The sequence below is a fragment of the Mobula birostris genome, chromosome 15, assembly GCF_030028105.1.
Source record: "Mobula birostris isolate sMobBir1 chromosome 15, sMobBir1.hap1, whole genome shotgun sequence".
In the NCBI taxonomy this organism is placed as follows: domain Eukaryota; kingdom Metazoa; phylum Chordata; class Chondrichthyes; order Myliobatiformes; family Myliobatidae; genus Mobula; species Mobula birostris.
Genome location: NC_092384.1, coordinates 68,646,691 through 68,790,869, shown reverse-complemented (window position 1 = coordinate 68,790,869; position 144,179 = coordinate 68,646,691). Strand labels below are relative to the sequence as shown.

General features: G+C 42.2%; 1 protein-coding gene across 3 annotated transcripts; it reads left to right on the top strand.

Moving 5' to 3' along the window:
* The first annotated feature begins 33,508 nt into the window (after positions 1 to 33,508).
* LOC140210724 (transcription factor Maf-like) lies at positions 33,509 to 129,674 on the top strand. Of its 3 annotated transcripts, none has more exons than XM_072279947.1 (2): positions 33,509 to 35,066; positions 44,776 to 45,169. In XM_072279947.1, the coding sequence occupies exons 1-2, from the start codon at positions 34,075 to 34,077 to the stop codon at positions 44,933 to 44,935; spliced, it is 1,152 nt and encodes a 383-aa protein (XP_072136048.1). In that variant the 5' UTR covers positions 33,509 to 34,074; the 3' UTR covers positions 44,936 to 45,169. The 3 variants fall into 3 exon arrangements, with proteins under 3 accessions (XP_072136048.1, XP_072136049.1, XP_072136051.1); XM_072279948.1 differs by lacking the exon at positions 44,776 to 45,169 and adding an exon at positions 38,944 to 38,980; XM_072279950.1 differs by lacking the exon at positions 44,776 to 45,169 and adding an exon at positions 129,650 to 129,674 and having other exon boundaries at positions 33,510 to 35,066.
* The last annotated feature ends 14,505 nt before the right edge of the window (positions 129,675 to 144,179 follow it).

The following is a 144,179-nucleotide window of genomic DNA, read 5'->3' as shown; positions in this document are numbered from 1 at the left end:
TGTTAGCCATTAGTTGCCTAGATTTTGTTTGTAATATGACTGTACTGCAGTGGTTTGAATTGATAATTAATGTAATTTTCTAAAAAAGTGTATTTCCATGTTGCTGGCATGAGATAGAGAGAGAGAGATGGGGAAAGGCTGCTCATCCAAGCCATTATAAACAAACTGTTCATGCACTACCTTGGCATCCACCTGTTTCTAAGGAAATTTTAGAGACATAGAAACATAGAAAATTTACAGCAGAATACAGGCTCTTCAGCCCACAAAGTTGTGCTGTACAAGTACTTACTTTAGAAATTACCTAGGGTTACCCATAGCCCTCTATTTTTCTGAACTCCATGTAGCTGTCCAGAAGTCTCTTAAAAGACCCTATCGTATCCACATCCACCTCTGTCGCCGGCAGCCCATTCCACGCACTCAGCACTCTCTGCATCAAAAACCTACCCCTGACATCTCCTCTGTACCTACTTCCAAGCACCTTAAAACTGTGTCCTCTCATGCTGGCCATTTCAGCCCTGGGAAAATGCCTCTGACTATCCACACGATCAATGCCTCTCATTATCTTATACACCTCTATCAGGTCACTTCTCATCCTCCGTTGCTTCAAGGAAAAAAGGCTGAGTTCACTCAACCCATTTCTCATAAGGCATGCTCCCCAATCCGGCAACATTCTTGTAAATCTCCTCTGTATCCTTTCTACGGTTTCCACATCCTTCCTATAGTGAGGTGACCAGAAATGAACACTACTCCAAGTGGGGTCTGACCAGGGTCCTATATAGCTGCAACATTACCTCTCAGCTCTTAAACTCAATCCCATGGTTGATGAAGGCCAATGCACCGTATGCTTTCTTAACCACAAAGTCAGCCTGCACAGCAGCTTTGAGTGTCCTATGGACTCAACCTTAAGATCCCTCTGATCCTCCTCACTGCCAAGAGTCTTAACATTAATACTATATTCTATCATCATATTTGACTTACCAAAATGAACCACCTCACAATTATCTGGGTTGAACTCCATCTGCCACTTCTCAGCACAGTTTTGCATCCTATTAATGTCCTGTTGTAACCTCTGACAGACCTCCACACTATCCACAGCACCCCCAACCTTTGTGTCATCAGCAAGTTTACTAACCCATCCCTCCACTTCTTCATCCAGGTCATTTATAAAAATCACGAAGAGTAGGGGTCCCAGAACAGATCACTGAGGCACACCACTGGTCACCGACTTCCATGCAGAACATGACCCGTCTACAACCACTCTTTGCCTTCTGTGAGCAAGCCAGTTCCGGATCCACAAAGCAATGTCCCCTTGGATCCCATACCTCCTTACTTTCTCAATAAGCCTTGCATGGGGTACCTTGTCAAATGCCTTTTTGAAATCCATATACACTACATTTACTGCTCTACCTTCATCAATGTGTTTAGTCACATCCTCAAAAAATTCAATCAGGATCGTAAGGCACAACCTGCCTTTCATAATGCCATGCTGACTATTCCTAATCACATTATGCCTCTCCAACTCTTCATAAATCCTGCCTCTCAGGATCTTCTCTATCAACTTACCACCACTGAAGTAAGACTCACTGGTCTATAATTCCCTGGGCTCCCTTTCTTGAATAGTGGAACAACATCCGCAACCCTCCAATCCTCTGGAACCTCTCCCATCCCCACTGAAGATGCAAAGATCATTGCCAGAGGCTTAACAATCTCCTCCCTCACTTCCCACAGCAGCCTGGGGTACATCCCATCCGGTCCCAATGACTTATCCAACTTGATGTTTTCCAAAAGCTCCAGCACGTCCTCTTTCTTAATGCCTATATGTTCGAACTTTTCAGTCCACTGCAAGATATCCCTACAATCGCCAAGATTCTTTTCCATAGTGAATACTGAAGCAAAGTACTCATTAAGTACATCTGCTATCTCCTCTGCTTCCCTACACACTTTTCCACAGTCACACTTGATTGGTCCTATTCTCTCACGTCTTATCCTCTTGCTCTTCACGTACTTGTAGAATGCGTTGGGGTTTTCCTTAATCCTGTCCGCCAAGGCCTTCTCATGGCTTCTTCTGGCTCTCCTAATTTCTTCCTTACTGCTAGCCTTATAATCTTCTAGATCTCCATCATTACCTAGTTTTGTGAACCTTTCGTAACCTCTTCTCTTCTTTTTGACCTTTGTACACCACAGTTCTTGTACCCTACCATCCTTCCCCTGTCTCATTGGAACGTACCTATGCAGAACTCTACGCAAACATCCCCTGAACTTACCACATTTCTTCTGTACATTTTCCTGAGAACACCTGTTTCCAATTTACACTTATATAAATTTTGTTTTATTCTCTTAGCTCCCCCATCCAGAGAATAGAATTCTTAGCATTGACCATAAAAACAAAAGAGTCGGAAGCAGAGAAAGATCACTCGTCTGCTCTGTTCATTATTATGGCTGGTCTTAGCTATTGCAACACCAGTGATCTGGGTTCAATTCCCACCACTGCCTGCAAAGAGTTTATATGTTCTCCCTGTGACCATGTAGGTTTGCTCTGGGTACTCTGATTTCCTCCCATATTCCTAAGGCATAGCGGTTAGGGTTACTAATTTGTGGGCATGTTATTCTGGCACCAGACATATGGCAGTACCTGTGGGCTGACCCCAGCACATCCTCAGATTGTGTTGGCCTTTGACATAAACGACGCATTACACTGTATGTTTCGATGTTTTGATGCACATCGATATACACTGAGTGCCCACTTTATTAGGTACATCTGTGCACCTGTTCATTAATGCAAATATCAGCCAATCGTGTGATTAAATCAATGCATAAAAGGATGCAGACATGGTCAAGAGGTTCAGTTGTTGTTCAGGCCAAACATCAGATTGGGGAAGGACGTGATTTAAGTGATTTTGATTGTGGAATGATTATTGGTGTCAAATGTGGTGAATTGAGCATCACAGGAGCTACCAATCTCCTGGGATTTTTATGCACAACATTTTCTAGAGTTAACAGAGAATGGTGCAATAAACAAAAAACACACAGTGAGTGGCAGTTCTGTGGGTGAAAATGGTTTGTTAATGAGAGAGGCCAGAGGAGAATGGCTAGATTAGTTCAAACTGACAGGAAGGTGACAGGATTGCAAATAACAAAGTATTTAGACAGTGGTGTGCAGAAGACCATCTCTGAATGTACAACACATTGAACCATGAATATCCCCTTCCCCTTCTTTCTTTTTTTCCATTTTCCATTCTGGCTTCCCTCTTACTTCATCACTTCTCTTCACCTGCCTATCTCCACCCTCAACTGCCTCCCTCCTTCCTTTTCTCCAATGGTCCACTCTCTTCTCTAATCAGATTGCATCTTCTTCAGCCCTTTACTTCTTCCACCTATCACCTACCAGTTTCTCTCTTCATCTCCTCCCCCCCATCTACCTACCATGCCCCTCACCTAGTTTCACCTCTGATCTGCCTGCTTGCACTCCTTCCTCCCTACCATGTCCACTTTCTTAGTCTGGCTTCTTCCCACTTCCTTTCCAGTCCTGATGAAGTGTCTCAGTTTAAAACGTTGACTATTCATTCCTCCTTTGCTGAGTTCCTCCAGCACTCTGTGTGTGTGTTACTCTGTATTTCCAGCATCTGCAGAATATCATGTATTTGTGACAATGAAAGCAAGGTCACAGGTCTTCCTACAAGTGGCAAAGGTAAAATTGAACATGCTCTTTGAGCTTCACCTCCCTGAATTCATTGACTCTCTCATGACAACTGTAAAGATTTTGCAGTTTTTCATCCTTGGTGTCACTTCACACTCCTAACTGCTCAACATGCTTCCCTAGGGATGCCAAGAACCTTCATATTAGTGATATCAAAGTTTTACTACAGAACCTGCCATGACTGGTTGAGTGAAGTCGGCCTTTTTGCCTTGGAGCAATGGACGATGAGAGGTGAGCTGAGAGAGGTGTATAAGACGATGAGAGGCATTAATCATGTGGATGGTCAGAGGCTTTTTCCCAGGGCTGAAATGGTTAGCATGAGAGGGCACAGTTTTAAGGTACTTGGAAGTAGGTACAAAGGAGATATCAGGGGTAAGTTTTTTCACACAGAGAGTGGTGAGTGTGTGGAATGGGCTGCTGGCGACAGTGGTGGAGGCAGATACCGTAGGGTCTTTTAGGAGACTCCTGGACAGATATATGGAGCTTAGAAAAATAGAGGGCTATGGGTAAGCCTAGGTAATTTCTAAGGTAAGGACATGTTTGGCACAGCTTTGTGGGCCGAAGTGCCTGTATTGTGCTGTAAGTTCTCTATGTCTCTATGTTTCTATGACTAGCAACATACAATTCATGTCCCTGCAGTCAATAATCTCAGGAAGTAAATTTAGTAGTTCTTAAATCCATCTGCATTCCAACACAATTTCAACCTAAGCAATCTTGATTTCTTAAGTAAGATTGGACAGCACAACAGTGGATATCTTGCATAACTTCTCATAGTTCCAGAACATGTGCTACACAATCAAGAAAGCTCATCACTGCCTCTACTTTCTGATGAAGCTGAAAAGAGCTGGACTGCACACATCAACGATCACGACCTTCTACGGATGTGTACCTTCCTAACATGCTGCATCGGTGCATGGAATGAAAACTGCACTGCAGCGCACAGTAGAGCTCTACAACAGCTAATCAAAACTGCCCAATGGATTACCAGCACCAGCCTATCCACCATCAAGGACATATATATGGAAAGGTGCTGGAAAAAAGCCAGCAGTATCATGGAGGATCACACACATCCAGCATGGACTGTTTGTCCCACTTCCATCAGGAACACCAGACTCAAAAACAATTATATTCACCAAGATGGTCAACACCTCCACCCACTAACCCATACCACTGCACCTCCCACCACCACTAGTTTATCATTTCCTGTCAGAGTCACCTTATTTCAGACACTTCTATGCATAGCATCATTTTATGGACATATAATCAAAGTTCAAAATAAATTTTATTATCGAAGTACATATATGTCACCATGTACAACCTCAGATTTATTTTCTGTGGGCATACTCAATAAATCTATAGAGTAATAACTACAACAGAATCAATGAAAGACCACCCAATTAGGGTATAATATGATTAGGAATAGTCAGCATGGTTTTGTCAAGGGCAGGTCGTGCCTTACGAGCCTGATTGAATTTTTTGAGGATGTGACTAAACACTGATGAAGGAAGAGCAGTAAATGTAGTGTATATGGATTTCAGCAAAGCATTTGATAAGGAACCCCATACAGGGCTTATTGAGAAAGTAAGGAGGCATGGGATCCGAGGGGACATTGCTTTGTGGATCCAGAACTGGCTTGCCCACAGAAGGCAAAGAGTGGTTGTAGACGGGTCATCTTCTGCATGGAGGGCGGTAACCAGTGGTGTGCCTCAGGGATCTATTCAGGGCCACGGACTGGTACCGGGCTGCAAAGTATGTGCTACCAGGCCGCGAGGAAACAATATGATTTGGTGATATGAAACGACATGAGTCAGCTGCACCTCTCCTCTTTCCCTGTCATGCACTGTTGAACTTAAACACCCCTGCCCCCTCCCCATCCCCCCACCTTGCCGGTCGGCCGGTCCGAAAGAATATTGTCAATATTAAACCAGTCCACAGTGCAAAAAAGGTTGGGGACCCCCTGGGTTAATTGGTCCCAAGGGTTTAATTGGGCAGCACAGGTTTGTGACCAGAAGGGCCTGTTACTGCGCTTTAAGAGACTACTAGACAGGTAGATGGAGGAATTTAAGATGGAGGGGGGTTATATGGAAGGCAGGGTTTAAGGGTCGGCACAACATTGTGGGCCAAAGCAGCTGTACTGTGCTGTACTATTCTAAGTTCTATGTTCTATCTCTGAATAAAATTCTCACAAAATTTACACCCAGCATTTTTTAAATGAGAATTGAAAGATTCGTCGAACAATGCAACACAACAACAAGCTCTTCAGCCCACAATGTTGTGCTAAATTACTTAAACTAGTCATTAAATACCTAATTAAACTAATTCCTCTGTCAACACACCGTCCCTAAAACTCCACTCTACTCTGCACAGTCAGAATCAGAATCAGGTTTAATATCACCAGCCTATGTCGTGAAACTTCTTATGTGGCAGCAGTACCTAATAATAATAAAAATTGTAAATTACAATAAATATATATGTGTGTGTGTGTGTATGTGTTAAATCAAATAAAGAGAGAAAAAAAGTAGTGTTCATGGCTTCAATATCCATTCAGAAACCTCCTGGCAGAAGGGAAAACTCTCTTCCTGAATCATTGTGTGTGTTTTCAGGCTCCTGTACCTCCTCCTCAATGGTAGCAATGAGAACAGGGCATTTCCTGGGTGATGTGGGTCTTGAATTAAATTGAATTGATTTTATTACTTACGTCCTTCATATACATGAGTAAAAATCTTTACGTTATGTCTCCGTCTAAATGTGCAATGTGCAATTTATAGTAATTTATAATAAATAGTAAGTACAACAGGATAGTCAATATAACAGAGAAATACTGTTGTACCAGCATAAATTAAGCCATCTAATGGCCTGGTGGAAGAAGCTGTCCTGGAGCCTGTTGATCCTGGCTTTTATGCTGTGGTACCATATCCCAGATGGTAGCAGCTGGAATAGTTTGTGTTTGGGGTGACTCGGATCCCCAAATATCCTTCAGGCCCTTTTTTTACACACCTGTCTTTGTAAATGTCCTCAGTAGTGGGAAGCTCACATCTACAAATGTACTGGGCTGTCCACACCACCCTCTGCTGTTATGTACCCCGTAACTGGGTTGCCAAACTAGCAGAAATGGACCACTTAGTTGGAGTCTGGATGACTGGAACTAAGAAAGTTTTATTAAAGAAATAAGCAACACAGTACTCTAATCAAAAGGATATAAATGCAACAGGTTAGCAATGATAAAACACACATGTACGCAGAACTAGGATAATAGGATCAATCAAGCTCTATCGCAGTCTAGGGGTAAATGATCAGTTTCAAGTGACGCAAAGTTCAGTTCAATTTAGTTCAGTTCAGTTCGCAGTTGTGCCGTTGGGGCGGGGAGAAGAGAGAGAACGAATGACTATGCAAATCGGATTCCAAACAGACCTTCGATATTCCTTGCAGTTAGCTTTCGGGCGAGCCCTTTGTAATGTCCTCTGAGGTCACCGACTGTGACCCCTCCGTTCCAGATACGATCGTTCTTCTGTGGTGAACTCGGCACCCAGGCAAGGGCGGACACACACACCAGGTTCCCACCGACCCGTACCTTTCTACCCTGTGCGTCTATGGCTGGTCCCGCGACCAGACCTCAAAAACTCCCACCAATGGGGGGGGCACACCGCTTTCAGGGTCTCGTTACCTCGTGGAGTCGTGTCTGTTGCCTTAGCAAACCTGTCCCTTTTTATCCCCCTGCTGGGGTATCGCCTGTCCATCAAACTTCAGACAGTTCAGGGTTCAAAGCCACCGGTCTCTGACAATACTCGGAACCGTGTCTCCTTTCAGTAATGTCTCTCGTCTCTCTCTTATTAGCACCTTGCATGTTCCCCCATTGTCCTCTTATCGGCATCAATCTTCTGATAACTGGTTCTTTTGTCACACTGCAGAGTCCTGTGATTGAGGGAAGTACAGTTCCCATACCAGGCAGTCTTTAATGATGGATGTCACCTTTTTGAGGCTTCACTCCTTGAAGATATCCTGGATGTTGGGGAGGCTAGTGCCCATGATGGAGCTGACTGAGTTCACAACTTTCTGCAGCTTATTTCAATTCTGTGCAGGGTCCCCCTCCCCATACCAGAAGGTAATGCTGCCAGTTAGAATGCTCTTCATGAATGCCTATCTAAGAGCCTGCTAAATGCATCTATTGTATCGCTTCCACTACCACCCCTGGCAATGCATTCCAGGCGCCCACCATTCTCTGTGTAAAAAAAACTTGCACACTACTTTTGAACTTGCTCCCTCTTACCTTCAGTGCATGTCCTCTAGTACAGAACATCTCGGTTCTGGGGAAAAGATGCCGGTTGTTTATTTCTGCCCCTCATAATTTTATAAACTTCTATCAGGTCTCCTCTTAGCCTCTGCCACTCCAGAGAAAACAACCCAAGTTTGTCCAACCTCGCATTATAGCACATGCCCACTAATCCAGGCAGTATCCTGGTAAACCATCCTGCATCCTTTCCAAAGCCTCAACATGATGGCAGCGACCAGCATTGAATGCAGTACTCCAGATATGGACTGACTGGAGTATTTTTAATGCAACATAATTTCCTGCTTCTTGAACTCAATGCCTAACCAGGAAGATTTCAACATTTACAAGTGCCACAGGAACAGCACAGGGTAACATTCATGGTTTGAATGTAACATTAAAAATATAGTACTTTTGAAGGCTCTGGGCTTGTACTCACTGTAGTTTAGAAGAATAAGAAGGGATCTCATTGAACCCTATTGAATATTGAAAGTACTAAAAAGTATGGAGGTGCAGAGGATGTTTCCAAGCATGCAGAGCCTAGGACCAGACGTCCCTCTAGAACAGAGATGAGGAAGAATATTCTTAGCCAGTGTGTGGTGAATCTTGAAATTGATTGCTAGGGACAACTGTGGAAGCCAAGTCATTGGGTATGCTTAAAACAAAGGCTAATTGGTTCTTGATAAGGAAGGATGTCAAAGGTTACAGGGAGAAGCCAGCAGAATGGAGTCAAGAGGGATAATAAGTCAACCATGATGGAACGGTGCAAAAGACTTTATGGGACGAATGGCCAAATTTTGCTCCTGTGTCTTATGGTCTACTTTATTGGCATTCTAGATTGATTCAGCCGCTAGTAACTTCTCAAAATGCCACTGAAAGGGTAAACAATGGGAAGCATAAACACAATGGCTCCACACCGTGTAGATCAACAGGCCCTGATACTTTCTGCTTACATGTACTGTACTCATACATTCCAAGAAATCTGAGGGCAAGCCTGGCCTTATCTATTTGATAAACTATTATCATTTCATTTTTAACTCTACAATGGAATCTAATAGATTCTGGCATGGATGCAATGCGCCAAATGGCCTACATCCTAAGATTCCTATATCATCATTATTCCAGCCAAGATGGCACTGAGTTGCAGTCTCCATTGAGGTTATGCCTTAGATTTAGTTTTTTTAGGACTGTAAAGGTGGTTTTGTGGACAAAAAGGGGCATTAGGGGCCAGGTGGGGGCTTGGGGACAGTTAGAGGTCAGGCAAGAGTCTAGGCCTCCATTTTATGCTCCACATTTTGCTTTTGAAGACCAGAAATATGGACTTGTAATGAAAGACATCCGTGTTTGGAGATCGGGCTAGCAGACCATTCAGGACAAAGGCTGGTGGCCCTCCAGGTCAATGAGTTGTCGGCGGGTTCCGGGATCAGAGTTCAATGCAGTCAGGATCGACAAGGGCCGGTAACCCCAAGTATGCAAGTCAGCAAGACCAGTGTTTGAGACCTAGTGTTCAGGATCATGATCATCAGCAAGTCCAGAGTTCGAGGCCTGGAGATTGGGGTCCTCATCCAGCTTCCTCATTCATTGCCATCGGCAAGTCCTAGGCCAATACCAGAGATTGAAGTCTGAAGGTCGATCAGAAGTCCAGAAGTTGTAGCCCAATGACGAATGCCTGGATCTGTAAGTCTGCGAGTCCTCTGGAGAAGTCAAAGGCCCGTTGTCTGTGATTGTGCAAGTCCACTGGAGGCTTAAGGCAAGAAATGTCCTGTACTGGGGCTGGGAAATTGTTATGCTGTTGTTATTTTGCTGCTATTGTTCCGTTATTGCTTATGTTGTTCTGTGAACATGGTGAGCATGCTATGCTGGCACTAGAATATGTGGTGAAACCTGAACTTCCTTAGGTTATGTTGGTTATTAGCACAAGCGATGCATTTCACTGTATATTTCAATGTACATGTGATAAATAAATGAATCTGAATCTGAATTTAAAATTTTGAACATTCCATGATTTTAACCCCAGTCTATACAATTAAATTCCTTCTGAAGCTTCCGTTGGTCAGGTTCGACCTTGGATGTTGCATCTTAACTCTCTAGATATGCAAGCCTGGGAAAGCAAGCTGTTGCCCATGCAGCCGGCTCCCCCTCTGCACACATCTGATGAAGGCAAAGGAACAGCAGAGACCAACACAATTTGGCACCAGCACTGTCGTAGGAGTTGCCTGTCAGCATTGAACTCAACATAGGACTGTCTTCGGGACCTGAGCTCCGGATTTTTCCCTCAAGGTTTACACCCTAAGCCTTCCTCATGAGTGGGTATAGATGCAAGGTATCACAGGTTTGAGATCAGGGTTTTCGTTCTCCTAGAGGAGCTTCCAGCCACAGCTGATGAGCCCCATTTGCCCAAAGTACCTGGTTTTAATGTGCCAGTAACCAGACTTTGCCCCTTCTCCTCTGCATTGAAATGGTCCTGCTGCCACACGTGAAGGCCAGGAGCTGGACATGGTTGTGAGAGGCTATTTGAGGCACACGCCAATTAAATTCCTTATGAACACATAAACATACCCATCAGCAGACCAAACAAACTGTTCCTATGATTTATTCACCATTCTCTGTTTAGGGAATTTCAGGAATGGCAATTTAATTTGGAAGTGGAATAAATTTCCCTCTTTTGGAATACAAAGACTAATAAAAAAAACTTTAAGAATCTTTAACAAACAAAAATCTTTATCAAAATGATCTTTCAGTAACAAAAATCTTTAACAAAATCTATGCAATTTGCCAAGGAAAGCTGAAGGCAGAATGTGAACTGCTTTCAGGAATTACATCAATTTAGCAAAATACCTTAAATATCCGATTACTTTGTGCAGCCTTTATAAAACTAAAGAGTCTTAGGATCAAGGAAAGATGCAATATGAAAAGAGGCCCTTTGGCCCACTGGAGTCATGCTGACTGCCAGACATCTCTTGTACTAGCCCTGTACAGGTTCTATTTCATTTTCTCAACATGTAAAACATCTTCCCCTGGACTTGACCTCTCACGTACTGTCACGTACCCCGTGACGGGTTAAAGAACCAGCAGAGATGGAAAACACTTTGGAGTCCAGTATTGCGATTAACTAATAATATTTATTAGTAACTACGCAATACAGTAATATAAATGCAGATAAATCAAACAGGTTAGCAATGATTATATATAAGTAAGTAAATCAGTAAGTGTGGAAATATATGTGGAAAACCAAGCTTCTTCAAGTCTAGGGGTAAAAAGATACAGTCTTACAATGATGAGTAAAGTTCAGTTCAGTTTGTGGTATTGAGTTGAGTAGTGAAGGAGAAAGAGAGGGAAAGGTTTGAATCTTCAGGTGAGCTGACGCCGTCGATCTTCCCATTGTCCTAAGAAATCCTTTAAAAGTCACCAACTGTGACCACAACAAAGGGGACCGGTTTTCCTGTGGTGGAGCTATCAACCCAGGCAAGGGTTGGACACATGGACTACTCCCCACGGGTCAATCCCTTTTCTCACTGCAAGAGCCACTGATCGATCTGCCTGATCAATCCTCCAAAAACCCACTTTTTCTGTGGGCACAACAAAGCTCATTCAGTATCCAAAAACATGTGCCTGAGGTCTATATCATCTGACCTCCTATTTATCTCACCGTACTGAGTACCAACTGTCATTCAAATAACTCCTCCTTCCTTTGACTGTGTAAGAAATGTACAAGCAGGCAAATGTCCTTGGAAGCATAAACACACTGCCGAAAAATCATAACATCGATAGTCCATCAAATAACGCCGCCCTCGGTCACCATAGTGACTTACAAGCTGTTCGGTGCCCTCTCTCTCTCCAACTCAGCAGAAATCCAAAAGTTCCTCATGCCTTAAAGTGACAGTCCAAAAGTTAGTCTTTGTCTCTCTCTCTTTCTTTCTCTCTCTCTTTTCAAAACAACATGTCGGTGTTAAATACCACTCTCTCTCTTTTCAAAAGCACAGTTCATAGGGGTAATTCAGGACCCCGTCACATACATCGCTGCCTGGAAGGAGTTTGTACGTTCTCCCTGTGACCGCATGGGCTTCCTCTGGGTGCTCCCACAGTCCAAAGACATACCAGTTGGCAGGTTAATTGGTCATTGTAAATTGTCCTGTGATTAGACTAGGTTTAAATCAGGCGTTGCTGAGCAGTGTGGCTCAAAGGGCTAGAGGGGCTTATTCAGCACTAAGAATTTACAACACGTACATCTTTGGGATGTGAGGGGAAAGTGGAGCACCAGGAGGAAACTGAAGTGGATCATGGAGGGGTGGAAGAGGGGAGAGCAAACTGCACACAGCCCATGGGGTCAGGATCGCACAAACGCAAGTCACTGGAGCGATGGTGTTACAATCTACCAGCTGCACTAGCATGCCACCTAAACTATTACCAACACTTGTCATTTCTAGTAAAATTACCAATTAGCAACAGCATTGTGCATTGATATCCTGCCTGCCCTGTAGTTGGAACATCCAAGGAACGTTATCAGGCGAGTTCTGACACAAAACAAGGTAAGGAAGTGGCCACTGGCTTTCTCAATGATGTAGCACTGAAGTAGTGATTCAGAGCATAAACTGCGGTCAGGAAGAATTGACTTCAATTGCCTATATTATTTTAGCCGAGGGACCCTAGCTGTTGAGATAGAATTGCTTTTCAACCTTCGGTCTAAATTTGATACATAAAGCCTCAAAGCTGAAAAGGTGACTGTACTTTAGCCAAGTCCATGACAGTGAGCGTGATTTAAAGTTAACTCTCGACCATTGTATTTGTAAACCAAGGCAGGTTCTATGTATTTTACTCATCTGTGATTCAGTGGAGACCTAGGGTTAGTGATAGATGGGTTCACTTTTGACTCATTTAATGTTCATTACTACCTCGCATTGAAGTTTCACACTTGGGTGTTCTGTACATGTGTAAATGCTTGACTTCAAACATTTAGAATTGACTCCTATTAGCAAACTCGGTTACTCTGACATTTAATGACAGCCATACGCAGCACAGTGCCTATTAATCTCCGTCTCGTAGAAATCACTGAGCTGGTGCTGGCAACCTACTACCTCATATGAATCTCAGGTAGATTTCACTGATTTCTCATCAATCTCAGGACATTTGTTCTACCAGTAAAGGAATTATGAACCAAGCTTTAATAATCCTGGACAGAATCGCAGTATTTTCAAGTAAAAAGAAAGACAATGAGTTGTAGAGGTTGTACCTTGCATTTGTACAAAGTGCTGATGTGGCCACATTTGGAATATTGTAAATTGGTAAATTGGTTTACTGTTATCACGTGTCCCCAATAGCAGAGTGTAAAAGTTTGTTTTGCGTGCCATCCGTACAAATGATTTGATCACATCAGCACATCGGGGTAATACAAGTGAAAAGAAATAGCAGATTGTATTGTGTTCCACTTTAGAACATAAAACACTATAGCACACCACAGGCCCTTCAGCCCACAATGTTGTGCCAACATTTTAATTTACTCTAAGATGGTTGGGTTTAGTTGCTCTCCAACCTTGGCAATTTTGCCAAGATCAGAGAACAACTTAACCCAACGATCAACCACCCAAGCTACATACCTTCTGAATTATTACTCTAAGATCAATCTACCCTTCCCTCCTTTGGAGTTCTCCATTTTTCTATCATCCATGTACCTATCTACGAGCTTCTCAAATGCTCTTAACGTATCTGCCTCTACCAGCACCCTGACAGGGCGTTTCATGCATTCATTAATTCCCTCCTATACTTTCCTCCAATCACCTTATGCCCTCTGGTATTTCCGCCCTGGGGTAAAATCTCTGGTTATGCACTCAATCTGTGGATTTTATCATTAGACCGTAGGATATAGGAGCAGAATTGGCCCTTTAAGTCTGCTCCACCATTTCATCACGGCTGATCCATTTTTCTTCTCAGTCCATATCATCTTGTTCACCTCTATCAAAACTCTTCTCATCCTACTTTGTTCCAAAGTGAAAAGCAGTAGCATGCTCAAACTATCCTTGTAAGACGTTGGCCATCCTGCTACAGGAGGGACGCCTTCAAACTGGAAAGTGGTCAGGGGATGTTTATGAAGATGTTTCTGAGAATCAAAGGACTGAGTTATGGAGAGAGGGTAAGCTGATTGGGATTTCACTCACTGAGTGCAGGAGAATGAGAAGAGATCTAATACAATCATGAGCAGCGTAAACAGAGTCAATGTGCACAAACATTTTCCTATGATGGGGGAATCAAAACTAAAGGTTATGGGTTTAAACTGAGAGATTTAATAGGAATCTGAGGGTCAACTTTTTACCCAAAGGGTGGTCAGAAGATAGAATGAGCTGCCAGAGGAAGTGTCTGAGGCAGGTTCCAGAGTTTTAAAAGGCAGTTGAATATATACATGAATAGGAAAGGTTAGAGCAGCAGTTCCCAATCTGGGATCCACAGACCATATAAAAAAAACATATTAAAAAAAATATGGTTATATATATATATAAAATCATTTTATATATATATATATATATATATAGTGCAGGGGTTCCCAATCTGGGATCCACAGACGCCTTGCTTAATGGCATTGGTCCATGGCATAAAATATTAGGAACCCCTGGTTTAGATATTGGTCAAACGTGGCCAAATGAGATTAGTTTAGATAGGATCTTGGTCAGTATGAATCAGTTGGGCTGAATGGCCTGTTTCTGTGCTGTATGACTCTGACTCTATATACGCCCATGGAGGTGTTGCCTTTTTAATCTGCAGAGAGGAAATCTCTCCATTTCATGAAGGGTCTCGACCTGAAATGTGGTCAGTTTATTCCCTTCCCTAGATGCTGCCTGAGCTGCTGAGTTCCTCCAGCATTTTGCCTGTGTTGCTCTTCTTACTAACGAAGTTTGGGTTAGCTAATACCAATCAATTTTGGAATACACAAAAATTCAGTTCACTGTGTTACTGTAGTGTAATTGATAACGGGCAGATCCTGCTTCATCAACATTGAATTAATGATGTGTAATCCATACTAAACCTATGCTATGGAATCATTCCAGAGCTGAAATTACTTCACTGACCGTTGCTATATAACCTGCAGTGAGCAGTGCTCGTTAATTAACACCGAGCTATTGTTGTGCAGTCTATATTTAGCCGTGGTGTGTAATCATCAGTGAACACATGCTGGGTCCTCTTCACTAACCCCTGCGACGTATTCTGCATTGAGCCACTCTTCACAAATCATTGCTGGACAATCCACCCGGACCCTTTGCTGGGTCTTGCACCCTGCCCTTTTGCTGTGTAATCCTCTCTGGGTCAGTAATAGATATTCCACGTAGCTCCACTGCTATCTAATCATTAATGAGTGATTCATGTTTAATCTACATTGTGACAATGAACACCAGAGCATGAGAACAAGGAGCAAGGGAAAGGGTATCTGCCCTTCACAGCTCCTCTGCCATCTATCATAACTGACCCGCCTCAGTGCATTTTACAGAACTGTCCCATATCTCCCAATCCTCTTAATATCCTAAGAAGGACCAAACTTTATTTTGAATGAACATAGAACATAGAGTAGTACAGCACTGTACCAGGCCCATTGGCCCACGATATTGTGCCAAACTCTTAACCTACTCCAGTATCAATCTAATGCTTCCCACCCACACAGCCCTCCATTTTTTTTTCCATCATTTGTCTTCTTAAGAGTCTCTTATATCTTAACAAAGTATTCATCTTACCACCATCACTGGCAGTGCATTCCACACACCAGCCACTCTCTGTGTAAAAATCGTACCTCTGACGTCCCGCTGGTACTTTCCTCCAAACACCTTAAAATTATGCCCTCTCATATTAGTCATTTCCACCCTGGGAAAAGGGTGCTGGGTGCCCTATCTATGTCTACCCACCTACCTACTTCCTTTTGTACTGCTGGCGTTTAGGGCAGCAATGAAGGTCTTCCATCTCTGGCGGCGTTTAGGGCTTCCTTCATTGTCTCAACAGCTTGGTTTTCACTACTGTGAGTCATGCAAGTCCCAGGTGGAGATTCAGGAATACTGTCACACTCAGATGTAGAAGGATTCTTCATTGCTGTTTACCATAATATTTTTGTTTTGCCAGCAGGGTTGTTAGGCCTGAGCTGAATGCTTGAACCTGGAGGACTTGGTGGATCACTCTTAGTCTGGCCTCTACCCTTTGACCTGTTTGGCATGGGTGACCCTACTAAGAGCCAAAGCTTAAAGCCTTGACTCCAGCCAGCATATCTCTCTGGGTCATTGAAGCATGAAGCCTCCAAACCATGGCAAAGTTGTAATCCACTTGGAGACCTATGTATGCCTCTTGTCAGCTCAGACACTTCTTTCAAGTCATCTCTCCTCTCCAAAGAGAAAAGCCCTAGCTTGCTAAACCTCTCCTGAGAAGATATGCTGTTTAATCCAGGCAGCATCCTGGTAGACTTCTACACCTTCTCTAAAGCTTCTACATCCTTCCTATTATGAGGTGACCAGAACTGAACACAATACTCCTGAGAGGCAGAGAATTTTTAAATATTCGCCAATCTCCTCATCTCAGTCCCAAGCGAGCTATCCTCATTCTGGATGTAGACGCTTCAGACAGAGGGAACATCCTCTCTGCATACAGCCCGCACAATGCTGTGTAATCTAAAACTGGACGGTCCTGCATAATCCTCATTGAGTCCACACGGTGCAGTCCACACCAAGTCCGCACAGTGAAGTCCACACTGAGTCTGTCCACTGCAATATGCTGATGCTGAGTAATATATAGAGTGCCAGTGTTATGTAACGTAGACTGAGCCAGTGCTATGTAATCAAAATCAATCAGACACTGTATAATCCACATTAAATCAGCACTGTGCTTCCAAGCTCTGTTAATCTGCATAATCCGTACCCTGGTCAGTAACATATCATCTACTTAGAGGAAGTATCATGTCACATTCACAATGAAGCAGCATAATCTAAACTATATTTGAAGGAGGTACAGGAGCCTTAGGTCCCGCATCACCAGGTTCAGGAACAGTTACTACAGTTCAACCATCTGTCATAAGGTGGGCGCTGGGAGTGGACCCAGGTGCAAGACACAGACACTGAAGTCCTAGGAACAGGACAGGACTAGAGACTAGAGTTAGGGACGTGACTGGATGCAGACTAGGAGCTGGGACAAGAACACACACTTGGGCATTAGCTAGGCAAGCAGGACCAGGAAAAGGAACTGGGAACTAGGAGCCTGGGCTTGGACTCCGAGCCAGAGACTAGACAAGGACCCAGAACCTGGGTCTTGACTCGGGCTCGGACTCCGGAGCTAGGCGAAAATGTGACGTGGTCTTGGGAGACAGGAATCTCGGAACACAAAGCTGGAAGTCTTGACTTGGTCGTGGGGAGGACAGGAACATAGAGCCTTGGTCTAGAGCATGGGAACTCAAAGCCTTGGACTTAAGAGATAGGAACATGTAAAACAGAGCCGGGACCTCTCCTTGGGAACAGGACGTTGGGCCGGGACTCATACACAGAATGCTGAACACGATGAGAAGGTTCCCAACACTAGGTAGCGGCAAACGGCCGGACCTACCTAGCGAAGGCGTGGACACAGAGACAGTTCCAAACAACGATAGACAATTCCTTATCTTGATACAGCAAGCTCCGGTCTCACTCCAGTGGTTGAACTTGACAAGGTTGCAGGGCAAGGCTCCAGACACAGGTTGCAAGGCTCTTGAACCAACATGGGTAACTTCACTTCCCTCAACACTGAATTAATTCCACAACTTATGGACTCACATCAAGAGAAGGTGGCAGTGCGACACAGTGCACAGCGGCCACTCCGGAACGAATATCTGTTATTTGTTAAGTAGGATGCCATGCACAATCCTGATTTGATGGAGACGGATGTGAGAAGCATGGAGGAACATCTGGTGAGACTTCTGAAATGCCTGTTTCGCTGCTGCTGCTACTGTGCAATCCAGAATCTACGGAGGGTAAGGCCCTGAATCCTCAGCTTTGTCTGTTGCTTGGCGGCCGGGGCCGGGGTCAAAGCGCTGGGCAGAGATAGTGCTTGGTGCTCAGTGTTGGAGGGCTGGTCGGAGGCTCGAAGTTTTCGGACAGATTCAGAGTCGGCTGTGGTCAGGTGCTTCCAGGGTGCTGCAGCGGTAAGCTTGCAGCGCTGGAGGTTCATGGCAGGGAGAGTTTTTCTTCCTTCTACCGTCTGCGTGAGATGATGGGGCTATCGGGACTTTGAGACTTTTTTTACTGTGCCCATGGTCTGCTGTTTATCAAATTACGGTACTGTTTTGCACTGTTGTAAGGATACGTTATAATTATGTGGTTTTTGTCAGTTTTAGAATTGGTCTGTCTTGTGTTTCTGTGATATCATACTGGAGGAACATTGTATCGTTTCTTAATGCATGCATTACTAAATGACAATAAACGAGGACTGAGTGTCCTCATAATCTAATCTAAGGACTCTACAATTCATGCTCTCAGTTCACTTACTTACTTACTTGGGCCCTTGGCTCCAAGTGGACCACAGGCCATGAATGTCCTCCCAACCCCATCATTCTCTGAAGATGCTGGTATGGTTGGAGTTCATCAAAGCTTCTGCAGTCCGTTGTATCCACCGAACAGGGGATTGGCCTATACAGCTTCACCAGTGCCCTGTTGGCCAACCTTATCTGTTTCCGCCTCTCAACACAGAAACATAGGGTTGGACTTTGAGAGGCATTTATTTACTTACTGTATTTATTATTATTAGTAGTAGTAGTAGCATTACTTTTTTTTTGTATTTGCACGGTTTGTCTCCTTTTAGCCTATTGATTGTTTGTCAGTTATTGTGTGTAGTCTTTCATCGATTCTACTGTATTTCTTTCTCCTACTGTGAATGCCTGATGCTGCCTTTTCGAGGTATCACACCTTGAGGATGTCCTGGGGATACTACGAAGGCAAGTGCCCATAATGGAGCTGACATTAATGCTGAAAAGTTTAGTAGACCCATCATACCAATCTCAATTTGAACTCAGTGGATGCTTTTTAATGCTGCTCAACTGGCAAATTTCGCGACATAAACCACTGATATTAAACCTGATTCTGAAATATAGAAAAAGAGGAACTGTTTCAAGATGTTGGCAGCTCATCGAAATTATTTCAATTGTTCAATTATTCAACAACTCTTTTCCCTCTCCAATTGACCTCACTCTTAAAAGACAGAAAACAAAACAGAATCCAAATCAGGTTTATTGTCAATGGTATATGTTGTGAAATTCGTTAACTTTGCAGCAGTACATGATAAGAGAGGGAAAAAGAAAACTGCGAATTACACTAAGTATATATTTAAATTAAGTTGGTATATAGTCAAATTAAATAGTGCAAAAAATAGGAACTAAAAAAATAGTGAGGTAATGTTCATGCGTTCAATGTCCATTCAAAAATCAGACAGCAGAGGGGAAGAAGGTGCTCCGGAATTGCTGAGCGTGTGCCTTCAGGCTTCTGTACCTCCGTCCTGATGGTAGCAATGGGAAGGGGGCCTGTCCTATGTGGTGGAGGTCGTTAATGATGGAGCCACCTTCCTGAGGCACTGCTCCTTGAAGAAGTCCTGAATACTGCAAAGGCTAGTATCCATGATGGAGCTAATTAATTTTACAACTCTCTGCAGCTTACTTCGATCCTGTGCAGACATTGATGCAGCCAGTTAGAATGCGCTCCACTGTACATCTGTAGAAATTTGTGAGTATTTTTGGTGACCTACCAAATCTCCTCAAACTCCTAATGAAATATAGTTGCTGTCGTGCTTCTTTACAGCTGCATTGATATGTTGGGTCCAGGGTATTGACACCTCTGAGGTGTTGACAACCGGGAACTTGAAATTGTTCTCAACCAATATTACTTATATTAAGTGGTAAATAATGAATGATTTGGAAGGTTGGCCCCAATGGTTGATCTCCAATACAATCTCTTAATGACCATTGCTGCTTTATTTTATTCATTTTAAGTTGTGAACATTACTGGCAAGGCCAGCATTCCTTGTTCATCTCTACTGTCCATTAGAAGATTGTGAAGAATTACCTTTATCTGCCACTGTAGACTATCTGCTGAAGGTGTTCCAATGGTGCTGTGAGGCAGTGACTTCGAGTTGATCATTGTAATATGATTTGTTGGTGTTAGAATGTGCGGTGACCACCAATGCCACACATCGCAGGATTCCCTCCATTAAAGACACCTTCATAAATCATGCTTGACTAATCTTCTGGAATTGTTTGAGAACGTAACTATGAAAATGGACATGGGAAAGCCAGTGGATGTAGTGTACCTGGACTTTCAGAAAGCCTTTGACAAGGTCCCACATAGGAGGTTAGTGTGCAAAATTAGAGCAAATGGTATTGGGGGTAGGGTACTGACATGGACAGAAAATTGGTTGGCAGACAGAAAACAAAGAGTAGGGATTAATGGGTCCTTTTCAGAATGGCAAGCAGTGACTAGTGGGGTACAGCAAGGCTCGGTGCTGGGACCGCAGCTATTTACAATATACATTAATGATTTAGATGAAGAGATTAACAGTAATATTAGCAAATTTGCAGATGACACAAAGCTGGGTGGCAGTATGAAATGTGAGGAGGATGATATGAGAATGCAGGGTAATTTGGACAGGTTGGGTGAGTGGGCAGATGCATGGCAGATGCAGTTTAACGTGGATAAATGTGAGGTTATCCACTTTGATGGCAAGAACAGGAAGGCAGATTACTATCTGAATGGTGTCAAGTTAGGAAAAGGGGAAGTACAATGAGACCTAGGTGTTCTTGTTCATCAGTCACTGAAAATAAACATGTAGGTACAGCAGGCAGTGAAGAAAGCTAATGACATGCTGGCCTTCACAACAAGGGGAATTGAGTATAGGAGCAAACATATAAGATTATTAAGGAATTGGACATGCTAGAGGTGGGAAACATGTTCCCGATGTTGGGGAGTCCAGAACCAGAGGCCACAGTTTAAGAATGAGTAAACAATTTAGACAGAGTTGAGGAAAAACTTTTTCACACAGAGGGTTGTGGTTCTGTGGAATGCTCTGCCTCAGAAGGCAGTGGAGGCCAATTCTCTGGATTCTTTCAAAAAAGAGATAGATAGAGCTCTTAAAGATAGTGGAGTGAAGGGATATGGGGAGAAGGCAGGAAAAGGGTACTGATTGTGGATGATCAGCCATGATCACAGTGAATGGTGTGCTGGCTCGAAGGGCTGAATGGCCTACTCCTGCACCTATTGTCTATTGAAGCCTCAAAAAGGCAGCATCCATCATTAAGGACCTCCACCTAGGACATGCCCTCTTCTCATTACTAACATCAGGAGGAGGTACAGGAGCCTGAAGACTCACACTCTTTTAGGAGCAGCTTCTTCCCCTCTGCCATCAGACTTCTGAACAGACAGCTAATCCGTGAACACTACCTCACTATTTTTGCTCTCTTACTGCATATTACATATACAGTGACTACTATGTACACCTGCTCATTAATGCAAATAATCTAATCAACCAATCATGTGACAGCAACTCAATGCATAAAATCATGCAGACTTAGTCAAGCGGTTTTGTTGTTGTTCAGACTAAACATCAAAATGGGGAAGAAATGTGATCTAAATGACTTTGACCATGGGATGATCGTTGATGTCAGACAGGGTGGTTTAAGTATCTCAGAAACTGCTGATCTCCTGGGATTTTCAGTACAATAAGAGAGGTCAGAGGAGAATGGCCAGACTGGTTCAAGCTGACAGGAAGGCAACAGAAACTCAAATAATTACGTGTTACAACAGTGGTATACTAAAGAGCATCTCTGAGCACACCACACATCGGACCTTGAGGTGGATGGGCTGCAGCAGCAGAAGACCACATTGCATTCTACCTGTGTACTGATTGTTACCTTTCACATTGCAAATTATAGGGTTTTTTCTGTATTGCACTGTACTGCTGCTACAAAACAACGAAGTTCACAACATTTGTCACTGATAATAGACCAAATTCTGTTTCTGATTCTGACTCTTGTGGGCTTCCTCGTGTGGGCACATGGTCAAGTGGTTAAGGCGTTCATCTAGTGATTTGAAGGTCGCTAATTCAAGCCTTGGCTGAGGCAGCGTGTGTATCCTTGACCAAGACACTTAACCACACATTGCCCTGTGAAGACACCAGTGCCAAGCTATATTGGCCCTAGTGCCCTTCCCTTGGACAACATTGGTGGCGTGGAGAGGTGAGACTTGCAGCATGGGCAACTGCCGGTCTTCCATACAACCTTGCCCAGGCCTGCGCCCTGGAAACTTTCCAAGGTGCAAATCCATGGTCTCATGAGACTAACAGATGCCTATTGATTGATTGATTGATTGATTGGGCTTCCTCCAGCACATCCTTTGGTATGTTAGTTGTTAGCACAAATGATGTATTTCACTGTCTGCTTCAATGTCCATTTGATAAATAATTCTGTATCTGAATCTGAATCACACTCTTGTACAGGTCAGAGTACAGGCACATGACAGAGAACGACCTCATCAAGCTGTCGTCATTCAACACCATGAGCCTCCAGAAGATCCTCAATATTTTCCATCCAAGAAAGATCTTCGACCACCTACGCCTTCAGTGTCACCAAGAGGACATGGCCACAATCATTATGAGGAAACTTTGGAGATAGATTAGGCATATGATGAGAAGAGAGGCCAACTCCATCAGCAAGACAACACTTCATTGGACCCCTGAAGGGCAGAGGAAACATGAGAGACCAAAGGCAACTTGGTACCATGGTCTGGTCCGTAAAGTCTGCATTCCGGTTTAAGGACCAGTCCATTGATCCTTATTCCAGGTTTTCTAGTTTTCCTTTGTTCTGTTGGGTGCTCTAATTAGGGCACATGATTCTCATCTGGGCAGATACATAAATACCTCTGGAGACCAGGAGTCCAAGCCACGTCCAAGAATCTTGTCCAGTCCAAGCCACATCCAAGAACCTCGTCCAGTCCGAGCCACGTCCAAGAACCTCATCCTGTCCAAGCATTCCATGTACTAGAACCTCATCCTGTCCAATGGTTCCACGTCTTGTTCTGTAGCCACATCCTGTCCTTGCCAAGATCCTAGTCATGAGTCCTAGCCTAGACCCGGGTTCCGGTTCCAAGTCCCAACCAAGTCCTAGGTTCTGGGTCCTTGTCCAGGCTCTGGTTCTGGAATTCTGTGTCACTAGTCCAGGTTCATTGTTCCTAGTTCCTAGTTCCACGTCCAAGTCCCATGTCTCTTGTCCAAGTCCTAGCCCAGGTCCTGAATCCTTGTCTTGTCTAGGCCCTGTGTCAATGTCCAGCATCATTTCTTCCCCTCTTCTCTTGCTTCCCTGTCACGCCTAGTCCTGTTCTGAGTACTTCAGTGTCTGTATCTTGCATTTGGGTCCACTCTGAGTGCACCCCCTTATGACACCTGGTGTTGTACCGTAGATGAAAAATAAGAACCCTGAACCACACCTGGGGCACAATAGAGAAGATGGGCAAGGACAGAAAGAGTTGGGGGGAATCTTCATTGCAGCCCTAAACACCAGCAGCATAACAGGCTGTTCATCAGCATCATGAATCCAAATAATTTGAAGAAAAGCAAGAAGTTTTGTAATCAGTTTTGAATAGTGAGATTCTATATTCTACTGTGTTAAAAACTTTACATGTGCAACCAGACTTGTTTAATAAAACTCTGGTATGGTAATTGCTAATATCTTAAGCAATTTAATTAAATTTGGTTTGTGTCATGTGGAGAAAAGAATGAGATTTTCCTTGCACTGGGATTCTGAGCAGTGCCAATGGTATTAAAACAGGGAAGATAGTCTTGCATTCAGTGTTGCCAGGAGTCCCCAGTAGCAGAAGGAATGTAATGATGTTTTATTCTTGTCAGTTTCTTGGATTAATTGACCAAATTGATTTTTGAACCATGGTCACAAGTCCTGTCAAGGGCTTTTGAACACTCTTACTGTCATCCGTGTTCTCTAGTCGAGCTGAGAGTTGTATTCACTTTAATAGGGCAAACTGTTTTGTCCTTGTACCTAATTCCTTATGAATCAATTTTCTCGAACATATTGATTGTATCAGGACTGCGCCGTAATAAACTTCTGCAACAGAGTGTCTTTTATTCCCATGAGTCAAAGAAGCTCTGCCAAATTATTACGGTGTTTTATTTTGTTTGTACCAGCCCCAAAGCTCAAGTGGTGAAGGGCGTGAGTACTTAACTGGGAGTGTTTCGTGAGATGTATACACACGAGAGCAGGATATTTCAATAGGACTAGTTCAACGTAGGATTTCATTAGTCCAAACACTGATGGCAAACTAAAGCGTCCTGCCGGCATGTACAGTTGCTGGAAATCGTTACAGGAGGACGCCGTTCCAGGCGGCCAGCTCCAAAGCAGGCTCAAGGGTTGCTGGCGGTGTGCCTCTGCGCTGCAAGAGCATGGAAATGTTTTCACAACAGTCATACCCTCATTCACTGTGTATTTGTCAAAGTAACTTCGAGTGGAACATTCTGAAATCGGGTGGCTATAACAAAAGGCATTAACGTCTCTAATTAACATCAATGAAACCCTTATTAACCGCACAGTTTAGGCAATTGAAGTAAGTCCAGCGACCGTTAGGATTCCATTCCATGTACTGAACTGAGCTGATTCCACCAAACGCGTCTCCCCCCCCCCCGCCCCCCGACACCACACACAGTCCTTGTGTACACTAGGAACAATCGTTGATTGATCGGCTGATCAATTAATCGATTCCGAATAAATGAAACTGATGTGAAATTGACGAGCAAATGCTTTCGATTAGAGGGCACGGCTAATGGACATCAGTGGTCGGTTTTATACCCGTGGTAGGGCTTTGGACAAATCAATTAGAAACGTATTTTAGTCGTCTGTGGCTAATTACTCCGGAGGACTGATTTATTTTTTAAAAATTGTGGCGGCGTGGATAAATTAGTGAAGTTTAAGTAAAGTGTGTAACTTGAGCAGGAAGAGGTCAGTGGATCTGTCAGCTCCTGTAAACAGGCCGAGGTGGGGATGGGGAGAGGGCGCGATTATACTTGAAAGGTTTGAAACAGCGTTGACAGACATCATTGTCTCGCCAACTCATCGCCACTCGGACGTTGCCGAATTGCCCGCTGTTCTGCGATGAGCCCGCTAGTTTGAAAATCAAATAGTACAACTGTCGATGCAGGAAATCTGAAATAAAACCGAAAATGCTGGAAGAACTTGACAGGTCAGGCAGCGTAAGCGGGAAAACGACAGGTCAGGTTGTCCTGGTTGGAAATCATGGTCCTTTCTACAATTGCTTATCTGGAGCTCTCTAAACAAAATCTTGTATAAACAAAGGCAAAGCCGAGTTTATTGCCATATGCACATGTACGCGTATGCACAGAAGCAATGAAAAACTTACTTACAGCAGCATCACGAGCACAGAGCATCAGATAAACGACATTCAGAAACAAAAACAAACATAAATTACACTTTTTAACAAAACACAACAAAAAAAGTTTATCTTAGTGCAAACTGGTCCAAGTGTCTGTAGGGTTTGCTAAAAGAAAACAGGACCTAAAACCTAAAACAAAGTTTGCTGATAAGAAAATTCGCCCATCTGCGTTAGTACAACTAGAAATTTTATTAACTTGAGTTGATAAGCCATTTTGACATTTCAAGCTTTTATCAGAAAGATCAGTTTCTTTTGAAATTGACACAATGATAGAAAACAAATAGCCTCCTCTCCAGTCTGTTGTGTTTCTTGTACTGATATAATTATTATTTTTGTGCCAATATTGTATCCCACCCTAAAGAGCATGAATCTCAGGCAGAAGGATTCAACTAAATCCATCTTCGTCTGTTTATAGCCTCAATTAAATTAAATGTTTATTGATGAAGTCTGAACGCCTACCGTTGAACAACGACTGCCGACGTGGGTCACTTTGCTAAACCTGGTCAAAGTGGTTGCGTAGCCTCAGTTGGAGAGGCTCAGACTTCACGTGTGACGCAGGGAGGGCGGGATTGAGACGCACTACCAAGCTGTTTATAAACCTTAGACCAGGCTGGGCAGTAACAGGACCCCTTGTTATTTTCTGTCTCCTTCACCCCCACCTGTGAGGAAATTTTCCGTTTGCTAAACGTCGAATTCCAAAACTGGCACAGAGGTGGGATTTTAAATCTCATGAAACAGTGTCGTCTGGTGTGATTTGGAAATTCAGCGCAGTGCTGAAGGGTATCAGTATTTCGGCTGTGATGTCAAACCGAGACTCCTTAGCTAGAAGTAAAACAAAATCTATGTACCTCTCTCAAAGTTTCCCCTAATGACAGGGTCCTCGTTTAACGTCTGAACAACAGAGCTAGATCAATAAATATATCGTTGTCATCTCATTACTGAACGTGGGAGCTTACTGTGTGCAATTTGGCTTCTGTGTTTTCTACGATATTGCAATGACTACACTTCAAAAAACAAAATCCACTAGTTGCAAATTTATTTCGGGGGCACTGAAAGGCTCTATAGGAATGTAAGTATTTTCATAAGGCAATAATGATGTGTCTTTCATTAGATTGTCACCGCCAATTCTTTATTGCCTTTTGGATTTGATTGTTGCTTTCGCTGTAAGCACGCGAAGTATACATTAGTTTTCAGCGTGCCTTCAGGGTTTGGCCGGGACAAGGGGTCGTCACTCTTCAAGCCAGAACCAACTTCAATTGCGCTGCACCTGCGCTGCTGTTTTGTATCAATCAGGAATGACAAGAGCAGGAAGGAGAAGTGCTCCCCTATGCCCTGGTGCGTGTCGAGTTACTGAACGTTGTTGCAAATTATTTCAGGCGGCAACTAATTTTCCTTGGAATTTACTTGGAGTGACCGAGATTAAGCTGCACGCATTTTGTGTGTGCTACAGCCTATTGCTGTTTCGAACCTCCATAATCTCATTTCAACTTCTTTTCGATAATCAGGTCTAGGGGATACACTGCAGCCTTTGAAACAAACAACAGACTATATTCAGTGGCTACTTTATGAGGAATGGAACACTATAGTCTTCTGCTCCGAAACGTCGACTGTACTCTTTTCCATAGATGCTGCCTAGTCTGCTGAGTTCCTCCAGCGTTCTGTGTGTGTTGCTTTTATTTGAATTATTATCGCCTTCCCGTCAGCTTCAACCAGTCTGGCCATTGTCCTCTGACCTCTCTTACTAACAAGGAGTTTCTCCCACAGAACCGCCGCTCGCTGGATACTTTCTTTGCTTGTTTTTCACACCATTCTCTGTAAACTCTAGAGACAGTTGTGTGTAAAGATCCCAGGAGATCAACGGTTTCTAAGGTACTCAAACAACCCCGTCTGGCACCAGTTATCGTTCTACAATCTAAGACAAAGTCACTTCAGTTATTTTTCTTCCCCTATTCAAATGTTTGAACTGAACCTCCAGGCCGTCTGCATGATTTTAGGTGTATTGAGTTGCTGCCACGTGGTTGGCTGATTAGATATTTGTATGAACGAGCAGGTGTACCTAATAAAGTGGCCGCTGAGTGTAGTCTCTGATGTGGGCGATGGTATCGCCGTTGACCCAACAATAAATAAAAGACTTGGGTTAAATGCAGATTGTAGCACCATTACAAAAGGAACCCATTAAGCCTGCTTTCCTACATTCAATTAGGTCAGTGCTAATCGGTAGTATATCAAACCCTTTTTTTTTTGGCATTGGTTCTATCGCATTCTCGGCTTCAAACCTTCAAATAGCCCAGCGGCCAGAGACTTCCAACCAGAGAAGTTCCCTCCTATTGGTTTGGCAAAATAAACGACTGTTTCCCTTTATCCCGAAAACTTGAGAAAATGTATATACTTCCTGGAATTCCTCTGTCGGCTTAAAAACTTTGGTAATATCTGGAAAAATTTATTCCTTTCAGTCGGAAACAAGCTCTGATTTAACAACTTGACGCGATTTAACCTTCTAAACTCTGCTGTCGTTCCAACGGATCTGTGCAATGTTGCGTAATGCACATAATAACGCTGGAGGTGAGGTAGCATCAATGGAGCGGACTGAACAGTCGACGTTTCGGGCCGGGGCCCTTCATTGGAACCGGAAAGGAAAGAGGGAAGATGCCAGAATAATAAGATGGGAGAGAGGCAGAGAAAGGAATACAAGATAGAATATGATCGGTGAAGCTAATGTTGCGTCTTTTCATGTCAAAGCAAGCAGGGAGCCGCTTCTGAAAGAGGATGCAGAATGAAGCAATGTCCAGGTTGGATGGTGTACAGGAGTCTCGCAGAGCTCATCCAGCAGAGGTTCTGAACTTCATTGAGATCTTTGTCCTGGTGCGTTGGTATCTGCAGCGTCACAATGGCGCTCACTCTACAACTTAAAGCACCCCATCTCTTTACATAGCACGTCAGTCAGACTGACAGCAGTCTGGGCCTTTAAGAACTGCAGGAGTTTGCTTATTTACATAAAAGGAGCGCGAAGTGGCAGGTACAAACACAAGCGATTCTGCAGATACTGGAAATGCAGAGTAAGGAACACGAAACGCTATAGGAACTCAGCAGGTCAGGCAGCATCTATGAAGGAGTCTTGATTAAGGGTCTCTGCCCGAAACGTCGCCTCTTTATTCCTCGCCATCGCTGCTGCCCGACCTGCTGAGATTCCCCCAAGATTGTGTATGTGTTAGGGAAAAAAATGACAGAATGAAAGACAGCGATCGACTCCTCTAACTCCCCATTCTCAGTCCTAAATATGTTTCTTTACGTCCCCCCCCCGTTTCAATTATAAATTTCTTATTGAGGTTTGGTATTGAAATTTTCTATTTGCCGAGATTATAACTCCCCCTGTTAAAAAGAAGAAATCTTCTCATCTTCCCTCCATTTCTTTTGCCAATTAGTTTCCCTGAAAATCTCATGTAAGTAATGAATATTTATTTAATTACAGAATCATAAAAGGGGCGATCAGATAAATGATTTACATTAAGTTGATATGGTCAATTACTCTAAATTTATCGTACTCTCTAACTCGCCAGTGACTTTATGGTTATGCTCTTCGAGTAAAATGTGGCACCCACAATAATTTGTCGACATAATGTTCAGGGGAAAAACGTATTAAGTGTTTATTGAAAGACCGTTAAAGTCTTTTCATACTCATACTTCTTAAGCGTTTAAATAACTCTGAGCTTTGGTTTTGGGTTTGCATAAGGTGTCAGTCGCATCTTCTCAATGGTATCAACTAATTTATGTAGCTCAATTCAAAGAACCAAGATTTCTTTCACACCGTCGATGGTATAATGATACCAGGTAATTAATAGTTTTAGATACTTCTTCAACTCAGTGTCGCCTACCAGCTTGGCTATTGTACTTGTTAGCAATATGTAGGTATAGAAAGATTGCTTTAGCACCCCCTTCATTACTGAAAATTATTATTCACGTTTTCCACAAGAAGGTGAAACCACTAGATTCGTTGAAGTTTCCTCCTGGCCTTTGCTCTGGTGTTTTATCGCTTTTCAGCAATGGAACAGGTATGCCTTGCTTAACCGCACAGAGTAATTTCATGCCCAGTTCAGATTGGATGATAGGCTTTCGCACGCAACAGCCCATCCGCAGATTAAGACCCTCGCCACTTCGCAGGAACAGCTTCAGAGCTCTCAGTCTCCCGACCCCTATACTCGCTGCCAGAACACACCCAGCAGAAGCTGCTTTTGCATTGCACCCGCCCAGCTTGTCGTCGATTTTTCCCTCGCCATTCTCTTTCGGAGTAACTTTCTCCCGATCTACCAACCAATTTCACTCTTTCATTGCAAAAGTGTCCTCAGTGTTACTTAGTCATTAATTAAAATATCGGCCTGAAACCAGAGAACATCCCTATGTTCTTCCCTCTTTTCCTTCTCGTCGTCAACGTTTAGATCTTTGTCTCCCTACAGATGCTGATCTGATCCACAGATAATTTCCGGTTATCAGGATCCCAGTGACATTATTATTTTGACCTTGCACCTAATTGGCTCTCTCGCTATCTGCAAACGATATATATCATAGATGTATACAAATAGTATAATCAACTGTTACTGAATTATGCATAGAGTGAAAACTATTAGCCAGGGAAGGATGCCCAAACACAGAGCTGAAACATGTTCATACACAGGAAGTGCGTACAATCCTTACAAAAGTACCATGTGAAATTTGACAAGCCTGTAATTGAATAATATAATTAGTCGGCAATGAATCCCTTCAGATAATTTATTGTAATTCAAGCATGGTCAGTCCTGGGATGCACGCAGACCGCCGTTCCCCCATGGAGGTGTTGAAATTGGGTTGCGGTAGTGTTTGGGGAAAGGGACTTGATCATGATGGCGTTTTAACATTGTGTCTGCCCATCGCTGGCACACAGTCTAACAGATGATAAATCTGGTTTGAAGTGCCTTTCAAAACTCCAGTTTAAACTTGAGGAGTTTAAAAGGATCACATTACCCGCGTGACCCTGCAATGTAAATGTATTTTGTCAGGTTCGAATCCCTTTTCAACACTTGAATGACAGTTCGCGGGTCGAGACAAGCCGAGTACAAGGGATTTCAATTCCTTCTTTTAGACAGGGTTTCCAGCGTAGAAAGAATTCAATACAGCGCCATGGACAACTGATCTGTGGTATCTTCACATTAAATCATTTGCAACATAACGTCCTGAATTCATTTACATTTGAATGTTAACGGTGTGAGAAACACGTTTTATTTGAGGTTTGTAAATAAAATATTCAGCTTAATGTATCTGTTTTTAAAGAAGATATTTGCAAATAAAAATGCAATTATTGATCAATATTGGCGGTTCCCACTTCAAATAAACAATAATATATTTCGTCTTTGCAATAATTCCGATTGCAGTTTGTATTTAATATAAAAAGTATTCGACAGGGAGAAGTGTGGCCACTGAGAAAATAGAGTTTTCAAACGGTAGAACGCTAGCGGTCCGAGGGAATGCGAAGAGCAGTCCTGCCGGTTTTAACTTGGGGCTGTCAGAGGCACAGTTCCTGGAGTCACGTGTCAGATAAACAAGTTGACTGACGGACCCTATACAGTCCTCGCCCCCGGGGCCAAGCAGTTTATCAATCAAAAAATAAATATAACTTTATAAAGCGATTGATCTGACCCTTTGCACGTTTTAAAACTCAGTGAAGAGCTTGCTGTTTGCATTCGGCTCCAATGTCGTGGCCCCTGGGTGTAATTGATATCCGTCACCCTCTCGCGCAGGCAGTGGACTGCTTGGACTTAGAATTGGCTTCAATATTACATCCAGATTTTTTTTAAAGTTATAATTGCAACATTGATATATATTTAGCACTGAAATTGACTTTTGAGCTGTTGTTGAAATAGTTATCGTGTAGAATATTTGGGCATGCACCTCTGCTATTGTGAAGCACCTGTTTCGCTTGCAAGTGCATGGCAGTCAATGAATTCTGCAGCCGTAGTACAGCAGAACAAACTCCCGGCTTCTGTTGGTTGAGGAGTAAATATTGCCCTTCTTTGAACTGCACCAGGATTTCTTCAAGCCTTTTATGTTGGGACCGGGCATGGGGTTTAAATGCTCATTCGACAGTATAGGACCCTCGCAGGATACAGCCTTGGAAGTGGGACCTGAATGCCGATTTGACTCAGGTGTGAGCAAAAGAACCGAGGCGTATAAAAGGATGCCGGTAATAATGTGATCCCGCGTTCCAGACCCACCGAAGGTAAACGCGAAGACGAACTGAGTTGAACCAGAATTCGTCTGGGCTCAATTGTATTTTAAAAAATAAAACTGAAGTAATTTTTTTTGTCTCTGCCAACGCTGGAGCTACCCGTGATCTAAAACCGCGAAAGCTTGCGTGTTTCACATTCATAATCGATCTTGTCCTCACCCTGACAACCCTGTCAATTAATTAGTTTCTGAAACCTCGCCTCATTGAAACCCAAGTGAAAAGTTTAATGCTGACACGCCCAAGCAGAAGTTGGAAATATGAAATATTTGCGCAGGGGCTTTTAAGGTGGTTTAAAAATATTTAAGTCTCTCAAATATGTGAAAAAACACACACACATTCGTGAACCCACCGACACCAAAATCGACCGAAGTCGAAGCTAGTCCACATTGCTTTGGTCCTGCCCCGTGAATGATATCGCTTCCTGTGGATTTAGCGCAGGGGAGCTAATCTGAAGCGGTTTCATTTGGGTTCACTCGGACTGAAATACATACGGCATTAAAACAATCATCCCTGTACAGTCGAGATTTTAAACCCATCAGAGATGCGTTTGTATTAATTAGCACGATTTCACCAATCATTTTTATTGTAATTTCCAGTTCCTGTCACCAATCTTTCATCTCATGAATTGGACTCATATGTAGAATGATTTTGTACACGTCAATGTACTCGTTTAAAATCGCGCTGATGTAAAGCGTTGTCCGAACTAATGAAGTGGTTATTGGAATAGTTTTCTGTTTTTTCCTGCAAAGTTATATTCTCTATAATCCACCTCGAACCGTACGACATTTAAAACTCCAAAAAGGCCACAATTACGGGCTTTCTCCGCTAGGGGTGGCTCTGTTGTTCTAAACCGCGAATAGAACTGGGACTATTTCCCTCGCTTTAACCATCAGAGGGAAACCTATTGTGAAATTATTTCACTTCTTTCGAGAGCTAGTCGCATGCAATTCAACACATACATCGATTTTCACTTAAGGCGGTTACTCATATATCCTCGCCTTGTCTTTTACATTTTTAACGCCACATGTATAAAAAAAAAGTACATGAATTCAGTAGCAATCTCACTGAAGCCTGTTACCGATTGGAAATTGAGCATTTTTGATCTTTTCATTTTATCGGACATTTTGCCGAATTCATGAAGACTATGTCGTTACTTCAGTGTCTCTGATTATTTACTGGTCAATCTCGGAACAGTAACTGTGCCCACGTAAATGCTGAATCCAGCTCCCTCCCCGTCACCCCTCCTTATAAAGTCCAAGAGTTGAATTGCCAGTCGAGAAGTCCTTCCACCCGGTTAAAGTTCAAAGGCCAGGAGAGAGCCTCTGCTGAACAAGATAACCAGCGACCACTCTGAAATTTATAAATGCGATTGCACCTGCAGGGGTTACAAGTTGTACATAAATGGCAGCAAATTTCTCAATATTGTAAACTGATTCATATCGAGGATTTCCCAAAGACAGTAATATGAAGATATTATACATCAGCCGTTGTAGCTTTGACGATGTCCCATATCCTATTAACACATGCACACATATACGAAGCTTTTTGCTGTGTTTTCTATTCCACGCTATTCTTAGTCTGGGTGAAACTGTGTAACCCGCCCCCCCCACCCCCATCACCGTTCTTACTGCTCTTTCCGACCCTTTCTCTCTCTCTCTCTCTCTCCCTCCCGCTCTCTCTCTCTCTTTCTGTTCCCCAGCTGACAGTCAGCTGATCTGAGCGTGTGATTGACAGTTTGAAAAGTTTGCCCTGTTCCACTCTTATGCTAAGTAGACAAGCTGACGCACCATCCCATTGGCTGCGAGTCTCAGTCAATTTCCCATTTGAAGCTGACGTCGGGTCCAATATAAAAGAAGCGAAGCTTTTAAACAGAGAGCTGACGGTTCTCGTCCTCCAGCTAAAATCTCAACTCGCGTTGGGTTTGGCTCTTTTCACCCAGAAAACTATTGCAATCGCTTATTATCTGCTTCCTCTCTCTCTCTCCGTGCACCTTTCATCCTTACATTTCAGTCTCTCGCTCCCCCCACCTTCTTTCTCTACCCAACCATTGCAAAGCAACAGCAGCCAAGATGAAGCAGTGAGTGAGAGAGGGAGAGAGAGAAAGAGAGAGAGAAAACCAACATTCAGACCCGCTGTCCAGATTCCATGAAGCAAAGACTTATGAAAGAGAGAGAAATCGTATTCTACCGATGCATCTGTACTATAACAGATCGGAGCCGGAACGAGCATAAAAATTATACTTAACAAAAAAAAGCTGGTGTGCAAGACTTCTAAATCCTAGTTTAAAAAAACAAGCAACCAAGAACAAAATAACAAAGAAATCAAGCTGGCTCTCTCTCCTTCAGCTCAGAGCAGTCTCATCGCGGCGATCGCAGGCGTTTGCCCCGGCGTTTGGAGGTCTGGTCGTACTAATACCATCTGCAGTAAAAGGATGGCATCCGAATTGGCAATCAACAGCGCCGACCTACCCAACAGTCCCCTTGCGATGGAATATGTTAATGACTTCGATCTGATGAAATTCGAAGTCAAAAAGGAGCCGCTGGAGTCCGAAGGCAACCCGGGCAGCCACTGCAACCGCATCGGGGGCTCGTTATCTTCCACTCCAATGAGTACCCCGTGCAGTTCGGTGCCCCCGTCTCCCAGCTTCAGCGCTCCAAGCCCCGGGGAGCAGAAGGCGGCGCACCTGGAAGACTTTTACTGGATGACTAACTACCAGCAGCTAAACCCGGACGCTCTGAGCTTCACGCCGGAGGATGCGGTGGAGGCCCTGATTAACAGCGCCCATCAGCAGATGCAAGGAGGCTTCGACGGCTACCGGGGCCAGCAGCAACAACAGCAGCAGCAACAGCAGTATGCAGCGGCGGGGGCCGGCGCCGGAGCTGGAACGGGCATGGCTGGCGAGCAGATGGGTCCGCCCGGAACCGTGGTGGCTCACCACCAGCACCAACACCACCACCATCACCACCACCAGGGGCACCAACACCCAGGGGGCGGAGTGGCCGCCGTTGGCACGGCCGGCACCGGGAGCACCGGCCCCGCCGCCGGCGGCATCCACCAGCACCCGCACCTGCGGAACAGCGAGCGCTTCTCCGACGACCAGTTGGTCACCATGTCGGTGAGGGAGCTGAACCGGCAACTCCGAGGTGTCAGCAAGGAGGAGGTTATCCGGCTGAAACAAAAACGCCGGACCTTGAAGAACCGGGGCTACGCGCAGTCGTGCCGCTTCAAGCGGGTGCAGCAGCGGCACATGTTGGAGAGCGAGAAAACTCAGCTGCAACAGCAGGTCGAACACTTAAAACAGGAGATAACCCGACTGGTGCGAGAGAGGGACGCCTACAAGGAGAAGTACGAAAAACTTGTGTCCAGCGGCTTCAGAGAAACGGGATCGTCTAGCGATAACCCTTCCTCCCCGGAATTCTTCATGTGAGTTTGTGGGTTTGCTCTGCCCTAATAACCCCCTCAAAAAAAAACTTAAAAAAAACTTTTTCAAAAAGTTTTTTTAAACACAAAAACCTGCCGTCTCTCTCCCTCACCCCATCATCTCATGCATTATATGCTTGCTATATTATTTTTTGTTTGTTTTTTTAATGAAAGGACCATATTAATTATAAGCCTGCATGCTGGACATGTATGGATTTAATTAGCTAGTTGAAAGCGGATTTTTTAAAAAAAATGAATTATGGCATGGCAAGAGATTATACCGGTGACTTTTTTTTTGCTCTTTTTTTGACATGGAAGCAAAAACGAAACAAAATTGCACCGTTGGTCGTCATCAACCCCCTCCTTCCATGAAAAAAGAACGTTTGAATCTGCAAGGGGGGAGTTGCGTTGACTTTAGTTCTGGGTCTTTGAAAACATCAGACTTTCTCATTATGTTTTATGCACTGAACTGTTTCTGCAAAAAAAACATTGACAAACTGGATCTCTGTATTACAAAGTCTGGGACTATTACTGAGGAAAAAAACAGTTATTGCCATAATGTTTGGGACATTAAATATATATATATATATAAATACATACATACATATATATAAAGTGGTGTGTTGATCCGGAGAACGGTATATAAGTTTATTAAACATGGGTTTAAACCCTTTCTCCGCGTTTTGGGTTAACTATGTAACTCGCTATGAAGTTGAATGCTTTGTGTGTGTGTGTGTGTGTGTGTGTGTGTGTGTGTGTGTGTGTGTGTGTGTGTGTGTGTGAGAGAGAGAGAGAGAGAGAGAGAGAGAGAGAGAGAGAGTTCGATAATATTTAATTTAATTACATTTGTATGTATCTGTTAAGAAAACGAGGATTGTGTATCCCCTATCAGCTGTTGACGCGAAATTAAGAAATGGTGTGCAGATTGTAGGTCTATGTAGTTGATGGGTGTTTCCCCTAAAAAAATGTGAAATTCATTGCACTAAGGTAAGGTGATTTTGTTTAAAAATAAACAGTTTAATTGTTTTGATGGACAGTGGAGGGGAAACATTTCGGGGCAAATTTACAGAATGCCATTTCCATGGCCTCTGGCCGCAAATAAATATATTTTTTAAACTTAAGTAAACTGAGCATTTTGTAGCATGCACTTTGCACGCCGGAAATCGGAAGGTGAACGTTGAATAGCCCTTCTTGTTTATCGAACAGATTGCATTTCAGACCAAAGTCTTGTTGAAGGGGAGGAGCTCGTCTCCGGTGTTTATATGAGGTGGTAGTGGGTGAAAGCTTCATGGCGCTGTGCATACTTTTATATGTGTATATTTACTTTTCCCCCCAAACGTGAAGTACTGAAACTCAGTTACACTTATATCTATATATAATAGCAAAGGAATAGGAAATACATTCAGGGTGGAGGGGTGGGAGGAGGGAGAGGGGAAAAATTGAGACATTGTTCATCCCAATAGATTATATATTTGCCATTCCTCTCGAAAATCTGCAAAATCATGAAAAGCTTCCCAGATTTATGCAATTGGATTAAAGAGAGTTTATGCAACCAACAAATACATAAAACGGTCTGTTTACATTTCAGCGAAGTCTGGGGACGTTATATAATAGTAAGGATTTTGCTTCTGGCTCTAAATATGCGTGGTTTTGCTAACTCAAAATTAAGCCAACACCGGTTACACTAAATTTTCAAATCTGGCAGACACTAAGTATATAACTTGTTAACTTTCATTTGGTAGACATCTGTCAAAAGTATGTTGAATTCTTGTTCCCTCACACGTGTGTTGCATTTCGTTTCTCCGTCTATTTTCTTTAGACTCCATAACTGCAATTGCCTAATGATTCTTAACATTTTATCTGCGAAGATTGGGACACTGTACGTATTTGGATCCATGCGCCTGATAAGTTTTCTAGATAGCATAGCCAGGAACTCAGGAAGCTTCTGGTCCTGTTATCACAGGAATATTGGAGTCTTTGGTCTTAAATGGTTGGTTTCATGCCCGTATCATTTTATAACCTTTTTTTTTCAAAATGAAAAGAATCAGAGCAAGAGTTCCCCTGTCTGTGACCAACGTGTTTATTTTCGTCCAAATACTAATTTCAATGTCATAATGCTACTTCTCAGAGATGAGCGCTTGGTCAAAACGTAAGATCCTGGAAATAAATTCGCACAATTCGATATTGCAGTCAGATGACTGAAGTACTTAGAAAACTTAAAATTCTTATTTTGACATGAAATGAACGCCTGCTATTTAAGAATATGGATCATTCGCGAAGATTTAGGTGGAAAACTTATACTTTAACTTGTATTAGTGAGAAACCATCAAGTATTCTGTATAAATCTGCCGTAAAGCGTGAGGCCGCTAAATTGACGGAGAAAGAATTCATTCTTCACTGCCAACATATCCGAATAGTAACTTTACAAAATTGTTATTATGTTTTATTCTAGAAAAGTCATAACAAGAATAATTTACCCTATTTGAACATACTGTTTAATGTGTATGGGTATAAAATTGCTCCTAGAAAATTAGAGTTAACACGTGTGTGCAGATGCTATGATTCTACGCATTTAAAATATAGTTTAGTGTAGTTCTCGCTTTTGCTGGATTCATTATACTTTTTAAAATGAGTACAAGTTTAAACAATAGATAAACAATAAATGTAATATATAGTGTACAATAGGAATCTGTCAAAATTAAACGTATACCGTGTATTGTGTCGTCAGCTTTTTGCTGCAGATCTTATAGGCCAATTTATGTCTGTCAAAAGGCCTCAGTTGTCTAATAACTATCTTAGGTACCAGGGATACCGAATATTACAACGTTAAGACGTAATTTTTTGAAATAAAATGGCTGTAGTGGTTGAAATTTCATCAAAAGTTGGGAACCAGGAAAATATTTAAAATAAAGCGGCCTTCAATCTGAAGTACATTTAAGAACAGGTGGATTGCACGCTTATACTGTCTCTGACATAACAGGCCGCTATCGATCGTTTCAAAGGTCAGAGATTACAAGCACAACAACTTCAGGTTAAAGTATGATAAAGGTGAATTGGTGAGGGTTTTCAGAAAAATATATCAGAGTCACTGGGGTTCTGTCAAAGAATTTAATGTCGGTGCTGGGCGGTGCGGAATGTTGTTTAAATGAGGAAGAGGTAACCCAGTGAATTCAGTGGTTTCTTGTTCGCTTTTGACTATCCCTTCGTGAATCATTGGAGTGGAGCGATAGCCACTGTCAAAACTGTATAGTCAGAACAAAACTAATTAGTCGAAGCTTTAACTGAGCTCCCTTTTATAACTCAAGCCTAGTCTAAGTGTCTTAATGCATGTTGGGCGTCCCTGAGGTGGAGACCCGTGCAAGTCACATTTTAAATCACGATCATATCAGCTGAGGGGTGAATGATGGGAAGCAAACGTAAATGTTATCAGATTTCCTGAGTGGTGTCTGTCGAACATCCACGAAAGGAAGAGATGTTTTAATGAGCGAGGGAAGACTTCAGCGCGTCCCACTCTGTGGGCCTGAAACAGTCAGCGGACAGGACAAGGTTTTTTTTTAGGTGGTATATGCATAAGAACCAGAGCTGAGAATGGCTCTACTTCTATAAATTTGGGATTAGGGTTTTTGCTAGGGTGATAGCTACCCGACATTCTAGGTCTATGTTTGTCGATATTTGAACACAGTTTTTGTGATTCGAACAACTCATGTTTTCCTTAATGCCCCCATCTGACCCGAAGCCTTTCTATTGCTGATCACAGAGGACTTGCAAAGATAGATTTCTCCAAAGTAACAAACAACAAACCATGGGCAGGAAATTCACGGTATTTTCTAGAGCAGATGCAAATGACATTTTTTTCTCTCTTCCCCTTTAAATCCTTCAGCTCCTGTACATTTCAAACCTGAAGAAAAAAAGTCGTGTACTAGAAACTGTAATCGCCGCTGCGTCTAGCCGAGATTAAGCAGCCTCACGTATGCGGGTTGGTGGTATTTGAGAGTGAAATGAAACGAGTTGAATTACGGGCATTGTTTCGGAGTTATTCGTTAGAGTTTTCCCACCGCAATCTGTTCTTTCACAAGAGGTCTGATTTCCATCGACGACACGGAGATAAGAGCAAGCAGAAGTCGGTGGAAAATAAACTGGCAGGGCTTTGGTGAAAAGGAACGGAGGCATTTTGTTTCTGAAATGTGAGAGCTTCCAGCTTTAGACTAAGTGTGGTGTGCAGTGAAACTACAGGGAGGGGGAATAGGTATCGGAAAAAGAATAGCAGTTCAGTCTCACTACTCAGTTTTTCACTCTTTCTCTTGCAAGCACGCTGAAGCTTTCATACTTTCGCTATTTAACACACACACACAGAGCCGTCCTTTCAATCTCTTTCGCCAATCTACTTCATCTGCCTAGTTTTGCCTCTCCTCGCCTACTCTTCTCCTGTTCTAGCTCAGTAGGTGCAGCTCTGCCTTCCTACACTCGCCTGGTGCACAGTCTGTTTAGCGCATCCCTCTCATATAGACATTTGCGTGTACGGTCCACGCAGATACATTTAGATTCGACAGCAAGACAGAAAGGCGGAAATAACTGGGTTCAGTGTATAGATAAATCCGGTGGCAGATGGAGGGAACGTAGCATGAAGGGTCTTCCGGATGGATTTTATTTTTCGCTGATGTCAGGCAGTTTAGTTCATTTATTCAGCACAGCACGGGGGAGGGGGTATTCGGCCCATCATGCCTCGACTTACCACGCACGGGCTGGTTCATTAAAAACATTTCCAGTAAGTTCCACGCCACTACCCTTACAAAAGAGAATAGCCATAAACTTTTGTCCCACCATTTTTCGCATAAAATCAACCCCCTTTCAGAAAATGCAGTAAAAATCTGCTTCCATCGCCCTTACAGCTAGGTGACAATCTACTGCAATAAAAAAAACGCCTCCTAAATGTTCCCTCCAATGATGATGAGAAACCATGGGATTTCCTGCTTTCCCAAGTTTGACTCCCTGTCTGTCTTGGCTGCTTGGATATTTTAAAACAGTGGATGCATATAATTTTCCCTTCACAAATCCACTTGCTAACGGCCGGCCGACTCGCACAGGGTTCTCGTCCTGGGCAGGTTCTCACGTAAGAAATCAAAACTAAGGGCTTCAATTTCTGAAGGACCTTAAGAAGTTGCTGCAAAAAATGGTGGATGGCACTAGCGGTGGTGGGGGGGGGGGGTAGTTAGGGTGAATGTAGAGTGGGCTGATATGGCAGGTGATTTTTTTTACTTAAACAGCTGGTTTAACACACTGTTAGGGTGGACCGCGTATCCGAAACGAAGTCTGTAACTGATAAATTGGACAGCTTGTGTAAGAAATAAGCTTAGGTCAGTAAGATGGAGAGAATGTGTGCTCATTTAAAGCTTAGCTACTCCGATTTATATAGAATCACTTCTGGAATTAATTACTTTTTAGAATTACAACATTATTTCTTAGCCTTTGTGTTACGTTTTTGTTTGTGTATCCCGCATTCTTAAGGAATGTGCGTGACAGTGACCTGGATGTAGGCGACACATTCCCGAAATAGTCAGAGTTTAGAAAATGACTTTATATTTAAAATATGACGTATCGCCAGGCAAGGAAGAGTTAAATTAGGGGAGGGGGTGGTAGACCTTGAGCTCGGCCTTCGCTTTTCAACGCGTTGCGGCCGCACAGAAATTGCTTAAGAGGCTGTGATGGACACATGTGACCGGTTTGCGAATAACTATATTGTTTGACACATTATTGCTAATGACATTATAGACAGTAATTATAACATTACAACCCAAGCAGCAGTTCGTTGACAACTATAGAGGCTGCAGCATTTTTATACCGTATAGACAAGTATAGCTGGAAAGTGGAAATCAAACGAAAATCACATTACAAGGCAAAACTATTCTGAAGTTACCACTGGCTGTAAAGCTTCTTCAGCTTCAGCAAGAGTTAACTAAACACCCTGTAAGGAGAAGTGCAGTCGAAGGACCCTCTTTTCCACTACCTCGCATTTGCTTGTCCACATTCGTACGTGCTCATATCCGTGCAGGTATTAAATATCTGGGTTGACGAGAAGATGCGGACAGTTAGGGATAACTGTCTCTCTGCGCACTCGCCTCGGGATCAGAGGATTCCAGGTTCGGCTCCCACTTCACAACAAATTCCTGCACTAACAACCCCAGAGCGGTATTGAGGGAGTGTTGCTTTGCCAAAGATGACATCTTTCAGATGAGGATTAAGGCAGGCGGACTTCAGATAAACTCAGGAACCATTTGAAAGACAGGAATTTAAGGTCAAAATAAAACTTAAAATAAAAATTAGTTTTTAATAGAGACTGCCACAAACTACTGGATGAGCATTCTCATCTGGTTCACTGTGACCTTCACAGATGGAAACTCAACTGTCCTTGTTCTAACTGGCCAGCATGTGACTTCACAACCACAGCCTGGCTGCTAAATGTCCTCCGGAGTCGTTTTGGAATCTAATGGCAATAAGATAAAAATTGGCCAAGGCGACCCCCAGACCCGGGGGCTGGGGGGTTGTGTGTAGAGAATAATTTAAAAAATCTCGAATGTCCTACCCAATTTCTATCACTCATTCGCCATTACTAGAAAGCAGACTTTTTTTTTAGGTGGGTGGCGAGTGGCGTGCTGTGGTGGGCTGAGGTGGTCATTAGTGCATTGCAGTGTGCAAAGTGCCTTTTATGTTTTCTGTAATAAAAGCGCTACACTGACGTGGTTCAGTGGGAGCAGGTAACATGAAAGAGGTCTCATCTTGATCGCAGGCGTAATTATTCTAACTTAAACAGGTCATGTAATAACACACCGGATACTCGGCAATATCCGTATTTTGAATTGCGTGAACTCCCACCCCACCACCACAACCCCCCCCCATCTAACTTGTCATTGTTTATTATACTTTGACTAAGAATCTTCAAAAGATAAAACTGTTTTTCAGCTAGTTTGCTTCGGTGACTTGTAGAGTTACAGTCCAAAGTTAAAGCGGGAAATTGTTGAATAACTCTCCAATGTGACCTCATATCCAAATCCAAACGGGAAACGGTTTGCTGAAACCGGATAGGGACTAGCAATTGGAATACCAGTGATCAGGAATGTTATTGCCAGGCGTGTTTCACTACAAGTACTCTTAAAGTATCAACTCTTAAAAGATAAGGCTTTCCGAACTATACGTACAAAATAAATCTTCGCCTTTGTCTATGGTGGGCTATTTTCGAGATTTTTCTGAAACAAAAAAAAATGCAGAACGTCATGGATATTTGTTACGTCTTGCAACCGGCGTACCTGCATGTGATTGGATCAAATGTAGACGCATTTTCCCCTGCTCCCCTCCCACCCCGCACTCTTCCGTCACTGAATCCAATGTGCATGGTTGAGCATCTGTGCGGAATGCTGATCAAATAATATACAACATAACCCCAACGACGAGAGTGACGTATTGCAAGAAGTGACTGAAATTAAAATTGTAAGATTATGCTGGCCGCTGGGACCCAATGAATTTATCTCTCAGGATTCGGTCACACAAAATTAAAAGTTACAGCAAAACTGTTAAATGCGTAGCAGATAAACTTGGATTTGGCAGTTAGCAACGTTTGGCGTCCTCGCTCCCTCTCATGTCCACAGCTAAGATCGACCATCATTTCATTTGCCCAGGGGTCACAAAGGGGTACTTTTGCCTTTTGCATTTCTACTTTTTTTAAATGTGCATTGCCTAATATCTACCAAACTTCCTGTCAGCGAGATGTGCATTTTTTCTCTCTCTCTGTTGGAACTCAATCTCCTAAATCTATTCCATAGCTAAAAGCAATGTCTGCTGCCAACTAGAAAACATTCATTGCATTATTCATCAAAAACGTGACACCCTTAATTGAACATTTTTTTTGGCGTAGGGAGTTGTTTAGACCACGCAGGCTCGGCACATAATGAATCTGGGGGCGACTCCTTCTCGCTGACTAGATCCTTTTCAAGGTTAATGTAGATAAACGAAACCCTGGCGAACATTACTCCGAGTGAAGCACACGATCATCAGTAATTACAGTTCTTATATTCATCATATGCGTTTCCTAATGTAATATAATATTCAGTCACATCTTGTAAACATCGCTTCGTCCAGAAGAAAAGATACCATCAAAAAGTTGTATTGAGTGAACTTCCCCCAACTGAGAAATTGTGAATGATATGAAAAATTATAAGATTTGAAATGCAATGACCCCTGTTTGCCTAGTGAATTTAGAATTATTAACTATATTTTTTTTCTTTTGCAATCCCCATTAAGAGTGCGATTGGCGCCGTGTATAACTGACTGAACAAAGGGTCTAGGGATGATGAGAGACGTTGTATCAAGAGAAGCCTGTTTTATTTTTGACTTTTTACATCATGTATATAACGCAAACCGAACTCACTGTGTACACCCAACGTAATTTTGGCTACTGCAGAGAAACGGGGCCGCGGGCCCAAAAACCTGAACATCAGAGTTAAATTTTAAAAGAAAAAGTTGAGCAAACCATTGTAAATATACTTCCTAATGTTAATACGCAGCAGATCACTTGTCATAAAATACAGCAATGACAATTCCGGTCTGCTTTTCCTGCAGACCTGGTGACCAGGTATCCAAAATTATATTGCTCTGTGGTGATTTTTCTGGAATTGGACTTCTTTTTGTCTTAAAAACTTACTTCACTGAAACTTAAATTCAAGCTAATGTTAAACACTGCAGATATATATTAATCACACTACAGCGAACTGAGGCAATACAACACGCAGCATCTCGGCAGTCCCAAGTAATTATTAAAAAATTAAATTATGACAATTGCAAGATACTTGACTCCATAATTTGAGCTGTGATGTATAGGCGTACGAAAGGTAGAGATGGGACCTGTTATTCAATTAAAACGTGACATTAGATAGATCTTGTTTTAATTCACCACCCACGAAATTCATATCCAGCAAATGATATCCCAGATGGAGTACAGTGGATCGTGAAGTGGTCGTGAAGTGAACGTTTCCTGTAGTGGGGGAATCTAGGACCAGAGGGCACAGCCTCAGCATAGAAGGACATCCCTTTAGAACAGAGATGAGGAAGAATTCCTTCAGCCAAAGGGTAGCGAATCTGTGGACTTCGTTGCCATAAATGTCTATAGAGGCGAAATTTTTGGATATACTTAAAGCGGAGACTGATAGCTTCTTAATTAGTAAGGGGTGTCAAAGGTTACGGGGAGAAGACCGGAGAATGGGGCTGAGAGGCATAATAAATCGGGCATAATGGAATGACGGAGCAAACTCGATGGGCCGAGAGGGCTGCTTCTGCTCCTATGTTCTATGGTCTTATTATCTGATAACTGAACAGTTAATTCCGTGCCTGGGGCTTGCCTGGAGTAGGTTTCTCTATAACCGTTACCCTGAAATGCCAACTGATTGCCCCTTCTCTGGTGTGCTTCCCTCCATTTGCTAAGAGCTCTCAAAGAGCAAAGGTCATTGTAGCGGGAGACAGGATTGACCTTGTAAGCAATTCGTGATACCGTTAGTAAGGTGAAGGTTCTTCAAATCGGCATAGTTTTCAAAACAGGAATGTCGAAATCAGGGAAGTAAAGCAGGACTATTTGGCAAAGAATGATGCACAATTTTAGAATGCCCAATTGAATCTGTGGTTCTTTATAACATTGCAAAATCTTATTGGGCTTTTTTCGGAGTTGCAGATATTACCAAGTTCATCCTTTCGAAGAAAACCCTCAGTATCCCTGGGCAAAAGTCCCCGCCTCGGACCACATCTCGTCAGGCTCCTGCTCTCGATCACCTCGCTTACACCTGGATTGTCGCCTCTCTCCAGACAAAAGAAACAATGGAGAATCTGAATAAATTCCTACATGTGCAATAAACCCAATTCACATGCATCTCAGTTACTTGTGCTTGATGTTTCCAAAAGAATGCAAGAACTAGCAATGCAGTCGAGCTCCGTAAGGCCGATAATGTTACCCCGTTGACCCAACAAGAAAAAATGTTTGCTGCCAATTTGTGTGGCAATATTGGCGTGGTATTCGTATGTCGGAAGCAGTTGGTGTGGTGGATTTTGGAATAAAATCAGGTTTATGAACAATAAAACTCTAAATTTCTCTTCTTTGTAATTTGATTGGTTTCCAATAAAAGACAGATGAAGTAGGCAAGCGGGATATCGACAAGAAAGTGGGACCAGAAAGTACAGCATGCCTGTTCAAAAAGAATGGTAACTGGCTAGTTGTACACAAGCCACAAGTAAATTGTTCAGAACAGAAAAACAAATAGATAGAATTAGTGGATAAATACACACAATTCAAAGCCAACGTAACTTCATTTCAACACATGAACCTCGTGCACATTCTTATTTCCTTTGTCTTCGTTCTGTACATTTTCCCCGTACCTGCCCATATTTTTCCTTCCTCCTTTCCCCTCTTCCCTCCTTATTCCTGTGCTGTTTTTCTGCCTCTTTCTCACCCTTCTTCCCTATTCCTTCTCTCGATCTCGATCTTTCTGTCTCTCTTTCTCAATCTCCCACGGAGGATTTTAGACAAGACAGAGAATCGGGTGCATAATATATCTGCAGTTCAAGCTGTCATAACTTATTATTTACAACGTTGAGATATTCAGATTTTAATGTACTGTTAATTTACGGCCGATTTTCGGAAATGTTAGATGTTGGTGCTTTTTTGCTCTCTCGGGGAGGCGGCTTCACAATACAAACCGCATGTTTAGCCTTGCTAATCTTTTTTTCCGCCCCAAAGTGTTAATTTACTGCAGCGAACGTGTCGGCTCCTCTTTTAGAACATTTTGACTGAAAAGCAAAAACACACACGTTAACCGCTCAAGGCATTCACTTAATAATAAACTAGCAACAATAACAACAGTCAAATGAACGAGAAAATAAAGCATCAGGGGTTTGTTCTTCAATGGGAAGAGAACATGAGTCGAAGCTGCATGCTTTCAAATGTCACTCCACCCACACCGGCGGCCGCAACTGGCGATTTGCAGCGTGGGTTTCACCATTGTTTGAGATCAGAAACTGGGAGAAGGAAGGGGCGCTGTGTCAATCAACAAATCCGAGAAGTGTAGCATCACCACGGTTTACCAGAACGAACGGAGGCGACAGGTGTTACAAGAGTGGAAACACTTGTCAACCATCACTGCCGCGCTAGTAATATTGAAACTGAGGATGAATCGGCGGGTCCTTGTATCCCGCGTGTTGCTATAACTTACGATATTTCCCATTTTGCCCGTATAGTAAAAACGTTAGCATTACCTGGGCCAGAAGCCTAGGTGACACTAAAATGCAATTATTTCCATTGGGGTTCTAAACATGAAGGGAATAAGGAACATGCATTTACAAAGTTTCTTCCCGGACCTTTCTCACCCCACGAAACAATCTGCACTCAATAAATTGCTCCTGAATTGATGTTTCTATTGGAATTTTAGCAGAAATTTGACTAAGGAAAATTATTATGAGGAGGAAGTTCGCCCAATCTTTTCCTGCATTTTAGCCACATGATCAATGTCACATCTCTTTTATCATTTATTCCGAAGTCACTGAACAGATTCCTTCCACATAGACCCTGGGACTGTTTGCCCGCACCGTATCAAAAGTTCAAAGTAAATTTATTATCGCAATACATGTATGTCACCAGATATTACACTGAGATTCCTTTTCTTGCGGGCATTCACAGTATGTCTCAAATTGTGATTTGTTAACATGATCAGATCATCCGGTCAGACTAGCACTGACTGGAGCGAGACACCGTAAGTTTCAGGCGCAATTTTCCCGTACCATGTGGAACAACACTGCGAGGCTGTGTTCATCTGGAATGCATTCACTGAAAGGAGAGTGCAACAGAGAAATTGTCGAAATCCTGCGACAATTCCTCCACCCCTACCGCCTCCCAACAGATGCTGCTCGATCCAGCAAAATTGCGTGTTGTTCCATATTCCAGCATTTGCAATCACCCCCTCCCCCCCCCGTGCCTCCCTGCAAGGCTGGACCGGACAGAATAACAAGTTGGTTCAAAAGCATTGTTTGCGGCGCTCTGGGGAAAAGAAAAGTAGCGGGATAGGAATATTCGCAGAGCTCCATTCAAGGACCTGGCAAAGACATGAACAGTATTCCATGCAGTGCAATTCGAAAATGTTTTATATAAGGGTTCCAGGAAAGCTGTGTCGTGTTAGTGCCCATCCGTCTCACATCTGCATCGGATGGGAGAGTCAGTTCATCAGCCATCGCCGCTTCAGAGCAAGGAGAACCCTCAAGCAAGTGGCAAATATCCCTTACTATGGGATCTAAGGAGCATATGATTCGTGGCATACATAACGCATGTCTGAAGTGACGGTGCAAGTGTGTGTGTGTGTGTGTGTGTGTGTGTGTGTGTGTGTGTGTGTGTGTGTGCGCGCGCGCACGCGCGCGCGTGTGTGTGTATGTGGGTGTGTGTGCGTGTGTGTGTGTGTGTGTGTGTGTGTGTGTGTGTGCGTGTGTGTGTGTGTGTGTGTGTGTGTCTGTGTGTGTGTGTGTGTGTGTTGATGTGTGCCCTAGGGAAGACTGGAGTAAAAAGAAGCCATCCGGTCAAGATCAGGCAACTTATGTTAAGAAATGAAGGTTCCATCTAGTTATTAAGTGACTTTTTTAAAAAAAAACGTCAACGTATTGACATGTTCGTTTAAATGTGAACCATACAATGCAAAGTACGCTGTTTGGAGAGATGGATTACCAACAGATAGGTCGCTAGCCAAAAACAAAAGACAATCACAGCTGAAGCCGGTAGTGCCGTGTGTGTAGGTCAAAGGGAGAAGAAAAAAATACCAACAGAAATAAACAAATTGCGTTCATGTTTTCTCTGCAGATGCATTGATAGTCGCAGAAATAGGAGATATATTTACATTGCAGTGTGAATAAATAGATTTGTAAACCTCGAAAACGGCCCTGCTTGGCATTCTGTGTCGTAATCCCAACCTTCTCGTAGGTCATGCTAACTCTTTGAATGTTAACACGATTAGGACACACTTCTTCATAAATCACCCGCGTGCCTCAGTAATTCCTATTCTGTACAGTTTTTAACAGAAAACTGCATTCTTGACACTTTTTTCTGAAAAGACACAGTAGAAAAAAATCAATTCCTTGTTGTTTAAAGAGGACTTGGTATGGATACCGGTTCTTTCAGTTAGAAAATATCTTACAGAACGTACAAGACTACTTTGGGAAATATGCGTAACTGTACGTGCGGAGTGCTAATGTGTGTCTAACTATTTGCGGGACCATGTGTTTCAGTGTACGTGCTGTTCTCAGGTGTGTGACTCAGTGTATGTGCCCCATGTATCTCTGTATCTGCGTTTGTCCGGCTGTATGGTGTGCTTACTTCTATGTGCATGCGTGTGTACGTACGTGTATGCCTTTATGTGTGCATGTATTGACGGAACGCTTGTTTCAAAGTACAGTATTCACAAAGGTTTTTTAAAAAACAGGCTTTCTCGAAGTTGCAACAGCTTTGAAATGTTCGGGGTTCTCGACCACGGGCGGTTCAGGCGATGTAGTAGGTTGGGGCCAAGTGTGAACAACACGAATAGTTATTAAAATGACAAACACCAGAAACAACATCTAACCCGAAACGCTGAAGAAAAAGCGAAAACCATCTGAGCCTGTTTCCGCTTATAGAACTGGAAATGGTTCTAAATGTTCTTTACTATAAGCTGTGTATGCTATATAATGTGCTGTACTATTCTGTGTTCTATTTAACTTCCTCCTCCCCTCGCCCCAGAAATTAGAGGCGCGCCGTGTACCATGTTTTGCCGACGGAAAATAGAGCTTCTTTATTGTAATATTTTTGCAAGAGTTCGTTGTGAGTTTGGGTGTAGCCGACAAAGAGTATAACACGGGCTTTGCCATTACTGCTCCGGGATACTGGTCACGGCGGAAAGTTCCGTTAGATGCGCAAAATCACCTCCTAGTGAAGTGCGCAAAGTTGGGATGTTCCTACCCTTCTCTCCATTGGGAATTCACAACCAAAATCTATTGTTTCCATTGTTCCATCACAAGCAGGGAAGGGAGGTGGGGACTGAGCGGACAATGGTGTCGAAACCAATTACTCAGAATAGTGGGAGATTGTGAAACCCATTTTTGATTTTCAGAAACGAAAATACGGTGCGGAGCGCTTCCAATATTCTAGTCCTCGAGTATACGTGGGAATGTGCTGCTTATCAAGCACTGAGCGATTTTTCATTCGTGTTAAGATCGAAATGAATAAACGCAGTCCCATTTGGTTTCTTTGATTCCCTCTCACTAACTTCCCCGGTGATATCGCCACAGAAATGTCAGAACATTTTGTAGCGTTTCGAACCACAGTAGAACCAACCATTCATTCATTTATTCACTTCAGCCTGTAACTTCACGCGCCCCACCCTCGGGACCCTGTGATGCCCCATTTTTACAGACTTTCTGTAAAATGCTGTAGCCAGTCTACGCACGGCAAGCTCTCACAGACAAATGATACGACCGCGCATCGTAAAGAAGGTGCTCCCACATGGTCTAGCTGAAGCACCCCAAGAATTTCCCGGAAGAAGGGCTTGAACGCATAATTATCAATTTGAGGATACGAATGTCATCAACCGTGGCAGGGTTGACACTTTAAGCAACGCCATTAGCGGGGGGCAAGTCATTGGGTATACTTAAAGCGAAGGTTGATAAGTTTTTGGCTAGTAAGGGTGCCAAAGGTTAGAGAGAATAGGATTACGAGGGATAATAAATCAGCTATGACGGGCCAAATGGCCTCATTCTGCTTCTACGTCTTATCGCCTAATGATTAACGTGCGGCAAGACTTTGGCTTAAAACATTAAGCCAAATAATTTTTGAAAGAGGGAGATGCAAGTAAATGTCTGAATGGACATTAGTTACTCTGCAGTGTCTGATGGACTGAGTCCGAGGAACAGTAACTCCTACCCCGTGGTCAGCTGTCACATATTCTGCCCCACTGGAGTAGCACTCCCACCTCTGAGTCGGTAAATTCCATATTCAATCTGGATTAATAGCGCACTGCAGGGCTGGGACGTGCTGCTTTGTCGCAAATGCCCTTTTTAGAGCGACACCCGGAATTTATTCCTTCAGTGAGACATCAAAGATTTCAAGATATTATCTCAAAATAATACTCCAATGGATTTACCCCTGATATGCTGGAAGCAATTACCCCTCAGTCGACTTTTCTACATACATTGATCGTTTCCATATTAATTTTGATGGACCTCAGTTTGAGCCCCGCTCTTTCTACTTTACAATAGCGAGTACACTTTGAATGTCGTATAGTCAATAGCTACGAACAACATTCACTGGTATTGAAAAACGCTATATAAATTCAAGTTTCCCGACTGGCACTTAAATGCAAAACGGGAACGGGACGCTCTTGTACTCGCTGCAAATTTCTGGCCGCTTTTTAGTAATAGTTGTTTAATAGTTTTAAAAAGTAGTAATAATAGGACAATTTCGTGTAAATATGTAAATGCAATAATTGATATCTCAATGTGAGATTATTTCGTGCATATATATAAATGCAATATTTGATATCTGAATTGTGATGCTATTGTTAAAAAAAACTTCTAATAGTAAAAACTTGTTGTGAGCAGCGGTAGTTCGGATTAATCTCGCCGATGTGATCTACAGCTTGGCGTGTTAACATCAGGGAATAGGGCCCCAAGTACATTGCCCATCAATTAACGCTACCCCTCGCATGTAGGGCTATTTGGTGATACGTCATATACTGAATAACTGACAACAATCTCGTTATGCCCACATTAGTACAAAGCCAGACTATATATGATTACAATCAAGTTGGCAAATCTGATAGCAAAGAGATCGGATAGTACCCTAAGTAAAAAAGATCTCCGAACTCTGATTAAGAAACCGAAAACAGGAATTAATCTTTTTCTCCTTTCACTTGCTGACAGTTTTGTTGGGTTAGTTCTAACTCCATAGTAATTTTGCATGTGGTATTTGAATTTAACCAATAACGGGAGCAGCAGGGTTGGTGATTGAGATGTACTTTTGAGACTGAGGTGGAATACCAACTTAATTACTGGTCGTAGCAGATCATTGGCTCAAACTCATAACATGTTTATAAACTACTCTGTAGGGTATTTTCTTCAGGTAAGTGATTCATCCCAGACGGCAGTTTTATCGAGGCAGCAACATTCCTGTGTAGACCATGAGATCATAAAACAACTGGAACTGAAAGGAAGCTTGGCTGTAAATGCAGAATTGTTGCATTGGTCAGGGGGTGTTACTTGTCACCCCTTGGGTTCTGCTTTGTGGTTTGGTCTCGGTGCCCAAGGAGAGAACAAAGTAGTTTACCTTACTGCCGGAGTAAACGAGGTTCTTCCGGTTACGAATATGTAACGTTAAATTATTGGGCCCCTTCGGACTGTACTTTCGGTTGCCCCAGCAACGTCTCCTCTGCCCCCCCACACACACACACAAACAAATCCACGAAAGTGCCATTCCGTACTGCAAGTCCTTTCCCCCGAAGCGCACTGCGATCCATCAGGACAACTGCGCGGTGGCAAATGTTGCATTTGCTGTTTTATGAGTAATTTTTCCCGCTTCAACTCGCATATCTGTGGAAGTAAATAGCACTCGTGAAAATCAAATCACTTACACTATTCTGCGAGCGTTACGTCATTAAGTGGTTATTTTGTTTAAGTAATGTAGGTTGTAAGACTTTCTGTCAAATATGAATGTACCTTTCATATATCATTAGGCATTGCAGCCTAAGTTTGCAGTGACTGTATCTTTCGAAATACCTATTGCGGAATTAGCAGAAAGTAGCAATTGCGGTTCAGGCTGAGATTCTATTAAGGTGCTCCTACGGTTAGAGACGCGGGAACGATGCTGTATTATGTCAGGCGTCAAAGGCTGTGCTCTCGGAATGTCAGGTGGTCGCATCGACGATTTACAACTTTATAATTAATTTTATTTCGAATCTTAAAACATCTAACCATTAATTGCGGGAGATATCACCTCCCAGCCCTCAATGTATTCAATTTTCGTCGAGTTGTGTTTTCTCTCAGAGAAAAAAAATTTGTGCCCGCTGGTCCGAATTTATCCGAATTCAAACGTCAAAGACATCTTGATAGCTTTACCTCAAGGCTAGGTGTCAATATGTCCATGCATTACACAATGAATTGGTGTCCGATTATATTACACTCTGTAAGAAGACCGAGTAAATCCAGTTGCAGCAATTAAGCCTATGAATAGTCATTAGTGCCATTGTCCATGTATGAATACATTAACTTTGATTTAACATGTAATCCTTCTAATCCATTCTGCAACCTGTGCATCCGATTTACCCTTTGCGGTATTGAGTTTTATCTTTCTCGATACTTGAATTGCTTCCCAATGCGTCCCCACTATTTAGTTTCTTATTAGAATTGAACATTTAGGACGGTTCCCCGTTATGTGACTTTGAACACCTAATGCTGTAATTTCGTCCAGAAATACGACTAATATGAAAGTTTCCTTGTAGGAGAGTGCAGACCGTAACTGTCGGGAGACAGTCTCGGCTATTGATTGACCGTGGTAGCCGTTTAGTTTTGCCCTTCAAGTCTGCCGTCCTCTTGGCGAGACGGCGAACGGTCATGTCCGATTTTGCTCTATCATCACGGAGCGTCTAGCTGTTGTGACAGTTAATCCGAATTCCTTCAATGGTATCTCGCAGCGCAAGTGTCTTCTAACCCAGAACTCTAATAAACTGTTAAAACTGTGGAAGCTTTCAGCAGGTCCTTGAATTGAAATGTATATGTCCCCTCTGTTCACGGATGCTGCCCGGCCTACCGATATTTACAAAATACTGGACGAACTCAGCAGATCAGGTAGAATGTGTGGAAATGAATAAACAGTGGACGTTTCGGGCCGAGAACCAAAGATCTCGGTCCAAAACATCGACTGTTTATTCTTTTCCATAGATGCTGCCTGACCTGCTGAGCTCCTCCAGCATTTTTGTATGTGTTCGCCTGGATTTCCAACATCTGCAGAATATCTTGTTTTTATGTTTCCAATGATTTTTTTGGTTTTATTTCTGATGCCAAACATAGCCAGGGCTCCCCCGACCCCGTTATATTAATTGTTAAAAGTGTACTGCTGCAGAGCTGAGAACAGGGAATGCGCGTTGGACATGGTAGGATAGGGAAATGTTTTAGCTGCATGAGCACTCGATGACATAAACATCTTGAACTCAAACGAGACGAAAAACTCGCGCCCTTAGCAACAACCAAGCTGCTAGAGAAACTCCAGCAGCAGGCGTGGGCGGGACGGCGTTGTCAATGTTTCGGGGTTTCAACCCGCAACCTCAATAATTCCCCTCCCTCTACAGATGCTGCTCGACCCGATGAGTTTCTTCAGCAGATTGTTGCTCCAGATTCCCGAGTCTGCATTCTCTCCTGTCTCCAGATTAGTTATTATAATTATGTCGCCTAGTTAATAACATGGCAGGTGGTCAATGTCAATAACAAGGTGCCGGAGCGATATGAGCATACGACTTTTAGAAAGAGGAGCAGACCTTACACTATAGTACAAAATCATGGCCAAACTTTAGTCTCAACACCACTTACTTGCACTGCGTCCATATATCTCTCGATTGATCTAATATCCAGATAAATATCGTGAGTTAACACATACAACATGCTGGAGTAAGTCAGCAGGTAAGGCAGCATCTATGGAAAATAATGAACAGCCGACGTTTCGGAACGAGACTCTTCATCAGGATAGATAAATAATGTTGTTTGCTCCGGTGTAATCGATTATGGAGTCTGCGGGACAAACAATAAAGTGTATAAATTGCAGCCCTAATTTGGACGCCCCTATGAATACTAAGATGTACATATGAAAAACAAATCTAATCTTAATCGTAATCTTATTACTGTTACTCCTATTTTTGGTTCCCCAATCTGGAGAACCACCCGTACTTTCTCTGTTTTCTTAAACTCTGTAATGAGTAAGAGAACAGTGAGCGTTTATTCGCCTTTCACTATCACGACCCAAAGTAGACAGATACGCGCAGCAAAAGTTTGGTAAACGAGGAGGAGACTTTCATTCGGATGACCTTCCAGCAGAAGGACAATACCTTGGAGCCGCGCTCAGGTAGGAGCGAGCCAAGAGCAAGCAGGGGATTGGAATATGCAAAAAGGTGCCGGAAAAGGGCCAGTAACATCATGAGGCATTCAAACCACCCCGCCCATGGACTGCGTGTCCCACTCTCATCAGGGAGGAGGCTAAGTAACATCCACGCCAGGACCACCAGACTGAAAAAAGTTACTTTCCCCGAGCCTTGCTGATCAACGCCTCCACCCATTACTCCATCCCTCCAAAACCCCAATCACCACTACTTTATCATTTCCTGTCAGTTATCTTATGTACAGACACTCCTGTGCCTAGTGTCACTTCAGGGACCTACAATCAGTCTATTTATATATGGTATCTTATACATTTAAGTATAGTTATTGTGTTTTCGACTGTTCTGTGATCATCTGCTTATTCACAAGCGTATTGCCCTCAATCCTCTACTCTGGACTCCATAGGTTGAGGGACTATAAATCAAAACTTTAACTAACTTGACACCCACTCAACATCCCCATCTTTGCTGAGTTATATTGGATTTTGGTCTTCTAATATATTGGATCAACAATCTCATCCCTGTGTTGACAAGGAGGAGTTTCTTTAACCAGAAGGCAGTGAATCTATGGAATTTATGGCCGCAGACAGAGATTGACAGGTTCTTGATTAGTTAGGGAGTTACTGGGAGAAAGCAGGAGAATTGGTTTGAGAGAGATAATACATCAGCCTTGTAGAATGGCAGGGCAGATTAGACGGGCAACATAGCCTAATTCTACTCCTTGGTCTTATGTTCTTTTAACTCCATAGTTGGGCAATGCTTTTTTTTAAAATATCTTTGTTACCCTAATATGTGTCACCACTTCATACAATGCTTCCTACTCTGTTCCCTGCCGCACACATTAGTAGAGCTCTATGCCCTTCTGATTCCACATCTTTTTGTCATCTGTTCTTTGTAACAGACCTGTACCAGCGATACAAACAAGAAATCTCTCCAGTTGTGTTTGACACGTTTTGTAAATTAATCTCCAATTTTGGTGACAAATAGGAAATTCTTTGTACTGCTGCAGAAATAACTCTTTGGTGGTGGATAGTAACTATATGTGCTGTGAGTGACTATAGGTACTGTGTTTTGTACCTTGGTCCCAGAGGAACAATGATTTATTTAGCTGCATAGGCGTATATGGTTGAATTACAATAAACAAACTATTCTATACTATACTATACAGAAAAGTCATGTTTGCATCCTTATAATTTCTGACATTGCCATTGTTCATAAAGTAGACTTTGTAACCTTGATTCGCAGATCTCCTGACAGTATCACTTTTATTGCTCTGGAGTTGCCATTATCCTCAATCTAATAATCCCTATTTTAAAACTGGGTAGCCCACTTCTGCTACAAATCCTGAGCAATATTAACTCAGTATCTGGAGAGCCTCTAATCCTGTAATGAGGTGTGATGGGACAGACACCAGGGCAGGAGCCAAAGTGCCGTACTGATGAATAAGATAGATGCAGGATATGTTATAATGCATTCAAGATGCAGGATCGCAAGTAGTTCAGGGAATATGAACCAAAATCCTTAATGTTTCTTCAGCAAGAGATAATTCTGGACAAATGAGCAGTACATGATTTGAGTCTTCTAAATGAAATGTGTTGAAATAAACCTATCTTGAATTTAGTTATAACCTTGCTTTTAACTAACATCTTTTTGTCTCTTATTTTCATGTTTGTTATTTCAATTTTATTTTAAATTTTATTTTAATATTTGTACTTTATCCCATTGTAAAGCAATTTGAAAAACATTGTTTGTATGAAAAGTGATCTATAAATAAGTCATTATTATCTTTTTATTTTAAAAATTGAATATTTAGGCATTGCTTTTGTGCAATAATTAGAATTTGTTTTCAAGTCATAGCAGGGAACGTACAACAATATAATAATTTGCCATTTGCTTATTATTTATTTTACTAATCTTTTTCCATCTAATTTACATTTTGGTTATAACATTGATAAGAATGCCAAGTAAAGTGTTCTTGCATCTCTGTGTGTTTAGGGCTAGGCAGCAATAATGGCATAATTCTCCACCATAAAGATTCTTTTACATTTTAATAAACTCCTTGGCCTTTTTTCATGTTAATTTGCCCTCTTCAAAATCACTAATATCTCTAATCTCGATAAGAACACAAAATAACCACTAAAAAAAAATTATATCTACAGCTAGGATACCTAACTATCAGGTTAAGCATTCAAAGGTAATAAAAACACATTATTGAGTGAGATGTCCTCAGGAGACTGAACGTGGATCATTGTGGGCATTGATCATGCCAGCCAATTCTGGAAAGTTGCCCATTTCCCAATCAAGGCTTTGCTTGAGTGTTTACTAGTTTGCACAGGTAAATAATTTCCAAACTTTGATTATTTTTGTAAGGTATGGTAGATTTTTATTTGCAGCCAATGGGATAGCATCATCAAACATGAAAAACACCGGAGGTCTTGGGAGTGAAGAGACACAATACACTTCCTCTAACCTCCAGCCTGCCATCTTATCATTGGCAAGTGTTAATAATGATACTTCTTGCTGCAGTTCCCTTGTGAGCACCCTCAGCAACAAAGCAAAAATCTATAACCACCCTCTGTGGAGAGTGAGAAAAGTATTTTACATCAATTGATTATGTGAAGTCCTTCATTCAGAAGTGAAACGGTCTGCCTTTTTGCAGAAATGGTTTGTTCTTGAATTACAGAGACCCTGTGACATTTGAATTTTCTGTTATAAAGCGTTCATAAATTGTAGCAAGATAATGATGAGTTGGATGTTGGATAAAACACTAAGTCCTTGAAATGTGACACTGGCAGGAAAACCTAAAAATGCGCTAAGTAGGTAGATTTTAGCAATGTAACACCAAACAACAAGAAAATACTGCTGTTTGGGGCATTATATCTTAGACAGTTCTATAGATGAATCAAACACTTTACACCATTACTCATTCCACTTGCACAACTTATTTACTTAAGCCCATCACCTCTACTGGGGCATAGGCCACTGACAGCAGCTCTCTGTCCTGGGTCAGTCTTTCAGATTTGAAGATCCTTCCTCTCCCAGGGATGAGGTCTTGGAGGCTTCTGTTGACACTTCTGTAACTCTGGGTTTTTATGGGATGGGTTTCTAGCCCCATGCCCAACCCTCTTTTCACAGCCAGGCTTGGGACCTTCCGTGGTGGAGTTTCATCTGCACAAGCTTTGCAATACTTTCTCCTTCTGGAAAGAAACAACTTACATTTATGTCGCACCTTTAACAACCCCAGATGTACTGAAGTGTTTACATATATTGTAAAGAGATCAGTGAGGGCAGAACTATCTGATGAAAGATCTCAAAACCTTAAATAGAAGTGTTGCGGGCATTCAGCTGGCCAAGCAGCATCGGTAAAGAGAGGAGCTGTACTAACATTTTAGTTCAATGACCTCTATCATGAAACCTTAATCTGTTCTCCATCTAGACACTGGTAATTCAGCCATGATTTACAACATTTTCCATTACAATCATGACAAGTATTTCTTTCCCTCAATCAAAAATGTTCCTCCTAACAGCAAAACATAATGGACGCTGAAAATCTGAGCTAAAATCAAACATTGCTTGAATTTCTTAGTCAGTCTTGCAACATCTGAAAAGAGAGAAATAGAATCATATTCCCTTCCTATCTGGTTTCCATTTCACTGTGGCACAGACTTTCAGCACTCAAAAACAGCAGAAACATTTTCTGACTAGGGTTATCTTGAAAATAGATTTATTGGTTCTTACTAGTTGCTGACACACGACCCTTCTATCTGGTTTACCTGTGACTCAGTTTAAAACTAATTCTGATTCACTTTGGGAGAGAATTTACTCTGAATTTTTCATCTTATTTTCATTAATTTTAATGCTCTATGTGACCACTTCACCAAGAAAACACAACTCATTCTGTGCTGGAAGTTGCACTGAAGTGACGTAAAATAATCACAAACATTGTTTGATTAGTCATACGTTAGATTATTTTGTCTTGTTAGAATCAAGTTAGGCCCGATGTAGAGGCCTGTCTCTCTCGCAAGAGCTGATATCTGCTATGTATTTGCTGTCACAATACATAAGTATGTTTGTAAAATCTTTATTTGTGGCCTTTTCAGATTATATTAATCAAGTTGCAAAGAAACACAGTTCTCAGAACTGCCTTTCATTGTAGATCATGTTTCATTAAGAGGAACTAACCATCTTATAGAAAGTGTCAAAATGTGGTAGTGGAACATTAAGCTTATTCCATCAGGGAGTGTTCTATGTGGCTAAAAAGTGTTTTGAGTGAGTTTCTGATATCGTTGGACTTGAATCTGAAGTTTATGGGTTCAAACATCAGATCAAAATCCAGATTGAACCTTCAGTTCTTTTTCTTCTTAAACCCATCACCCTTGGATAAGCTCTCCAGTTCTTCTTCTTGGATACAATAGGGTGTTAGATAGGTACATGGAGCATAGAAAAATAGAGGGCTATACGCTAGGAAAATTCTAAGTAGATTCTAGAGTAAGGTTACATGGTCAGCACAGCATTGTGGGCCTGTGCTGGAGATTTCTATGTTCTATCACCCCTAGGTGGCAGAGGCTTGCAAGACCCCTCTGTCCTCGGCCAGTCTTTCAAGTTATCCCCAGGTGTAGCCCATCTCCTTGTCTTCTAGGTGAAGATGAGCTTCTGCTTTTTTATTCAGATATAACCTTCGAGTTGCACCACCCAGCAATCCCTCGACCAATTAATTAACTACTAGCTGGTACATCTTTGGACTGTGGGAGGAAACAGGAGCACCCGGAGGGAACCCACGCAGTCATGGGGAGAATGTAGAAACTCCTTACAGGCAGCAGTGGGAATTGAACCCAGGCTGCTAGTACCATGAAACACTGTGCTAACCACTATGCTACCCATGCCACCATTCTGTAGCTCTGGGTTTTTACAGTTTGGGGTTGCTTACCCCCTGCCCAGCCCTTGTCCCTTTGCACCGCGCTGAAAAAGTGTTGGACTGTCAGGTATCTGTGTTTTGTATATATAAAAAAGTGTTTGTGGAAGATCTCAGTGCAAATTAAAGAAGGCTAGAGGAATCCTCCATAAATCATTTCTCCTTCAATCAAAATTATGGAAACAGATTGGGTTGGAATTTACCGGGGGTTGCGGGGGTGGGGGGGTTGGGATTGTACAGTGTGAGCAACACATACTATTATTAAGATGTAAATCATTCAGCAATTTGTAGTTGAGAGCAGATACCCTGTGATTTTCAAGTCACAACAAGTTGGCGGGTGATTAGTGTAGCTCCACCATTCATTTTGTTGAAACACCATCCTGCCCTTATCCTCATTGAGAGTTTCACCAAGTTGCTGCACTTGGACATTAATTGCCCATTAAACATGCTGCAGGAAGTTAATCTGGTAATTAATAGTGTTAGTACCCTTTAATGAAGAGATAATTGTTAATGATTGCCAATCAAATTCCCTGGTTCGGAAAGTGAACAATTAAATGTATATTGTCTTATTCCTTCAGGTTGTCAGTTGGTAAAAATTTGAAGCATTTAAAATTTATTATTTTCAGCTAAGTTTTCTTCTCTCCATCTTATTTCTCTTTTTAATCAAATAATCTTAACAGTTTTCTTCCTGTACCTAAATGGCAGAAAATTATTTTACTCAAATTCAATCTCTTATTTTTTCCCCAGCCCTTTCTCTGTTTATGTCTCAATCCATTAATATCATTGGTTAAGGAGACAGACTGTTGGTCCCATAATTCACCAGAGTCCCACATGCCCCGTTACCTTCAACTTCCAGCAACTCACAGGACATTTGAGCTGAATGGTGCAAGAAAATGCCTAACTAATTGGTCAGGCATGATTTGCCATTCTATCAAGTTTCAGCTCATTATCTGCTCATTTTCACAACCCTGTTTGTGGAAAGCTGTCATCTGCAAATTGGCTGCCACATTTGCTAAGCTATAACTAGGCTTCAATTGGATGTACATCACAGTGACTTGGGGCATTCTGAGAAGTGGGGCATACTGCGAATCCTTTCTTAAGAAGGATGAAGTGTTGAAATCACTGGAGGATTTTAGCTCTTTTAACGTTGTCTCACAACACTGGCTTTTGCTTTGTTCTATGTATTCATAGCACAAGAATGATGTTGCTAACTTTCCCAGTATCTAATATGTGGAATGTCACTTCTTCCACTCCACTTGAAAAAAGTAGTGTGCAGTACTGAATAGTGACCGTATATCTCAGCACCTTGTGCAATCAATTTTAGATAAGAAGTGATAACATCTTTTCTGGTGGATCATATCAAGCCAGGTATGAGATAAATAGATTATTACTTGACTAAGTGTTTGCCTAACCTTCTTATGCTGCCATTGAAGAGATATTCCTGTGTTGTTAGTGTACATAGTTCTAACAGTGAAAAGTTCATTGATGGCTTCAGACAAGGATGTAAGTTTCATGAGGAGTCACAGAGAGGAAAACTTTACTCGGGTTGAGAATATTCCGGTATCTACACTCATTTTAAAATGGTGAATGAAGTCAAAGATGGAGAGACTAAGAAGGGGTTTAGATCCTGGATATTAGTGGGAGATCTGTAACTGGTGATGATGCCCTTGAGCTATGGAGAGGCAAAATTAATGTAGGGATTTGCAGCTCATTATTTTCCTGTGATTTCTGCTGGGCATATGCGTGCATGATATTTTAATTAATTCCTGGAAAGACCAACATTTATGGCCCATCCCTAGTTGCCGATTTGAAACGATGGAGTGGTTTTCTGTAACAATGCAAATATACTGCAGTTACTGTAAATCAGAAATGGTAACATAGCAGGAAATATTCAGGCAGCATCTGCAAAGGGAGAAGATGTTCACTTCTCAGTTTTTTTTAGGAAGTGCCAAAGCAAGTAAGGCTAGTGAATGTGAACCCGTTGTAGTTTTATCACAGGTAGCAGATCAACTGTCACTTTTGTAACAGCTTTACAAATTAATTCTAATTTTCAAGCTGCTTAGATTGGATTCAATGGGAAGGAATTATGAACTGAGACCCCAGCTTCTAGGTTGCTTGGGCGGTAACTCTAGGAGCAAAGTCAGGATCAGGTTTAATATCACTGGCGTATGTCGTAAATACTACATGTAGTAAATATTTTGTTTGAATTTCAACCAATAAATTTCATTAGATCTTCTACACATAATAACAATCTAATCCTTTGCAACACACACACACACAATGCTGAAGGAACACAGCAGATGAGGCAGCATCTACAGAGAGGAATTAACGGTCAGTGTTTCAGGTTGAGGCTGAAATCACTGGCATTTTGAATTCTTCGTTGTGCTTGTTGTATAACAAGTGTCAGGATGCACCTTGGATTACAACCACTCAGTGTGACCACATGGGGCGGTCGGCTTTAACTCACTGCCAATTTGGTAATGCTAATGCCTCAGCAGAAGTCTGAGCTTTCAAAGGAAGAGCAAACAAGGAGAAGGAAAAAAAAGTCTCCAGCACTTATTTTTTGTTGGGGCGAGGCGAGCGAGCAGAGTATTTGTTTCTCAATCCTATACTTGTACTTCTGTGCCTGTAAAGTTCAAATTAGAGACCAGATTCCAGTAACTACACCCGCAAGATTCTGCACATCAACACATTGTGGGCGGGCGTTACTGAACACAGTGCTTTAGGAACAAATCCTTAAAGTAACCTCTGTGATCCTAACTGTGAGAACCTTTCATCAAGCACTCATTCTGACCTATTGGAGAATCGGGAGGGTATTTTTGCCTCTTTGCTCCATGAATCTAGTAACTTCCTTCAGTGACCTTGCTTCACCACTGTGGTAAGCACTTAAATACGAGGGTTTATTAGCTCTCTTACAAAGTTCCATTAGAAAGTCAGGCAAGGTTTTTACCAGCATCCGCTGTGGGCTGTTGATCCGAAACTAACCCCCCACAACCACCACCCCCTACTCCGTGTTTTGCATATAGGAAATACAGCAGTGACTCACTCGTCGCTGAAGTCTCAGTATCAGAAACAAAGCAACCATACAATCACAAGAGCAGTCAAGGAAAAAGCCGGTTGACCTAGTGCAACTGTTCCAGATTTAAATGTGCCTATCCTCACCATGCCCGGATACCTATATTCACCCCACATTCTCATCACTGCCTACTCCCCATATTCTACCACCCTCCTATCCATTAAGGTCAATTTACAGTGGCTACCTATCAATCTGCAAGCCTTTGGGATGTGGGAGAAAACCCATTCAGTCACAGGTAGAACATGCAAAATCCACACAGATGGCACCCCAAGTGATGATTACCAATGTGCGCAACTGGAACAACTGGAAAGGAAAGCGCAATCACATACTAATAAGCAAATATGACCCTCCTTGCACTCTCTGTTCTGCACTCCACTGAATCATGGTAACACACATACAAGTTGCTGGTGAACACAGCAGGCCAGGCAGCATCTCTAGGAAGAGGTACAGTCAATGTTTCGGGCCGAGACCCTTCGTCAGGACTAACTGAAAGAAGAGATAGTAAGGGATTTGAAAGTGGGAGGGGGAGGGGGAGATCCGAAATGATAGGAGAAGACAGGAGTAGGGAAGGGATGGAGCTAAGAGCTGGAAAGTTGATTGGCAAAAGGGATATGAGAGGATCATGGGATGGACAGGAGGCCTGATGTGGCCTTCTATATATTGGTGAGACCCGACGCAGGCTGGGAGACCGTTTCGCTGAACACCGACGCTCTGTCCTCCAGAGAAAGCAGGATCTCCCAGTGGCCACACATTTTAATTCCACGTCCCATTCCCATTCTGATATGTCTATCCATGGCCTCCTCTACTGTAAAGATGAAGCCACACTCAGGTTGGAAGAACAACACCTTATATTCTGTCTGGGTAGCCTCCAACCTGATGGCATGAACATTGACTTCTCAAACTTCCGCTAATGCCCCACCTCCCCTTCGTACCCCATCCCTTATTTATTTATGTTTTATTATTATATATTTTTTTTCTCTCTCTCTCCTTTTTCTCCCTCTGTCTCTCTCACTATACTCCTTACCCATCCTCTGGGCTTCCCTCCTCCCCCTTTCTTTCTCCCTAGGCGTTCTGTCCCATGATCCTCTCATATCCCTTTTGCCAATCAACTGTCCAGCTCTTGGCTCCATCCCTCCCCCTGCTGTCTTCTCCTATCATCTTGGATCCCCCCTCCCCCTCCCACTTTCAAATCTCTTACTAGCTCTTCTTTCAGTTAGTCCTGACGAAGGGTCTCGGCCCGAAACGTCGACTGTACCTCTTCCTATAGGTGCTGCCTGGCCTGCTTCATTCATCAGCAATTTTTATGTGCATTGCTTGAAATTCCAGCATCTGCAGATTTCCTCCTGTTTGCATTACTAAATCATGGTGCCATTTCCAGCCCATCTCATAAAAGAGAATAAAGTTAATGATTCAATTGCCACTCATGTCTTGCAGTGTATCTACTGTGCTTCTTTGCATAACAAACTTTTGGGAGCTAGTTGGTTATACTTCAGTCTCATTGCAAAGAATTAGTCAGAAAAAAATCAAGCCTGACTCTTTAGTGCCATACTGAGAGGAGTCTGCTGTGTTGTAGATTTCAGATGTAATATTAGAGCAAGAACTCATTTGTTCTTGCAAGTGAGTGAAAATTACCATAGAAGTTAATCTTAATTGCCTGGCCAGTGTTTATTACTCAATCAATAGAAACATAGAGATGTAGAGCACAGAAATATGCCCTTCGGCCCATCTATTCCATACCTACTCCCATTGACCTGCACGGGGACCATAGCCCTCCATACCCCTACTATCCATGTACCTATCCAAACTTTGCTTAAATGCTGAAATTGAGCTCACATGCACCACTTGTGCTGGCAGTTCATTCCACACTCTCACAACCCCGAGTGAAGAAGGTTCCCCTAATGTTCCCCTTAAACTTTTCACCTTTCACCCTTAACCCATGACTTCTAGTTGTCGTCCCACCCAACATCAGTAGATAAAGCCTACTTGCACTTATCCTATCTGTACCCCTCATAATTTTGTATACCTCCATCAACTTTCCCCTCAACCTTCTACGTTCTTAGGAATGAAGTCCTATGTTTTTCAACAAGAACATTTTCTGGTTAGAAGCTTTATCTGGAAGCCTTCTCTACCAAGATTTACAAGTATGTTTCCTACATTACACAAGTTACTACACAAATTTAAAAAAATCATTGCCTGTAAAACCTAAAGGTGTTGTAAAGTAATTTTTTCATTAGTAGTAATTTATTTCAGTGAGGGCTAATAAATTGAAACATCAATGGTCTTTCATCATCCACAGATGCTGCCTAACCCGAGTATTTCAAATGTTTACTTTTTTTTCAGGTTTTCCAGTATCTGCTGCATTTTATTTGTGTCAATCATTTTTGTAGAATTACCTTCTAATCTGTCTGTTGAGAACATGAATTTAAGGTTGATAGAAAACAGAAATTTTTATTCTGATGCAGAAGGGTGAAATATTTTGAGTGCGGATGCAGGCAAGTTGAGCAGAGGAAGCTTTCCACTGTGTATAACTAATACCTGGTATCACTTGACATTAATACAGGAAGTCCAAAATGGAAATTATTCCATTCAATAGCGTAAACATCCTTACCTTAACGTGCAGAGTATAAACTTACAAAAGTGAAGGAAGATCTAAATAAATATTGCAAGGAAATGTACTCAATGCATCTGTTTTGCAAGATATATTATTTGAATTTTAGAATATAGAGAGAGAAAATGGGATTTAAGTAAATGACTATAAGTGAAACAAGTTCAGCAACTTCACATAAATACTGCCCTCACATGTTGATACATAATTCGTAATTTGCAGAAGCATTGTGCAACCTAATCATTACTGAAGTTAAAAAATATATAAATTTTGAAAAGGAGGAGAGCAGGGGAAATGACCTTTTGTTTTCTTTGCACGTAATACCTAACAATTTCGATTATTCATTTGAGCCAATGTGTGATTTCCTTTTAATAGGAATTTCCATTTGCGTGTGCAAATAATCCATCTGCACACCGTTCCTACAAGGTAAGGCAGGAAAAAGGTCATTTCAATTCTGCCAGATTTTTTAGGGAAATAACGGTCTTCAACTGGTCAGTATTGCATTTTATTGGGCATCTTTGTTAGCCGGATCAGACTGGTAATTGCAGCCTTTTGGTTTATGAATTAATGGCCTTTCAAAGCTGAAAATCCTTCCTATCAAGTTACTGATTTTACAACTTATACAGTTCCATCTGAGTTAAAATAAATTCAAGGAGTAATATAGCATTCTACCTGTGGGAGCTACACATCTGGACAATCTTTCAAATAAGTTTGTGACTGAACATAGACCAGTATGGCACAGGTGTAGGCCTTTCAGCCCACGATACTGTGCTAAACTAATCAAGCTAATGACACCTAATTAAAGTTATCCCTTCAAGTTGTACATGGTCCATTTTCCTCCACGCACTGCATAATCATGTGCCTATCCATTTTGTCATATCTACCACTGCCACAACCACTGATAGTGCAGTCCAGGCACCAACCGTTTCTGTGCAAAAAAATTTTGCCCGCACGTCTCTTTTAAATTTTCCCCTTTTCATTTTAAATACACGCCCTTCAGTATTAGACATTTTGACTTTGGGGAAAAAAGATAATAGTTGACTACTGTATCTCTGCCTCTCATAATTTTATAAACTTCTATCAGGTTTCCTCTCAGCCTCCGCCACTACAGAGGAAACAACATTAGTTTGTTCGACCTAATCTTTTTGCACATACCTGCTAATCCAAGCAGCATCCTTGCAAACCCCTTCTGCACACTCTGCAAAGTTTCCACATTCTTCCTATTATGAGGTGACCAGAATTGAATGCAATACTCCAGGCATGGCTTAACCAGCCTTACAGAGTGGGAACTTGATTTCCTGATTGTTGAACTCAATGTCTCGACTAATAAACACAAATATTCCATGTTCTTTCTTCACCACTTTATCAACCTGCGCAGCCAAGTCACTGAATTACTAAGGCCAAATCATTAGTTTAGTAAAATTGTCACACATCAAAAATCACGCTGAAAAGTTGTTATAATTTTGATTTTGAGGCACATACTTGGGAGGTATTGCTGTATTTTTTTGTCAATTTGAATTGCACTATAAAACACAAAAGGGAAAAGATGTAAAGAATGAAAATCAAATTTAACTTTATTCGGTAAACAGCAGGACAACAATGGCGTATCAGGCAATGTGGTTGAGACCACAACCTTACGCTATTAGCTTTTATGTCATGCAGAAAAAACTACTGACATTTTAATCAACGAAAGAGTCCACTTTCCAATACCTTGTGTTTGTCCTTTGCAAACTAATCTTACTACAGTGCATAGTGTGTTTACATGTCCTATTAATGCTTTTATTCAGTTTTTAATGTAAAAGGGATAGAAATAGATGAGTTTCTACCACTTCCTGCAAAAAAACAGTTTGTGCTGCAACTCAACATCAAGGTGTTACTTCTACTCTCCCTCTTTATGCCTTTTAATCTCCATTTCATATTAATGGCTCGCTGTCATTGACTTCATCGTTACAGGAAATAAGTTACTCCCCAAATGATCTGATCTCCGGGCCTCTGCTGACCGTGGTATGAGGCCGTATGGTAACTTTAAACTGAAGATTGGGAGCTGCAGGAAGGTGTTAAAGTTAAAAGAGAGTAAAATTTATCTCCAAGAAAAAATGGAGATAAAATCTGCAAATCTCATGTCGAATGCCGGAGGTTCTCTAAGTATCCCACCAGACTTCTGTGACCCGGGTAATTGCAGAGTGCTACAAATTGACAAGGGAAGAAGAGGGGAAAAAAAAGACATTCATGTGTATCCCAAGGGGTAAGGGGTGGGGAAGTGGAAGGGGATGGTGAGGAGAGATAGGGTGTGGTAGCAGGCGTGCGTGTGTGTGTACTAATTGTAATGGACTCTCTGTAATCTGCTGGTATAATTTACAGAAAAATAGATTTGGCAAAGTAGAAACTCAGAGAAGCACTTAGAAGTATTTATTCATTCATTCATTTATTTGCTTGTTGTTTGTTTCTTTATTATTTATTTAGAGCAGGGGTTCCCAGCCTGGTGTCCACGGACCCCTCGCTTAATGGTAGGGGGACCATGGCATCAAAGGGTTGGGAACACTTGATTTAGAGATAGAGCACCAGACAGGCGCTTCTAACCTAACAAGCTGCAAGGTCCTATAACCCAGCTACTTAACGCTAGCCTAATCACAGCACAATTTGCATTGATTAATTAACCCACTACCGATACATCTTTGGCTTGTGGGAGGAAACTGGAGCACCCCGGGGGAAAACCTACACGTTCATGGTGAGAACATACAGAGACCTTACAGACGGCATCAGAATTGAACTCCCAGCTCCGAAGCGCCTCGAGCTGTAATGGCGTCACACTAATCGCTTCTGTATCGTGGTGCCCTATTTATCTTTATTTTTAAAAAAAATTGTATAGTTTGCTTTCTTTTTGCACCTTGGTTGTTTGTCGGTCTTTGTGTGTAGTTTTTCATTGATGCTATTTGTACTTCTTTGTTCTATTGTGAATGCCCGCAAGAAAATGAATCTCGGTGGAGTATATGGTGACATATATGTCCTTTGATAATAAATTTACTTTGAACTTTGAACTTAAGTTCGCTTTGGTTTTGTTCTCCTAAGTCTATTTGAGTAGAATTCCATTAGACCAGGGTCCCAACATGGGGTCCACCAACTCCTTGGTTAATGGTAAGGGTCCGTAGCATGAAACCTGGCATTAGAGCATCATGACAATGGTGATAATCTGTTTTCAGAAAGACCATCCAAGGATTCCAGGGAATTATATGAAGAATTGGGCAGAAATCAGTTGGAAGAAAGCTATGATACACAAAGAGCAGAAAGGTAGACTGTTAAATGCCCGGAATGGGCTCTTTTACTTTTGCCAACCACATGAATTCAAGTCTCTATAGTCCAGGATAACGTGGTTGAAAGAGCTAGAATTGCTTTGGGTTTAGGCAAAAGCAGAAACTGAAGACTGGTGTTGGTAAGGGTGAGGAATTTGACAACACTAGTTCTAATATGATAGTGAGTGGAGAAGGAATAAAACCACACTGATTTAAATTGGAAAGGCACTTCTTTCATTCACGGACATGCGTCTTTCAAAAGGCTTGAGTTCAATGAAAGGAAGGAAGTAGAAGAGGGCTACCTTGTGTGTTCTAATACAGCTCTGGGTGAACATTCGTCACGGAGCTCTGTTTGGAAAAAATGGAGATGATTTTGTGAAAATTGAGCTAAACTGTGAATTCACAATTAGTGAAGCACTTATTCTGAACGACAAAAGCCAATTTCACTATTGGGATTCTCAGGGACGGTTTCTCCCCCTCCACCGTCAGATAATAATCTATGAACACTACTTTGCTATTAGGATGCACACAAAATGCCAGAGGAACTCAGCAGGTCAGGGAGCATCAATGGAAAATAATAAACAGTCAACATCTTGGGCCAAGACCATTTTTCAGGACTGAAAAGGAAGGGGAAAGATGCCAGAACGAAAAGGTGGGGGGGAGGGGAGAAGGGGTGGGGGTAGGGGGAAGGAGAATAACTGGAAGGTGATAGGTGAAGCCAAGTGGGTGGGAAAAGTAAAGGGCTGGAGATGAAGGAATCTGATACGAGAGGAGAGTGGACCATAGGGAAGGAGACAGGGACCCATGGAGGAGGTGATAGGTAATAGAGAAGAGGTAAGAGGCCAGAGTGGGGAATAGAAGAAGAAGGGAGGGGAGGAATTTTTTTTACTGGATAATGATATTCATGCTATCATATTGGAGGCTACCCAGATGGAATATAAGGTGTTGCTCCTCCACCCTGAGGGTAAGAGGAGACCATGAACCAACATGTCATAACGGGATTGGGAATCAGAATTAAAATATTTGTCCATTACTATTACTCTTTACTTATTTTATAATTTACAATTATTTCACTGTATGTCTTTGCACTGTGCTGCTGCTACAAAACAAAAAATACACGTTATATAATACAGTGATAATAAACAGAATGTGGAATATAGAACACTAAACATTGTACAGGGTTCTCAGCTCACAATGTTGTGCCAACATTTTAACCTACTTGAAGATCAATCTAACCCTTCGCTCCTATATCGCTCTCCATTTTACCATCATCCTTGTGCCCATCTAAGAGCTTATTCACTGTCCCTAACACAACAGCCTCTAATACCACTCCTGGCGCAGCATTCCACACACCTACCATTCTCTTTGTATAAAAAAATTACATCTAACATCCCCCGTATTCTTTCCTCCAATCGTCTTAAAATTATGCCTGTTCTATTAGCCATTTTTGCCCTGGAGAAAAGTTTCTGGCTGTCTACTCTATCTATGCATCTTAATATCTTTCACACCTCTACTAAGACACCTCTCCTCCTCCTTTGCTCCAAAGAGAAAAGCCTACAGTTTCACAACCTATCATCATGAGATAAATTCTCTAATCCAGGCAGCATCCTGGTAAGTCCCCTCTGCACCCTCTTTAAAACTCCCACATCCTTCCTATAATGAGGCAAACGGAAGTGAACACAATATTCCAAGTGAGGTCTAACTAGAATTTACTTCATAGTTCTTGAACACAATCCCCAACTAATGAAGGCTAATATACAATTTACCTATTTAAAAACTCTATCAAATTGTGTGGCTACTTTGAATGATCTGTGGATGTGGACACCAAGATCCCTCTGTTCCTCCACACTGCCAAGAATCCTGTCATTAACTCTGTTTTCTGCCTTCAAATTCAACCTTCAGAACTAAAGATGATTCTGACTGAATTCAGTGGCATTCCTACCAGCTATGGGTTATGAATTCATATGTCCATGGAATTCGATTTTCCACCTGCTGTAGCCAAAATTATCATGGAATAATGGTAATTATCAACCCATTTTTTTTCTGGCAAAGAAACACCTTTGCTAAGCAGGGATCGTGAAATCAGCTCCGCTGTAAATCTCTCAAGAAATAAAGAGGGAAGCCCATGTGATCGCCTTTAATGTTGATGCAGGAAGGTATTCTGAGTAATAAAGAATAAAATTCCCTTCCATATCCTACTTCCAAGAATAAATGGAGAGAAACTCCACAGGGGTCAGTTTAAATGTAGAAGAACCCCAGTGCATCCCAGACTTCTGGGTCATGTGTAATTGCTGAATGCTACAAACCAACAAGGGATGAAGTGAACAAAGAATAATTAGAGAGGGACCAGGAAGAAAAATATTTTCTCTCACTGTGAAGGAAAGGAAGGTAATCAACTGTCAGAGAAAATGAATCCTGTAAAGGATTTCATAGCGTTGACACTGAACAAATCCCAATTCCCAGCATTGCAAAAAAGAATAATCAAAGTTATTAATAATATTTTATGTAAGACCTTAGGCACATATTAGAGTTGGACAAGCTCTATAAGTCAGTAAAAACAAGAGAATGGAAATTTAAAGAACAATGACCTAAGCTTTGCAATATCTTCCAATACAGTAAATGTTCAACTAAATCATAAAATTGTGCATTTAGTCAGAGGACATTTGGCCCATCAAGTTTATGCTGCCTATAAGAGGACCAATTTCTATTTCCCATATGGAAACATAGAATTGTAGCAGAGCTGCCAAAACTTACAATGGGGTATGCCCTTAGTTCACTGCAGCTGAGAGTTAAATAAGAATAAGCCATTGTGATTGATAAGAGATTTGATAGAGGTATACAAAATTATGAGGGGTATAGATAGGGTAAATCCGAGTAGGCTTTTTCCACTGGAGCTGGGTGGGACTACAACCAGAGGAAAGTTGAAAAGTTTAAGAGGAACCAAAGGGTAAACTCCTTTTGTGAGAGTGTATATCTAGCCACTGGGGCAATTGGTGCATGAGAGCTTGATTTCAACGTTTAAGAGAAGTTTGTACAGGTACATGGATTGTTGGGGCGTGGAGGGCTAAGGGCCCAGTGCAGGATGATGGGAGTAGGTAGTTTAAATGTTTCTGCGCAGACTTGATGGACCGAAGGGCATGCGTCTGTGTTGTATTTTTCTATGATTAAGTAGGAAGAGATCAAGAAGATGAGAATAGGAGATGAATTGCTATGAACTCTAAAGCTAAATTCATGGCTGAATGAACATAACCAATTTAAATAACAACATAAATACAAAATAAAAAGAAGCAGGAGTAGGTTTCTTTTTATCTTTCCAATATCACCACCATTCAATAAGATCATGGCTGAATTCTTACCTCTGCAACACTGATCCCAAATTCCTTGATTCCCTTACCACTCAATCTTTTTGTTGAAAATGGTTTGCAAATGAGTTTCCACAGCTGTTTTGAGCAGAACATTCTCCACCTTTTGGTGAAGACATTTTTTCTCATCCCCTGAAAGGCTGATGCCTTATTTTATGTATAGGTCCAATCTGCTTAATATCTCCTTTGCTGAACTTTGGGCACAGCAATATCCTCAAGTAGGGAGAGCCAACTCGTGTGTAATATGCCAAAAGCAGTCTCAAGAAAACCCCACATAATTTCTGTAAGACATTTTTATGTTGTAGTTAAATCTTTTCATGATAAGAAGCAACTTGCCATGCATTTTTCCAACTGCTTGGTTTACCTTCACATTCATCTTCAATGATTCTTGTAGAAGCGCACCCAGGTGTCTCAGAAATGTTAGTCATTACTTGTATGCTGTATAATGTAATTTCTCATTCTACCATAGTTAATTCATGTTGTATACATCTGTAGTTCACTTTGCTTAGATTCACCACCTTTGCTTCAAATGAAACTAAATCACACTCAATCTGTATATTATATTCTATAAAATTATGATCACTCCATTAAAAAAGCCCCTTAACTGCCTTTGATAACAGTGCGATCCTAGATCAAAAACATCTGATTCTTTGATGGTTTTTCAATATACAATTTACATGTTGCGATTAAACATTGTAAACCTCAAGGTTTTGTTTCTAATTTGGCCTGAGATGGTGAACTTTTATATATAAAAAAAATGACACTAACTTTGATTTCCAGACAACCTTTGTAACAAGAGTTTGTTTTGCTTCTAACCTTCAACGTGCCCTTTGGGTGTTTTCATTTCAATCAATTTTGATTTGGTTTTGCTTCAGCTCTAGATCTTTTCCCGAGGCAAGTTGTTGGAAGGCTTCCAAGAGCATGTGCCAGATAGATGGTATTCTAGTTCATTGGGAGAATCAGTCAACATGTAGAAGTATACTGAAAGAAAGAAAGAGGAAATGAACAAATGATAGTAAGGTGTATGGGTGGAACACTTATCATTAAGGACTTGCTACAACACATTGACGTAACAAGTAATTTTGCAATTTTCGTCACATCATCGTATAATAAGTGCAGTAAATACTTTCCACCCAGCAAAGTCCAATTAAAAAAACAATGAGATAATGATCCAAAAGCTAAGCCCCCCTAAGCCTGTGTGCTTAGCCCCCTCCTCTACTCATTTTAAACTTACGACTGTGAGGCTCCACGGCCATATTTAAGTTTGATGATGACCACCACTGTTGTTGGCCTAATCAGAGGTGGTAACAGATCAACATATAGAAGAGACTTTAATTTCCTTGGCATTATCACTTTGGAGGACCTGTCCTGGGTCCAGCACGTAAGTGCAATTACCAAGAAAACATGGCAGTGCCTCTACTTTCTTAGAAGTTTATGAAGATTCACATGACATCTAAAACTTTGGCAGACCTCTGTAGATCCGACATTGGCCGCATCATGGCCTGGTATGGAAACATCAATGCCCTTAAATGGAAAATCCTAGAAAAAGTAGTGGATATAGCCCAGTTCAGCATGGGTAATGCCCTCCTCCACATTGAGCACATCTACATGGAGTGCTGTTGCAGGAAAGCAGCATCCATCCTCAAGGACCCCAGTCACCCAGGCCATGCTCTCTTCTCATTGCTGCCGTCAAGAAAAAGGTACAAGACCCTCAAAACCCACACCACTAAGTTCAGGCTCTTGAACCAGAGGATTAATTTCACTCAACTTCACTCATTCCATCATTGAACTGTTCCCACGACCTATGGACTCACTTTCGAGGACCCTTCACCTCTTGTTCTTGATATGTTTTGCTTATTTATTCTTCGTTATTATTTTTTTCTCTTTCATATTTATACAGTTTGTTGTCCTTTGCACATTGGTTGTTATTCTGCCTTGTTGGGTGTGGTCTTTCGTTGATTCTATTGTTTCTGGGATTTACTGTGTATGCCCACAAGAAAATGAATCTCTGGGTTGTATATGGTGACATATATGTACTTTGAGAATAAATTTACTTTGAACGTTGAAAAATCTGCTCTTAAATATTTTTGTTATTGAGGGATATGTATAGGTCAGAATATTGGACAGAATTTTCCTGTTTTGGATTGGATAATGCCTTTGGGACTTTAGGAGGTATATAGAAGCCATATGTTCCCCACCACCAGGTTCAGGAATAGTTATTACCCTTTCACCATCAGGCTCCTGAACTGGCATGGATAACTTCAAGCACCACTATCATGAACTGATTCTATGACCTGCAGACTCACTTTCAAGGACCCTTTAAAACTCATGTTCTCAAGTATTATTTTATTATTTTGCACAGTCTGTCTTCTTTTGCACATTTGTTATTTGTCAGTCTCTCTATGTTTATGTATAGTTTTTTTTGTAAATTCTATTGTATTTCTTTTTTCCCTGCAAATGGCAGCAAAAATGTATCTCAACATAGTATATGGTAACATATATGTACTTTGATAATGCATTTACTTTGAACTTTGAGTCCAGGTGGGGCCTCATTTTAACCTCTCAGCCATAAATCAGAATCCATGGTTGAAAATTTTTATTTTGACACACCTCTAGAGGCTGGATTATGATAGAAGTCTCAAAGCTTCCTTGACAAAAATATCAATGGCAGGAATAATGTTGCAAGATCACCTGCATGTTGGTAATTCAAATACCAGGTGGAGGGAATACAGTCTGTTACAATTAGGCTGAAGATCAAAAAGGCACTGTGGGTTGGAAATTGCCCAGGGCATAGTTACATGCAGAGGGGGCATGCCCTGGAGGAGGGGAACCTATCCCAGCTCAGGGAGAGGCTTGACTATTTTCTCGTGCAAATATATTTTGGAGATATTTACTAGTATTGACCATATCAGGTGTGCAACCTCTGATCATTTCCGCCCTTATATTTGTGATTAATAATACAGATAAAATACTGTGAAAAAAGCAAAATTCATAGTGGATTTCTGGAATCAGCTCACTTTCCTTTGTTGTCACACATAAGATACTGGGTTAATCCCAGTGTCTTTAAAGGGGAAATGCACACAATATTTTTAAAAGGAAAATGCAAATACATATGAATAATACAACACAACGAGGCCACTCTCAGGTTGGAGGAACAACACCTCATATTCCATCTAGGTAGCCTCTAACCTGACGGCATGAACATCAATTTCTCCAAATTCCAGTAATTTTTCTTTCCCCTTCTTCTTCAATTCCCCACTCTAGCCCCTTACCTCTTCTCCACACCTGCCTATCACCTTCCCCTGCTGCCCTTTCTCCTTCCCTTTCTCCCATGGTCCACTTTGCACTCCTATCAGATTCCCTTTTCTCCAGCTCTTTAATTTTCCCTCCCATTACCTTCCAGCTTCTTACTTCACCCTCCTCTCTCCCACCCACGTGGCTTCACCCATCAACTTCCAGCTTTTTCCCCGTCCCCTCCCACCCACCTTCTTACTCAACTTCCCCCTTCCTCTCCAGGCTGGATGAAGGACCTCAGCCCGAAACTTCGACTGGTTATTCCCCTCCATAGGCGCTGTCTGATCTGCTGAGTTCCTCCAGCATTCTGTGTGCGTCACTACAAGATATATACAAGTACATCAGGATATGAGTAATAGTAGAATGGGGATCTTTGTTTGAGTCAGGATGTGGACTCCATAACTCTGCACAAACTCAACTCAACTTTGAAGAGGGTGGAGGTGATAAACAAGTCACAAGATTATTTGATTATTGATATTACAAAAGCATCAACGAAGGTTTTAGCAGCATATAAAACAATCAGGAATGGAGACAGGGGCATAGGGAGGTAGAGGTAGGTCCAATCAGACCATGAAGAGAGAAAACTATGAAATGCCACCTGCCACCCATGATAGGACTGAAGAAGGGATGAATTCCCTGAATATGTCGTATGCGATTAATTACTCCATCTCCACTTGTCAAAGAGCGTGGCCAAATATGATGCAGGCAAATAGATTTACTCCGCATCTTATTCAACTCCTTATTTCATCAAGTTACAAACAGATTTGTGGCTCTCTGAATTCCACATCACAGAATAGTATCCTCCATTACAACTGCAGAGCACCGAAGGATCAACATGGACACCATGCTTATGGAATATATTAAGCAAAAGGAAAAGAATCTATATTTTTCCAACAAAGTCAGCAGCCCAGGTTCAATTCCACTGCTGACTGTAAGGAGTCTGTGACCATGTTGGTTCCTTCAGGTCCTCCCCCATTCCAATGATGCATGGGTTGGTCATTGTGAATTAGTCACGCATGGGCTTGTCCAGACAGAAGGGCCAGTTCCCATGCTGCATCTCTACAGAGATAAACAAATAAATAAACATTGCTGTAGGAAGGCTCCGTGGGCATTGACTGTCTTACTGAGTCACTCATTTAGTTACCATGTCTACATTGAAGCATACAGTGAAATGCGTCATTTGCGTTATCAACCAACACAACCTACAATGTGCTGAGAGCAGCCCACGAGAGTCGCCACACATCCCAGCACCAACTCGGCATGCCCACAGCGTTCTGCGAAAGCACAATGTTCAGCAATCCAATGTTCACTGAATCCACTTGTGTGAGCCTATCTCGAAACCTATCAGTGGTCTGTCATCCCACAGGGTTTCATGATTTTACCTTCAATTCATTTCCAAGTATAGAACAGCAGAACAGAACAGCAGAAGAGCCAACCTTTCAGCCACCAACATGCAATTGTTGAACCTACTGCTAGTCTTCTCCAAGGATCGTCACCTTGTCGTGGTAGAGAGGTTTGTGAGTTCCTGAGGTCTTGAGTGCGATGCCGTCAGGGCCGTGTGGTGGCTGCCCACGCATCAGCCTCCCCACGTTAAACAAATTCATGCACAGGCACTCTCCATTAAGGGAATGACCCCTCGGGAGAACATCATATTCAACTTGACTGATCAACACTACCACTGCTAGAGTAGCTGACAACATTTGGAAATGGAGTGGGGGGTGGACCTTGGCCCACTTCTCTGTCTTAGTGACTGAGTCATTGGGACAGTCCAAAATGACTATGACTAAAGAAGCCTTACTTTATGCAACTCAGTAACTGGGGCACTGTGCGTAACCCAGAATAACTGAAACAAAACTGAAAAGTATTTCTGTTTTTTTAAAGAACTCTGTGTTCAAACCATATAGTAAACGATCGGCTAAAAGGGTTACGTCCAAGTTCTTTTGCATTTACTATTTCAAGAGAACAACATAGAATTGCCTCCAGTTAAGTTCACTTCAGATATTCCAGGAATGATTATTTCTTTTTAATCTAGAGATACAGCATGGTAACAGGCCTTTCTAATGAGTCCTGACCACCCAATTACACACATGTGTGTAGTTAACCTACTAACCTGTATAGCTTTGGTATGTGGGAGGAAACCAGAGCACCTAGAGGAAACCCACGTGGTCACAGGAAGGACGTGCAAACTCCTTACAGACAGTGGCGGAATTGAACCCGAGTCACTGGTGCTGTAATAGGCATCCGTTAGTCTCGTGAGACCATGGATTTGCACCTTGGAAGGTTTCCAGGGCACAGGCCTGGGCAAGGTTGTATGGAAGACCGGCAGTTGCCCATGCTGCAAGTCTTCCCTCTCCATGCTACTGATGTTGTCCAAGGGATGGGCACTAGGGCTGATACAGCTTGGCACCGTTGTCGTCGCACAGCAATGTGTGGTTAAGTGCCTTGCTCGAGGACACAACACGCTGCCTCAGCTGAGGCTCGAACTAGCGACCTTCAGATCACTAGATCACTTAACCACTTGGCCATGCGCCAACACGGTGCTGTAATAGCGTTATGTTAATCTCTATGCTACCATGCCACGCTATGATTAGGAATGTAGGAATTCAAACTGGGGTCATAAAATTAGGATCTGAATTACCTAAGTGGTGACCACAAGACCCTAAGGCACAGGAGCACAATTAGGTTATTCAGCCCATTGAGTTGTTCTGCCATTCAGTTTTGGTTAATTTATTACCCCTCTCAACCCCATTCTCCTGCCTTCTCCCTGTAACCCTCGACATGACTTACTAATTGAGAACTTATCAACCTCTGCTTTAAATACGCCCAATGACTTAGCCTCCACACTTTCACACAGTTTACCATCTTCTGGCCAAAAGAAATTCTCCTCACCTCTGTTCTTCAGAGATGTCCTTCTATTCTGAGCAATTATTTTTGTGTGCCATACCCTGCCAGAGCCTCGGCGACCACTTTTCAAATGGTTGTCTTGGAGGAAAGATTCTCTGAGTGGTTCCCCACGTCCTTCTCACAGCGCAATTTTTTTTTACGAGGCCGAGTTGCAAGCTCGACACTCAACCGGGCGCAGATGGAAAACGTGCCCAGGAGCGGTCCGACTGGATTTGAACTTGGGAACCTTCGCTCCGGAGTCCAGCGCTGATGTCACTGCGCCACCAGTCTGAGCAATACTGGAGTATTAATTCTGACCGAAACAAAAATGCAAAGAGATTCACGCGTGTTATTAGACAAGTGAGGTTTGGGTTATTTTGATGGAACTGCACAAGTCCTTAACTGTTCAATGAACAGCATAAAGTCACCAACCTGCACACAGGAGCAGGAACACATAACCAGGTGTGTGTGTTTCCACCTTGATTTTCTGATGTGTTTGTAGTGAGAAAGCATGATTTCAGGGGCGACCTTTGGAAGGACTATCTCCAATTTTGTGTAAAAGAAGGGAGGCATCACATACAAATGTACTTTTCGTGTCCCTGTTTTACAGCCAAGAGCTTTCTCAAGTGAAGATACTATTGCCATGTAAAATTAGAGCAACCATTATATCATTTCCAGCTCTGGCAGCAGTATCTTGTTTCAAAAGGGTGTTATGGGATTTCTCACAACCACCGAAGAAATGAGACTGGGCCTCAGATTGAATTCAAAAGTTTGTACCTCTGAAGTTGCAGTCCCCTTAGTACTGAATTGGAGTTGTGTAGCATTCAAATGAAATTTAAATCAGGAGAATGTAAATAGTATACAGCCTGAAATTTTTATTCTTCACAGCCACCAACAGATGAAAAAAACCTATGGAATGAGTGATAGAAACATCAGAACCCTGAAGCCCCCCCATCCCCCTTCCAATCACACAAGCTTGAATCTACAACCTTCTATCTCAGTACTCTGAGCCATAGCTAACATTTACACCATGCCACTGAGTGAAATCTGATGGCATTTCTTGTTAATGTTGACACATATTTTGTTTAAGTTATAAGTAACAGTGCAAGACAGAAAGGAAATACTTCTGAGTCAATACTATAATTTGTATAAGACCCTTATTCATCATGGTAAGGCTTTATAAGGCATTGCTCAGATCGCACTTAGAGTAGTGTGAGCAGTTTTAGGCCCTTTATCTAAGAAAGGATGAGCTGGCATTAGAGAGGTTCCAGAAGAGGTTCACAAGAATGATCCCAGGAATGAAAGGATTAACGTATAAGTATTTGATAGCTCTAGATCCGTACTCACTGGAGTTTAGAAGAATGATGGGGAGGGAGGAACTCATTGAAACCTATCAAATATTGAAAGGCTGAGATCGAGTGGATGTAGAGAGGATATTTCTTATAGTGGGGGAGTCTAAGACCAGAGAGCACAACCTCAGAATCAAAGGTCGTCCCTTTAAAACAGAGATGAGGGGAAATTTCTTTAGCCAAAGGATGTTGAATCTATGAAATTCATTGCCACAGACAGCTATGGAAGCCACATCACTGGGTATATTTAAGGCAGGGATTGATAGGTTCTTGATTAGTAAGCACATCAAAGGTTACGGGGAGAAGGCAGGAGGATGAGATTGGTTGAGGGTGAGTCAGTGGTGAGGAAACCAAAACCAATGTTAGCATTCATTTTGTGAGGACCAGAATAGAAGACAAATCTCAGAGTTGCATTCTGCAGACATACTTTGATAATAAAATGAACCTTTGGACCTTTGATAAAAGCAAGGATATAATGCTGAGGCTTTATAAGGCACTGGTAAGGCCTCACTTGGAGTATTGTGAGCAGTTTTGGGCCCCTTATCTAAGAAAGGATATGCTAATATTGGAGAGGGTTAAGGGACATCCATTTAGAACACACATGAGGAGGAATGGTGAATCTGTGGAATTCATTGCCACAGGCAGCTGTGGAGGTAAGATCATTGGGTATATTTAAGACCATATGACCATAAGACAAAGGAGAAGAAGTTGGCCATTCGGCCCATTGAGTCTGCTCCGCCATTTTATCATGAGCTGATCCATTCTCCTATTTAGTCCCACTCCCTCACCTTCTCACCATAACCTTTGATGGCCTGGCTGCTCAGGTACCTATCAACCTCTGCCTTAAATACACCCAATGACTTGGCCTCCACTGCTGCCCGTGGCAACAAGTTCCACAGATTCACCACCCTCTGGATATTTAAGGCAGAGGTTGATTAATTATTTATTAATCAGGGCATGAAAGGTTACAGGGAGAGGGCAGGAGAATGGGGTTGAGAGGGAAAATGGATTACCCATAATGAAATGGCGGAGCAGACTCAATGAGCTAAGCAGCCTTATTTTGTTCCAATCTCTATAGTCTTAACGGGGCTGAGAGGAGAAATAAGTCAGCCAAGATGGAATGGTGGACTGACTTGATGGGCTGAGTAGCCTAATTTTGCTCCTATGTGTCATGGTAAAATGCTTTCACTAACATCGGCTGTGGTGGCAAGCCTGACCTCACCCTTACTCTATACTCTGAGGGCACTTTCTACACAGAACCCAAGTTCTGGAAGAAGCTATCTAGGATTAGGTGATCTAATTTTAATGGCTCATTGGAAACAGTTTGGACATTTCAAGTATTCATCAGTGGCCTAACATGAACAACAGGTGACAGCATTGTTTCTAGCACGGGCTGTGTGTTCACTGAGTTGGGTAAACATAAGAGGGAGAAAAGAACAAAGACAGAAGCTCTTAGGGTTAAGTAAAATTCAGAAATATTAACTCGTTGAGCCTCATAGACTGCTCTGTGCTGAATTTGCCTGTGATTCCAGAGCTCCACTTTTCAACCTCCAATACTCAGCACAGAAATAAAAAGTTCAAAGTTCAAAGTAAATTCATTATCAAGATTCATTTTCTTGTTGACATACTAAATAAAACCTCAGAATAATAACCATAGCAGAATCAATGAAAGACCAGATCAGCTTGGGCATTCAACCAGTGTGCAGAATATGACAAACTGTGCAAGTATAAGAACAAAGGAATAATTAATTAATTAATTAATTAATAATAAATAGACAAACAAACAAACAAACAAACAAGCAAGCAAGCAAGCAATGAATATTGAGAACATGAGACGAAGAATCCTTGAAAGTGATTCGGAAGGGTGTGGGAATATTTCAGACAATGCAGAACATACTGAGCAAGTTCCACCCCATCTGTGGGGAGAAGTTTTACTCCTTTTCCCACTGATGCTGCACGGCTTGCTGAGCATTTCTAGATTTTTCTGTTTTTATTTCAGGTTCTTTTGATGGTTTTAACACAGATAGTTTAAGTCATTGTAGTTTGTAATGGAAACACCAATGCCCAAGAATGGAAAAACTTACAAAAAATATTGGATACAGCCCAGCCCATCATAGTGAAAGCTCTCCCTACCATTGACCATATCTAGAAGAAATGCTGCCACAAGTAAGCAGCATACATCATCAAGAACTCGCACCATCCAGACCATGCTTTCTCCTTGCTGCTCCTAATGGAAGCAGTCTTAGTTCCTACCTCACCAAGTTCAGGAAGAGTTATTACCCTTCAACCATCAGGCTCCTGAACCAGTGTGAACAACTTTACTCACTTCAAGACTGAGGTGATTCTAGAACCTATGGACTCACTTTCAATGACTCCACAGATCATGTTCTCAATTAATTTACTATTTTTTTTTATTATTATTGTAAGGTTGTTTCGTCTTTTATGTTACTGCGGCTACATTATCTTCTTTAATATTTGCACAGTTTGTCTTTTGCACATTTGTTGTTTGTCAGACTTTGTAGTTTTTCTTTGATTCAATTCCATTTCTTCATTCTACTGTGAATTGCCACAAGAAAGTGAATCTCAGGGTAGTAAATGGTGACATACACATACTTTGATAATAAATGTATTCTGAACTTTGAGATCCTGTGCAGTAGATTCTTGGTCCAGAACTTTTTAATTATAGAACTGTGCGTGTTGAAATAAGATCAGGACTTAGGCTTGCACAGTGCAATAAAGCTGCATAAAATCTGAGAGGTGAACTAATACCAGGAGAATGCCTATAAGTCCGAAGGGCAATCCAAGTGTCTGCCCCTCGATTTGACTGTCATTTTGGATGTCAATATCAGCATAGCACTGCCACAGAGCTCACTCTGCTGGCTCAGAAAAGAATTGGTACAAGACAATGTGGTCTGACTTGGGTCAATTCCAGTTTATAGATTCCTGTTACTAATAGTTAACCCTTTGAAGTTCACAATGACATACTCACTGCAGTGTAAGCTTTCCCATTCCTTAATCTCCGGTTCAGTTGTAAAGTGCACCCATGTCTTCAATGAAGCCCAAGGCCTGTAAATCATTTTGATCCTGTCCTATAAATGCTACGATCTGCTTTGCAATAGAGTCATCCATGCTCCAAAATTCACTGTTGTGCTATAAAACTATTGCTTATAGGGAGATGATCTGATAGCAGCAGGAGTATATATAGATGCTGTTAAACTTCACAGAGTACTAATGACAGGGCAGATGTAGGGATGCATAAAGGACATGGGCAGGTTTCCACCTGTCCCCTCCATTACATTTCTTTTGGGAGTCTTGTATAGCACAAGAAAGCACTATTATGGACACCCACCATCCAGGCCATGGTCTCTTCTCACTGCTGCCATCGGGAAGGAGATAGAGGAGCCTCGTGTTCTGCATCACCAGGTTCAGGAACAGTTATTACTCTTCAACCATCAGGCTCCTGAACCAGCATGGGCAACTTCACTTACCTCAACACTGAACTGATTCCACAAGCTATGGACTCACTTTCAAAGACTAAAACTCAGTATCTTTCATTCATTCATCCATCTATCGATTTATTTTTTTGTGTGTATTTGTGCAGTTTGTTTTCTTTTGCATATTGGCTGTTTGTCAGTCTTTGCTTGTGTGTAGATTTTCATTTGTTCTATTGTATATCTTGGTTCTACTGTGAATGCCTGCAAGAAAATGAACCTCAGGGTAGTATATGGTGACATATTCATATGTTGAATATGAAGTTACTCTGAACATTGATAAATCTGCTTTTATTGAGAGTGGAAGGATGAAGGCAGTTCTTCATGTATGAAAAGATGAAATTATGCAATAAATTAACATATTGGAGATGTCTGATATCTTTTTCTGGTCCTCATCTAATTTAATTTTTTCTCCAAAATACTTTGATTCCTTATGGGATACTGTACCCTTCAGCAGAATCAGATTCACAGAGCCTCATTCCAAGTAGAGAAGTGACAAATCGCCCATTCACTGTTGAAGTTCTTCAAAGTTAATACCAGGCTTCATCCAACATCCATATGACCGGTTTCCAACTGGAATGAACTTTAAGTATTTTATAATACTTTTAAACAAAGGTTAATTTAAAGTGATGTTCCCCGCATTGAATTCAGTTGGAAAAACATACTCCTTCCTATTTCCATCATGAGGAGATGGGGCACTGTAGACATTATTTTGCAGCTTTATCAGATGTGCCAGGCTAAGATTAGTCAAGGGGAAACCAAGTCCGGGATTTTGCAGGAGCTCGTGTCTCACTACCACAGCAAATGTTGTTTTCAGTTAGCAGGTCAAAAACAGCCTCAAGTATTCCATCTCTTCATGATGGAAATAGCAAGGAGTATGTTTTTCCAACTGAATTCAATGCGGGGAACATCACTTTAAATTAACCTTTGTTTAAAAGAATTGTAAATAAGGAAAAAAAGCCAAACGGAATTCAAAGATAAAAGACTCGATAAACTTATGCTCAAAAGGAAACTTACAAACAGTCAGATCTTGCAAATCACAATCTGCAAACATCTTAGATTTTCCATTCTTCTCTCTGATTCTCATTATGTCCCAACCACATTAGAGGACTGTTTGGGAGCATTGAATGACGCAAGGGTACAAAGCATGTTTTAATGATCCTTGTCACAAATACCTTCACAGAAACCCAGACTGCATTTGCATTCAATTTGCACTAGGAGAATTATCAGATGAGTCAATTCTTCATTCATACAAAGCGCAGGATTGTTACGTTTTAGTGCTGAATGATACTCACCAAGATTCCAGTACAATATTAACAGTTCCTTTCTATCTGCTTGTAAGTAGCACATGTCAATACAATGAATAGACAGGAAATATCTGTCATGCTGACAACCAGGCTACAGATCATCACTTCCCTTCATTAGTCAGACAGAAGCAATACACCAATTAAACATAACTTCTTAATTATCCAAATTACTGTAGCAGTTGACTTCATTTGTCCAGAGCTCATGATTCAAGCTTTCTAATCTTATAATTCATTAGCACAAACAAAATTCAGATAATCAAGATTGTTTATTCAAGTTTGAGGATTCTTTATCGTCATTCTACAGTACAGGAGTGTAAAGGAGAACAAAATGATTGTTACCAACAGATTCTCACAGCTACTTGAACTATTTCTCTTCCCATCCTGTCACTTGTAAAAATGCCATCCCCTTCTCTCAATTCCTCCATCTCTGCTGCATCTGCTCTCAGGATAAGGCCTTTCATTCCAGAACTAATGAGATGTCCTCCTTCTTCAAAGCAATGGGTTTTCCTTCTTCCACCATCAACGCCGCCCTCACCCACATCTTTTCCAAATCACGCACGTCTGCCCTTACCCCATCCACTCGCCACCCCACAAGGCATAGGGCTCCATTTGTCCTCACCTACCATCCCACCAGCCTCCACATCCAGCACAAATTCTCCATAACTTCCGCCATCTCCAACATGATCCCATCACCAAGCACATCCTTCCCTTCCCCCAACTTTCTGCTTTCCGCAGGGATTGCTCCCTACATGACTCCCTTGTCCGTTCATCCCTCCCCAATGATCTCCTTCCTGGCATTCATCCTTGCAAACGGAACAAGTGTCACATCTGTCCCTACACCTCCTCCCTCACTATCATTCAGGGCCCCAAACAGATCTTCCAGGTGGGGCAACATTTCACCTATGAGTCTGTTGCGTTCACCTACTGCATCTGCTGCTCCCAATGCGGCCTCCTGTAGATTGATGAGACCCAACGTAATTTGGGAGACCATTTTGCCGAGCACCTATGACCCATCTGCCAGAAAAAGTAAGATGGCAACCCATTTCAATTCTACCTCCTATTCCCATTCTGACATGTCAGTCCATGGCCTCCTCTACTGCCGCAATGTGGCCATACTCAGGTTGGAAAAGCAACACCTTATATTCTGTCTGGGTAGCCTCCAACCTGCTGGCATTAATATTGATTTCTCGAACTTTCAGTAATTCCCTCTCTCTCCTTCACCATTCCCCATTTCCATTTCCCTCTCTCACCTTATCTCTTTACCTGCCCATCACATCCCTCTTGTGCTCCTCTCCCTTCCCTTTCTTCCATGGCCTTCTGTCCTCTCCTATCAGATTTCCCCTTCTCCAGCCCTTTGTCTCTTTTACCAGTCAACTTCCCAGCTCTTAACTTCACCCCTCCCTGTGTCATCTATCATCTAACACCTTGTACTTTTTCCTCCTCTCAACTCCACCTTTTTACTCTGACTTCTCATCTGTTTGTTCCAGTCCTGATGAAGGGTCTCGGCCCGAAATGTTGACTGTTTACTCTTTTCCATAGATACTGCCTGGCCTGCTGAGTTCCTTCAACATTCTGAATGTGTTACTTTGATTCTAACGTCATTAGATTTTCTCTTGTTTATTAAAATAATTGTTTTCCAGAGCAGTAGAGAAAAAACATAATAAGGAATACTATAAAAACAAAATCAAACACGATAAATATAAATGTGAGGCTTACTCCGTGAGCTTTACTCATCACTGAGCTAATCTGAGGCGGTGGCATGCAACCAATGAGCCCTGAATCAGCTGCAGTGATGACTGGCTTTGTGGCTGTGGACTCACTTTCATGAACTTCAGTACTGAATGTTATTTGATTACTTTTATAGTTTGCATAATTAGCTTTTCTTCTGCACATTGGGTGTTTGATGGCCTTCTTCTTTTAATGGGTTCTATTGGGTTTCTTTGTTTATGGCTGCCTGTAAGGAGATGAATCTCAATAGCAGACATACCTAGATAATAAATGAACTTTGAACTTTGAAAGTGATCCTGTAAAAACAATGTGCAAGTAACTGTTATATATATGAGCTGACTGTATGTACTGCACATCAAGTGATGCCAGGCGATGTATATGCAGTAGTGGGATGTGTTAATGGTTGGAGGTATTGATCAGCCTGACGGTCTGAGGGGAAGTAACTGTTTTCCATAAGACCATAAGATCATAAGACAAAGGAGCAGAAGTCGGCCATTCGGCCCATCGAGTCTGCTCCGCCATTTTATCATTAGCTGATCCATTCTCCCATTTAGTCCCACTCCCCCGCCTTCTCACCATAACCTTTGATGCCCTGGCTACTCAGATACCTATCAATCTCTGCCTTAAATGCACCCAATGACTTGGCCCCCACTGCTGCCCGTGGCAACAAATTCCACAGATTCACCACGCTCTGGCTACCAAGTCTGGTAGTCCTGCTGTGGCTGCTGCATAGCTGCTTCCTTGATGGGAGCAGGATGAATAGTCCATAAGTAGTGTGAGTGGGATCCTTCATGATATTGCTGGCCTTTTCCCAGCACCTTTCTGTATATATGTCATCCATGGTGGGTAGGCTGGTGCCAGTGATGAGTTCCACTCCCAAAGCCTAACAAATACAACATTTAAGATGGAAGCTGTTGCAGGAGTAAGAAGTAATTATGGAAATTGGGGTGTTTGCGCTTTTCAGAGTAGGTCATAGCTAAGGAGAAAGTATTGATTGGGGTGACTATCAGAAAGAAGGGACAATTAGTTTTACAGCTGTATTTGTCTGCACAGCTAAAGTTAAGGAGAGAGACCAAGAATCTTTGAAGGAAAGATCAATCAAATGACAAATATATGTAGGATTGAAGGATAACGGATAAGGGATTCTTGAGTCAGAGGATGGTGAATCTATGGAATTGATGAGAGTGAATTCAGTTGAAGAGATTAGTGCAAGTAAAAAGAAGAGTTGGTGGAGACTTTGTCAGTCAGTTCAACACTTTACACAACTTTCTTTTTGTTAAATTACCCACTTTTGAAGCCTATAGTTCACCTTGGGTCATGGTAACCATATGCATTGCACTGACTTACAATCATAGGAGAACACCACAGTACATGATCAAGAAAGAGAGACAATTACATAGTCCCAACCCTACAGGACATTGCAAAAGGTGCCACAGTCAATGCACCCCTTTTTGGAAGTGCAATAGTTGAGTTGAATTAGCAAATACAGCACACAATGTAACAGTAAGGCTTTCACAGATTGCAGAGGTAATGAACAGCCTTTTCACAGTGTGGGTCAAGGGAGAAATCAGTGAGGTAAAACTTCCAGTCCCCAGTAACACATGAAACTCTGCACTCAGATTTGACATGGGGGTTGAACCACACCCTCCATAAAACTATAAGACCAGAGGATATCAGAGCTGAATTTGGCAATTTAGCCCATCAGGTCTGTTCCACCATTCCACCATGGCTGATTTGTTATCTCTCTCAACCCTATTTTCATGCCTTCTCCATGTCACCTTTGAGGCCCTTACTAATCAAGAACCTATCAATATATACCCAATGATTTGGCCTCCACAGCCATCTGTGGCAATGAATTCCATAGATTCACTGTCCTCTGGCTGAAGAAATCCCTTATCCTTTATCCTTCAATCTTTATGTCAAGGTATTACAAAGAATGAGAAAAATTGTTCTCCCACTTAGTCCGATACTTCTCCAATCACGTTGCCCCGTTGCGCCATGAAAGACACAGAAATACTGGAATAATACTTTTCTCAACTGAAGGAAAGACAATTAGAGATTGGATAATTTTCTTGTCAATAATGCCCAGTGCCCTCCCAGCTGAGGTTGATAAAATGCCATCCCCTTCTTGCAATTCCTCCGTCTCCGCCGCATCTGTTCTCAGGATGAGGCTTTTCATTCCAGGACGAAGGAGATGTCCTCCTTTTTTAAAGAAAGGGGCTTCCCTTCCTCCACCATCAACTCTGCTCTCAAACGCATCTCCCCCATTTCACGCACATCTGCTCTCACTCCATCTTCCTGCCACCCCACTAGGAATAGGGTTCCCCTTGTCCTCACCTACCACCTCACCAGCCTCCAGGTCCAACATATAATTCTCTGTAACTTCCGCCACCTCCAACGGGATCCCACCACTAAGCGCATCTTTCCCTCCCCCCCCCCCCGCTTTCTGCAGGGATTGCTCCCTACCCGGCTCCCTTGTCCATTCGTCCCCCCCATCCCTCCCCACCTATCTCCCTCCTGGCACTTATCCTTGTAAGTGGAATAAGTGCTACATATGCCCTTACACTTCCTCCCTCACTACCATTCAGGGTCCCAGACAGTCCTTCCAGGTGAGGTGACACTTCACCTGTGATTCGGCTGGGGTGATATACTACGTCCGGTGCTCCCAATGTGGCCTTCGAGACCCAACGCAGACTGGGAGATTGTTTCGCTGAACACCTATGCTCTGTCCGCCAGAGAAAGCAGGATCTCCCGGTGGCCACACATTTTAATTCCACGTCCCATTCCCATTCTGATATGCCTATCTACGGCCTCCTCTACTGTCAAGATGAAGCCACACTCAGGTTGGAGGAACAACATCTTATATTCCATCCGGGTAGCCTCCAACCTGATGGCATGAATATTGACTTCTCAAACTTCCACTAATGCCCCACCTCCTCCCGTACCCCATCCGTTATTTATTTATATACACACATTCTTTTTCTCTCTCTCCATTTTCTCCCTCTGTCTCTCTCACTATACCCCTTGCCCATCCTCTGGGCTTTTTCCCCCCTCCCCCTTTTCTTTCTGCCTAGGCCTCCTGTCCCATGATCCTCTCATATCCCTTTTGCCAATCAACTGTTCAGCTCTTGGCTCCATCCCTCCCTCTCCTGTCTTCTCCTATCATTTCAGATCTCCTGCTCCCCGTCCCACTTTCAAATCTCTTACTAGCTCTTCTTTCAGTTAGTCCTGATGAAGGGTCTTGGCCCAAAACGTTGACTGTACCTCTTCCTAGAGATGCTGCCTGGCCTGCTGCGTTCACCAGCAACTTTTATGTGTGTTACTTGAAATTCCAGCATCTGCAGATTTCCTTGTGTTTGCATTGATTTAATGCACATGGTTTCATAGAACTTTGGGGCACAGAAGGAGGGTGTTTGGTGCTGTGAAGGGTCTTGGCCCAAAAAGTTGACTCTTTATTACTTTCCATTGACGCTGCCTGACCTTCTGAGTTCCTTCAGCATTTTGTGTATGTTACTCTTGAGTTCCAGCATCTGCAGAATCTCTCGAGTTTAGGGTCAATTAGCACAGCAGATTTTATCTTTTTATTTATTGTGACGCAGATGATTCCCACATCCCAAATCACAGTCTTTTCCCTGCAGGTCTTGGCTCTTCAAATACTCATCCTGTTCAAAATTCTGAGTAAATCTATTATCCAGGTTTGTATATGTTACCATATTCTACGTTGGTTTTCACTTTCTTGCAGGCATTTACAGGAAACAAAAAATTACAATAGAATTTTATGAAAAGCATACATAAACAAAGACTGACAAACAAACAATGTGCAAAAGAAGGCGGACTGCAAAGAAAAATAATCCTGAGAATACAGTATGAGTTGTAAACTGTCTTTGAGAGTGAGTTTGTAGGTGATAGAATCAGTTCAGATTTGAGATGTGTGAAGTCACCCACACTGGTTCAGGAGTCTGATAGTTGTAGGATAACAACTTTTTTCTCAACTTGGTGGTGTGGGACCTAAGGCTTCTGTACCTCTTGCCTGACGTAGTAGCAAGAAGAGAGTGTGGCCTGGATGGTGAGGGTCTTTGATGGTGTTTTCTTGTGGCAATGCTCAGTGTAAATGTACTCAATGGTGGGGAGGGTTTTGCTTGTGATGGACTGGGCTGTATTCACTACTTTCTACTTTTATATCTGAAGATGGGTTATGTCTCCACCACCTTCTCAAGCTGCAAGTTCTAGGCCAAATGTTGAACAAAATAGCTTTTCCCTTTCAAATCTCTTCTGATCCTCAACCAATTAAAGTAAATCTATAGTTCAGGGGATTCCATTTTTTTTATGCCGTGGACTAGTACCATTAAACAAGGGGTCCATGAACCACAGGTTGGGAACTCCTGCCATTCCTACTTGATGATCTCTCTGCTAAGGGAAATTGCTCCTTCTTGTTTATCCTACCTAGGCTTCAACATTTTGATGCACCAATTACCTCTTCTTTGTTCCTGAGATAACAGTCCCAACTAACCAGGTTTCCAAAAGTATTAAATGAATAGAAAATGGTGAAACCAGTCAGTGAGCCAAGTATTATCTATAGCAGTGGTCCCCAACCACTGGGCCACGGACCAATACCAGGCTGCAAAGCATGTGCTACCGGGCTGCAAGGAAACGATATGATTTGGCGATATGAAACAATATGAGTCAGCTGCATCTTTCCTCATTCCCTGTCACACTCTGTTGAAGTTGAACACCATCCCCCCTCCCCCGCCCGTCGTGCGGTCCGCAAGAATATCGTCAATATTAAACTGGTCCGCAGTGCAAAGAAGGTTGGGGACCCCTGATCTATAGGAAAAATCTTGGACATGAAACGCCAAATTGACATCTCTTTCCACAAATGTTTCTGAAATCAGAATCAGGTTTATTATCACTGAAATACACTTGGTGGCCACTTTATTTTGTACCTCTGCTGTCTAATAAAATATCCGCTGAGTGTATGTTCGTTGTCATCTGCAGCTGTAGCCCATCCACTTCCAAGTTCGACATGTTGTGCATTCAGAGATGCTCTTCTGCACACCACTGTGGGTAATGCACAATTACTGTCGCCTTCCTCTCTACTTGAACCAGACTGGCCATTCTCCTCTACTCTCTCTCATTAACATGGGATTTTCACCCACAAAACTACCACTCACTGCATGTTTTTCCCTTCCGCACCATTCTCTGTAAACTCTAGAGACTGTTGTGTGAGAAATCAGCAGTTTCTGAGATACTGAAACCATCCTATCTGGCACCAACAATCATTCAGTGGTCAACGTTACTTAGATCACATTCCTTCCCCATTCTGATGGTTGGTGTGAACAACAACTGAACCTCTTGACCATATCTGCATGCTTTTATGTTTTGAGTTGTTGCCTCATGATTGGCTGATAAGATAGTTGTATTAACGAGCAGGTGTACAGGTGTATCTAATAAAGTGTCCACTGTGTATCTGTCGTAAAATTTGTTGTTTTGCGGCAGCAGTGTAGTGTCATATATAAGGAACCATATAAAATATCAATAAGTAGTGCAAAAAACAGCAGAATAATGAGGTAGTGTTCATAGGTTCATGGACCATTCAGAAACCTGATGGTAGAGGGCAAGAAGGTTCCTAAAATGTTGAGCAACACACATAAAAATTGCTGATGAACGCAGCAGGCCAGGCAGCATCTTTAGGATGAAGGGTCTCGGCCTGAAACATCGACTGTACCTCTTCCTAGAGATGCTGCCTGGCCTGTTGCGTTCACCAGCAACTTTTATGTGTGTTGCTTCAAATTCCAGCATCTGCAGATTTCCTCGTATTTGTGGTCCTAAAATGTTCAGTGTGTGTTTGCAGCTTCAGCAGTTCTTATCGTGATTCCCATAACTATAGTTTTCCATTCCAACAATATGCCAAAAGCCTGGCTATCCACTCCACTTATCTGGTGAGTCTACCTGACTTTTATAGTTTCTGTTGTAGTTGATGTTTCCTTTACACTTTAGATAGGATTGTTTTCAGAATTATGTTAGCTTTGTTTTCCATAAAAGCCGTGGCTTGCTCATGACTTACTGGTGGACACAGACGTGCCAAAAACAGTCAGAAATTAATTACAGCATTCAAACTTCTGAAAACTCTGTCGGAAATTGCTTAATTATTTTTACAGAGGTGATTGTACAATAGAATGAAGCTAAAGGGTGAAGTGTTTAAATTTGCTGATCCTGACACGGCGGAGTGGAATTGTGGAATAAGCAATGTCAGTGTAACGCACATGTAAGATGGAAGATGTAGCATGTCTCCTCAAACTGACGTAAGAACAGTAAAATGTCACTCAAATGATATTCCATAATAATGGGTAAAGTAAGCAGATAATCTAGCAGTTCATGGCATTGACGTAAGAAATAATCAATGGAAAGTGATTTCAGTGGAACCAACCCCAACATTTCTAGGTTTATACCCAACGGGTTCTTAATCGGTCATTAATTGCTACACTATATTGAAGTGAGTTCTACAGATGGAAACAGAAAAATGCAGAAAATATGCAGCAGATTAGATAACATCTGTGATTAACTTTTCCCATTGATTATCTTTTTGTCAGAGCTAGCAGAAATTAGAAGTCAGACATATCTTAAGTTATGGAGGATTGGAAGGATATACACTCATTGGCTGCTTCATTGGCTACCTCCTTTACCTAATCTAGTGGCCACTGAGTGTATAGAAACATAGAAACATAGAGAAATAGGTGCAGGAGTAGGCTATTCGGCCCTTCGAGCCTGCACCGCCATTCAGTATGATCATGACTGATCATCCAACTCAGAACCCTGTTCCTGCCTTCTCTCCATACCCCCTGATCCTTTAGCCACAAGGGCCATATCTAACTCCCTCTTAAATATAGCCAATGAACTGGCCTCAACTGTTTCCTGTGGCAGAGAATTCCACAGATTCACCACTCTCTGTGTGAAGAAGTTTTTCCTAATCTCGGTCCTAAAAGGCTTCCCCTTTGTCCTCAAACTGTGACCCCTCGTTCTGGACTTCCACAACATCGGGAAAAATCTTCCTGCACCTAGCCTGTCCAATCCCTTTAGGATTTTATACGTTTCAATAAGATCCCCCCTCAATCTTCTAAATTCATCCAGTTTTTCATCATATGAAAGTCCTGCCATCCCAGGAAATTAATCTGGTAAACCTTTGTACTCCCTCTATGGCAAGGATGTCTTTCCTCAGATTAAGGGACCAAAACTGCACACAATACTCCAGGTGTGGTCTCACCAAGGCCTTGTACAACTGCAGTAGTACCTCCCTGCTCTTGTACTTGAATCCTCTTGCTATAAATGCCAGCATACCATTCCCCTTTTTCACCGCCTGCTGTACCTGCATGCCCACTTTCAATGACTGGTGTACAATGACACCCAGGTTTCGTTGCTCCTCCCCTTTTCCTAATCAGTCACCATTCAGATAATAATCTGTTTTCCTGTTCTTGCCACCAAAGTGGATAACCTCAGATTTATGAATTTGCCCACTCACCTAACCTATCCAAGTCACCCTGCATCCTCTTAGCATCCTCCTCACAGCTAACACTGCCGCCCAGCTTCGTGTCATCCGCAAACTTGGAGATACTGCATTTAATTCCCTCATCCAAGTCATTAATATATATTGTAAACAACTGGGGTCCCAGGACTGAGCCTTGCGGTACCCCACTAGTCACTGCCTGCCATTCTGAAAAGGTCCCGTTTATTCCCACTCTTTGTTTCCTGTCTGCCAACCAACTCTCTATCCACATCAATACCTTACCCCCAATACCGCGTGCTTTAAGTTTGCACACTAATCTCCTGTGTGGGACCTTGTCAAAAGCCTTTTGAAAATCCAAATATACCACGTCCACTGGTTCTCCCCTATCCACACTACTAGTTACATCCTCAAAAACTTCTATGAGATTCGTCAGACATGATTTTCCTTTCACAAATCCATGCTGACTTTGTCCGATCATTTCACCGCTTTCCAAGTGTGCTGTTATCGCATCTTTGATAACTGACTCCAGCAGTTTCCCCACCACCGATGTTAGGCTAACCGGTCTATAATTCCCCGGTTTCTCTCTCCCTCCTTTTTTAAAAAGTGGAGTTACATTAGCCACCCTCCAATCCTCAGGAACTAGTCCAGAATCTAAAGAGTTTTGAAAAATTACCACTAATGCATCCACTATTTCTTGGGCTACTTCCTTAAGCACTCTGGGATGCAGACCATCTGGCCCTGGGGATTTATCTGCCTTTAATCCCTTCAATTTACCTAACACCACTTCCCTACTAACATGTATTTCCCTCAGTCCATTTCACTGGACCCTCTGTCCCCTACTATTTCCAGAAGATTATTTATGTCCTCCTTAGTGAAGACAGAACCAAAGTAATTATTCAATTGGTCTGCCATGTCCGAGCTCCCCATAATCAATTCACCTGTTTCTGTCTGTAGGGGACCTACATTGGTCTTAACCAATCTTTTTCTTTTCACATATCTATACAAGCTTTTACAGTCAGTTTTTATGTTCCCTGCCAGTTTTCTCTCATAATTTTTTTTCCCCTTCCTAATTAAGCCCTTTGTCCTCCTCTGCTGAACTCTGAATTTCTCCCAGTCCTCAGGTGAGCCACTTTTTCTGGATAATTTGTATGCTTCTTCTTTGGAATTGATACTATCCCTAATTTCCTTTGTCAGCCAATGTTCATGGTCTTCTGCAGCTCTAACCCATCCACTTCGAGGTTTGAAGTGATTGCATTCAGAGATGCTGTTCTGTACACCGCTGTTGTAAAGTGTGGTTATTCAAGTTACTGTCACCTTCCTGTCAGCTTGAACCAGTCCAACCTTTCTCATTAACAAAGCATTCTCACCCACAGAACTGCTGCCCACTGAATTTTATTTTCTTGGTTTGTTTTTTGCTCCATTCTGTGTAAACTCTAGAGGCAGTTGTGCATGAAAATCCCAGGAGATCAGCAGTTTCTGAGATACTCAAACCAGCCCATCTGGCACCAACAATCATTCCATGGTCAAAGTCACGTAGGTCACCTTTCTGCTCTATTCTGATATCTGACCTGAAGAACAAGTGAACCTCTTGACCATGTCTGCATACTTTTATGCATTGAGTTGCATAATAGGCACAACAATACTGGAGTGAAACCTTAAGGAAAAGAAAATGTAGAAATGGCTCAGCAGATCAATAGACAGAGAAAAAAACAGTGTTATCATATCAGAAATAACACAAATTGGAAATAACACAAATAACTCAAAATAACACAAATCTAAAATTGGTAAATCCCGTGGTGAGTCCTGATGGCTATATGTCATTTTCAGATTCAGATTATTTATTTACCACATGTATATTGAAATATACCGTGAATCACATCATTTGTGTTAACAACCCGCACAACCCAAGGATGTGCTGGAGGCAGCTTGCAGCCTGAGAGTTGAAACACCTATCCTGGAAATGATGTTGGGCTTTGTTGGAACCGGACAAAAACAGAGGCCAGGGTGGGAGACTGATGATGTTAAAGGCAAACAGAAATCTCAGAGTCAAATGAGGGCTATTTGTAAAGGGTTGTCCAATCTGTGTTTGGTGTTTCCAGCATAGAGGAGACCACATTTTGGCCACCAAATACAGTGCACCAAAGTCACCATTAAGGACTCTCACCATCTGGGACATGCCCTGTCCATCAGAGAGGAGGTACAGGAGCATGAAGACCCCTGCTCAATGTTTTAGGAACAGTTCCTTCGAATAGTCCATGAATCCATGAACACAATGTTGCTATTCCATTTTTGCACAATTTACATTTACTTTTATTATAACATATTTTGTAATTTTTTAAATGTTTTGCATTGTGGCACTGCCACAAAACAACAAATTTTACAACATATATCAATGATAATAAATCTGATTCAAAGAAGTGTGATTAACTATTGATTGAGCTTTTTCTGACCAAACACATCACACCCATTTCAGATTGTCTATCAGATCAGTTAATTTCTGAAATGTCCAGTTCTGAAGAACTGTCACCATCACCTTATAATATTAGTTTCCTTTTTCAGTTTCAATTTCACATTCCAATAACTGGTATGGTAACATAAAGGTTGGGCTAAGGGAGACGATCCAGAGTTCTCAACCATTGATCTAGGTATGTGAGTTTGAGTCCTACCATTGCCACTGAAGAAGTTAAATGCAAATAATTAAAGGAGTTCAGGAATTTTTGAAAAATTGCTAGAGTCATTCAAGGTGATCATGAAGTATGCGGATTTTCATTAAAAAACGGACGTGATTTATTAAAAACTTTTTTGGGAAGAAAATTACCTGCCCTTGCCAATTCTGACTTAGATGTTACTCAGGGCTATGAATATAATCATAAAGGCATGCGACACAAAAGCCAGCCCTTTGACCCAGCAGGTCTGCACTGACCACTGCATTGATCAATATTACTGCTACCATTTAGCTGTATCCTGTCCTTAGCCATCCATTGTATTGAACCCTGGTGTTGATGACTTTGATTGATTCATACTGCCTTCCCAATTCAGGGTCAACTGGAGATTGATAATAAAATCTTCCTTTGCCAGTGATGTCTATTGCCTGAGAATAAATAAATAGTTTAAAAGCAGTGCTGTCTAATTTATAGTAACACACACAAAATGCTGGAGGTGATCAGCAGATAGGGCACCATAATGGAGAGGAGTAAAAAGTTGACGTTTCAGACCGAGACCCTTCATCAGGACTGAAAAGGAATGGGGAAGAAGCCAGAGTAAGAGGGTGAGGGCAGGGGATGGAGTACAGACTGGAAGGTGATAGGTAAAGTCATGTGATTGGGAAAGTTGCTGGGTGGGGGAGAGGGAATGATGATGATGGGTGGAAGTGGTAAAGGGGTGAAGAAGAAAGAATCTGATAGGAGAGGAGAGTGGACCATGGGGGAAAGGGAAGGAGGAGGTGCACCAGAGGGAGGTGATAGGCAGGTGAGGAGAAGATAAGGTTAAGACAAGAGCCACAATGGGGAATTGAAGAGGAAGGGGGGTGGTGTTGAGAGAAACTACAAGAGGTTGGAGAAATCGATGTTCATGGAGGTTAGTTCACTACAGGGGGATGGGAACCAGTGCAGAGAGACAGAGGGGTGTAAAGTGAGGGTAGAAACAAAAAGTACTATGGAGAAAAGTAAAAGTGGCAGGCCGACAAATCCAGGGCAAGCATTAAAGAGGGCCACTTTTCAGCATAATTGTAAAAGGACTAAGAGAGTTGTAAAAGAGCGCCTGAAGGCTTTGTGTGTCAATGCAAGGAGCATTCGTAATAAGGTGGATGAATTGAAAGTGCAGATTGTTATTAATGATTATGATATAGTTGGGATCACAGAGACATGGCTCCAGGGTGACCAGGGATGGGAGCTCAACGTTCAGGGATATTCAATATTCAGGAGGGATAGCCATGAAGGAAGGGGAGGTGGGGTGGCGTTGCTGGTTAAAGAAGAGATTAACGCAATAGAAAGGAAGGACATAAGCCGGGAAGATGTGGAATCAATATGGGTAGAGCTGCATAACACTAAGGGGCAGGAGACGCTGGTGGGAGTTGTGTACAGGCCACCTAACAGTAGTAGTGAGGTCGGAGATGGTACTAAACAGGAAAGTAGAAATGTGTGCAATAAAGGAACAGCAGTTATAATGGGTGACTTCAATCTACATGTAGATTGGGTGAACCAAATTGGTAAAGGTGCTGAGGAAGAGGATTTCTTGGAATGTATGCGGGATGGTTTTTTGAACCAACGTGTCGAGGAACCAACTAGAGAGCAGGTTATTCTGGACTGGGTTTTGAGCAATGAGGAAGGGTTAATTAGCAATCTTGTCATGAGAGACCCCTTGGGTAAGAGTGACCATAATATGGTGGAATTCTTCATTAAGATGGAGAGTGACATAGTTAATTCAGAAACAAAGGTTCTGAACTTAAAGAGGGGTAACTTTGAAGGTATGAGACGTGAATTAGCTAAGATAGACTGGCAAATGACACTTAAAGGATTGACGGTGGATATGCAATGGCAAGCATTTAAAGGTTGCATGGATGAACTACAACAATTGTTCATCCCAGTTTGGCAAAAGAATAAATCAAGGAAGGTAGTGCACCCGTGGCTGACAAGAGAAATTAGGGATAGTATCAATTCCAAAGAAGAAGCATACAAATTAGCCAGAGAAAGTGGATCACCTGAGGACTGGGAGAAATTCAGAATTCAGCAGAGGAGGACAAAGGGCTTAATTAGGAAGGGGAAAAAAGATTATGAGAGAAAACTGGCAGGAAACATAAAAACAGACTGTAAAAGCTTTTATAGATATGTGAAAAGGAAAAGACTGGTAAAGACAAATGTAGGTCCCCTGCAGACAGAAACAGGTGAATTGATTATGGGGAGCAAGGACATGGCAGACCAATTGAATAATTACTTTGGTTCTGTCTTCACTAAGGAGGACATAAATAATCTTCCAGAAATAGTAGGGGACAGAGGGTCCAGTGAGATGGAGGAACTGAGCGAAATACATGTTAGTAGGGAAGTGGTGTTAGGTAAATTGAAGGGATTGAAGGCAGATAAATCCCCAGGGCCAGATGGTCTGCATCCCAGGGTGCTTAAGGAAGTAGCCCAAGAAATAGTGGATGCATTAGTGGTAATTTTTCAAAACTCTTTAGATTCTGGACTAGTTCCTGAGGATTGGAGGGTGGCTAATGTAACTCCACTTTTTAAAAAAGGAGGGAGAGAGAAACCGGGGAATTATAGACCGGTTAGCCTAACGTCGGTGGTGGGGAAACTGCTGGAGTCAGTTATCAAGGATGTGATAACAGCACATTTGGAAAGCGGTGAAATGATCGGACAAAGTCAGCATGGATTTGTGAAAGGAAAATCATGTCTGACGAATCTCATAGAATTTTTTGAGGATGTAACTAGTAGAGTGGGTAGGGGAGAACCAGTGGATGTGGTATATTTGGATTTTCAGAAGGCCTTTGACAAGGTCCCACACAGGAGATTAGTGTGCAAACTTAAAGCACACAGTATTGCGGGTAAGGTATTGGTGTGGGTGGAGAGTTGGTTAGCAGACAGGAAGCAAAGAGTGGGAATAAACGGGACCTTTTCAGAATGGCAGGCGGTGACTAGTGGGGTACCGCAAGGGTCAGTGCTGGGACCTCAGTTGTTTACAATATATATTAATGACTTGGATGAGGGAATTAAATGCAGCATCTCCAAGTTTGCGGATGACACGAAGCTGGGCGGCAGTGTTAGCTGTGAGGAGGATGCTAAGAGGATGCAGGGTGACTTGGATAAGTTGAGTGAGTGGGCAAATTCATGGCAGATGCAATTTAATGTGGATAAATGTGAAGTTATCCACTTTGGTGGCAAAAATAGGAAAACAGATTATTATCTGAATGGTGGCCGATTAGGAAAAGGGGAGGTGCAATGAGACCTGGGTGTCATTATACACCAGTCATTGAAAGTGGGCATGCAGGTACAGCAGGTGGTGAAAAAGTCGAATGGTATGCTGGCATTTATAGCGAGAGGATTCGAGTACAGGAGCAGGGAGGTACTACTGCAGTTGTACAAGGCCTTGGTGAGACCACACCTGGAGTATTGTGTGCAGTTTTGGTCCCCTAATCTGAGGAAAAACATCCTTGCCATAGAGGGAGTACAAAGAAGGTTCACCAGATTGATTCCTGGGATGGCAGGACTTTCATATGTAGAAAGACTGGATGAACTGGGCTTGTACTCGTTGGAATTTAGAAGATTGACGGGGGATCTGATTGAAACATATAAGATCCTAAAGGGATTGGACAGGCTAGATGCAGGAAGATTGTTCCCGATGTTGGGGAAGTCCAGAACGAGGGGCCACAGTTTGAGGATAGAGGGGAAGCCTTTTAGGACCGAGATTAGGAAAAATTTCTTCACACAGAGAGTGGTGAATCTGTGGAATTCTCTGCCACAGGAAACAGTTGAGGCCAGTTCATTGGCTATATTTAAGAGGGAGTTAGATATGGCCCTTGTGGCTACGGGGGTCAGGGGGTATGGAGGGAAGGCTGGGGCGGGGTTCTGAGTTGGATGATCAGCCATGATCATACTGAATGGCGGTACAGGCTCGAAGGGCCGAATGGCCTACTCCTGCACCTATTTTCTATGTTTCTATGTTTCTATGTATGCCATCAGGTTGGGGGCTACCCAGACAGAATCTGATGTGTTGCTTCTCCAACCTGAGAGTAGCTTCATTGTGGTAGCAGAGGAGGCCATGAACTGACATGTCGGAATGGGAATGAGGAGTGGAATTAAAATGGTGGCCACCAGGAAATCCTTCCTGTTGAGGATGGGGCAAAGGTGCTTGACAAGGTGTACCCAAATCTGTATCGGGTCTCCACAAGGTAGAGGAGGCCACACAGGGAATACTGTACAGTGCCATTGGTGCAGAAAGATAATTTTAATGGCATTTATAGCCTGTGTATGTATGCCTATGATAATAACTGGAACTTGAACTCACTCTTTATATCACTTGGGAAGGATACTCAACTGAGACAAGGAGCTTGATTCATTGTTAACCTGTGACTTGAGCTGTTACAAGTTCCACAAAACCCACAGCAAAGGAGGTAAGTCGTCCACCATCTGCGTTGCCTGCTACAGAAGAGATCTTATTTCACTTCTCTTTGATCTCCTCCAACCTTTGATACTGTAAATAACAAGGCAATATGTTCTCTTCAAGCTAGGTATTATAGATAAGAATTTTCAATCATTATTTCTATGTTGCTTTTGATCCATTTCAAAGTTCAAAGATCAAAGTAAATTTATTATCAAAGTACATTTATGTCACCATGTACAACCCTGAGATTCATTTTCTTGTGGGCATTCATAGTAAATACAAGAAACACAATAGAGTCAATGAAAGACTGCAGCTAACAGGAAGGACAACCAGTGAGCAAAAGATAACCAACTGCAAATACAAAAGGAAAGAACAAAAGAAAAAAAAATAATAGTAAATAAATATTGAGAACATGAGATAGAGTCCTTGAAAGTGAGCCCATATGTTGTCGGAACAGTTCAGTGATGGGGCAAGTGAAGTTGAGTGAAGTTATCCCCTCTGGTTCAAGAGCCTGATGGTTGAGGGGTAATATGGTTTCTGAACCTGATGGTGTGGGTCCTGAGGCTCCTGTACCTCCTTCCTAATGGTAGAAGTGAGAAGAGATCATGATCTGGATGGTGGGAGTCCTTGATAATGGATGCTGCTTTCTTGTGCCAGTGCTCTGTGTAGATATAGTCAATGGTGGAGAGGGCTTTACCCGTGATGGACTGGGCCATATCCATTACTTTTTGTAGGCTTTTCAAAACAGTTACTTCTCTCAAGCGGTAAGGCTGATCAACACATCTACCCACTAACACACTCCTCCACACTCCCAACCATCACTACTTTATCATTTTCTGTCAGGCACTTTATGTACAGACATTCCTGTGCTTAGCATCACGTTATGGATATAATCTATCTTGGTATTTATATTGATTGTGTTTTTATTATTATTGAGTTCTTTATCTTATTGAGGTTTTTTGTGCTGCATCAGATCTGGAGTAAGAATTACTTTATTCTCGATTACAATTGTGTACTGGAAATTATGTTAAACAATCCTGAATTTTATATTTTGAATTTAACCACTGGGCACAGTGTGGGCTCTGCTGATTGCCATTAGTACCTTGTGTCCAACTATTCTTAGCCTTTTCAGATAACCTCTCAGAGAAATCACTTTCTTTTAGATTTTTGTATGTGATGTAGATGGTGCTTAGTAAGGTTGTGATTTATTACCTGTTACTAACATTCTGTACCTCTAGTCCTTGAAACGCTACAGAAAGTAGGCAAGAACCTTCGTGATGTCAGGATACCCCAAAGCTAATAATACTCACTGTTGTCATTGTTGTAATAGGGGGAACATATAAACCAACAGCAATCAAGTTCAGTTGTATTGTCGACTAACTGTACATATATACAACCAAACAGAACAATGTTCCTTGGGACCACAGTGCACACACAAAGCACATAAACCAAGATATTACCATTAAAAAGTTAATGAAATATCATTCAAAATGCCTGTAGTGCACAGCACAGGTAAAAAGTACAGTAAACACCTCGCTGATTTAGTGATGAGACCTTGGTGGAGGCAGGGTATTCATTAGCCTCACAACCTGAGGAAAGAAGCTGTTACCCAGTCCTGATGCTTCTGTACCTCCCCCCTGTTGGCAGTGGGTCAAAGAGATGGTGGGATGTGTGGCAGGGGTCCTCAACAATACTTTGGGCCCTTCATCTGCAATGCGCCTGGTAACTGTCACGAATAGGGAGGAGGGAGTCGCCGGCTGATCAGCTTGCTGATGTTGGATGAAGAACAAATGATGTGGAGGAGATTTCTCACACTTTTCAAAATGCCATACGTAACTGTGCCCATCTGGGAGAGCCCGCAAAATTGTGATTTAAAGTATCTTATTCACAAGGCTCAGCTCTGACAGTCCAGCGGTCCTCACTTCTGCACAGGAGCACAGACCCAGGGTGTTAGGTTCCATATTGTTACTCGGATAGTCATACTAGACCTAATGAAGCTGAATGAATCAAGAAATGGAGGGTGTAGGTTTAAGCTGAGGGGTGACAGACTTAATAGAAACCCAAGGGGCAACTTTTCCACCCAGAGAAAGTGGCTGAAGCAGGTACATTAAAAACTTTTTCAAAATTTTTCAAAACTCGTTAGATTCTGGACTAGTTCCTGAGGATTGGAGGGTGGCTAATGTAACCACGCTTTTTAAAAAAGGAGGGAGAGAGAAACCGGGGAATTATAGACCGGTGAGCCTAACGTCGGTGGTGGGGAAAATACTAGAGTCAGTTATCAAAGATGTGATAACAGCACATTTGGAAAGCGGTGAAATCATCGGACAAAGTCAGCATGGATTTGTGAAAGGAAAATCATGTCTGACAAATCTCATAGAGTTTTTTGAGGATGTAACTAGTAGAGTGGATAGGGGAGAACCAGTGGGTGTGGTATATTTGGATTTTCAAAAGGCTTTTGACAAGGTCCCACACAGGAGATTAGTGTGCAAACTTAAAGCACGCGGTATTGGGGGTAAGGTATTGGTGTGGGTGGAGAGTTGGTTAGCAGACAGGAAGCAAAGAGTGGGAATAAACGGGACCTTTTCAGAATGGCAGGCAGTGACTAGTGGGGTACTGTAAGGCTCAGTGCTGGGACCCCAGTTGTTTATAATATATATTAATGACTTAGACGAGGGAATTAAATGCAGCATCTCCAAGTTTGCGGATGACTCGAAGCTGGGCGGCAGTGTTAGCTGTGGGGAGGATGCTAAGAGGATGCAGGGTGACTTGGATAGGTTAGGTGAGTGGGCAAATTCATGGCAGATGCAATTTAATGTGGATAAATCTGAGGTTATCCACTTTGGTGGCAAGAACAGGAAAGCAGATTATTATCTGAATGGTAGCCGATTAGGAAAAGGGAAGGTGCAACGAAACCTGGGTGTCATTGTACACCAGTCATTGAAAGTGGGCATGCAGGTACAGCAGGCGGTGAAAAAGGCGAATGGTATGCTGGCATTCATAGCAGGAGGATTCGAGTACAGGAGCAGGGAGGTACTACTGCGGTTGTACAAGGCCTTGGTGAGACCACGCCTGGATTATTGTGTGCAGTTTTTGTCCCCTAATCTGAAGAATAAAGACATTCTTGCCATAGTGGGAGTACAAAGAAAGTTCACCAGATTGATTCCTGGGATGGCAGGACTTTCATATGATGAAAGACTGGATCGACTAGGCTTGTACTCACTGGAATTTAGAAGATTGAGGGGGGAATCTTATTGAAAAGTATAAAATTCTAAAAGGATTGGACAGGCTAGATGCAGGAAGATTGTTTCCGATGCTGGGGAAGTGCAGAATAAGGGGTCACAGTTTAAGGATAAAGGGGAAGCCTTTTAGGACCGAGATGAAGAAAAACTTCTTCACACAGAGAGTGGTGAATCTGTGGAATTCTCTGCCACAGGAAACAATTGAGGCCAGTTCTTTGGCTATATTTAAGAGGGAGTTAGATATGGCCCTTGTGGCTAAAGGGATCAGGGGGTATGGAGAGAAGGCAGGTACAGGGTTCTGAGTTGGAAGATCAGCCATGATCATACTGAATGGTGGTGCAGGCTTGAAGGGCCGAATGGCCTACTCCTGCACCTATTTTCTATGTTTCTATTTAATGTATACATAGACAGGTATATGGATAGGCAAGGTTGAGAGGTATATGGGCCAAATGTGGGCAAATGGGACTAGCTTAGATAGAAATCTTGGTCAGCATGTGCTGGATAGGCCGAAGGGCCTGTTTCCATGCTGTGAGAGTCTATGACTCTAATAGTTACAAATGTTCATACCAGAATGATAAAGCACATGGGAGTGAACATGGAGCTGTTTGTGTTTCCATGTTATTACTAGCTTACCCTTTCCCGCAGCAGTATGTCACTGAAGTAAACTTGGCTTATTTTGACTGAAATGTTGCTGCCTTATTTACAAGGGAAAACAGTCTGCTTCCATAGCAGGAAGCAGGTAAAATCTCAGCTTTTCTATCCTTGAGGTTGGCTGCACAGCAGCGAAACAGTGAATTTAGTTCATCGGTTAGACATTCGCTTGCTTCACAGGCATTTCAATAATGTATCACTGATGCGGTGACATGCTATTTGACACTGATGCAGTGCTAAGAGGATATCCCTGCAATACAGAGGACCTGTAATCAGTTACGGTACCTTATGTCAGTGTTCGGTGTAGGAGAGAATATCATTACTGGGAAAGGGGAACTTAATTTTACAATTAATGGTTAAATGAAAAAGTGTGCAGAATTGTCATTCATTGCCCTCTGGTAAATTCCTTTCAGAGCTGCTGCCTGCCTGCATTTAACCATTGCCTTCTGTGAATCTGTAGCATCAAACTACCAATAATTCAGCATTCAGGTACAGCGGGTGCAGAGAACTGAATTGTTCCACAGGCAAAACGAGGAAGTGCTTGATTAGAACAGCATAATGTGAATTGTACCCTGCAACTAATCCATGTTATACCTGACCAGGGAGTGCTGGCAACGGGGACTGCTGGCTAAGAAAGATGATGTTCTACGTTTTGTTAGCATTTATCACGTTGGCAATCACACTCTATTTTTTTTTAAAAAGGCAGAACTCTCTATAAGCAAGTTCTCTGCCTGTAGTCTGTTCTTTCAGCGTGTGGTACACTTTTTCGCACCGAAGCTCAGAATACTGTGGGTTATGCAACTGCAGACGTCCCCAAGCTCTATATTTCCTCAATAGATAATGTGTTGCTTATCAATTACACAACAATTAAAAACCTTCAAAGACAACGTTTATGGTTTTGCTGGTAATTTCCTTCCCCTCTGGAAAGTTGCCAGTACGACTGCATTTGAAAGCATGGTACATGACTTTCAGTTGATTTTGCGAAAGGGGTAAAACTGTCTGTAAAAAAGTTGAAGGTGTAAATGATAGCTGGATGAAAATTAGTGAAGATTTTCGGGGCGGCATGAGCATAAGACGATAAGACCATAAGGCATAGGAGCAGAATTAGGCCTTTTGGCCCGTCGAGTCTGCTATGCCATTCTATCATGGCTGATTTACTATCCACCACCCAACCCAGTTCTCCTGCATTCTCCCTGTAACCTTTGATGCCATTCCTTATCAAGAATCAATCAACCTCCACTTTAAATATACCCAATGTCTTGGCCTCCACAGTCATCTGTGGCAATTAATTCCATAGACTCACCTGCCTACGGCTAAAGAAATTCCTCATGGTAGTTTTGTGGTTAGCGAAATGCTTTACAGCGCCAGCGACCCGGATTCAATTCCTGCCACTGTCTTTAAGGAGTTTGTACGCTCTCCTGATGACAACATGGGTGTTCTCCAGGTATACTGGCTTGCTCCTGCATCTAAAGGACATTTGGATTAGTAGATTATTAGTATAATTGGTTGATGGGGGGTTCGCTGGGTCAGAAGGTCTTGTTATCATGCTGTATCTCTAAATAAGTTAGATGAACAGTGCTTCTCTCTTTTGTGACTGGCACTTTGAATGAAATTCCAATGAAAGAGAGAGGAGACTGCAGCAGAGTACAAGATACAAAGTTTATCCAGCATATAGCCCAAGGTTCCAGGTCATCAGTGGCACTATGATATTAATTGACATCCATTTATGAATTTACATCCCTCTTACTCAGTCCAAGTGACTTTTTTCTATCAACAATTTTAAAATTATGTTTTTCATTACATTTATATTATTATTTCAGTTTTATATCATTATATTTTAATATTTCTCACACTAACTTTTCAATAGACAATTCAATATTGGTATTTTTGGCAAAAATTTAAAAATAATTGCCAGCAAATATATAAAATACAAACATAAATTGAGGTCAGACTGTTCAAATCCTTTATCTTTTATTCCAATGAAAAATCCCTGGCGTGGAAAGGAACAAGAAAGTGAGATTATTGTGGGAACATCTCAATAGATGAGTGTGGTTATCCTCAATTGTTTAAGAGCCTGATAGTTGAGGAGTAGTAACTGTTCTTGAACCTGGTGTTGCGAGCCCTGAGCCACTTGTACCTTCTAGCTGATGGCAGCAGCAAGAAAAGAATCTGGCCTGGGTGGCGAGGATCTTTGATGACGAGTGCTGCTTTCCTACGACAGCGTTTCAATGTGTGCTCAATGGTTGGAAGGGCTTTACCTATGATGGACTGGGCAAATCCACTAACTTCTGTAGGAGATTCCGTTCAAAGGCACTGATGTTCCCATACCAGGCCTTAATGCAGCCAATACACTTTCCACTATGCATCTATTGAAGTTTGTGAAAGTTTTTGATGTCATGCCGAATCTCTAAGGAAGTAGAGGCACTACTATGCTTTCTTTGTAATCACATTTATATAATGGGTTCAGGATGCCAAAATGTGTAAAGCAAAAGATTTAATGCTTAACTTAAGAAAAAAAAACAGAAAGTGCTGAAGAACTAAAGTAGCATTTGCGGAAAGACGATAATACCGTAAGGTATAGGAGCAGAATTAGGCCATTTGGCCCATCAAGTCTGCTCTGCTATTTCCTCATGGCTGATCCATTTCCCTCTCAGCCCCAAGCTCCTGCCTTCTCCCCAATTCCCTCCATGCCATGATTAATCATGAATCTGCCAACCTCTCACTGGGATATTACAACTGAAATATTAGCTCAGTATCTCTTTCCACACTTGGTGTCTGAACTGTGGAATTTTTCTAGAATGCTCTGTTTCCAGCAGATAAAATTTCAACTTCATTTGTCATGTGTATCACGAAATATTCATATGCCGGTTTGTGTTAGTGTGGATTGTGATGGGCAGCCTGCAAATGTCGCCACACTTCTGGCTTCAGTATATCATGTATATTCAACCTAAGCGTACGTCTTTAGAATGCGTGAGGAAACCAATGCATCCAGAGGAATCCCATGCATTCACAGGGAGTATATACAAAACTCCTTACAGGCAGCACTGGGAATTGAACCCCAGTTTTACTGTAAAACAATCATGCTAACCATTGTATTACTGTGCTGTCCCATTTCCAGAAAGCTAGCATCTACATTTTATTTAGCTTTCAATTATATTTTAAAAGGCTATCTAAGAAACATCTGCAAAGTAGAGCTTTGGCACATAAATAAGACCATAAGACATAGGAGTAGAATTAGTCCATTTGGCCCATCAAGTCTGCTCTGCCATTTCATCATGGCTGATCCAACTTTCCTCTCAGCCGCACTCTCCTGCCTTCTCCCCATATCCCTTCGTGCTCTGACCAATCAAGAATTTATCAAACTCCACCTTAAATATACATAAGGACTTTGCCTCCAAAGCTGCCTGTGGCAAAGAATTCCACAGATTCACCAGGCTCTGGCTAAAGAAATTCCTCCTCATCTCCATTTGAAAAGGACGCCCCTCTATTCTGGAACTGTGTCATCTGGTCTTAGACTCTCCCACAATAGGAAACATCCTCCCCGCAACCATTCCAATCAAGCATTTCACCATTCAGTAGGTTTTTATGAGGTCACCCCTCATTCTTCTGAGTTCTAGTGAATACAGGGCCAGAGCCATCAAACGCTGTTCATATGACAAGCCTTTCAATCCTGGAATCATTTTTGTGAACCTCCTTTGAACCCTCTCCAGTTTCAACACATCCTTTCTCTTGATAAGGGGCCTAACATGACTCACAATACTCCAAATTAGGCTCACTAGTGTTTTATAAATGCTCAACATTACATCCTTGGTAAAGAAACAAAATCTATCCAAGCACTAAATGATAAAAATTGCTGGTGAAGTTGTTAGTGGAGAGGAATGTATCAGGTTTCTCATAACCAACTGCTGTTCTGAAACACTCATGTAGCCAAGCTGGAGTTTTATTTCGTGATACAGGCCCAACAAGCCCGTGCCACCCCATGATACCCATGTGACCAATTAACCCACTAACCCATATGCCTTTGGGAGGAAACCAGAGCAACCGGGGGAAACCTATACAGTAGATCATGTTACGTTTCTCACTATTAATTATAGCTTGTAAGCATGCAATTTTATTCCTTATATATTAACATGCCAGGATTAATTAGATCAAGTAGCATCAGTGAATAAAGAATCGGTTAACACTTCAGAATGATCTCCCAGCATCCACGATGCTTTGCTTTTGGACCCTTTATTGTATAGTTGATTGTAAGGATATTCTGGAAAATGGGATTTAATTCATAGGCTACAAGTGAACTGAGTGTTTATATTTGGAGATATACCATGGTAACAGGGCCTTCTGGCCTAATGTGTCCATGCTGTCCAATTTCACCTGTGTGCTCAATTAATCTACTAACCCATACGTCTTTGGACTGTGGAAGGAAACAGAGGGAGAGGAAACCCATGCCATCCCTACTGTCTAATGAGCTTTCTTGGAACTGTAATTTGTCCGGGTTTTGAATGGAGGAGACACCTTTTGGGATTAATTGCATTGACACACCCAGTTAAATAACTTGCCAAAAAGTAATATTAATGTTCAGACATGGTCAGTTGTATAAGGCACGGAAGAATTTTTGGTGTATATCATGAACCTTCCAAGTAGGTCCCACTTCCCTCAAAGAAGAAGAAAACTATGAATGCAAAGGATGGATCAGATGAACTCTATTGGGTGATGAATGGATTGGATGAACATTATTTCATTTAATGGTTGCTTTGAGTTCCATCCAACTAAAATGGAAGTCAGCTTAAAATGACCTTTAACTGAAGTGTTAACTTTGGACATAAGCTGAAATACTAATAGGGGAGCCTCCTCTCTAATGCTGCAGTCTCATGCCCCTGCTTCATGGTTGTCCCTGCCTGGTGTAAATCAGTGCCAATTCAATGTTTCTATCATTATTAACCTCCAATCAGCACACTTACCATTGCCATTTAGTTGGCTCTGAAAACTCGCACTCCTTCCTCAATTGCATACTTTATTTACTTGTGCATGAGGAGAGGAGCATGGCCTCTGTCACTATACTGCACTGAAGCTTGAATGAAGAAATGCCATTTTTATACAGAAATTGACCAACTGGTGTCCTTGTGTATGCTCAAATTTCTTGTTTGCCAAATCAATCACCAATCACACTACAGTAATGCAGGCATTAATAGCAAACAGAATCTCCAAGTTAAAGGCCAATAGCACTTCAGAATTAGAAAAGTAACTGACCAAGTTACTTTACCAAGTAACTGGTGAAACATTTAACATATTTTTACAAACTCCTCCTCCTTTTGGTGCTATAACAGAAGCAGACAATGAAACATCAAACACATCCCAGAGCACGACTCACTGTACATATGACAGCTTTCCTCAGGGAGTCCTCAGCAACGAAGTTTAAAGGAGTAAAAGAAGTTGAGGCAAAACTTTGTGTTTCTATATGAAATTGTGAAGGCTAAGGCTAGACGCAGTCCTGATGGCTAAACCCTCAATGGGTTAATAGATTTCAGCTTGATACGTTGCTGCCAAGATCACATGTGAAGGTTAGTTGGCCGTTGTAAATTGTCACTCGAGCAGCTATGGAGGGCAATAAACAATCAAAGTTTCGGGCCTTCAACCTGACGTCAACTGTTTATTCCCCTCCACAGATGCTGCCTGACCTGCTGAGTTCCTCCCAGCATTTTGTGTGCTGCTTTGGATTTCCATCATCTGCAGAATCTCATGTATTTATAAATTGTCACCAGTGTGTTGGTGAGAGGTAAAAATCTGGGGTAGTTGACGGGAATGTGGGAAGAGTAAAATGGGATTAGGTCATTTGATGTTTGAAGTGGACAGAAGGACCTCTTTGTGTGCTCTTTGCCCCTATGACTCTAACTTTGTGTCAAAAGGCTTATATGTTGTGGGAGAAGGGAAAGGCGGAGAGAAGATGCAGGCATGACAGCTAAACCAATGTGTTCTACTATTCAGCGAATATTACCAACTAAGCAGCTTCCTTCTTGATGCAAGACTTTGTACACACACCAACATGAACTTTGAACAATAATGCACACCAGCAAATAAAAAGTTGGCAGCAAATCAAATAACCTTGGTCAAGAGTAAGAGTGTTAGCTATTAGTGGATTTGGCAATAAGGATTATTTTGAATTTCAGAAGGAAGATTCATTCAGATTCATTGAACACTGAATCTGAATATGAATCTACATTTGTATGAACCTAAACCTGATCCTGAATGATTTGAATCTGATTTGCAACTGGGGCTATTGTGAATTAGTGAAGAATTATTTGGGGAGTAAATGCAAACATAAAAATTCTATTTTCCCCTGTAAACTCTGTGTGACTCTTGCAATTTTTGTTTCTATTATTGCAGCCAAATATTTCAAAGACAGTTACTGGAACTCAACAAAGTCATTCTGCATTCCTATAGCTACGTACTCGATCATCTTCAAAACCCTGGAACAAATTTAAGATGCGAATGTTCGCTTTTAATGAAAAATGGGAAAATTTCCTGCAAACAGTGATCGATTAGGAATGGAAAGGCGATTGTGGTACAAATCACATCTTGAGTGTTTGCAGCATGTTAATATACCGTTTAGCACAAAAGGGCAATGCTAAGTGCAATTAGGAGAGTTGGTCATATATTCAAGTGTGTTTTAGATACATTTATATAAAATAATTCACAAACACAGTTATGTAAGTTGCTTCACTGCCAATAAAATATATTTTATGAATCTAGTTACCGCTGTAATGCAGCACATGCATTACACCTGATAGGAATCTCTGGGTGATAATGATGGGAAAAACTGTTTAAGTCATGTAATTTGAAGAATCATATTTATTCAGTGCAATAAGTGGTTTGAGCAGATCTGCTGTATATGTGAAGATCATATCTACTGTCTGAGTATTTCACTTTCGGCAAGACTCAGAGATGCAACAATAAATGATGAGCATCATAAGTTTGGTATTTGATTCCTTCTCCAGCCTAATGTAAGATCATTTGAACCATTGGCAAACTGAAGTAAGGCAAAGGAAAGCATAAAGCTACTTTGGATGGTGGTGAGTATTGGTAGCTCTGGTTGAGGCGTTCGATGTTGTGGTGTTCACTGAGGTTAGCAATTAGCTCGGAGACATTTCCTCACCAGTCAAGGTGACATCGTCAGTGCGCAGTTGTTGGTGTTTCTCTCTGGGAGTTCTTGCATTTATATATATCCCTGTTTACTTACCTCAGTCCATTCAGTTGACTTTTGAATTCTATTGGTTCGTGTATCTTTGGTTCTGAAGGGTTCGTCGATGGCATCTATTTCAATATGCTTATTTATGAAGTTATCAGAAGAGAACCACATTTCTAAAAATTCTTGTGCCTGCTTTGTGTTTGCCTGCGCCACAAGCTCTGCAGTGTCCCAGTTAGAGTGGTGTCCTTCTCAGCCTTCATGTACCAAGATCAGCGACAGTGGATCATGTCCCTGTAGCACCAGTTTGTGTTCCTGTAAACGAGTAGAGAATGTGCGTTCTGTTTGGCCGACGTAGTTTGTTGCAGTCTTTGCATACGTTCCTATACGCCACATTGTTTTTGTCAGTTTCTTTGCTGGTGCCTTGGTTCTTGAGACAAGCAGTCGAGCAATCATTTCTGAGATACTCTCAATGTAGGAGCATTGAAACACGTGACCTTGCCCTACATCAAGAATATCTCAGAAGTGACAGCTCGCCCGCTTGAACCTCACGACTTCACAATTGCTGACGAACCAATGACGACTTTAAGAAAGTTTGACTCAAGAACCAAGGTTGCTTGAGCCCAGTTTTCTTTTAAACTTACATCGCTGGACACAAGCTTGCATTACTGCAGAACTGGGTTGTCATTTGTGCACCAGAGAAATCAGACACTGTTGGCTTAAAGTCTCAATGCTTTCAGCTAATTCACTAAGTGCCTTCCTACTTTACCACTTACCTGCTTAGAGGTAAATCTATTTTGAATGCATTTTTTTAATGTAAAAATATAGACGGTGTTTAGGGAAAGAGGAGGTAATAAGTCCAACAAAACATGTCTTGCAGCTAATACTTGAGCCAATCCCTTGCCCTGCTAATTCACTTTAACTCTTAATATGCTTATCGAGATGAGAAAAATATGCAAACATTTCCAAGCTATTAGGGACTAAGTTGCTAGAATTCCTCATTGTTTTTGAAAGTTCACGACATGACTTAAACACCACATCTTGAGATGCACAATTAGTCCAAATTAATAGCCTTTTCCCCAGCTCAGAGTTTTATGGGATCTTCCTTCCATTTAAAGGTGGAGAAATAGGTAGGATACAAGGCAAATTAATTCTTTTGTTTGAGCTTTACTGTGTATCTCTCGGTGCACTGTGAAGGCATGCAGTTCTCAGTGTTGTTTAAAGAGAAACTGTTCCCTGCGGACATCATAGCTAAAAGGGAACACTGTTCATTTTCTTTGCCATTGAGCTAAGATGGCCCATTTAATGCTTTCAAGGACTCTCCCCTATCACTTTACCCACACATCTCATTCAAAAGGAATAGAGACTAAGCAAAGCTATTTATTTTAAATGCTTGTTTAAATTTTCATGAAGCAGGAAGAAGATGATGTAGCACAGGAACGATCAAATCTAGTGCTTTGTAGTTTTTGAAACCATTATGCTGTAGTCATAATTTCACTAATACTCTGAGGTCACTTTAGTCACAGAATTAGAAGGGTTTGGCACTAAGGGCATTCTATTATTCTATAGAAAGAAGGTGGAACTTATAACTTGAAGAATCTGAATTCATATTTTTGATTTCTGCATCCTAACAACAATGAATGATTCCGCACCCTAACATCAGAGTTATTTGGAAAATATTCTGCATCTCTCCATCTTTTGCATATTCAGTAACAAGTTCTTAGGTAGGATCACGTCAGAAATGAAAAGAATGATAAGCAAAATCCTAAGACCTTGATTTGTGATTCATATGAGCTCTATGTGAATGATATGGAGACAATTATGTATTTATTTAAAGGCTTCTATAAAATTTGTCATATGAAACATCTTCAAGGGATTGACATACTTTAATAACACTGTCCTCTTCTAATCTGAATTTGAACTATCTCTTGACTAGGGGACATAAATTGCCATTCAAAGGTTTAGCTCGCGATTCAGCTTTGGAATTTGGTTTGAGCAGAAATTGGGTGGTTGAAGTCACGTCTTGGAAGCTTCCCAATATTTTTGGTTCTTCAAAGTTCAATGCATCAAGCACATTGAACAAAGTTAGCTTGTTTGATCCAGAGATTGTTGGACTGCCTGTCTTGGTTTCTGTCCAAACTGAACTGTAGATTTTAACATGCATACACTTTTGCTTGCCCTGACCACGTGCATCCATGGATTTTGTGGAAGGCTAGAGAGGAAATTGTGGAGATATTGCTTCATTGTTAGTCACTAGTGAAATTCTCAAAAATTGGAAGGTGGCTAATGTTGTTCCATTGTTTGAAAAGGGTAGCAAGGACAAATCAGAGAGCTACAGCTTGGTCAGTCTGAATTAATAGTGTAGGTGTTACTGAAGGGAATTTTGAGGGTCAGGATCTACCAGCATTTGGATAGACAAATTAGGAGGAGTCAGCATGGCTTTGTGTGTGGGAAGTCATGCTTGATAAACTTCCTAGAGATTTTTGAAGAAGCAACCAAAAAGGTACATGAGCATTGAGCCAAGGATGTTGTCTACTTGGACTTCAGCAAGTCCCACATGATACGCTGGTCTGAAAGGTTAGGACCCATGGAATCTTGGGAGAGCTCTTTCGGCCAAAAAATTGTGTTGGAGATAGGAAGCAGAGGGTGGTGGTTGAAGGTTGTTAATTGGAATGGAGGATAGTGACTCGTGGTGTGCCACTGGCATTGGTGTTTGGAAATTACTCTTTATTTTTATAAATGATTTTGATAGAAATGCACTAGGCTTGGTCAGTAAGTCTGCAGTTGACATGAAACTAGGAGGTGTTGTTGACAGTGAAGAAGGTTATCGGAGATTTCAGAGGGATCTTGATCAATTAGGGAAGTCGCCAAGGAGTGGCAAATGGATTTCAATACAGTGAAGTGTGAAGTGATGCATCTTGGAATTTCAACTTGGGATAGAACTCACACGATGAATGGCGGGGTCCAAGGGAGTATAATGGAACAGGGGGACTGAGGGGTGTAAGTATATTCTTTACTGAAAGTTGCATCACAGGTAGAGAGGGTGGTGAAAAAGGCATTTAGCACACCGGTCTTTATCATGCAGGAACTGAGTTCAAAGTTCAAAAAAGTTTCAAGTTAAATTTATTATGAAATTTATCATCAAAGTACATAAATGTCACCATTTACAATCTTGAGATTCATTTTCTTGTGGGAAGTTGCAACATTATGTAGTTGCAGTTCTACAAGTGATTGGTGAGACCACACTTGAAGTACTATGTGCAGATTTGGACACCCTTTTTATAGGAAAGATGTGGTTAAACTAGAGAGTGTGCTGAAAGGGATGTGCCAAGACTAGAGGGCCTGATTTATGGAAAGACGATGGCCAGAGTAGGTCTTTATTCATGGGGACACAGGTGAATGAGGGGGAACCTTATAGAAGTGTATAAAATTATGAGAGGGGTAGATAAGATGGATGGTGACAGTCTTTTCCCCAGGGTAGGGGAGTCCAGAACTATGGCGAATAGAACTAGGATCAGATGGGAAGATTTAAAGGGACCTGAGCGTCAAGTTTTTTAATGCAGAGGGTGGTGAGTGCATGGAACAAGCTGCCAGAAGGTATGTTTACGGCAAGTGCAATGGCATTGTTTAAGAACATTTGGATAGGTACATAGGAGGGTGAGGCTTAGAGGGATATGGGCTGAACATTGGAAATTGGGATGAGCTGAGAGCCACTGTGGTTGGCATAGACTTACTGGGCTGAAGGGCCTGTATCTCTTCTGTATTGCTGTTTGACCCTATGAATTTCTGACACCAAGACACAGCAGAATATGCCTCAAACACGGAAAGTCCGCAGATGCAGGAAATCCATCGCAACACACATATTACACTGCAGGAACTCAGCAGGCCAGGCAGCATCTGTGGAAAAGAGTAAACTGTCGACGTTCGGGCTGAGACCCTAGTCCTGAAGAAGGGTCTCAGCCCAAAACATCATCTGTTTACTCTTTTCCATAGATGTAGATACAATATTTTCTCAAGGTATTTTTCCAGGATTCAATGATGTGCAGGGACTATATTTTTGACTCTTAAGAAGTCATTATGACTGTGGAGGTCAGGTCACCGGGCTGCATCCTCCAGTGTTCTGTGTGTTCTGCTTTAGGATAAGTCCTAGTTTATCATTTCATCTGGAAGACTGTAGCTTTAACAGTGTAGCACTCCACAACAAGACACTGCATTATATGTAGAAATTCTTGTATTTGTTTCTCTGGAGCCGACTTCGTCTCACAACATACAAACTCAGAGGTAAGAGGAGTACCAACTGAGAGATCACTAGTACTTAACCTTGTGCTGGTGCTGTGAACAGAGCTTACTTACAGCCAGTTTTGCATCCATTAGCCATGGCTGCCTAATCTAATTTTATTTTGCATCTTTACGACCGGCAAACTAAGAAAGCTTTCAGTCCATTATCCTGGATTAAACTGAAATCCATGTCTTAAAGCTGAAAGGACAGTGATCATTGTAAAGTTACATGTTAGTCTGACAGATTTATCTCTTCAAACCCATTTATTATGTAAACACAATATTTTCTCAAGGTAGTTTCTCCCAATTCAATGACATGCAAGGATGCTAAATACAGTAACTATACGTTTGCTACTTAGAATGCCATTATGGCTATCGACGCCAGGTCATTTGGTATATTTTAAGTAGAGATTGACAGGTTCTTGATTATAAAGGTGGCAAAGGTTACAGGGGGAAGGCAGGAGAATGGGGTTGAGAGGAATAATTGGGGTTGGGTGGGACTTTTCCACTGAGGTGGGTGGGCCTATGACCAGAGGTCATGGGTTGAGGGTGAACATGAGGGGAATCTTCTTCACTCAGAGGGTCATGAGAGTGTGAAATGAGCTGCCAACATAAGTGGTGCAAGCAAGCTTGATTTCAACATTTCAGCAAAGTTTGATTGCTGCACGGATAGGAGGGGTATGGAGGGCTATGGTCCCGGTACAGGTCGATGGCAGTAGGCAGTTTAAATGGTTCAGCACTGATTAGAGAGGCCTATGGCTCTATGACTCTAAATCAGCCAAGATGGAATAATGGAGCAGTTCAATGGGTTGAATGGCCTAATTCTGCTTCTATGTCTTGTGGTCTTATGTCATCTTTACGGCGGGGTTTGTTTAAGGTTTGGGTACAAGTTTCAGAGTGAAACTAGAACTGTAAATAAAGTAGCTGAAATATGGATTGAGTTCAAATTAAATTAATTTCCCCTCAGCATTTACACTTGATTTTTTACAAGCAAAATCATTAATCAACAATCTCAAGAATACACAGACATCACTAGAATGTCCTGAGGCAACATTTTGAAACACATCTGCAATAATTTTGCTTAGTGTAATTATTCATCTCAGTTCTTAACATTGAACAAGCTTTGCAACCATTCTCTCCTGCATGCATTTTTAACTCATTTCATTCCAGCACTAACACTCAGTGGCCACTTTATTAGGTACACTTGCTCATTAATGCAAATATCTAACCTGCCAATCGTTTGGCAGCAACTCAATGCATAAAAGCATGCAGACGCAGAGGTTCACTTGTTCAGACTAAACATCAGAATGGGGGAAGAAATGTGATCTAAGTGACTTTGACCAAGGAATGATTGTTGGTGCCCGACGGGGTCATCTGAATATCTCAGAAATTACTGATCTCCGGGCATTTTCATGCTAAGGAGTCTCTCATGTTTACAGAGAAGGTTGCAGAAAGGGAAAAGCATTAGCTCTGTGGGTGAAAATACCTCGCTGATGAGAGAGGTCAGAGGAGAATGGCCAGGCTGGTTCAATCAGGCAGGAAGGCGACAGTTTCTCAAGTAACCACTGGATACAACAGTGGTGTGCAGAAGAACATCTCAGAATGCACAACAAGCTCAGCCTTGAAGTGGATGGCTACACCAGGTTCCATTCCTGTGGTGCACTCCTGTATCTAATAAAGTGGCCATTCAGTGTACATTTACAATGTCTCAATCCGTGGCAAAGACGGCCACAATATTTCGGCTGCATGTGTAACATAATAATGTATAAAATGAAGATCACATCATGAACTTTAAACGTCAACCCGTTAACACCTCACTGGCTTTTCCATTACCTGTAACACCATTCAGCGTCTTCCATCAACGATTCCAATTCTGCCCCTCCTACTCCTGCTAGCATCCCCTCCAGGCATGTTAAAATCAGAGTAAGTACATAAAATGGATACCAACGATAAAAAGGACAACTATTCCCTGTGCATTCCTTTGAGTGTTAAGCAATAGTTGACATTTCAGATCTTGTATCACAGGGAGTCTATAGTTTTCCTGTCATGCTTGACAACAAAATTATATAGTGTCTAATAGAACCTGCTTCTGGCTCCAGTATAGAAATTAGGAGCATTGATCAGAGGTCCTGGCTGCATCAGAGGTGACTCCTTAGTTTACACATCACAACATAGGTGTGGGAAGGTTGCAGAAATGAAGGGTCTGGTCCCCCAGGCGTCATGCATTCCCTGCCACTGGAACCCTGACCTCGACTGTCAAGGACTGTGCGGTGGCTGACCACACATTACTCTCCCCACCTCAAACCAAGTCACGCACAGGTATTCCCCGCCAAAGGAATCCCCCCAGCTAATGTCCCTGTTTAGTGGATCCCGGATCAGCCTCCACAGCCACCAACAGACACCCCGACAGGAGAACATCATACTCAACTCGAGTGGTTGCTCACTTGGATTATTTAGAAATGTCAGTAATCTACACTCAGTAGCCACTTTATTAGGTACCTTCTGTAACGAAGTAGCCACTGAGTGCACATTCATGGTCTTCTGCTGCTGTAGCCTATCTTGTTCAGCGTGTGGCATGTTCTGCTTCAGAGATGTTCTTCTAACGCCATTCTCCTCCGACCTCTCTCGTTAACAGAGGTCACTTTATTAGGTATCAGGTATGAACACATGAACCAGTATGCCTAATAAAGTGTATTTTGTTCAGGTGTAACACCTGAATAGTTCTTAGTTTAGTGTACTGTAAATGCAAAATAAAAAAGGAAACGATGGCTTGACGCCATGGATAAAACAGGCCAGATGCCTTCCTCCTGCAACCGTTCAATGATACACCTCCTCTACTGGGCAGTATCTCTTAAAAGATTTAAATTGCTTTCCTGTTCAGCTGCATGCTCCATTAGCAGTCTCTGGACAGTAAACCTGGTGCTGTAAGTGATTCTTCAAAGTCATGTCCTTTACCTGTTCCATCAATCAAAAGGGGACCACGATGGGCTGACAATGACTTCACTATCTGGCTCTGTGAGTGTAGTGGCAGGAAGTTAGCAATGGGTAAACAGCATGTGCAAGTACTGTACTGTTTTCCAGAACTAACAGTTAATGGTGAGAACTCTGTTTATTCCAGGAAACTCAACCCAACTCCCAAACATCTCATAGGTCTTCTCCTCCATAAGCAGCTCTTGGGATCAACATAGAACATCAACATTCAAAGTAAAATTAGTATCAAAATACACGTATGTCACCATATACAACCCTGACTTTCACTTTCTTGCAGGCATACTCAATAAATGCAATAGCCACGATAGGATCAGTGAAAGACCGCACCAAGAGAGTGGACAACCAGTGTACAAAAGACAACAAACTGTGCAATTGCAAAAAAAAATAAATAGGTAAGCAATAAATATCGAGAACATGAGACGAGGGGTCCTTGAGATGAATGCAGAGTATTATAGCACAGTACAGGCTCTTCAGACCACAATGTTATGCTGACCTTTTAACCAACTCCAAGATCAATCTAGCCCTTCTCTCCAACATAACTCTCTATATTTACTTAATCCATGTGCCTATCTAAGAGGTGTTAAATGCCTCTACCACCATTACTGGTCCATGCACTTACTACTCTGTGTAAAAACTTAACCCCCGACATCCCCCTTGTACTTTCCTCCAATCCTCTTAAATTGTGCCCCCTTTTGTTAGCCATTTCAACCCTGGGAACAGTCTCTAGCTACCTCTCAATCTATGCTTCATACCGTCTTGTGCACCTTCATCAATTCACATCTCATCCTCCTTCGCTCTATAAAGAAAAGCCCCAGTTCATTCAGCCTTTCCTTATAAGATACCTTTCTAATCCAGACAACATTCTGGTAAATCTTACCTGCACCCTCTCTTCCATGTCCTTCCCATAATAATACTTTACTTTAATGTACTTTATACTTTATTGCCGCCAAACAATTGGTACTAGAGTGTACAATCATCACTATTTGATTCTGCGCTTTACACTCTCTGGATTACAAATATTAAATATTAAAGATATTAAAAATAGTTAAAATTAGTAAATATTAAAAATTTAAATTATAAATCATCAGTAGAAAATAGAAAAATGGGAAGTAAGGTAATGCAAAAAAACCGAGATGCAGGTCTGGATATTTGGAGGGTACGGCCCAGATTTGGGTCAGGATCCGTTCAGCAGTCTTATCACAGTTGGAAAGAAGCTGTTCCCAAATCTGGCCGTACGAGTCTTCAATCTCCTGAACCTTCTCCCGGAGGGAAGAGGGACGAAAAGTCTGTTGGCTGGGTGGGTCGTGTCCTTGATTATCCTGGCAGCACTGCTCCGACAGCGTGCGGTGTAAAGTGAGTCCACTGACGGAAGATTGGTTTGTGTGATGTGCTGCACCGTGTTCACGACCTTCTGCAGCTTCTTCCAGTCTTGGACAGGACAACTTCCGTACCAGGTTGTAATGCACCCTAGCAGAGTGCTTTCTACAGTGCATCTATAAAAATAAGTGAGGGTTTTAGGGGACAGGCCAAATTTCCTTTGCTTTCTCAGGAAGTAAAGGTGCTGGTGGGCCTTCTTGGCAGTGAACTCTGCTTGGTTGGACCAAGTCAGGTCATTTGTGATATTGACCCTGAGGAACTTAAAGCTTTTGACCTGTTCCACTTGTGCACCACCGATGTAAATTGGGTCGTGTGGTCTGCTATTCCTTCTGAAGTCAACAACCAATTCCTTCGTCTTGCTGATGTTGAGGGATAGGTTATCGTCTTCGCACCATGCCACCAGGTTCTTAATTTCCTCTCTGTACTCAAACTCATCATTACCCGAGATATGGCCTACAATTGTTGTGTCATCAGCAAACTTATATATTGAGTTTGATGGAAACTTGGCTGCATAATCATGGGTGTACAGTGAGTACAGAAGGGGGCTGAGTACACAGCCTTGTGGGGCACTGGTGCTCAGAGTGATTGTGGAGGAGAGCTTGTCCCCTATTTTTACAGCCTTGGTCCTGTCTGTGAGGAAGTTGAAGATCCAGCTGCAGGTCTGAGTGCTAAGGCCCAGGTTCCGGAGCTTAGGAATCAGTTTATTTGGAATGATGGTATTAAAGGCAGAGCAGTAGTCAATGAAAAGGAGCCTTACGTATGCGTCTTTATTCTCCAGGTGTTCTAAAGAGGAATGTAGGGCCAGAGAGATGGCATCTGCCATTGACCTGTTGCTCGGGTAGGCGAATTGCAAAGCGTCGAGGTTGACCGGTAGGCTGTGGTTGATGTGTGCCATAACCAATCGCTCAAAGCACTTCATTGCAATTGATGTCAGAGCCACAGGTCGATAGTCATTCAGGCAAGCCACCTTGCTCTTCTTCAGCACTGGGATTATCGTTGCCTTCTTAAAACACGAGGGGATCTTAGACTGAAGCAAGGAGCAGTTGAAGATGTCAGCAAACACTCTAGCTAGCTCGCTTGCACAGGCCCGGAGAACCCGTCCTGGGACGCCATCTGGGCCCATCACCTTCCTTGAATCTCCCTTTAAGATCATCCACCTTGTTCTCTATGGCTTGCACATTAGCTAGTAGATGGTGGGCATAGGGACCCCGAAGCCCCTCAGCTTCAATCTGACCAGTAGCCCAGCTCTTTTCCCATGCTTCCTCAGTAAGTAGTGCATCTTTCCAGGTCTCCATCGATGCAGTGTGTTGTTGTCAGCTCTTTGATGTTGGCGGGTCGCGTCGTCGGGTGCTCCGGCTCAGGCTGAGTAACAGGGGAGGCTCCACTGCCACTCCCAGCTGCCAGGGGCCTGGGCTGTCGATTGGGTCAGGCCCCGAAGCCGGCACTTAATCTCGGATGACCGGGCTGCTTGCTGAAGCAAGTCATGTGTGGAGGCCTCCGTTCCAGCCGAGCCTCGGGCTCGATTTCCGAGGTCAGCGGCGGAGGCCTCACTTCCGGCAGCTGTGGATGGCCACCAACGGGCTTTATGGTGGTCGCTGCAGGGAAGCGTCTGGGGCACCTTGAGGTCTCTGCCGTCACTTCTGTGTGGTCGTCTGCTCCGGAGAAGTGCTGGTCAGAATGGGCCATGTCTCCAAGCACTCCAGTACGGTAGCAGACCACGGGTCTCCGGGAACAAGGTGGGCCTCGTTGGTCAGGTCCAGGTGTGGTCTGGAGTTTAAGAAGCAGTTCTGGTGCGGTGGTCTCCAGCTGGGTCAGTAGCTTCAGCAGGGTGTTGTTGATCTTGTTCTTGCTAGATTGGAGGTTTTAAAGGGTTTCTCGGGTATAGGATAGTGGAGAGGGGAGTTTGCTCGGGAGAGCACGCGTAAAGTCGCCAGTTACCGACGCCATCTTTAACGGAAAGCTGAGGTGACCAGAATTGAACATAATATTTCAAGTGTGGTCTAACCAGGGGTTTATAGAGTTTCAAATTAGCTCATTGATCTTGAACTCAATCCCTTGACTAATGAAGACCAACACGCCATGTTCCTTCTTAACAAACCTACCAACTTGTGTGGCAACCTTGAGCGATCTATGTACGTGGACCTCAAATTAAGGGTGCCTTATTTCTATTTCTATTAGCTTTCCATATTCCATGTTTTCTGATGACATGGGAAGCAATTACGTTTGTAATAAAGTGGCTACTGAGTCTATTTATTTCGACGACTGCTTACTTGCTTTTATTTGGCAAGATAAATCCTTTGATAGATTCAAGCAAAATCGCATTTTTTCTCCTTTGATTCGCTGAGTCTTTTGTGCAGTATTTTGAATCCCAGAAAACAAAAGCTTATGGGAATAATAGTTGGAGCAATAAATGAAGGAAGTTCTCAAAGTTAAGATTTATAATTGCCAGAAGTTAACTATCTGTGTTAACTTACAGCAATGAATAGGACATCAGGCAAGACTTCCAAGTCAAACAGTTGATGGCACTAAATCACATGTGTTATGAAAAATCCGCTGGTCGTAGTGACAATATACTGCTATATATAAGACTCAGTACCTTGCAAAGATCACATCACTCAACTACACTTGCCTCATTATTGAAATGTTCCCACAATATATGGACTCAGTTTCAATGACTCTTCATCTCATGTTCTCAATACTTATTGTTTATTTATTTATTTATTTTTAATTTTTGTATTTGCATAGTTTGTTGTCTTTTGCATATTGTTTGAATGCCCAAGTTGATGTGGTCTTTCAATGATCCCATTGTGGTTCTTATTTTGTTATGGATTTATTGAGTATGCCTGCAAGAAAATGAATCACAGGCATTGTACATTGATAATAAATTTACTTTGAACTTTTGAACTTTGAACCTAATAATATGCCAAGGCGCTGAGATATGGGTTTCTATGAGAAATCTTGGGGCATTTTGCAATTTTATACACATTGAAGTGTGCAACATATTCAATATCATTGTACATCTTTCTGACTAAAAATACAGCATTAAGTTGTTTTTTGTGAGTTAATAGGGGTTTCTGTTTCAGGTGATTACCTTCTTATCATTAACTGGTGAGCAGTTTCAGCAGCATAAGAGATAACTATTCCTTTTACCCAGTGTAGGCATCTCGGTCCTTGTATCTAATGACTGCAAATACATCAACCCATGCAGGTCAGCGCAATAAAATATAATGCCACTTGAGCAGTGTTCAGTGCTTTCGTCCTCCAACGCAGAGGTGACTGGATAGAGTTCTCCTTTCTTACAAAAAAAGCATTGTTTTGCTTTAAACCTTTGTTGGTTGTTATTTCTTACCCACTTTATGTCTCACATTTCATAATTAAGACCATAAAACCATCAGGCATATGAGCAGAATTAGGTCAGTTGGTCCATTGAGTCTGCTCTGCCATTCCATCTTGGCTGATTTATTATCCCTCTCAACCCATTCTCCCCGTAACCTTTGATACCCTTACCAATCAAGAACCTATCAACCTCTGCTTTAAATATAGGTTTCCCCTGCCATCCGAAGGTAGAGTGTTCCTATGAAACGGTTCATAAGCCGAAATGTCGTAAAGCGAAGAAGCAATTACCATTTATTAATATGGGAAAATTTTGTGAGCGTTTGCAGACCCAAAAATAACCTACCAAATCATGCCAAATAACACATAAAACCTAAAATAACAGTAACATATAGTAAAAGCAGGAATGATATGATAAATACACAGCTTATATAAAGTAGAAATACTTTTCCACAATTATTACTGAACTGTTCTCCGTAGTGAAAATCTCATGTAAGCGCTGTTGGCATAAACGCGCTCTCCAGTAACCTTTAAGCTATGAAGCTGCCAAATCTACCAAATAACATGTAAAAATACACTGCCTATATAAAGTAGAAATAATGTATGTACAATGTAGTTTCACTTACGGGAATCGGGAAGACAGCGAGCACACTGATGATGGTGTGTTAGACTGAGTCGTTGCAGGTTGGGTGGTGCGGTGGCCCCCACCCTTCAGGCCGCTGAGCGATACATTGCCGCGAAGAATGCAGGGATCCAGCGGTAGCCGGGAGGTACACAGCACATCTTTGAGAAAAAAGCCGAAACAAACATGCTAATTAATTAGGTGCCACCCGTAATTGTCGGCCCAGATCAGTGCTGATTTCCGATTGCATCATCTCTGATCTGGGCCGACAATTATGTGTCGGCGGCACCTAATTAATTAGCATGTTTATTTCGGCTTTTTTCTTAAAGATGTGCTGTGTGCCTCCCGGCTACCTCTGCATTCTCCGCGAATCGGTATCTGTCCGTGGCCTGGGGGTTGGGGTGGTGGGACACTGGGGTGTCATCTCGTCGCCTGTTTCCATTAGAGCAGGCAGCTCATCTTCCCCTATGACTGCCCGCCTCGATGTCGAAGGTCGAGGTTCGTCGTCTGCTGTGGCTGATGTGGAAGGCTTGCTTGACTGCTGAGCCTCGCGCGTTTTTCTATCACACAGTTCTTTAATAAGGACTCAAACCATCCTGCAAGTATCCCCTAAACCGATGTACCCTTTCAAAATTAAAGTCGTACTTTATCATTACTCATTCGGTTTCGATTGTTATCCTTTTTTCTTCCAATTGTATCAGCTCTTCATCTGTCAGTTCTTGGTGATGGAATGCCAAAACCTCTTCAACATCGCGTTCGTCAGCTTCCACAAGCCAAACTCAGATTGTCCTTACTTTGTTCACCACGATCAAAACACTTAATTATGTCTAGTTTTACCGTAAGTGTAACACCCTTACGAGCTCTTTCAGGCTTTTCCGATACCATAGAACTCATCTTGCAAACGGCTGCTCACAGGCACGTGTTAAAGTAAAGCAGTTCCGAATCCAGGGGAGAGCGGCTGCTTGGGGCGCGCTGCCTTTTATCGCGCGCTGAATTTTCTTTTCGTAACAGTGAAAACACCTTCTGAAAGCAAAAACAGGGTACTAATGTAGGTCTTTCGTAACAGTGAGGTTTCGTAAGACGAACGTTCGAAAAGCGGGGGACACCTGTATACACAATGACTGGGCTTCCACAGCCATCTGTAGCAACAGACCACTTCTCACTAAGAGACTGCAAATGATTCTACCAAAGCCTGATTCAGGAGATCACAAGGAAATGTCTCATGGAAAGAACCCTGCCAGTCTGTTGCTCTTTTCAATTAACCTTTCCCACAGCCTTCCCAATGCTCAGTTTCACCTCGGGTGGAACAGTGTGAACAAGAAAAGGTAGTGGCATCTCTCAGGCACAAGAGGTTGTTCTACCAATCCAGGAAAAGACGGAGACGAAATCTACCATTCGACACCTACATTAGACCTACTGCTATTTTATTCAAAGTTCAAAGTAAATTTACTAACAAAGTACAGATATGTCATCATCATTTTCTTGCGAGCATACTCAATAAATTCAATAACCACAATAGAATCCATAAAATACTGCGCTGTCTGGGCATGCAACCAGTGTGCAAAAGACATTAAACTGTGCAAATACAAAAAGAAAAAAATAATGATAATAATAATAAATAAATTACCAATCAATATTCAGAACATTGAATGACTTGAAAGTCAGTCCACAGTTTATGGGAACATTTCAGTGATGGGGCAAGTGAAATTGAGTGAAGCTGTCCCCTTTGGTTCAAGAGCCTGATGATTGAGGGGTAATAATTGTTCCTGAACCTGATGCTGAGAGTCCCAAGGCTCCTGTAACTTCTTCCTGATGGTAGTAGTGAAAAGAGAACATGACCTGGGTGGTGGGGGTCCTGATGATGAATGCTATTATCCTGCAACAATGATCTGTGTGGATAGAAAAATAGAAAACTACAGGACAATACAGGCCCTTCGGCCCATAGTGCTGTGTTAAACATGTACTTAATTTAGAAATTACCTCGGGTTACCCATAGCCCTCTATTTTTCTAAGCTCCATGTGCCTATCCAGGAATCTCTATCATATCCGCCTCCACGACCATCACTGGCAGCCCATTCTATGCACTCACCACTCTCTGCGTAAAAAACTTACCCCTGACATCTCCTCTGTAGCTACTTCCAAGCACCTTAAAACTGTGCCCTCTTGTGATAGCCATTTCAGTCCTGGGAAAAAGCCTCTGACTATCCAAACAATCAATGCCTCTCATCATCTTATTCACCTCTATCAGCTCACCTCTCATCCTCCGTCGGTCCAAGGAGAAAAGGCCAAGTTCACTCAACCTATTCTCATAAGCATGCTACCCAATCCAGGCAACATCCTTGTAAATCTCCTCTGCACCCTTTCTATGGTTTCCATATCCTTCCTGTAGTGAGGGGACCAGAAGTGAGCACAGTACTCCAGGTGAGGTCTGACCAGGCTCCTATATAGCTGTAACATTACCTCTCAGCTCCTAAATTCAATTCCACCTTGATGAAGGCCAATGCACCATATGCCCTCTTAACCATAAAGTCAACCTTCGCAGCAGCTTTGAGAGTCCCATGGACACGAACCCCAAGATCCCTCTGATCCTCCACACTGCCAAGAGTCTTACCATTAATACTATATTCTGCCATCATATTTGACCTACCAAATTGAACCACCCTACACTTACCTGGGTTGAACTCCACCTGCCACTTCTCAGCCCAGTTTTGCATCCTATTGATGTCCCGCTGTAACCTCTGACAGCCCTCCACACCATCCACAACACCCCCAATCTTTGTGTCATCAGCAAATTTATTAACCCATCCCTTCACTTCCTCATCCGGGTCATTTATAAAAATCACGAAGAGAAGGGGTCCCAGAACAGATCCCTGAGGCACACCACCGGCCACCAACCTCCATGCAGAATATGACCCGTCTACAGCCACTCTTTACCTTCTGTGGGCCAATTCTGGATCCACAAAGCAAGGTCCCCTTGGATCCCATGCCTCTTTACTTTCTCAATAAGCCTTGCATAGGGTACCTTATCAAATGCCTTACTGAAATCCATATACACTACATCTACTGCTCTACCTTCATCAACATGTTTAGTCACATCCTCAAAAAATTCAATCAGGCTCGTAAGGCATGACCTGCCTTTGGCAAAACCATAATGACTATTCTTAATCATATTATGCCTCTCTAAATGTTCATAAATCCTGCTTTTCAGGAACTTTTCCATCAACTTACCAACCATTGAAGTAAGTCTCACTGGTCTATAATTTCCTTGGCTATCTCTACTCCCTTTCTTGAATAAGGGACCAACATCTGCAACCTTCCAGTCCTCCAGAACCTCTCCCGTCCCCATTGATGATGCAAAGATCATTGCCAGAGGCTCAGCAATCTCCTTCCTCGCCTCCTACAGTAGCCTGGGGTAAATCTCGTCTGGTCCTGGTGACTTATCCAGCTTGATGCTTTCCAAAAGCTCCAGCACATCTTCTTTCTTAATGTCTTTATGCTCAAGCTTTTCAATCTGCTGTAAGTCATCCCTACAATTGCCAAGATCCTTTTCTCTACTGAATACTGAAGCAAAGAATTCTTTATGTACCTCTGCTATGTCCTCCGGTTCCATACACTCTTTTCACCTGTCACACTTGATTGGTCCTATTCCCTCATGTCTTATCATCTTGCTGTTCACATACTTGTAGAATGCCTTGAAGTTTTCTTTAATCCTGCTCTCCAAGGCCTTCTCATGGCCCCATCTGGCTCTCCTAATTTCATTCTTTAGCTCCTTCCTGCTAGCCTTATAATCTTGTAGATCTTTGTCATTACCTAGTTTTTTGAAACTTTAGTAAGCTTTTCTTTTCTTCTCGACCAGATTTTCAACAGCCTTTGTACACCACGGTTCCTGTACTCTACCATCCTTTTCCTGTCTCATCAGAATGTACCTATGCAGAATTCCATGCAAAAATCCCCTGAACATTTGCCACATTTCTTCCATACATTTCCCTGAGAACATCTGTTCCCAATTTATGCTTCCAAGTTCCTGCCTGATAGCTTCATATTTCCCCTTACTCCAATTAAACACTTTCCCAACTTGTCTGTTCCTATCCCTCTCCAATGCTATGGTAAAGGAGATAGAATTGTGATCACTATCTCCAAGATGCTCTCCCACTGAGAGACCTGACACCTGACCAGGTTCCTTTCACAATACCAGATGCCAATCGATATTTGGGAAATTAAAATCTCCCACCATGACGTCCCTGTTATTATTATACCTTTCCAGAATCTGGCTCCCTATCTGCTCCTCGATATCCCTGCTACTATTGGGTGGTCCATAAAAAACACCCAGTAGAGTTATTGACCCCTTCCTGTTTCTAACTTCCACCCACAGAGACTCAGTAGATAATCCCTCCATGACTTCCTCCTTTTCTGCAGCTGTGACACTAACTCTGATCAGCAATGCCACCCCCCCCCCCACCTCTTTTGCCTCCCTCCGTGTCCTTTCTGAAACATCTAAAGCCTGGCACTCTCATTACTGGGTAGGGATTTCCCTGTGATGGACTGGGTCACATCCACTACTTTTAGTTGGATTTTCTGTTCAAGGACATTGGTGTTTCCATACCAGAGTGATGAAGCCAGTCAATATACTCTGCATCATACATCTGTAAAAGTTTGTCAAAGTTTTTGATGTCACGCCAAATGTTTGCAAACTCCTAAAGAAGTAGAGGTGCTGCCGTGCTTTCTTTGTAATTACACTTACATGCTGAGGCCAGGACAGATCCTCCAAAATGATAACACCGGGGAATTTGAAGTTGCTGACCTGCCTTATAAACAGAGGGAAGCTAATCCTGTTAACAAGTACTTCAGAAGCGGGAGACACAGGTCTAAAAATTTGTGGGAAGAAAATAAAAGAAAAGTTGGGAAGAGAAAAGTATTGGGAATATTGAACACAAAAGGGCACAGCAGACCCATTCAGCCCATGATGTTGTGCCAAACTAAATAAACTAGTTATTAAAAACATAATTAAATTAATCCATTCTACCTGCACAATCTCCATATTCTTCAATTCTCTGCACACTTATGAGAAGGAAACCTTTTTTACTTTCTGAAGCAGGTATGATGTGAAGCATTCTGGAGCTGATGACGAATGGATCAATCAAGCTATCAGAGCAATGAAGAGGGAATTGGATTGAGGGGAATAATTTGCAGGGCCAGAGGTGGGGAAAGAGCAGAAATGTTGCTCAAGCATGAGCCAGCAAAGTGTTGATCAACTGAATAATCTTCTATGCAGTAACAGTTCTAAATATTCCACGTCGAGGCATTGCAATTTATCAGAAACTGGGGATGTTGTACAAACAGAAGACTGCTAGCTAGTTTTCAGGCTGTCTTAACCAAGAGCTATTTTGAGAGAGCTGGGTGTTTAATGTCTCAATTCTGATGCTGCCACAGAGTTGCCAACCCTCTACAAATGCCCTGGAGTGTCCAGGAATTTGATTTTAATTTCCTGGTCACTGTGAACAATCCCTCAGAAAAATCACAGACAATTAAAAAAAAATGACAAGATTTTCAACATTTACTTTCCATTTTTTTCCTTTAACAGTTAAAAAGCAAAACATTTATGTTAAGTTTCTGTTTGCTTATGTACTGTGCTGTTGCTGCGGAAAGCTAATTTTCATGGCGTTTATACTCTGCCTATGACAATAAACTTGAACTTGAGACATTGAAATGGGAAAAGGAGCTGGGTGGAAGGATCATGTGCTGAAACCTCCAGTGCATCTAACCAGAGGTGGCAACACTAGCAGAGGTTTGGGTGACACCAGCAGTTTTGCCACTAACATTCCCTGTTTTGTGCGTCCACAGGGAGCTTTGACGATCATTACCTGGGACTGGCTGCCCAGGCATCTCCCAGTCAGCAGCAAGCTCAGGTAACCCATGGATTTTCATACACCTTCTCTCATTAATGAAACTGGAAATGATGGTCAACTCTGGATCTTGGTATGCTGGTCGGTGGGAACAAAGCCTTCTCACTTGGCAGAACAGACGTTCATCGTGATGAATTCACCATTCGTCAACATGCTCGTTCTTGTAATTTGTAAAGTTCTCCTTTCTTATTGTATTGGAAAATATTAACAGTCTCCTTCTCCACCAGCTTCTTTCCTTCTGGTGTTAGAGAGAGATTGAGAGAACTGTGGATCTGATGTGTGTCAAAATGACAGCACAATGTTCAGCAGAGTGATAGGACTCTGGTCAAAGTAACATTTCCCCATCTGGCGAGTTCTCCGTTTCAGCCAAGGCCCCCCAAGGGGCATGGTATTAATCAGATGGAAGACAGTTCCCATTGTGAGAGCAGATTGGGCATTGTACAGTCCGTGGGATCCAAGGATTGGGAAAATAAAAACAAAAGCATGAAATGACTATAATACTTATCTGTATAAGAAAAGTGTGGCATATAATGCATTCCATTAAATTTTACAATGGCTACTGTTGGTGACTAAATGAACAACTAACTGAGCTGAGATAGAACAGGAAGGAGGCTACAAGGCTGTAAAGTTTAAAATGACTTTGTAGTGTTGACATAAACCCTAATGTCTTCTGTACATCCATCTGAAACTCTTGAGCAACACACACAAAATGCTGGAGGAATTCAGCAGATCAAGCAGCATCTATGGAGAAGGATAAACAGTTGACGTTTCAGGCTGAGACCCATTATCAGGACTCCACACACAAAATGCTGGTGGACCTCAGCAGGTCAGGCCCTGGGTCTGATGAAGGTTTTTGGTCCAAAACATTGACTGTTTATTCCTTTTCAGAGATGCTGCCTGACCTGCTTAAAACCTCCAGTATTTTGTGTGTGTTACTCTATAACTCTATTTGCCAAGAACAGGGATGGTCATGGAAAGACCATGATCGCCCACGTCATACGACATGGTGATCCAACTCTGGATTTTCAGCATCTGCAGAATCTCTTATGAACATCTTGAGTGCACTGCAGACGTGAAGCTACCTTTTTATTCAATCCTGCTATTGCAACCCATAATTTTCCTTCAGCTTGCAGTCAGCAGGTTTATTTCATTGCAAAATGAAATCAGTGGGCCCTGCTTCACAGGAGCAGTGTAACTTAAGAAAAATTGGGTTGGATTGCACTGACGCCCAGCCAGCAGACACTTCCGATCTGTCATTCCACCCTGGACACTCCACTGCATCCAGGGGTATTCCATAACCTACTCTGCCAAGGGGCCAGATACATTTCATATCCACCTGCAGCTTCACACCAGCCAAGCTAGTGCCTCCAAAGCAGCCCCGTTCATTTGTGTAGGGACCCCAACCTTCATTAAAGTGGCAAATTTAGCTGGAAATGATCGAGTTCTACATTTATATTTGTGATTTATCAACAATATTTAGCCATAAATATTTACGAACATGTAGCAAGTAATATGACACAGTGGTATTATGCAGGATAAGCAATGGGAAGTAACTTAAATTACTTTCACCAATAGTAACAATTGGCAACAGCAATCTTGTAGAGAAGATCTATTTTTCAAATAGAAGAGAAGTCGTCAAGTTTATTGTCATTTAACTATATTCACGTATATAACATATATCCCTGAACCAGGATGCAAAGCACAGTAGCACACATAACACACGATAACTTATGAAGGTGAGGATAAAATCTACAGATGAATCACACATAAATAACATACCAAAGTTCATTAATATTAAATATTGTAAGGTACGGAACGGATTAACCAGTGATACTTCCAATATGATGCGGCAGGGAGTTCAGAAGCCTAATGGCCTGAGGGAAGAAACTGTTTCTCATCCTGACCATTCTTGTTTTTAAGCATCATAGTCTTCTGCCTGATGGTAGAAAGTCAAAGAGGATGCTGGATGGATGGGTGGGATCCTTAATAATACTATGGGTCCTGCATACGCAGTGCTTTTGATATATGTCCCTGATGGATGGTAGGGAGACCCCTATGATCACCTCAGCCATTCTCACAGTACTTTGTAGGGACTTCTGGTCTGAAGCTCAACTGCTCCCATACCAGTGTAATAGTGAGGGTCCCAGGGTCAGTACTGTGGATCCCTACTGTACTTTTACTTTTCTTAATATATCTAAATGTGTCGTGAAGAAGGGTCTCAGCCCGAAACATTGACTGTTTATTCATTTCCATAGATGCTACCTGACATGATGAGTTCCTCCAGCATTTTGTGTGTGTAGCATTGGGTTTCCAGCATCTGCAGACTTCCTCATGTTTATATCTAAAGGAATTTGAATAGGATGTACTGGGTACCATTTCCAAATCTGCTGGTGACAATCGATTTGATGCCATAGTGAATGGTGAGGAGATCAGAAATGGACTTCAACCAGGGAAAAAGAGGCTGCTGGAGTGGGCGGGTGAAATTTAATGCTGCAAGATATAAGATGTTGCATTTTGGAAAGAATAAGAGTCAAAATCAACCTGAGGCACAATTCTGAAGTGAATATGTGTATAATGAGATCTATACTTGTATTTGCTGAACATAACAGGACAGGCTGAGAAAATGATTAGAAAGTGCACACAGGATCCTAGATTTTATAAATGGAATAGGAGATTATAAGACTAAGGGAAGCATAGTGGCACTTTACAGTGAGCTTCCGCCTCACTGCTCTGTGATCCAAGTTCATTTCTGATATCTGGTGCTGTCCATGCAGTGTCTGTACATTCTCAGAACATAGAAAGACTAAAAAAATGGTAGAAACAGCCCATTCTCTCATGGGTAAAACCCTCCCCACCACGGAACATATTGACCAGGAGCGCCACCACAAGAAAGTAGCATCCATCATCAGTGACCCCCACCATCTAGTCCATGCTCTCTTCTCACTACTGCCTTCAGAAAGGAGGTATGGGAGCCTTAGGTCCCATACCACAAGGTTCAGGAACAGTTACTACCCTCCAACCATCAGGTACCTGAATCAGCATGGATAATTTACCATAGAACCATAGAAACTACAGCACAGAAACAGGCCTTTTGGCCCTTCTTGGCTGTGCCGAACCATTTTCTGCCTAGTCCCACTGACCTGCACACGGACCATATCCCTCCATACACCTCCCATCCATGTATCTGTCCAATTTATTCTTAAATATTAAAAAAGAACCCGCATTTACCACCTTGTCTGGCAGCTCATTCCATAATCCCACCACTCTCTGTGTGAAGAAGCCTCCCCTAATGTTCCCTTTAAACTTTTCCCCCCTCACCCTTAACCCATGTCCTCTGGTTTTTTTCTCCCCTTGCCTCAGTGGAAAAAGCCTGCTTGCATTCACTCTATCTATACCCATCATAATTTTATATACCTCTATCAAATCTCCCCTCATTCTTCTACGCTCCAGGGAATAAAATCCTAACCTATTCAACCTTTCTCTGTAACTGAGTTTCTCAAGTCCCGGCAACATCCTTGTAAACCTTCTCTTCACTCTTTCAACCTTATTTATATCCTTCCTGTAATTTGGTGACCAAAACTGAACACAATACTCCAGATTCGGCCTCACCAATGCCTTATACAACCTCACAATTTCACTCACATCAACTCTGAACTGATTCCACAATGCTATGGACTCACTTTCGAGAACTCTACATGTCATGTTCTCAGTATACACATCAAAGTTGCTGGTGAATGCAGCAGGCCAGGCAACATCTCTAGGAAGAGGTACAGTCAACGTTTCAGGCCAAGACCCTTCGTCAGGACAGGTGAAAATAAAGCGGTGGGGGCCAGGGAACTTAAAATCATTGAAAAGTTTAAGAGCGTGAGAAGTGTCACGAACATAGGTAGGGAGGGATTGAACAAGGGGGGATAAAACCGTGTCAAGGTATGCAGAAACGAGTTCGGTGGGGCAGGAGCAAGCTGAGACAATAGGTCGGCCAGGACAGGCAGGTTTGTGGATCTTGGGTAGGAGGTAGAAACAGGAAGTGCGAGGTGTGGGAACTATAAGGTTGGTAGCAGTGGATGGGAGATCCCCTGAACGGATAAAGTCGGTGTGGGAGACAATGGCCTGGTGCTCCTTAGTGGGGTCACGATCGAGGGGTAAATAAGAGGAGGTATCCACGAGTTGTCGCTGTGCCTCAGCAAGGTAGGGGTCAGTGTGTTCTCAGTATTATTTATTTACTTACTTATTTATTAGTAGTTTTTTTTGTATTTGAACATATTGTCTTCTTTTGTACATTAGTTGTTTGTCTGTCGTTGTGTAATTTTTCATTTATTCTGTTGTATTTCTTCATTCTACTGTGAATACTTGCAAGAAACCAAATCTCAGGGTAGCATATGGTGACATATATGCTCTTTGATAATAACTTGACTTTGAACTTTAAACTTTTCTCGCTGTGACGTCATGGCTTTACCCTAGTTCCCTCCCACATCCCAACCACACATGGGTTGGTAAGTTAATCGGCTGTTATAAATTACTCTGTGTGATGGTATATGGATGGTGAATCAGGATGGAGTTGATGAGTATGTGAGAGAAAATGATTTAGAGGGAAATAGTTGAAAGAATGGGACTGATGGCAATGTTCAGCAGAGGTTCAATGGACCGAATAGCCTCTGTCTACCTTGTGAGAAATATTGAAACATGATCAAGAGGGATGGACTATGGGGGGTATAAATACCACTGGACTAGACATACCCAGGCATCATCCCTGAAGAAGATGGCAGAGTTTGTCATCAAAACATCAGTTATAATTGATACCAGTTCCCAGCTGGAAGCTCGAGAAGAATTTATTTGTCACATACGCTGGGATCCTTTTACATAGAGCATAGAACATTACAGCACAGTTCAGGCCATTTAATCTACTGTAATCCTTCCTTCCAACATAGCCCTTCATTTTTCCATCATCCTTATGCCTATCTAAGAGTATCTTAAATGTTCCTAAAGTATCCCCTCTACCACCAACCCTGGCAGTCTGCTCTACGCACTCACCAGCCTTTGCGTAAAAAAACTTACCTCTGACACCTGACACCGGCCCACCCCCAAATACTTTCCACCAATCATCTTAAAATTATGCACTCACATATTATCCATTTCTGCTTTGGCTGTCCACTCGATCTACGCTTCTTATCATTTTGCACACCTCTATCAAGTCACCTCCCGCCCTCCTTCGCTCCAAAGAGAAAAGCGCTAGCTTACTCAATCTATCCTCTCCAATCCAGGTAGCATCCTCGTAATCTCCTCTGTAACCTCTCTAAAGCTTCAATATCCTTCCTTCCTAAATGCAATATATGGTAAAATTCTAAAGTGGCTTATTATTGTCTCATGTACCAAGGTACAGTAAATAGTTTTGTTTCACATGCAAACTATTCAGATCATTTCAACAGTTCAGCACATTGAGGTAGTACAGGGGGAAAGCAATAAAGTGTTACGGTTACAGAGAAAGTGCAGTGCAGGCAGATAATGAGGTTCAAGATGATGAGAAGGTAGATTGTGAGGTCAAGAGTTCATCTTATTGTGCAAGAGGACCATTGAATAATCTATCAACCGCAGTATACACACTGTCTATGAGACTGGTGATACGTGCATTTAGGCTTTCGCACCTTTGACTGTTGGGAGGGGGAGGACGAGAGAATGTCCTGGTGGGTGGGATCTTTGATATTTTTGACTGCTTTACCGTGGCAGCGAGCACGTAGACAGAGCCCGTGGAGCAGAGCCCAGTTTTTTTGCTGAGCTGTATTCACAGCTCTCTGCAGTTTGTTGTGGTCCTGGGCAGAGTAATTGTCCCACTCAGCCATGATGCATCCGCAGCTGATGCTTTCAGCAGTGCAACTGCGAAAATTGCTGAGGCTGAACATGGAGAAGATAAACTCTGTGCAAGGTTGAATCAGGGTTGCACTATGAAAGATTAAATAAAGTTCAGTCTATTTGTTCTGGTGGACGAAAATGATTCTGCAGATCCCATCTGAAGAAAAATATGGAATTTCCTTCGCATTTCCCGCCGAGGTGCAAAACAGAGCGTCATAGGAAGTCATTCCTGCCTGTGGACATCAAACTTTACATCTCCTCCCTTGGAGGGTCATACACCCTGAGCCAATAGGCTGGTCCTGGACTTATTTCCTGGCATAATTTACATATTACTACTTAACTATTTATGGTTTTATTACTACTTATTATTTATGGTGCAACTGTAACGAAAACCAATTTCCCCCGGGATCAATAAAGTATGACTATGACTATTTGCACGAAGAATATCCATGTTGAATGTTTTTTTTTGATAAACTTTGCTGTGCACAGTGTCTTATTTAACAATTTTACATCAACAGTGTTCAAAGCAACAGATCGGATGCAAACTGTTTCAAAATATTACTGAAGGAAAAGATGAAGCTTTGCACAAGTTCAAGCAAATATTTGCTGAGTAACTGTGGATAGGTGTAAAGGTGGTGACCGTTCATCTGCATAGATCACCATTAGGTTTTATTCAGATGAAGATAGAAGTCCATGGCAAATTGATGCCGTATCTTCATATGGACAGTTCCTTTCACTTGCTCCTGCAAATAACGACAAGTACATGATCTAACTTTCAGTCCTAGTACTATTTGCCGTCAACACACATCAAAGTTGCTGGTGAACACAGCAGGCCAGGCAGCATCTCTGGGAAGAGGTACAGTCGACGTTTCGGGCCGAGACCCTTCGTCAGGACTAACTGAAGGAAGAGTGAGTAAGAGATTTGAAAGTGGGAGGGGGAGGGGGAGATCCAAAATGATAGGAGAAGACAGGAGGGGGAGGGATGGAGCCAAGAGCTGGACAGGTGATTGGCAAAGGAGATATGAGAGGATCAAGGGACAGGAGGCCCAGGGAGAAGGAAAAGGGAGAGGAGGGAAAAACCCAGAGGATGGGCAAGGGGTATTAAAATGTGGGATTAAAATGTGGGATTAAAATGTGGGTATTAAAATGTGGGATTAAAATGTGTGGCCACTGGGTGATCCTGCTTTCTCTGGTGGACAGAGTGTAGGTGTTCAGCAAAACGATCTCCCAGTCTGCGTCGGGTCTCACCAATATATAGAAGGCCACATCGGGAGCACCGGACGCAGTATATCACCCCAGCCGACTGACAGGTGAAGTGTCTCCTCACCTGGAAAGACTGTCTGGGACCCTGAATGGTGGTAAGGGAGGAAGTGTAAGGGCATGTATAGCACTTGTTCTGCTTACAAGGATAAGTGCCAGGAAGGAGATCAGTGGGGAGGGTTAGGGGGGATGAATGGACAAGGGAGTCGCGTAGGGAGCGATCCCAGCGGAAAGCAGAGGGGGTTGGAGGGGAAGATGTGCTTACTGGTGGGATTGAGGCCCTCTGTCCCTCTGATTATACCCCTTGCCCATCCTCTGGGTTCCCCCCCCCCCTTTTCCTTCTCTCTGGACCTCCTGTCCCATGATCCTCTCATATCCCTTTCGCCAATCACCTGTCCAGCTCTTGGCTCCATCCCTCCCCCTCCTGTCTTCTTCTATCATTTTGGATCTCCCCCTCCCCCTCCCACTTTCAAATCTCTTACTAGCTCTTTCTTCAGCTAGTTCTGACGAAGGGTCTCGGCCCGAAATGTCGACTGTTCCTCTTCCTAGAGATGCTGCCTGGCCTGCTGCGTTCACCAGCAACTTTGATGCGTGTTGCTTGAATTTCCAGCATCTGCAGAATTCCTCGTGTTTGACTATTTGCCGTACTGGATTTCCCAATCCTCTTCTAAATCCTAGATATCAAAGAAGAGCCTCATTTTATCTAGACTTCCTTAGGATCACAAAAGATCCCACATTGTCATATGTTCAAGGCACTTTATCTTTCTTATTAATTTTTTTCTTTCTGTCTCATGAATCCAAGTCCCTGACTCTCCCATCCTCACATACAGAGATACTTTTAAGTTGTATATATATTGTGGGTCAAAGGTTATGGGGAGAAAGCAGGAGAATAGTGTCGAGAGGGATAATAAATCAGGCATTATGGAATGGTGGAGCAGGCGCGATAGGTCAATTGGCCTAATGCTGCTCCAATGTCTTATGGTTTTATGTAATATATACATATGTTATATATTCATGTTGTACATACGTGCATACAGTGTGTATATCTATATCTATATATCCATACATCCGCATATCTTTCTATCTGTCTATCCGTAATATGTAAACAGGCAGTTGTTTATCTGGGACAACTCTTGAAGAGCAAAAACTGATTGAGAAAATAGCTGGGATTCCCTTTGTTTATTTGGGATACCTTGCCACTTAATTGAGACAGGAGACTGTTGCCAAACAGGTTCTAACTAGTGTCAGACACGTGCATTTGTGTGGCCATGAGACACCGCACCGTGCTTCAGTAGTGTCAGATGTTCGTGCTTGTGTTCAAAAAGCAGTGATTTTTGTCACTGATAGCTGGTGAGAAGGAACCAGTAAGACAATTCAGAACTGTTTTGCTCACTGGGGTTTCAAGCATTCAGGCTTGGAGATGTCAGAAACAGCCAGGAGTGTAAATGATGACACTGGAAGAGGCTTCGCAGTAGTGTAAATGAAATGATTTCACTGCTACAACAAGTTAGGTACTACGAAGAATTTGAAGATATTGACAATCATCTTGAATTTTACGATGAAAATGAAGATTTGGAGGATTCAGTCTTTTATACTATTGCATGAAGGGAATCGATTATCTGCAATAGTTCTCTATGTTGATTTTTTTCATTTATAGTCTATCAAAAGAACATGCCAGTGTACACTGGACGAATTCCTCTATTGATAACTATTAGGAACTAATATATACTGTAGAATTGATAGTGGTATCTAATTTGTTTTCTATTTCATTTAAGTACATAATTTGTCACTCAGTTAAATGGTAGTTTGTCTTTTTTATACTGTATCTTTTTAACTATTTCATGAAACTTTGGCTAATTGGGGCAGCCACTTAATAGAGTCAAAATGCACAGGTTCCGATGTGTCCCAATTAACTAGAATTCATGGTATATATAAAAGTCTTAGGCACATATAGTGTATAACACTCAGGTGCCTTAGACTGTTGCACAATACTGCAGTAAATTTATGTATTGCCCTGTGCTGCTGACACAAAAAAAAACAAATTTCATGATATACGTGAGTGATGATAAACCTGATTCGGATATGGGTTTCCTATTATGGACTGAGAGTGGGAAAGGGGCAGGGAGAGGAGAATCATGGTTGAGAAAAGGGGAAGGGAGTGCGAAGCACCAGAGAGACATTCTGTAATGATCAATAAACCAATTGCTTGGAATCAAATGACCTTGCCTGGTGTCTCAGGGCTGGGTGTGTCTGCAACCGCTCCATCCCCAGTACCCTGGCACTCCTTCTCTGTCCCCTGTCCCAAACCCCTTCCCCAGCTCTCCACCTTCACCATTCCCAACATCCTTTCAAATCAAATCAAATCAAATTTAATTATCATATATGGACACAGCTGAACGAAATAGCGTTCTCTGGGGCCAAGGTACAAAACATACGCAGCACATTCCAAATAGCGAGCAAATAAAAGCCACATACATAGTCCAAGACCCTGAGTGACATAACCCGTAAATTGATGGTACAGTTCCTGGCAATCCAGCTTGCCCCTGGCAGGATTTACAAACTTGTTCTCCGCTCCATGTTGACAAATACAGTACTGTGGAAAAATCACACATAGTGGATTCTGGCTAATTGAATACAGAGAATGGTTTCAATCCCTTCCTTTGTACTATCTCTATAATAATCATTGCTTGTTTCTTATATAAAGAATGAAAATAACCAAATATTAACATTTGAATGGAGTAAGTTGATTTTTCTGTGGCCGCACTAATCCATAACAGTAATTAATAGTATTAATGAACATATTCTGAAACCACCAAGTTCGATGACATTGATGCACTCTATTATGTTATGTGGGCAAACATTATCTAGTGCTGTGTCTACACCGCCTTTATTGCCAATACCCGATGTACCACCATAACCACAGGCTTGAGTCAAATAGAAGATCCTCCATAATAAACCGCTCCTAACAACTACATTTGACCACAGCACTTATTAGGAAAAACTGAGGCTGTACGTGACCTCAATGTGCCTCCAATAAACATACAGAGGGAAGTATGTAAATAGAAGACAAGAAATACTAAAATAACAAGGCCACCATCCTACCCCCACCAAATGAATAAATTAAATTAAAAGTTGCAAACACATATTGCTTTATAAATATGCCGTCCATCTTCTTGAATACAGATATGGATATGCCATCTGTTTACCGGGATGATTTGTAAGGGAGATATTGTTACTGATCATCTGCCCCACAGAACACTCAGTAAATGGAAATGGAAGCAAGGGTCAGCGCAAACGGGATTGAGAAGTGTCTGCTTTATTTATCTGTTTTGAGATACAACACGGTAACAAATCCTTCCACCTCAACGAGCCCGGGCCGCCCAGTTACACCCATGTGACCAACTAATCTCCTAACCCGACCATCTTTGAGATGTGGGAGCAAAGCGGAGTACTCACTCACGTTGTCATGGGGAGAATGTACAAACTCCTTACAGATGACATAGAAAATAGGTGCAGGAGTAGGCCATTCAGCCCTTCGAGCCTGCACCGCCATTTATTATGATCATGGCTGATCATCCAACTCAGAACCCCGCCCCAGCCTTCCCTCCATACCCCCTGACCCCCGTAGCCACAAGGGCCATATCTAACTCCCTCTTAAATATAGCCAATGAACTGGCCTCAACTGTTTCCTGTGGCAGAGAATTCCACAGATTCACCACTCTCTGTGTGAAGAAGTTTTTCCTAATCTCAGTCCTAAAAGGCTTCCCCTCTATCCTCAAACTGTGGCCCCTCGTTCTGGACTTCCCCAACATCGGGAACAATCTTCCTGCATCTAGCCTGTCCAATCCCTTTAGGATCTTATACGTTTCAATCAGATCCCCCCACAATCTTCTAAATTCCAACGAGTACAAGCCCAGTTCATCCAGTCTTTCTTCATATGAAAGTCTTGCCATCCCAGGAATCAATCTGGTGAACCTTCTTTGTACTCCCTCTATGGCAAGGATGTCTTTCCTCAGATTAGGGGACCAAAACTGCACACAATACTCCAGGTGTGGTCTCACCAAGGCCTTGTACAACTGCAGTAGTACCTCCCTGCTCCTGTACTCCAATCCTCTCGCTATAAATGCCAGCATACCATTCGCTTTTTTCACCGCCTGCTGTACCTGCATGCCCACTTTCAATGACTGGTGTATAATGACACCCAGGTCTCGCTGCACCTCCCTTTTCCTAATCGGCCACCATTCAGATAATAATCTGTTTTCCTATTTTTGCCACCAAAGTGGATAACTTGACATTTATCCACATTAAATTGCATCTGTCATGAATTTGCCCACTCACCCAACCTATCCAAGTCACCCTGCATCCTCTTAGCATCCTCCTCACAGCTAACACTGCCACCCAGCTTCGTGTCATCCGTAAACTTGGAGATGCTGCATTTAATTCCCTCATCCAAGTCATTAATATATATTGTAAACAACTGGGGTCCCAGCACTGAGCCTTGCGGTACCCCACTAGTCACCGCCTGCCATTCTGAAAAGGTCCCGTTTATTCCCACTCTTTGCTTCCAGTCTGCTAACCAATTCTCCACCCACATCAATACCTTACCCCCAATACTGTGTGCTTTAAGTTTGCACACTAATCTCCTGTGTGGGACCTTGTCAAAAGCCTTTTGAAAATCCAAATATACCACATCCACTGGTTCTCCCCTATCCACTCTACTAGTTACATCCTCAAAAAATTCTATGAGATTCGTCAGACATGATTTTCCTTTCACAAATCCATGCTGACTTTGTCCGATCATTTCACCGCTTTCCAAATGTGCTGTTATCACATCCTTGATAACTGACTCCAGCAGTTTCCCCACCACCGACGTTAGGCTAACCGGTCTATAATTCCCCGGTTTCTCTCTCCCTCCTTTTTTAAAAAGTGGAGTTACATTAGCCACCCTCCAATCCTCAGGAACTAGTCCAGAATCTAACGAGTTTTGAAAAATTATCACTAATGCATCCACTATTTCTTGGGCTACTTCCTTAAGCACTCTAGGATGCAGACCATCTGGCCCTGGGGATTTATCTGCCTTCAATTCCTTCAATTTACCTAACACCACTTCCCTACTAACATGTATTTCGCTCAGTTCCTCCATCTCACTGGACTCTCTGTCCCCTACTATTTCTGGAAGATTATTTATGTCCTCCTTAGTGAAGACAGAACCAAAGTAATTATTCAATTGGTCTGCCATGTCCTTGCTCCCCATAATCAATTCACCTGTTTCTGTCTGCAGGGGACCTACATTTGTCTTTACCAGTCTTTTCCTTTTTACATATCTATAAAAGCTTTTACTGTCCGTTTTTATGTTCCCTGCCAGTTTTCTCTCATAATCTTTTTTCCCCTTCCTAATTAAGCCCTTTGTCCTCCTCTGCTGAACTCTGAATTTCTCCCAGTCCTCAGGTGAGCCACTTTCTCTGGCTAATTTGTATGCTTCTTCTTTGGAATTGATACTATCCCTAATTTCTCTTGTCAGCCACGGGTGCACTACCTTCCTTGATTTATTCTTTTGCCAAACTGGGATGAACAATTGTTGTAGTTCATCCATGCAACCTTTAAATGCTTGCCATTGCATATCCACCGTCAATCCTTTAAGTGTCATTTGCCAGTCTATCTTAGCTAATTCATGTCTCATACCTTCAAAGTTACCCCTCTTTAAGTTCAGAACCTTTGTTTCTGAATTAACTATGTCACTCTCCATCTTAATGAAGAATTCCACCATATTATGGTCACTCTTACCCAAGGGGCCTCTCACGACAAGATTGCTAATTAACCCTTCCTCATTGCTCAAAACCCAGTCCAGAATAGCCTGCTCTCTAGTTGGTTCCTCGACATGTTGGTTCAAAAAACCATCCCACATACATTCCAAGAAATCCTCTTCCTCAGCACCTTTACCAATTTGGTTCACCCAATCTACATGTAGATTGAAGTCACCCATTATAACTGCTGTTCCTTTATTGCACACATTTCTAATGTCCTGTTTAATACCATCTCCGACCTCACTAATACTGTTAGGTGGCCTGTACACAACTCCCACCAGCGTCTTCTGCCCCTTAGTGTTACGCAGCTCTACCCATATCGATTCCACATCTTCCCGGCTTATGTCCTTCCTTTCTATTGCGTTAATCTCTTCTTTAACCAGCAACGCCACCCCACCTCCCCTTCCTTCATGTCTATCCCTCCTGAATATTGAATATCCCTGAACGTTGAGCTCCAATCCCTAGTCACCCTGGAGCCATGTCTCTGTGATCCCAACTATATCATAATCATTAATAACAATCTGCACTTTCAATTCATCCACCTTACTACGAATGCTCCTTGCATTGACACACAAAGCCTTCAGGTGCTCTTTTACAACTCTCTTAGCCCTTATACAATTATGCTTATACTCTGATACGTCAGAACTGAACCCGGGTCGCTGACACAGTTATGGTCACCACTCTGCGACCATGCCGCCGCTAAAAATATTTTTAGAATCGTAGGAATTGTGCCTGACCTAGCTGATACTCTTGTGGAATTCAACAGCACAATATTTACTTCCAATATTGGAGAGTACGGAAAATGAATGTTTGTATTATTTTACACAACATTACCAGAAAAACAAAAATTACACCTTCATTATTCATATATGTGTGAAATCACTTTATTAAGCAAGCTACTGATAAAGTAAAAATGGGAATAATAGCATAATAGTTCAATTTATTGAAATGATATCCAAGGGCTTGGATCATGATCCAGAGACTATTGTGGCTGGTAAATTTAAATTGAAACAAACTTACATCCGTAGCCACTTTATTAGGTACACCTGTACACTTGCTCATTAATGCAAATGGATCATCAGCCAATCATATGGCAGCAACTCAATTCATAAAAGCAAGCAGGCAATGTCAAGGGGTTCAGTTGTTTTTCAGACCACACATCAGAACAGGGAAGAAATGTGATCTAAGTGACTTTAACTCTGGAGTGATCGCTGGTGCCAAATGAAGTAGTTTAAACTGTTCATCTCCTGGGATTTTCACACACAATAGTCTCTGGAGTCCAAACAGAATGATGCGAGAAACAAAGAAAAGTAATCCGAAGAGCAATAGTTCTGTGGGCAAAATCACCCTTGTTAGTGAGAAAGGTCGGAGGAGAATGGACAGACGGATTCAAGCTGACAGGAAGACAACAGTAATTCGTACAATCACACGCTGCGACAGTGGTGCGCAGAAAGGATCTCTGAATGTACAACACATTGAACTTTGAAGTGGATGGGCTACAGCAGCAGAAGACCACAAACATACACTCAGTGGCCACTTTATTAGGGATAGGAGGTT

What these genes read in the sequence shown, in the direction of transcription:
- LOC140210724 (XM_072279947.1), top strand. Translation starts at nt 34,075, where the DNA reads ATGGCATCCGAATTGGCAATCAACAGCGCCGACCTACCCAACAGTCCC. An exon ending in TCCTCCCCGGAATTCTTCAT is followed by an intron (nt 35,067 to 44,775) that starts GTGAGTTTGTGG and finishes TCGGAGTTGCAG; the next exon opens with ATATTACCAAGTTCATCCTT.